Here is a 144,179-nt window from a genome sequence, read left to right as displayed (position 1 = left end):
CTCCCTCTCCCTCTCCCTCTCCCTCTCCCTCTCCCTCTCTCCCTCTCTCCCTCTCTCCCTCTCCCTCTCCCTCTCTCCCTCTCTCCCTCTCTCCCTCTCTCCCTCTCTCCCTCTCCCTCTCTCTCTCTCTCTCTCCATTGCTCTTATATATTGCTTTGTCTATTGCTCCATTTTGGAGGCAAGGTCTCTTACTAGACCTAGAGACCAATGACTGAGCAAGGCTCTCTGGACAGCAAGCCCCAGAGCTCTTCCTGTTTCTGTCTTCTCAGGACCAGGATATAGGCGTGTGTTCATATACCGAGCTTTTTACAGGGGTCCTGAGTTGCTGACCTTTTTTTGAGTATTTTTTTTATTAGATATTTTCTTTATATACATTTCAAATGCTATCCCGAAAGTTCCCTATACACTCCCCACTCCCTGCTCCCCTACCCACCCACTCCTGCTTCTTGGCCCTGGCTTTCCCCTGTACTGGGGCATATAAAGTTTCCAATACCAAGGGGCCTCTCTTCCTGGTGACGGCCGACTAGGCCATCTTCTGCTACATATGCACCTAGAGACACAAGCTCTGGGGGTACTGGTTAGTTCATATTGTTGTTCCACCTATAGGGTTGTGGACCCCTTCAGCTCCTTGGGTGCTCTCTCTAGCTTCTCCATTGGGGGCCCTGTGTTCTATCCTATAGATGACTGTGACCATCCACTTCTGTATTTGCCAGGCACTGGCATAGCCTCATATAAGACAGCTATACCAGGGTCCCTTCAGCAAAATCTTTCTGGCATATGCAATAGTGTCTGGGTTTGGTGGCTGATTATGGGATGGATCCCCGGGTGGGGTAGTCTATGGATAGTCCATCCTTTCGTCTTAGCTCCAAACATTGACTCTGTAACTCCTTTCGTGGGTATTTTGTTCCCTATTCTAAGGAGGAATGACATATCTATCCATTGGTCTTCCCTCTTCTTAATTTTCTTGTGTTTTGCAAATTGTATCTTGGGTGTTCTATGTTTCTGGGCTAATATCCACTTATCATTGAGTGCATATCTAATGACTTCTTTTGTTATTGGGTTACCTCACTAAGAATGATATCCTCCAGATACATCCATTTCTCCGAATTTCATAAATTCTTTGTTTTTAATGGCTGAGTAGGACTCCATTGTGTAAATATATCACATTTTCTGTATCCATTCTTCTGTTGAGGGACATCTGGGTTCTTTCCAGCATCTGGCTATTATAAATAAGGCTTCTGTGAACATAGTGGAGCATGTGTTCTTATTACCAGTTGGAACTTCTTCTGGGTATATGCCCAGGAGAGGTATTGCTAGATCTTCCAGTAGTATTATGTCCAATTTTCTGAGGAACCTCCAGACTGAATTCCAGAGTGGTTGTACAAGCTTGAGTTGCTGACTTTAAAATTCTATGCTCAACCAGCATGGATTTTGCCAACCACACCAAGTACCTATAGCATGTTAATTGTCCATACACTGTGTGGTGTGATGAAACTGTAAACCATAGAAAACTATCAAGGAGCATTTCCTCTTCAAATCAGTGGCAAGGGAAACATGGTTGCTATTGGAAAGAGCCACACCTTCAAATCATACCACTCCCCAAGCTGAGCACATACAAGCCATCATAAACATCTTGAGGGAAGGTCATCAGGGCAGACCCACAGAGAGCTGAGCTCTGCAAAGGAGCAGTCAGTAGGAAGAGAGTGGGGAGATCTGCTGTTTGGACTCAGACTCCCGAGTTTCTGCACATATATTCACACAAATACACACACACACACACACACGCACATGCTTACGCACACTCTCACACATACTCTCTCTCTCTCTCTCTCTCCCCCCCTCTCTCTCTCACACACACATACACACACACACACACACACACACACCATCCTGCTAAATGCTTTTTACAGTTATTTGGGGTTAGATTTCTCATTGGGAAGTAGAGAACATTATCTCTACCATCAACACTAGAGCCTTATGGTTTATCACAATGGACATAGGCTTGAATGTCAGGATGTGTGTAGGAGACTGAGTATTCAGAGGCACTGACTGGGAGGGGCTGAGCAGGGAACAGGAGAACCACAGAAGACAGTATAGAAGCTAGGGTAGCAAAGCTGGTCACATGTACTAAGTCAGACAGAGACAGAGACTAAGACAGACACATACACACACACATGCACACACACACACACACACACACACACACACAGAGAGAGAGAGAGAGAGAGAGAGAGAGAAAGAGAGAGAGAGAGAGAGAGAGAGAGAGAGAGAGAGAGAGAGAGAGAGAGAGAGAGAAGTATTACCAAATAGCTGGGGAAAAGAGGGTCATGTAGGTTAAGTCAGCTTAACAAAACAGGGGCTTTTAACCAGGGGACACAACCAAGCCAAGGCACCTGGCAAGAAACTCCTTGAAACAATTATTCCGGGAGAGATTTCCCACTACCCAAAACAAAGACAATGAAAGCCCTTTAAAGTTCAGTTCACAGGGTAAGAGGCCAATGGAGTGAGCTCTGTGAAGACCTCTGTGAAGCAGGCCCTAGCTTCATTTCTGTTGCTGTGATTAAATACCCTACCTAACACAAATAGCCTAGGAGCATCACAGTTAGCTTCAGCATTGACACAAATCTAGAGCCACCAGTAAAAAGGAAATCCCCGCTGAGGAATTGCCTAGGTCAGGCTGGCTTCTGGCCATGTCTGGGAGACATTTTCTTTATTGCTAATTGACATAGGTCATCCCTACACGATAGCTGAGCAAGCCCCAAGGAAGCAAGCCAGTAAACATCATTCCTCCAGGGTTCCTCTTTCAAGTTCCTGCATTGGTTTCCCTTGATGATGGACTGGAACCTGTAAGCCAAATAAACTCTTTCTCTCCCCCAAGTTGTTTGGGTCTATTGTTTGGTTTATACTGAAATTGCCCCATGAGCTGATATCTTTCCCACCCCAAGGCAAGAAAAGCAACCTCTTTCAGTAGCCTTTACTTTCAGTTTATTTATTCTTTTATTTTTAGGGCCAGATGCTCTACCACAGGGTATTTATCTTCATATGAGTTGTAAAATATTTTACACATAAAAGATAGACAGTGAGGGCTGGAGTGATGACTCAGAGGTTAAGAGTGCTGACTGTTCTTCCTGAGACATCGGATTCCTAGTAGCCCTCTATACTTCCAGTTCCAGAGGCTCCGAAACCTTTGTTTGACTCTGACAGGCACTGCATGCATGCACTGCACAGACACACATGCGGGTAAAATACACATACACATAAAATAAATAATTTATGATAAATACCCATCTGTCCCTAAACTCAATATAGTAGTAGTCTGCGTATTTGCCTCCGATTTGCCTTTTAGATTAAATGCTCTTACAGACACAATGGGCTCCCCCACAGTTCTGTTCTCTTCACCACTGCAAAGTTAGCCCTCAGCATGGATTTGGGGTTGTCATTTGATCTCTGCTTGATGCAATGTATTTGTGTACCGTAAATGTCAGTAAGCTAATGTTGGTCGTCTTTCATGTGCGTGTGAATAGTTTCACACACTATATAATATGTTACTAGTTGCCTTTGTCACTCAAAGTAATGTTTTTGAGATTTAGTCATGTAGATACATAAAGATTTATATCATTCAGCTATTACAGATATCTACTGCATAATAACTTCATAAATTATTTCTCCATTTTCCTGTTGATTAACTTTGAATTTGTTTCCATTTTTCTCTATTGAAAAATGATGCTAAGAATATTTTTTCATGTATGTTTCCCATTTTGTTTGAATTTTTCTTTATTCTTGAGGTAAATGATGAAATATTATCATATTTACTCCCATTTTCCACCCTCCAACTCCTGTCATAACTCCCCAATCATGTCTACCCCACAAAGTCATATTCTACTTTTTTTTTTAAAAAAAAAGTAATACTAAAAGAAATATTTAAAAAGTAATACTAAAAAGAAATACTAAGCTAGTATTTCTCAACCTGTGGGTAGCAACCCCTTTGGGGACCACATTTCAGATATCCCACATATCAAATATTTACAATATGACTCACAACAGTAGCAAAATTATGGTCATGAAGTATCGACAAAGCAATGTTATGGTTGGGGGGTCACCACACATGAGAAACTATTAATTGGTCACTGCATTAGGAAGGCTGGAAACCACTGCTCTAAGTCCAGTAGTTGGCTCTGCCAATATGTACATGGATAGGACCATTACAAGAAATATATATATATATATATATATATATATATATATATATATATATGCATGTGGGTTAGGTTTATTTATTGGCCTCTGCCAAATTGTTGTCATCAACAGCTTTTAATTGGCACTGTTTTTTTTTTATTACTTAGTTAATTAATTAACTAACATTCTGATCAGAGCTCCCCTTCAACTCCTCCCAGGTTTCTCCCTCTCACCTACCTTCCTCTGTGTCCCCTTCCCTTTCTCCTCAAGAATGGGAGGCCTCCCATGAATATTAACTCACCTTGGTATATCAACTTGAAGTAGGACTGGTCACATCTTCTTCTACTGAGTTTAGACCAGTTAGGGGAAAGGGATCCAAAGGCAGGAAACAGAATTAGAGGCAGTCCCTGTTCCTGCTGTTAGGAGTCCCATATGAGGACCAACTTGTACATCTGATACATCTATGTAGGGGACCTAGGTCTATCCCATGCATGCTTTCTGGTTGGTGGTTCGGTCTCTGTGAGCACCTATGGGCCTAGGTTGGCTGATTTTGTAGGTTTTCTTGTAGTGTCCTTAACCTCTCTGGCTCTTTCAATCTTTTCTCCTCTTCTTCCACAAGAATCCATGAGCTCCACCATATGTTTGGCTGTGGGTCTCTGCATCTGCTTCCATCAGCTGCTGGGTGAAGTCACTCAGATGACAAATATGCTAGAATCCATATACTAGGCTCCTGTCCTGCAAGTGTAGCAAAATATTATTAGCAGTGTCAGGGGTGGGCATCTCTCATAGCCTGGGACTCAAGTTAAGCCAGTCATTGGTTGACTATTCCATCACTATCCCTGCATCTCTTATAGGCAGTGAAATTGTTGGTTGAAGGTTTTGTGGCTGGATTGGTATCCACATCCCTCCACTGGAAGTCTCACCTTGTTACAGGAGATGCCCATTTCATGTTCCACAACCCTTATTTCTAGAAGTTTTAGCTAGGGTCAGCCTCATAAATTCCTGGGAGTTTCCATTGTCCTAGGTTTCTAGTTTGTCCCAGAGATGTTCCACTACTGATTCCAGTACTCTCTCCCAATATCCTCCCCAGATCTCTATTTTATTTCCCCTTCTCATTGACATTCAAGCATCCTCCCTTGGGCTCTCCTTGTTACTTAGCTTTTTGGAGTGTGTAGCTTGTATCATTATTATCCTGTACTTTATGGCCAATATCAATTCATAAGTGAGTACATACCATTTTTGTCATTCTGACTCAGGGCTACCTCACTCTGAATGATCTTTTCTAGTTCCATCCATTTGCCTGCAAATTTCATGATGTCATTGTTTTTAATAGCTGAGTAATATTCCATTGTGCAAATGCGCTATATTTTCTTTATTTGTTCTTCAGTTGAGGGACATCTAGATGGTTTTCCGTTTCTGACTACTACAAATAAAGGTGCTATGAATATAGTTAAGCAACTGTCCTTGTGAGATAGTGGAGCATCTCTTAGGTATATGTCTAGAAGTGGTATAGCTGGGTCTTGAGGTAGTGCCACTTCCTATGAATCAAGCATGTTCAAACCACCACAGGTCAGAATTAAAAATATCATTTGTGGGTGTTGGGACACACACACACACACACAGAGAGAGAGAGAGAGAGAGAGAGAGAGAGAGAGAGAGGAATTATACATTATCAATACGAATGTAACTATGAACCTTTATAATTATAAAAATCAGTTTTAAAAGGAAAAATTAAACCACAAGAAAAAATAACAAATGTAACAAAAATATGCCATACTTGAAAATTCTAATATAAAATAATATGACTGAATTAGACAAAACATAATAGTCACATTAAAATGTTAATGGGCTTCACCTACCAGTTAAAAGAAAATGATTATTTTTCAAATTGACTCATCAGGCAAAATCAAAAGAGACACTTACATGGTGATTCAAAATGACGAGAAAAACTAAGGTAAGGGCAAATATTTGCCAGATTCACAAAAGCAATAACAAAGCGGGAATTGTTACTATGAGAGCAGCGAGGAACGTTTAGTCCTGAAAGTGTTATGCCAAACAAGAGCATACTACAAACTCACACACATTCCACAATGAAGAGATCATTATGTTTGTGAAACAACACAGCAACTATCTGTATAAAACAGGAACAAGAGACTTGAGAGGGAATAATAAGAGATTGTAGTAGACTACTGATCAAACAGAAATAAGAATATAAAACATCTGAATAGTCCAATCAATAAAATTGACCATTTGGACCATACATAAGTACATAAATATGTACATATTTGGGGGAGAAAGAGACAGAGTCAGCGACAGACAGAGAGATTGAGAATACTAACACCCTGGTACTAGAAAAGACACTTACTAAAGAGCACAACTAACAGGTACAAACTCTCCTTTGGTCTTGTTTGTTTTTAAGATGAGTCCATGCTATGTTGTCAATAGTCTGGATGCCTGGACAGTATGTCCATCATTTCTTATCCAGAATTATCTAGAGTCACAGACTCAAGTGTTTAGTGATGCATAAGTAAACAAGATGGAAGAGATAGTATCAATTAAAAGTAACCGAATCGCTTAAGACCATTGATACAGAGAACAATTGTAGAGACAGCCAGATGAAACCAGAGAACATGGCGTATGACTAGATGCCTAGTTGAGAACAGCAGACTTCTGCCTTGGAACAGTGTCTGTGATGGTAACAATGGAAAGATGCCTGAGACTATCTAAAACAAAAGCCTGGCAGCCTATACTGCACACCTGGAGACAAGCCCTAAGGCATGTCTAAGACACGCTAAGGCTGAAAGAACTCACTCCTAGCTGAAGGAATTCCTTCTCAGGGGAGAAATAAGCACCGGGTGTGAATCTGGTGACACATGAAGGAATGAAGAGCCCCAACTTGTAAATACCCAAAAATAAGTGGGTTGCATGTGAGTCTCCAAAAGATATGTGCTTACCCAGTTTCTAGAAACTAAAAAATACTTTAGTTTAAAAGAGGGGACTTTTAATATAAATAAGGATCTCAAGTCCACCCAGAATATCTCTGGGGACCCTAAATCTGCAGACAGGTACCCTTATCAGTGTGAGGCCAATGAAAATTGGACAAAGAAAAACATTAACAGATACATAGACAAAGTGAAGACAAGGAAGGTCTTAGAATGCTGTGGTCACAAGCCAAGGATTGTCAGAGATGGGGACCTTCTGAACCTTCTTTCCCATTTGACACATTCAAATTGTAGTTATGGGCACCTCACTTTGCCGCAGAGTCCCAGAACTCATCTCTCCTTTCTGATTGTGTTGTAGGACCCCATCATCAGATGTCTCTCTATCTTCCATTCTCTTGACCTCATGGCTGATGGTGACACTGCTTTGTCAGAGCGATGTCTTTACTTCCCACTTAGGAATTGTTCCATCACCCTTGCTGACAGACAAGCAAGCACATACCTTGGCTCATTTCATCATTTTAAATGGGATTTACAGAGGTGGTTATATTTGGATCTGTTGGTGCCATTTTCTTGTAGAGTTCATCATGACGATTTATTTGTATTTCTTGCACATCAAATTAAAAGTGTGATCTTAATTGCAGACTTGATAAAAAAATATGTGGCTTCTTAAGTTTCTAATGCATAATTAATCATTTGGCCTTAGACTCTCAACTATATATCACTAGGAACCAAGGAACTGAAGGCATCATGTTTACAACCCCTTAGAATGTCTCTTCTCAAAATATCTTCTCTGTAGTCTGGAGGGATCACAATTTTGGTGTGAACTGAACACACAGTTAAATTGCTGACTATCTCAAATTGTGGACTGTGGAAAGATCTCATTGGAGACCCTGAAACTATCAACCCACTAGCATCTAACAGAAAGTTCCATTTGCTGCTCTGACCCACAGCACTGGCAGCATCCATGACAGACAGCAGCATCCATGGGGTGGGGGAGAGCTATGGAAAGATGTCTGAGTCAGCACAGCTGTTTGGCAGGGCCAGTGAGGCCAGCCAGGGTTTCCTGGTGACAGACTCTAACAGAGCTGAGTCCCCTGAAACCAAAGGGCAGGGGTGTAGTGTGTGCATGATAAGTAGCATGATAAGTGTGCAGTCCAGTCTGCATTTTAGTATACTTCCTCTCTTGCTGAGCTCCTGAAGGTCTGGTGAATTCCATCAGATTAAGAAGTCAGCATGACAGAAAGGTGTTCAGTTACTCCCTTTCTGAAAGATTAACAGGTGGGATTTATTTAAGATTTAAAATTTAAATTATTTTTGTTGTGGTAACTTTTTAATTTTGTTGTTATTGTGTATGGTGTATGTGTGTGTGAAAGAGAGAGAGAGAGAGAGAGAGAGAGAGAGAGAGAGAGAGAGAGAGAGAGAGAGAGAGAGAGAGAATGTTCAGGAGTATGTGTGCTATGATGCACATATCTTACAAGGTCGGATCATAGCTCTTAGGAGCTTAGTTCTCCCTCTACCATGGGTTCTGAGTATCAGCCTCAGGTTATGAGGCTTGCACAACGAGTGCTTTCATCTACTAAGACATCTTTCCAGCCCTTCCATCATGCTTTCTGAAGTTCTGAAGCATCCTGTACTTCTTGGTCCTGAGTCACTCGTGGAAGCTAAGGTGCCCAGCTGTCATCTAACATCATCCGCTTGGCTCAGACTGCCAACCTCCTCTTCACACTGCAGCTGATCACTGGCTTCATGTCTACTCCTTTGATTCTGCCAAACTGTAGTTTCTAAAAGTATTCTGTGCATTTCGGGTAAAGGCGAGACCCACTTTCAAGGGGTGTAATGCTCTAGTTTCTAAATAATATTTCACAGAATGTTAATTCTGTTGGCTGTTCATTGAAATTATCTTAAAGGAGAATTTGTGTTTTTAAAAAATTGGGGCAAAATGCAAAATTAAATGAAGTCATGCTTGAAAAATTTTTACTTACAGAACTGCCGATTCCTTTTATGCTCTCCTGGGTAGTATGGTTCAAGACACATTCTCCACTTTTCATCTTTCTAGGCTCAGTGGATCGTGGAAACGTCTTTAAATGTTCTCGTGGAAACGTCTTTAAATGTTCTCGTTAGATTGTGTAGAACCCTCTGTGGGAACACCAGTAAAGCCCAACAGCTAGCTTATTGTTCAAAGTTGTACAGTGCTATTAAAGAAAACAATATTTTGTATTTGACAGCGAGTCTATGTGTTCTTTAGTCTCAGTGGTCCAAAGAGCTGTTATCTCTAACAGTCCCCCTGTGGCAGTGTGTAGGAGTCTGCACCTACAACCTAGAACAGTTGGCCTGGTACATGGATGAGAAATCTGGCACCTTCCCAAGATGGCAGGGACTGAGATAGGAGAATAATGAATAGAAAAGGGTCTTAAGGATGTCTTAAGGAGACATGCTTTTTAGGCCCAAACTGGGAGAACTTAGGTCTGATTGTACGTGCATGGTGGCTGAGAGACCACACCAAGCATTCATTCATTCATTTGTTCGTTCATTCATTCATTAAATGAAAATGAGTACCTACCATGTGCCAGGCACTATTGTTCTAAGTGCTATGGCTATGCTAGCGAACATGACTTACATTGTTCTTATGCTTTGGAGGGAGGCATCAGGGTACTATTCGTGAATAGAGAGAACACCTTGGGAGAAGTAGCCTTGATGCAGAGTGTGGGTACTCCTGGCACGCTGGAGTGAGGTTGGATACCTGGTGGCTACATACATGAGGGTGAGAGAATTTGTGAGATGCAATCTCCAGCTCAGTAAAAGATCTGGGTTGGTAGAGAACTCTAGCACTACAAGTGGGAATTGAAGCCATGAGGACATTTATAGTACCCAATCGAGAGCCCGTGTAGCAAAGGCACAAAGAGTTGAAGAGCTCTTGTGTTTAACAAGAGAAGTAGAGAGGGGAACAGAAAGCACAAAGCAATTTTCAACAAATGCCTAGTGAATAAAAATAAATGAAACATGGCCTGAGAGACTGAAAATAAACCAGGAAAGAGTAGCATTAGGGAGATGACAATAGGTTCTGTTTGGGGGCAGAGCTGAGGCTGGTCAAGTGCCACAGCATTAAATTAGGTCAGGGGCCATGGTATCACAGTAAATAGGGGTATCTCTCCCTCTGCTTAAACTATTGGCTTCTCTTCAGTTCTTCTGGGACCACCACCATATCCCACTCACACCCCTACCCTGCCCTGAGAGCCCAGTTGTTAAAATTGCACTCTGGTCTTAATCTCTCCATCATGGGCTGTGCTGTGGTTTACCCTGGGTTTTATGATAGCTGAGGATGCTCCTGTTCATTATCTGAATCCTGCTCCATGGCCCACAGTCTAGTACCCTCCCAGCCTTTTCCTTCTGATTTATTTCCCAGCCACTTGGTGAAGTTCATCCCTGAATAGGGCCTCTGTTGGTGTATTTTTTGGTTTACTTTATTGAGTTCTTATATCTTCTGCCCTTCCAATCCTTATTCTACCTCAGTCCCTTCCAATCCCCCAATACTAGGTAGAAGAGGAAGAAGGTTAAAGGGAAAAGGGCTTAGACATCTTTAGAGTAATTCCTGCTGACCAGCAGCATCAGGTTCCTTGGGGCAAGTCTAATCTCTATGGTCAGGATATCTTCAACCAGCAATCCAGCAATCCAGCAATCCAGCAATCCAGCAATCCAGCAATCCAGCAATCCAGCAATCCAGCAATCCAGCAATCCAGCAATCCAGCAATCCAGCAATCCAGCAATCATCCAGCAATCCAGCAATCATCCAGCAATCCAGCAATCCAGCAATCCAGCAATCCAGCAATCCAGCAATCCAGCAATCCAGCAATCCAGCAATCCAGCAATCCAGCAATCCAGCAATCCAGCAATCCAAACAGCAACCCAGCAGCAGCAGTGAATAGCAACAGTGGCAGCAAGCAGCAGTGGTGGCAGTGTTGGTGACTACAAGGACAGACAGTGGGGGAGGAGGTAACAGCAGGAGGAGGAGCAGCCTCCTTGGGCCCTCTGGGATTCTCCCATTTATACCCTCTCCAGAGTCATAACTGTAAACTATCTGTAGCTGGCAAAAGTCAAGCCCCTCTTAGAGCATGAGACAATCAGTTGGTGGCTATGGACAATCTGAAGCAGCCTCATATCCCACACCTCAAAACATGATTAAAACAAAAGCATGTTCATATAACATAACTGGGTTTTGTTTTGTTTTTTTTTAATAAGCTAGAATTCTCTCTACAGGCCTCAATCACAGATCCTATGTGATTACAATGCAGTGTTGCTGCCTCTTTGGCTGCTGCTTGGGTGCTGATTTTGGGAGGACAGATTCCTATCTGCTCAGAGTAGAGGTCGTCAATATATGTTGGGTGGGTAAGAGAAAAAAAATTTAAGTAAAAGATTTTTTTTTCTTAAATTTGAGAGGAAAAAATATTAGATACGTCAGATAACAAACTTGGAATAAAAAATTAAAGGTGGGCATGGAGATGACTCGATGAATAAATAAAGCAAGCACTTGCTATGCAAGTACAAGGTCCAGAGTCGGGATCCTCAGCAGTTACGTAAGAAGATAGGCTGCAGTAGCAGCCAGCCTGTTGGGAGGTAGAGACCCAGAATTCCTGGAGCAAGCTGGCTAAAATATCCTAGTTGGCAAGTTCCATATTCAGCAAGAGCCCTACCCCAGTAAATAAAATACAAAGTAATCAAGGAAATGCTATACATTGTCTTCAGGCCTCCACATGCATGTGTGCACAAGCATACACTCACATATACATATGTATGAACACACACACACACACACACACACACGTGCACCTTCAGCCACACCCACCACTGTGTGCCCTTGACAAGTCAGCCATAAGATTACAGGTTAAATATCCCTTATTCAAAATGCTTGTCCAGACACCTGTGAGGCCTGGTTGGTTTCAGATCTGAGGACTTTGGATTTGGACATGTTTTTCAAAGAGTTACAGTTGAATATGTCCTATTGGAATGTTTAAAAACCAAAGTGCTTCGAGATATGAAACTCAAAAGTTGGGCATTCTGCAGCACTTTGAGTTTCAGATTTTTAGATTATAGTTTTTAATATGTAGCCTCATCCACAGATTGCTTATCAAAGGTCAGGTGTGGTCTCAGTCAAAGCCAGTTATCATTCAGCTGTCATCCCCACATAGTGGCCCTACACAGTTAAATATCATGTCCCAAATCACAGATATAATGAAGAAACTGTAGGATTCAACCCTAATGTCCAGACACCCGTGGGCATGACTGTGTCCTAGGACTCTGATGTTTTAATCTGCCATAGCAGTATCTCCCAACTATTTAGTAGACTGTAGCAGATGAGTCTTAAATGTGGCTTCTTATTACATGATAAGCCATTAATTCACCATCCCTCCCTCTAATCCCCCCAAATCTAATCATTTGAACATGTTTAGCAGCTTAAAAGTAGCTGTTAAAAAGAATCAAAATTCAACACAGGGTTGGAGCCAATTAGAGATATTGGTAGAGTTACTCTGTTCGGATTCGTTATTATTATTAAACCAGAGCTCCAAATTGGTCCTGCCTGAGAGACAGTAGGGCCCAGGACACGGCTCTGCCTCCTCTGGACTGGAGATGGCCTAATGGAGTGTTTCTGGCGTAGTAGGGCTGAGTAGCATTGTTAAAGCGCTCCTAAGGGAGGCGCATGCGCCCTAATTGCTCTGGTCTGCTTCTGACAGTCAGGCTACCTGAATTAAGTGTGAGAACTGAAATTTTCAGTGAAACCACCTGGGAACTCACCTTTAACCTTCCCAGCCCAGCCCACTGCTCATTACAGAGGAGACCCTGTCACCTCCACCTTCTCCGGATGAGTGTGCGGGCGTTTCTTTGTCTGTCAGAACCTGGCAGAGCTTATGAAATGGGCGACCTGAAGGCGGGCAGCAGGCAGTGCCCTCGGCACCTGAGCTCAGGAACCTCAAACCCAGCCTTTAACAACCATCAGCTAGGGCACTGCTCCAGTTTTGAAGGAAACTTCCAAGCCTGGTGTTTAATTCTTGTTTTCCAACTTAACTGATTCTATACGGTTTAGAAAGTCACCTTAGACCCCAACTACCTTGCCTGGTGTGGCTAACTTACAGAGAGGAAGCTAACAACAGCTTCTGAGGAAGAGAAGATGGGCTGCAGAAAGGTTTGAGGCCAATCCAATTCCAGTTCCATGCACAGCGTCCGATTCTTAAATCACTCAACCAAGGTTTGGTACGTGCATCTGCATGCCAAGTGCTTAGTCAGATGAAAAGGGTTGAGCAGAGATGAGCATCACTTCAGCCCTCAGGCACTAACCATCTGTAGAGGGAAAAGATGAATGAAGCACAGAAACAGATCAGAAGTACAGAAAGGAACAGAAGTAGGACATGGGGTGGGTATCCAAATCAGAGGGGACTGGAGAGGCCTCTAGGTGGCTGTGGTTACAGTTAGGTTTTAAAAGGCAAGATGGAGTGTGAGAAATATGATCCTGTCCTTGAAATGTGGGTGGCCAGCAGTTGTGTGAAGTCTGCTCACTAGGCAGAGCCTGTGGGTAAGTAGAGGGAAGTCACAGAGACTCTAGACTAGGGAGTGCTCTTCTGCAGAAAGCTCTGTCTCCCTGGGAGTCAACTTGACCCACACCCAACTTCAGGAAGACAAGCCAGCAATCTCTTGTGTTAACTGAAGGAAGAGATGACCAAGGTGAGACAGAAGAAAAAGCTGGCATTCTTTATGAATTTTTGGTTTGTTTTTTAAGAGCAATTGATTATGACTTTATGTGTTTTGGTGTTTTGCCTGCATGTATGTATGTGCATCATATGTGTACAAGCTGGTGAAGAAAGGGGCACAGGAGACTCTGGAATTGGATATATTGAACTACCATGTGAGTGCAAGATCAACATATGCTCTTAACTGCTAAGCTAACCTCTCCTGCCTCAAGAAGACATTCTTTTAAATTATCAAAATTAAAATAAATGATCAGCTAGGCATGGTGGCGCAGGCCTTTAATCCCAGCACTTGGGAGGCAGAGGGAGGCTGATTTCTGAGTTTGAGGCCAGCCTGTTCTACAGAATGAGTTCCAGGACAGTCAGGTCTATACAGAGAAACCCTGTCTCGAAAAACCAAAAAAAAGAAAAGAAAAGTAAAGAAAAATGACCAAAAGAAACCAAAGAGAGGGAGAAAGGAATTGGCAAAACAGTCCAGTTACTGCTGATCTATTCACTATAGCAAAGAATTTGAATCAATCTGGTTGTCCATCACCATATGAATGGATACTGATAGATAGATAGATAGATAGATAGATAGATAGATAGATAGATAGTTACACATAGATTCATATAGATATTCATACATATGAATACTATTCAGCTTTAAAGAAAAATTAAATTAAAAATGTTGTGGGAAAATTGGTGGATTTAGAATGTATACTATGAAGAGAGATCACACAACCTCAGGAAGAAATAGACTATATATTCTCAGACATGCAGAATCTAATAATATATATATATGTGTAAACAAATATATATGTATTTTTTTAGTGTAACATAAAAAAGAGAAGGAGAAAGTCTAAGTACAGGAGGTAAGGAAGGACTGAATACAGGTAAAGAGAATGAGTTATGAAGGAGGTTATAAAGCTATTTGGTTTTCTAGTTCTAATTCTGTCATAGACTCTCCGGGTTAGGTGTTGGAAGTGCATAAGCTATATTCAATAGCAAACGTATAAAATTTAATGTAAAGCCTGACCGTTTCCATTCCAGTGCCAATTCTAATTGTGTAGAAGTTCATTGAGTTGTATAGACTTTGGATCTGGTTAATTTTGGTATGCACTGTTTTCATTTACATGCAATTTTATAATAAAGTTTATAAAATCGAAAAGAAGCACTAAGAATAAAACATCCACACAACTGGCTTCACAGCCATTGTCTTGCTATGGCCCTGACCTCCTTGAGTAATTCACACACACACACACACACACACACACACAAACACACAAGCATCTACATCTGCAGACACACATATCCACTCACATATCAACCTGTTAAAGGGAATGCTCTGTTCTTTCCCACCTCATAGGTGAGTAACTAGATGCACAAGAGTTAATAGGCCACAGCCATGCAAGTGCTAAATGCCCAGCCCGTGGATCGAGCACAGCTGATCATACTAAACCAAACCCTGCATCAAACCTCCAAGTAAAGTCATGTCCAGTGGAGAGAGACACACCCACAGAGAGAGAGAGAGAGAGAGAGAGAGAGAGAGAGAGAGAGAGAGAGAGAGAGAGAGAGAGAGAGAGAGAGAGAGAGAGAGAGAGAGAGAAATGTAAGTCAACAAAAGAAGGAAATTGTTCTGATCATGAATCTCCCTTTTGCAAATGAAAGGGTTCAGAGACCTGGAAATCCCAAAGGCAAGTATTCATAGGCAGAATGCTGATGGGCAGAAGAGGCGAATTCACAACCACCAACATGTCAACCCTAGGGTGGTGGTACAGGTGTGTAACCACAACTCAGGCAGGGGAGAGGGTGAAGGCAGGAGAATCCAGAGGTCAAGGGCAACTTTGGCTACATAGCCAGTTCTAGGCTTTCACCACCCTGGGCTACATAAGCCACAGTCTCCTTGAAAATGGGAAATGTATTGGATATTAGTCCCCTATTAGGATTGGTAAAAATCCTTTCCCAATCTGTTGGTGGCCTTTTTGTCTTATTGAGTGTCTTTTGCCTTACAGAAGCTTTGCAATTTTATGAGGTCCCATTTGTTGATTCTCGATCTTACAGCACAAGCCATTGGTGTTCTGTTCAGAATTTTTTTCTTTGTGCCCATATCTTCAAGGCTCTTCCCCACTCCAGAAAATCAAATAACCCCATTAAAAATGGGGTACAGAACAAAACAAAGAATTCTCAACTGAGGAATATTGAATGGCTGAGAAGCACCTGAAGAAATGTTCAACATCCTTCATCATCAGGGAAATGCAAATCAAAACAACCCTGAGATTACACCTCACACCAGTCAGAATGGCTAAGATGAGAAATACAGGTGACCCCAGATGCTGGCGAGGATGTGGAGAAAGAAGAACACTCCTCCATTCCTGGTGGGATTGCAAGCTGGTACAACCACTCTGGAAATCAGTCTAGTGGTTCCTCAGAAAATTGGACATAGTACTACCAGAAGATCCTGCAATACCTCTCCTGGGCATATACCCAGAAGATGTTCCAACTGGTAAGAGGGACACATGCTCCACTATGTTCATAGCAGCCTTATTTATACTCGCCAGAAGCTGGAAAGAACCCAGATGTCCCTTAACAGAGGAATGGATACAGAAAATGTGGTACAGTTACACAATGGAGTACTACTCAGCAATTAAAAACAATAAATTTATGAAATTCTTAGGAAAATGGTGGATCTGGAGGATATCATCCTAAGTGAGGTAACCCAATCACAAAAGAACTCACATGATTTGCACTCACTGATAAGTGGATATTAGCCCAGAAACTTAGAATACCCAAGATACAATTTGCAAAACACATGAAACTCGAGAAGAGGGAAGCCCAAACTGTGGATACTTCCTTCCTCTTTAGAATAGGGAACAAAATACCCATGGAAGGAGTTACAGAGACAATGTTTGGAGCTGAGACAGAGGAAGGACCATCCAGAGACAACCCCATCCAGGGATCCATCCCATAATCAGCCACCAAACCCAGACACTATTGCATATGCCAGCAAGATTTTGCTGACAGGACCCCGATATAGCTGTCTCTTGTGAGGCTATGCCAGTGCTTCACAAACACAGAAGTGGATGCTCACAGTTATCTATTGGATGGAACACAGGGGCTTCAATGGAGGAGCTAGAGAAAGTACCCAAGAAGCTGAAGGGGTCTGCAACCCTATAGGTGGAACAACAATATGAACTAACAAGTACCCCCAGAGCTCATGTCTCTAGCTGCATATGAATCAGAAGATGGCCTGGTTGGCCATCAGTGGAAGGAAAGGCCCTTGGTCTTGCAAAGATCATATGCCCCAGTACAGGGGAATGCCAGGGCCAGGAAGCAGGAGTGGGTGGGTTGGGGAGCAGGGGATGGGGGAAGGTATAGGGGACATTTGGGATAGCATTTGAAATGTAAATGAAGAAAATATCTAATAAAAATTGTTTACAAAAAGAAAATGGGAAATGTGTTTGTAGGGAGAGGAAAGGAGTAGGGATAGGATAGTGATGAGCGTTAGGGAGAGGTTACAGGAGTCAATGTACTAACTACACATGTGTGAAATTGTCAACAAAGTCAGTAAAATCATTTAAATACAAACAAACATCAACAACAAGCAATTCGTGCCCAGTGCATAAAAGACAATGCTATCATAGTCCTGCAAGGAACCAACCTTCAAGTTTTATTGGCATTTATATGTTCACCGACTGATGAATGAAGCAACTTAAAAGTTTAAGGACTACAAAATCTAGACAAGATCGCTCAGTTAACCTAAGTGGGTTACAAAAGAGAAAAGACTGAATAATTGTTACGAATGTATACAGGATTGAAACCTGGTGTCAAAAATCGTTATTGAAAAAATGTACCTGGCATATCAAATAATAATTACATTTCATTATTTTGAAACCTTAGTGATGCTGTGCTGATAAGAGGAGGCTGCAGAAGAGCACACTAAATTCATTATTTTAAAGGAAAGCTTCCAAGGGTAGCATTTAATCCTTAAAATAGATTGAGGGATGTTTTGAGAAATGTACTAGGGACTAGTAAATAAAGGAGTGAGAAACTACCACCTCACCCTCAGGACACAAACTGAAGCTACCTGCACTCTCATTGCAGGGGTGGGATGGCTCAGTGGGTAGACCATTTACCTTGCAAGCATGGGGATCTGAGTTGAGATCCTGAGCACTGTCTAAGAGCTGGGTGCAGAAATGCACACTGTTAGCCCCATGCACGGAAGCAGACACAGGAGGACCTTGAAGGCTCTAGTCTATCTGAAACAATGAGTTCCAGGTTCAGGGAGATACCAAATCTCAAAAAAACCCAAGTGGACAAACAGTAGAGGAACGCTGCCTTACATCATCCAATGCCTGCCTCTACATGTGCACAAAGAGACCAAGCTTCCTGTCATTAGACAGAGATGTCTTAATTGTCCATAAATGAACAAAAACAACATTTTAGTGTCTTTCTGAAACAAGACATATGAAGTGTTGAAAATCAGAAAGAGTGACAAAGATGCTTAAGCAAACAAGCATCAAACGTTGACTGTAACGTGGTGATGGCTAAAAATAGAAGCCAGAGCAGAAAAGCAGAAAAGTAGTAAGAAGCATGAAATTAGCCTCAATGATAAAAAGTTTAAATTGAGTAATATGAAAAATACGTGAATTTAATGTTGATTAAACTGAAAACTTAGTGTGAAAACACAGTAGTCATCGGATGTCATATATGGAAAAATACCTTATCAAAATACTTACAGTACAAATGACAGAGGTATAATGGAGGTACGAAATGTTCACCTTTATATATATACTGGGCATCAAAAGGCATCAGGATGTGAGATACATTTGGTGATGTGGATAGGACACTGTCATGAAATATGGAATGCAGTATATGCATTTGCACTTATGAATGTGTGTACATGTCGATATGTTAGAAAATTTTACTTCATGAGCAAAGATAATACAGCCATTTCCCATGGCCTATGTCATGCTTAAATGATGCTGATCATGTATTTTCTCTACTGCTTCCCCAAGAAGAATAAAAACAGTCTGTACTCCATTCATAAAGAAGAACTTAGGTGGAGTTACCCCACCCGAGGCATAATGTTCCTACCAAAAGCCATAGGTTGCTAAACAAAAAAATTCATTGTCAGGTACAGGATACCCCTTCCCAAATTGTTGAATAGAGACGTCCTAGTGACCACCCCAAATAATGCACACTGTCACCACTGCTCTTGTTTGCCCACCAGAACTTGGTGATAAACACTATTGCTGTAAACATCACACACGTTGGTCACAGCACATGAAAAACATCAAGTTGGTGTTGGCCAAGAAGCTTCCCCTTGCTGACTAGCTTCCATAGTACTGGAAGGACCTCTGCAGGGTGCTTCGGGTAGGGGTGGGAGTAATTAACAGGCTCACCCAGCTGTGAACTCTGTGAGCTGCAATAATATCCAGCCCGACAAGATGTGGCCAAGGGTGCAGTATTGATACAAATGTTACAGAAGTAACCAGTGGCTTTCTGTTTGAAATTAAGGCCTGTTCCACAGGAGAAAATAAATGCCTATTCCAGTAAATCTGGCCAAGGACTCATGATTAGGGAGCTCATATGTCCCAGTAGGTGAACCTCCTACTGTTATCTTGCTAAATGAAGATAGTATCAAAATCTCCTCTCAATGCACATCTTCATATACTAACGAAGTGCTCATACTGCATCAAGCACTTTTCTTTGTGTTGTGGAAAGTGGTTAACTTAGAAACTGACAACAGGTCAAAGTGTAGAGAATAAGTGTCAGGAGATTCCTCAGCCACATATCTGTCACACTGAGGACCTCTGTGTCACACTGAGGCTTGGGGACTATAATGGAAGAGGGAATGGAAAATTTGTAAGAGATGGGAGTTGGGGAAGACCAGAGCAAACCAGTCTTCTGCAAATTATAGGCTGCCATACTCAAGCACACACTGCTGTTGTGGGTGCCTGCACAAAACCTGTACAAAGTCAAGCCAGTCAGCATCCCTGCATGGAAAGGGGAAGAGGCTCACTAGCTTCCACTCCTAACTGAGGAGTAATTGGCTGTAGATAGTTGCTAGGAGAGACAAAGCCAATTTCCTTTAAAGCCGTGACCCCTGGTAGGTTGCCTATGCTCCAGTAGATAGCCCCATGCTCATGAATTTACTGGCTGCACAAATTGTACTTGGTGGGTTACAGAAAAAAAAATTACATGAAGTTAGGAAGAAGTGGTGAGATGGGGGAGTAGATGTGAAAATAGTGAGGAAGTGGGGTGATAATAATCCAACAGCATCATATAAATGAATAAAAATGTGGAAAAGACTTAGAAATTCTCAGGGGAAACTTATTATTGAGCTATATTATTTGTAGTGAAAGAAAGACAAATATTAATTGGATTTAGAATACAGCAGGAAGGATCTAGGACACTGGGTGGGTTCAAAGTGATCTTAAGGAGACCTAATGGTACTCAAATGCTTAAAGCTTGAAACACAAGTAAAGACAACTGAACCCCTCACTGTTAGGGATTAAAAAGTTAGCTCAAGGAAAAATAGCCCCTAAGCTAAATAGAAAATATGAAATTATCTATACAATTGATGAAAGTAAATCCAAAGCTGATAATAGATTCGTTAAATCAAAGTTAATGAGAAATACTGAAATTTAGACTTAACAATGGTACATACCCAAACTTACTGTGAATTTAGAAAAGAAAAAAGTGAGGCTGGAGACATCTCAGTGGTTAAGAGCTGGTATTGCTCTTACAAAGGACCTGAGCTCCCAGCACCCCACACTGGAAGGCTCTCAAAGGCTGCAACTCCAGTTCCAGCAGGTAGAAAACCCTGTTCTGGACTTTGCAGGTCCCTGCACTTACATACGCATGAGCACATAGTTAAAAAAAATTTTTTTTTAAATTTTTTTTTAAAAAATCTTACCTAAAACTCTAAAATTTTCAGAAAGCTAGTATAAAATAAACAATATTTTTTTTAGAAAAATGACTGAGAATTGAAGAAAACCTAAGTAGATAAAACAATTTGGGGAACACTATGAAGCCCAGTTTTGAGGGAGACTGAGAAGCCCAATTTTGGAGAGCACTGTCAGCCAAATGGGGTACCATAGATTAATGTATCAGGCCCCAAATGTTTGTAAGGAAATGAATTTGAAACTTGATAGTGTGTGCCACACAATGTTATATATGTACACATACACTTATTTGCATAAATCTTACATGAAACCATATATGTGGATGGAATTTTTCTGACATATTTTTTAAGCTCAAACATGCTTGCTTTTGGAGAAAATAATCTCACGACAAAGTAAACTACAAAATAGTCACTAAATCAAGCTTGCTTATGACTATAAATGTAAGAATTTAATTGCCTAAAGTACCATTAAAAGGACCATTTCAATAACCTAACTGAACTGATTTGACATTAGAGTCTATCATGCCATTTCACTAAAGGATAAAATTCATATTTTATCAAGATAAAAAAGGATTTTGATAAAATTCAATTGTACACGGAAGAATGTTATTTTAGTATAATGAGTGTATCTTTAGGCAGAAGCCTCTGTACCATGGAGTGGATTAAGTTGCTAGACACAAATGTTGCGTGCTGAACACTATTCTGTACCTCTCAATTCTAGAAATGTATCTCAGAGTCTTCATTGTGTGTGTGTTTTTAAAGGTACAGTATTCCATTTATTCTTTAAGAATTTCACACACATATATATATAATGTATCTTGATCATATTTACCCACCCCGTTCTAATCTTCCTACATCCCCCAATATCCTTCTCTCCAATTGATATATTCTTTTCTCCCTTTTCTCTTTTTATAATCTGTGGAGTATAATTCATTAGTGTGTGTGGATATAGAGCCAGGCACTGAAACATGGGTAACTTATGAGGGAGCATGCTCCTAAAGACAACTGACTCTTTTTCCCCTCCATGCCACCGACTGTCAGTGTGGGGCCTGCGTTCCCATTCTGGATCTATGCTGTATTGTTGAAAGTTTTGATCTTCTCTGGGTCTTGGGTAGGCAACCTTAGATGCTTTGAATCATGGGTACAATAGCTCTTTTATGTCCGAAGACAATGCTTCATCTGCATCCTCCCTGGACTCTGGCTCTTCCCACCCCTCTTTTGCAATGAGCCCTGAGCCCTGAGGAGAGGCTATGTGATGTGGTGGCTTGAATAGGTATGGTCCCCACAGACTCATGTGTTTGAATGCTGGCCCGTAGGGAGTGGCACTATTAGGAGGTATGGCCTTGTTGGAATGGGTGTGTCCTTCTATGCTCAAGTTAGGCACACAGTCTCCTGCTGCCTGCAGCTCAAGATGAAAAACTCTTAGCTCCAACCTCGACTATGTTTGCCTGCAAACTTCTAAGCTTCCTGCCATGATGATAATGGACTAAACCTCTGAAACTGTAAGCCAGCCCCAATTAACTGTTTTCCTTTGATCATAGTGTCTCCTGACAGCAATAAAGCCCAAACCAAGTCAAGTGAGTACACCACAGTTGTTCAGTCTCTGCATTTTGACCACTTGTGAGATTCCTCTGTCATTTTTTTTAAGAAAAAGGCAACTAATTCTTAAGAACACCAACTTATCTTAAAGAGCCCAGCTAACAGCACAATTAACATCGAAATAAGAGTGGCTTTCTCTGTTGGATTCTAGTAAAACGGAAGAACATCTTCTCTGGGCTGTGTTAATTATCTCAATCCTGAAGACAAAAGAAGAATACATTTGAAAATAATACCTAGCATTGCTATTTTTTGAGTTATCATCATATTATTGTTCTGGCAAACTGCGAGGAACTAAAAATCCTTCAAAATGAGTAAGAGCATTTAGTCGGTCTCTGGGTAAAAATTGGGTATACAAAAATGAGTAACTTCCCCATATATTAGCAACAACTGGCTAAAAGAACAATGAAGAGAAAGTATTCAATTTACAGCAGAGAAAATATAGATGTGCAGGAATAAACCAATCAAAACTTATTTAGAGCCTTTATAAAGAAGATTTTAAGACCTCACAAATGCATATAAAAGTGTATTTGAATAAATGGAGAGAAATACCATTCCCTTGGAAAGTAAGACTTAATATCATAAATGTATCAATTAAATCATAAATGATTTAAAATTTAGCCATCAACTTGTTTCAACACAGGCAGCAGTGTATAAAAAGTATATCTAGATAAGTAAATTCAGAAGACAAGAGAGAAAATTATGAAAACTAATAACAAGAGCTGACTCTACCTGATATTAAAATCCATCATTAAAAAAATCTATCACAAAGCTACAGGCATTAAAGTGACATATTAGTATTACTGGTGCAGAAATAGGTGGCAAAGGCAGACACCAAAGACAATTTGCATAAGGGAGGTGAGACTTTGCATTCCTTTATCTCTACTACAGCACCTAAAACTGGGACTCTCTAGGGTCTGAGTTACCTGTGCCTCTCTGTTGCTCTCACATGCTGACTGTCTCATTTCTTTTGGTCACTTTAAGGACTTTCTCTGTGCTTTTGAACACCATATGCTAGTTCACTTACCTTGGGTACTTCCTGACTCAGGAAAATCACAAAAGCACTCAAGTCCAAGCCCTTAACATTACTATCCAAGATGCACCTCTCCTAACTCAGCAATAGTCACTTCCATCCTTAAATAGCTGTCATCAAAATCCTAACAGATAACATGTAGGTGTCTCAGATTTCTTAGCTATTGTGAACAATGCTTCAATAAACCCAAGAGTTCCGAATGCACAAAGAAAATGTCTTGCCTTTAGGTCATGGGATACCATTAGACCATTAAAAAGAAAATCTAGTCCTTGTGACAGCAGACATCGACCTGGAGACTATTATATTAAGTGATGTAAGCCAGGCACAGAAAGACACATATCAGTAGACCTCACTCAGGGACAGGGTCAAGATTTTGATCACATCGAAGTTGTGAAAAGAATGGCAGGTACTGTTGCTCAGGCTGGGAAGAGTAGAAGGAAGGAAGAATGAGAAAAGGCTAGTTAATCAGTATAAGTTATATTTAGATAAGAATTTTATGATTTGGATCTTAATGTCTACCCAAGGCCACATGCTGAAGGCTCTGTCCATAGGCAAAGGCACCATAGAGGTTGCTTGAAAACATCAAGAGGTGGGTCTTGCTGAAGGAAATGGGTCCCTAGGGATACGTCCTAAGAAGATGTACTGGTTCTCCCCCTTCCTCATTCTCCTTTCAAACTGCAGTGAGGCCAAACACTTTCGCTACACGACACACTCCTGCCATGATAGTCTTCTCATCACGGCTCAGAAACAAAGGCAGCAAATACGGTTTCCCTTCTTTTAGCTGACTGCCTTGAGCATTTCCTCACAGTGATGGAAAGCTGACCAACATGTGAAGTAACAAGTTCTGACTTGCTGTAGAACTACAGGATGGTGACAGTCACTGAGACTGTACTGTATCTTTCAGAAACTAGAGCAAACAATGTTGAATGTTTTCATCATAAAGAAATGATGAATGATGAGCTAGACATGGTAACATGTGCCTATAGTCCCAGCACGCAGGAGAGAGAGGCAAAAGGTAGCATTTCAAGTCAGCCCAGGCTACATAGGAAGCTTCTACCACAAAATGCAACAAACAAACCAAAAACATAAATGAGGATATAGATATGTTTAACATTTAAATATCAAACAACAAAGGTATGCATTCCATTACTATGCACTCTTTGTTATTTTTAAAATTCATCAAAAATTTTAATTTTAATTTTTAAATTTAGATAAATATGCAAATTATTTTGAATCTGAGTAATTACAGAGTAAATTTAGATCTCTCTTCCTCTTCCTCTCCCATCTGATCTATCAGGAAAGATTATGAACACACATTTAATTATTATCTTAAAAACAGCTACTTCCTAGGGCTCTTCTGCCCTTCCCAACCTAAGCTTTGTGGCTTCAGTATAGGCCACCACAAGGCACTCCTTTTTGCTGTCTTTGACTCCTCTCTGACCACCTTAATCTATCTTCCCTATGACAACCAGACTGATTCTTCTACACATCATAACTAGTTATGTCTTTTCTCTGCTCAGAACCCATTGATATCTTTCAACCATAAATAGAATAAATATGCACAACGTCGCTTTAGCCCACAAGGTTCTGTAGTTCTGTCCCTGGCTCTAGGGATCTGCTGATCATTGCTCAATAGCCAGAAGTTAAAAAAATTATGCACCCATATGCATGCACATACATTGACACACATACACATACATGCACACACATTTATTATAAATCTTACTCCACACAAAAAGGTGTAGCACATAGCTTTCAACTAGCAATGAGCTATGCAGTCTTTATTCTTGATTGTAAATTCCATATAATTAGTGAATTTCATAAGCTTCACTGTGTTCCTCAGACTTGCAATTTTAGTAAATCTATGGCTACAATAGATACGTGAGGACAGTTCCTGGTTAGCATGGCTCTTTATATTAATGATTAAGAAGAAAATGAAACAATGAAAAACATGTGGAACCTACCTTCTTCATCTGTGGTGTGAACAAGGTTTGGGGCTCAACTGGATGATACGTAAAGATTATGCGTTACTTACTCGTCTTGTTGCTGTGACTCAAACAAAAGCTCACTTAGGAAGAATAGGTTTATTTTGGCTCATAGTTTGAGGAAAAGTTCATCATGGCCAAGATGTCATGGCAGCTAGAGCTTGAGACAGCTGGTCACCTTGCATCTACAGTCAGGAGGCACTTGGAAATGAATGCTAATGTTCACGTGAGTTCTTTCTTTATTCAGTCTGGGACCCCAGGCCATGGGGTGGTACCTCCTACATTTAGGGTGGGTGCTCTTAACTCAAGTAATTTGATGTAGATAATTTCTCACAGTCAGGCCCTCAGATTTTTCCCATGGTGATTCTACATGCCATTGAGTTGACAATCAAGATTAACCATCAAAGATTATGTGGGTTCAGAGTGTTGGTCCTCAGAGGCCAGAAAGTCTGGTTCCACATAATTCGATAGCCAGTGCTGGCTCAAACTTCAAGAGTCTGACACCAGGCACTTTATTTTAGGCGTATTTAAGTACAGCACAATTTTAGAAAAAAAAAATTTCTTTTTGATAACTCAATTTTGTGTGCATAATAAAGGTAAGGCATTACTAGATAGAAACTCTTTGTAAAGTACATGTGACCTCTTTAATTTATAAAGATGGGTTCTAAAGATTGACTATATGTGGTATCTTAAGGGTCTGGGAAAGGATCTGGTGCTGTCTCTATCATACAGAGACAGCAAAGGTCACCAAGTTATTAACCACCTCCACTCCTGTTTGTAAAGTACATGTGACATCTCCTATAAAGATGGGTTCCTTTGACTGAGAAATAATGCTCACGATAATGATCTAGCGAGGATGACTCCGATAAGAGTCTGGGGGAGCCTGTAGATAGCACAGAGGTCACCGGGCTATTAACCACATCTATTCCCCTCCTTCTTGGAAGAAAATAGGTTATAAATCTCTTCCTTTGAAGAGACAACCATGTGAGTTTTCCCAGTATTTATCTGTGAATATAAGAACCTCTGTACCCACAAGAAGAATATGTCCCAATTTTTGTGCTGGTCACAGTGTAACTGTTAGGAACATTGATGTAATACAATTCAACCTAAATTATTTAGCACATTCTTCATAACTTTAGATCTAGACCAGCGGTTCTCAACAATCCTTAAGCGGCAACCTTTTAATACAGATTCTCATGTTGTGATAACCCCCAACCATAAAATTAGTTTGTTGCTACTTCATAACTAAAATTTTGCTTCTGTTATAAATTGTAATGTAGCTATCTGATATGCTGGATATCTCATATGTGACCCCTTTGGGTTAAAAGCCACTGATCTAGACCTTCAACTAAATGAAGTCACTGTGCATTTTCAGAATTTGTTGATTTCCATGGTTTATGTATCTTGTCTGTGAGCAGCTTCCATCCTGCTGTCACTGGGTACAGAGCCATGGGGCATGCGTGAGGTCATGTGGTGTTTCCACCATACACATAAAACAGTTGCAGTCAACTTCAACAAGCAGAGTTAATACTCAGATGTGGTAACAAGTCGTTTTCACCTTCGAGTTTTGATGCCGTGTACTTGATTTTAATTTTATATAATTTAAGTTGTGATAATGACTATGTTTAACAACTGGATTCACAATTTCTAAAAGCGTTTTATGTGTCTCTTCCAAGCAGGTGAGCACAGCTGCCCGGCTCCTGTTCCCATTGTTCTTCCCTGGGCCTCCACTGGCTCCAGCCATAATAGGCTTCCTGCTGTCCTTCAACACATTGAGCAGCTTTGTCACTGAAACACTGTTCCCACTGAAACACAGGAGCCTGGCACATTTGACCCTACAACCATACAACTCATCAGCTACGTGAAAGTTCCTGCTCTGAAATGATCGCCCACCCCACTTTCCCACACATAAGCAGTAATTCAGTTCAACCCTGCACCTTAATGTTGATGGCTTCCTGGCGCTTTGCATGTTTTATTTGTTGGTTGTGTGACTCCATCACTCTCTCCTGGTAATTAAATCTCATGATGAAGGTCATTGTGTCTCATCACTGCTCTTCTCCAAACATTTTGTTTTGTAAATAAATTTAAGAAATAACTTAGTACTATCAAAATTAGGACCTGAGGTGTCAAAGGGTCTACAAAGAAAACCATTAAAAAGGACAAACAAGCAATATGATGATTATATAGTGGCTCTTCTAAACCAATTAGTGAGTGAAAATATGTAATAAAAACAAAATGTGACATATATGTCTCATGGATTTATGTGATACAAATAATGAAAAACCAGAGGTTTTCAAATTTCCATTGCTTTTCTATAGAAGAATATAGAAATAATAAAGAAAACAAGGATATATATATATGTACATATATATATAAAACATGGATATATGTGATATAAATAATGAAAAAAAGGTTTTGTCATGCCAATTGCTTTTCTATAGAAAGCATACAAAATAAACCAATAGATTTCCACATAGTTTTCTAGCAAGTTACCACAAACAGAGATATGTTAACAATCTGATAATCTGATATTGGCACAGTAATATTTATGCATCGTGGACCAAAACATAAACAAAGGAAGCCATTCAGAAGGAAAATTCCGAGTTTCAAAATACAGAATGCCCAAGCTATATGCTCCAGTGTTTTTACTGCTGTGACTTTACACCGATGATACAATCGAATTTCTTTAAAAGGGGACTTACTGGTTTTTAAAATACCAAAGCTGGAGAAGAATAAAACAAATGGAAGAAGAAAGAGGGAGAAGATGAACAACAGAAATTAGAAAAGTGATCTGTGGTAAACTTATGAAATGGAATTTGATACACATATAAAACAAATATAATCTTGACAGTTTGAAGATACCTAGTGTTATGATGTGAATATCACCCCATATGTGTATGTGTTTAAACACTTGGTCCCCAGCTGGTAGTAGAATTTTGGGAGGTTGTAAAACCTTTGGACAGGAACCCAGCTGGCAGATGAAGTACTGTAGGAGGGACATGGGTCACACGTTATAGCCATCCTAAGTTCTGGTCCAAGCTCTCTGCTTTCTGACTGCCAACACACTGTAACCAATTACTTCATACTCCTGTTGTGGCTGCCATGAACTGCTTCTTCCTCCTTGCTTTTCCCTGCCATGATGCGCTGAACCTTCTTAAACTAAAAACAAAACTAAGTTTTTCTTTCCTTAAACCATATTCAAGTATTCTGTTACAGAAATAAAATTTTTAAAAAAGTATCTAATATAGAAATGGTGCCAGAAGTGGGGTCATCACCATGATAAACCTAACAACATGATTCTTGGATACTTTAAACTTACTTGTGGAAAGAATGTGAAAGACTATGCATCTGTAGGTTATAGATGGCATGGAATGTTCTATTCAAAGTTTACTGAGCTCATTACAGGTATACATTAAAGTCTGTGCTGGAAAGGCTTTAGGACTCAGGTTCTCTTCTAGGAATCAGACTAAGACATTCATGGTGCATCTGGAAAAACATCTAGCTATGTTCTGCCTGTGTTAACCTTGCTTAGAGAGATATGAGCAATTATTTGTTCACTTCAGATTTAGGCACCAATGAGAGATCTAAAAAATTATTCCATCCAACTTGGTGGGAAAATGAGGTTTGTCTGGGTTTTTTTTTTTCTCAGTTTATTTACAGAACTATGAGTGAGGGGTTACTAACAAAATTGAAGATGATCTCCAAAACAGCTACATCACTAAAAAGCTGCACTCTACATGGGTAACTTATTGAAAACTGTGTAGATTGAGATTATTGAAGTTCCCTTTCAGATGGCCTTACAGAGAGAGAGAAGGGGGGGAGAGGGAGAGGAAAAGGGAGAGGGAGAGGGAGAGGGAGAGGGAGAGGGAGAGGGAGAGGGAGAGGGAGAGGGAGAGGGAGAGGGAGAGGGAGAGGGAGAGGGAGAGGGAGAGGGAGAGGGAGAGGGAGAGGGAGAGGGAGAGGGAGAGGGAGAGGGAGAGGGAGAGGGAGAGGGAGAGGGAGAGGGAGAGGGAGAGACTAGCCCCTTATAAGACCACATACAGACATAGAGCTAGGGCAGAATTATGTGGGAATGTGTGACCTTAGAGAACATAAGATGACTACTGAAAGACCTTGCTAGAATAGCATACTGGGAATCTTGTACTAGAAGGTTGTGATGAACACTTTTCCCAGAATGACCAAGCAAAACAAGCTTTACAAGAAAGCCCCAACTTCAAGGCAGGTGCAGATAATGACCAAGTTTAGTTTTTCAAGAAAAGGAGCTCAGTTGAGTTGAAACATGCCAGCTAAGGAGATAAGAACAAAGAAGTTATGATTGAAGAGATTAGCATGCTGAAGAGAAACTTCATACTCTGCCATGGACAGTGGGAATGGAACCCCAAGAGAATAGCACCATATCACCTATCCAAGTCTCCAGGTTGTAGAAATGCAAATTAACTTGAAGGAGAGTTGCTCAGTAGACACAGCCTCCAAAGGGCTTCTCTGCTCCAAACTGGACAGACACCTTTGGAAAGGTTTTCCATGGTTGAGCCATGTAAGTACCAGGCTGCTAAAATCATGGCCCAAGAGGGACAAGTTGCCTCCCAAGTTGCCAGCATAATTGGTGGCATCATCCACAGGTACTGATTTTTCAGGCAGGCAAAATGCAAAAGTGAGGGGGTCGTTGGAGGCTTGTGTCAAGGTTCCAGAAAGTCCTGGGGTTGAGATGGATAATCTACATGGACCTTCTAGCTGACTATACATGGAACAGCAAAGGAGAATCCTGTGTTGTAATGGATACCCAGGACATTAGAGATTATAAAAACATAGGATGTTTTCTGAGGAAAGATGCAGGTATTAAGAGGAGTTGGCATAAGAAAGCTCTATATGCCCCAGGCAATAGATCGACATGGGCAGACCTAAATCTGTTGGGGTTCTAAACTGTATCATCACGTGCCCCACCAAGATGCTAGACTTCGAATCTACAGGGTTGTGTATTTGTCCACTAGGTTTTCAACTTGATGTGTGCTGCTCTTCTCTTCTCTTCTCTTCTCTTCCTTTGCTCTCATTCCTCTGTTTTGGTCAAGAATGTCGATGATTCTGTGTCATTTTATATAACTTGTTATTTTGTTTGACTGTGTGTTGGTTGTGTTGTGTGTTCTACTGTTGTTGTTTGTCTTATAGAGGCTTACTTTAAGAGATTGCCTGTGTCTTAGAAGAGACTCTGAACCTCCAGCTTTTGAACAGTGCTGTAACTGCAAGAATTTTAAGTTAGACTAAATGCATTTTTTCATTATAAGATGGTCATAGCCCTACAGGAGTTAGGGATAAATCTTGTTTATAGATTAAATGTTTCCCCAAGTTTGAATACTTAGTCCTGAGCTGGTGGTTCTGTTTTGGAAGTTATGGAAGCTTAGAGACATGAGACCTAGTTGTAGGGCCTTGGGGTATGGGCAAAGGGCTACAGTTGCCCTTGTTTTGGCCCAAATGCTCTGTTTCCTGACTGCCAACAAGTAGTTAGCTGCCTAATGCTATTGCTGCCCTAATCAAAAGCCTCTCCCGTTTCACAGCTTCTCTGGTGTAATGGACTGTGCCATCTCACACCATGAGCCAAAATAAATCTTTTCTTCCTTAAGTTGACTTTTTGGTGGTAAATTATCATAAAAGAAAGAAAAATATGCAATACACCTACCAAATAAACATGTCCATCCAGAGGGATAATCTTGGAGTGTCTCCTGGGGAGTTAGTGTGGGCAGATTAGACAAGACTCCTCTTGTAGTCTCAGTCATGTGACCTGGATGACAAGCACACTTGATGTGTGCTGCTCTTCTCTTCTCTTCTCTTCTCTTCTCTTCTCTTCTCTTCTCTTCTCTTCTCTTCTCTTCTCTTCTCTTCTCTTCCTTTGCTCTCATTCCTCTGTTTTGGTCAAGAATGTCGATGATTCTGTGTCATTTTATATGACTTGTTATTTTGTTTGACTGTGTGTTGGTTGTGTTGTGTGTTCTACTGTTGTTGTTTGTCTTATAGAGGCTTAGCTTTACTGTCATGCTGCCTCTCTAGTTGACCAGAATATCTCTGCCTCAAAACTAGGGCAGCCTCAAACTCTTTATCCTGCTTGATCCTAGCCATGGGCCCAGGAATAACCCCATGCAGATTCCATTGAATTTTTAATCAGGATGCTAATATAGTGTGCTAATGATCAAAAGCTCAGAGGGCATTTTTTTTTAAATGTCAGAGAACTTGACAGAATGAATAGAAAGAATGTCAGAAGGTGAGAATGAGGCAGAGTCATGAGTCAGGGGCAGTGACAATAGCTCAAAGGTATAATTGGGCCATCTGCTCTGATACTCCACAGGAGTCTGGTTCCCTGTGGTTTGTGCAAAGCTAAGAGAGGAGTCATCTAGTTGGGCTGAGTGCTTTCCAAGAAAGGTCCAGAAAGTGCAGGCAGAACCTTCCCCAGAAAAGAGTCAGCATTTCACCATAGGATGCCTAGAGTAGAATTTTTTGAGCTCTCCTGCAGTTAAGATTTGCTCCCCATACCCCTTTCCTATGAGGAAGGCACCTTGTACTCAGTGAGAGCTTAAGCCCATAGGCATTGTCTGAACTCTAAGAACATCAGAGATTGGAAAGTTGTCAAAGATGTGGGAGAGAAAAGAAGTGCATTCAAAGCTGGTTTATTCAGACACTGCATGTGAAATGTGAGAACCAAGATCAGCCATGAAGTTCTGCAGGAGTGGTCAGTTCCATTATGGGGACTAGCATAGACGTGCACCCCAAAATTAAGACCAACTGTCAGTATGGAGTTCTCCACTACAGAAGATATTCACATTTAGGTAAAGACCACACAGGAAATGGGGATCTGTGCCTGCAGAATTTCTAGTGACATTTGAAGACCAGCTCTGGGCATAATAGAGAATGACAAACCCAACAGAGCTCTTCAAAGCAAACAAATAAACTACCACTACTACTACTACTACTACAAAAAAGGAGGCAGTAGTGAATAGAACAGGTTCTTAATTAGGTAAGAAACAAGAGCTGTCAATTACCACTTCTTTTCCAGATGTCAATAATGACAGTTAAGAGGAAGATGGAAACAGGAAATCAGGGAAGGTCTTGGAGAAAATTTGCCATGAAGTTCGTGAAGGAAACCTTTCCCCTACTTGGTCACATGAGAGCACCCCGAGAGCTTCCCCAGAGAATTTCCTGCAAGTCTTCTGAAACCAGAGCATACGGTGCTGCTTTGGGGACCTCGGGACTCTGTGGTCAGACGCTGGTTTCAGCAGAGTGGCCTGCTGAACAGGCCACTCTTACCAGCCAACAAGGTACTTCTTTCGTGAGGCATCAGGAAACGAAAATCATCACTATAGCTCTAACTTCAAGTGACTCTCACATTGACTGAGTTCAGGCCTCCAGACTTCACTGGCTCTTTGGCTTGACTGTCTATAGATGACTGTGGTTGGCTTCCATGTATCCGGGTCTAAATTCATGCTGTCTTAAATACAGCATCAGAGAGTGATAGAGCAGAGGCACTCTTTCCCTGTGTTGTCATCCTGTTCCCCTTTCAGATCGTCACCATGTCACTTGTCCTCTGGACTGACCATGCTAAGCTTACCTATGGACTTCAGCAACCTGTTCTTTTCTCCTGAAAAGCCAAAAATTTTGCCCATGTCCTCTCATCTCCAACATATGTAGTGAGACAGTGCTCTCCCTGAGCCTCTCACTGTGCTGGATGAAGGACAGATATTCTTTGGCAGACAAGACAACTCTACTTGCTTTCCCTAGAGTCCCCTCTACTATCTTCTCTGCTTGCCACAAAGATGACATCAACATGGAGAGGAATTTAAACCAAGGAATGCGATGGTTTTAACAGAGTCAGAGAAAAATGTAGTTGGCAACAGCGTCATTCCACATTTATGCTATAAAATTTCAAAGCATAAATTGAACATGAGCAGGAAATAAATTATTGTTCATATTTTCCTTCACACTCTGCAGGAGATACTCATCTGTGGGCAATAAAAACAAAGCACGAAACAGCCTTTGAGGGCCCTTAGAAGCCAGCATCAGGAGGCAGCTTGGGCAGAGGCACCGTCAAGAGTAATGACTTAACCAGCCTTAAACAAAGGCATTAGAAGATGTCAGAATCAGGAAGCTGAGCATTGTCTCCATGTAGACTGACTGAGAGACAGGGGACTGTGTGGACAGTCACATGATCATAGCTGCTTCTCCTGGTAAGACATTAGAATAGATAGGCACTGTGCATTCAGCTATATAGAGAGTGACCAGGAACAACAACAACAACAACAACAACAACAACAGATATTTCATGAACCTGAGAAGCAACAAAACCTACCTGGACACTCCAGAGACTCCTCACATGCACCAACCAGACAGCAAGCAGGGATTTTGTCTAGGCTCCATCCCACAGTTGCCTGGCAACAACCAGGTGTGCCTAACTCACTCTAAAAGGGGCTGCTTGCCTCCTCCTCTCCCTCTTGCTCTCTTGCCTTCTTGCTTTCACTCTGTTCTCTTGTTCCTTCTCCCTCTTTCTCCATTCCCCTCTGCTGTCTCTCTCCATGTGCTCATGGCTGGCTTCAACTTCTCTGCTCTCTCTCTCTTTCTCTCTCTCTCTTTCTCTCTCTCTCTCTCTCTCTCTCTCTCTCTCTCTCTCTCTCTCTCTCTCTCTCTCTCTCTGTCTCTGTCTCTACTATCCTCTCAACTCCCCTCCCCATGCCCTTAATAAACTCTATTCTATACTATCCCGCTGGTCCCTCAGGGGGAAGGGATGCCTCAGCATGGGCCCTGCAGAGGCAACCCCTTTACCCTGTACTTTACCATAAATTCACCAGACATATTCCTTCTCTCCTTGTCTTTTTATAAAACACAACACCAAGAATGAAAGGTAAAGCTGAAGAAAAAAAATCATAAAATTAGCTGAGGTAGGGGCTGGAGAGAGAGGTTGGTAGTTAAGACTTTGTACTGCTCTTAGTGGACCAGTGATAGGTTCCCAGCATCCACATCAGGGGACTCACAACTGCCTGCAACTGCAGCTCCAGAAAATCAGCTGCTGTCTTCTGGTCCCTGCAGGTGCCTACACAAACAACTAAAAGTGATAAAAAAATTATTGAAGAAATAGCAGATTAGAAAATGTTAGAAATATAACAAAACTGGTGAGGTATATACCAACTGTATTCAGTTAGCGCATTACCTATATGCAAGTTACAAATGCAAAAACAAGTTATTTGACAAAAAAAACCCCATGTGAATAAAATGACATAAGAAATTTAATATAAAAAGGTGATTGTACACAAGGACTGTAGTCCATACTTTTAATCCCTGCACGGAAGGCAGAGGCAGCAGAATCTCTGTGAGTTCAAGGCTACCTGCTCTACATAATATGTCCCTGTCTCAAATCAAAACAAGCAAACAATCAAAACAACAGCAAAATCTCCAGGTAATTGGATTTCTAGTTCTAGCACTATTTTAAGACTAGATAATTAAAGAAATGTTCTTGGTACCAAATATATAAACTATAGTATAGTATACTTAATTTAAAATTTGTAAAAAGAAATGTTCATTAGTATATTTATTTATGTGGGTGCACATGAAGAAGTCAGGAAAACGTTCAGGAATAGAGTTTCTTCTTTTACCATGTGGATTCCAGTTATCAAACTCAGGGTGCTAGGCCTGGCCACAAGTAGTTTTACAAGAATTGCATCATTCCATTCTGTAGTGGTACAGGAATCACAAAATAAACCCTAAGAACACCAATTTCAGTTAAGCACGAATAGTTTACTGAATAGGCACCCCAATACTGACCTATCAAGATCACAACAGTGTGCATTCAATAAACTCTACTTGCTTAACTGAGATCAGTGTTTGTATGGTTTTTATGGCAATTCTGGAACGGCAACATTTGGTGCATTGGCTGGGAATGCCAGTTAGCCTCAAGCAACCCTTTGGTATTGTTAGTGAACACCACTAAGCTGGCTCCCACCAAGACGAGGTAAGTTTCCTGTACCTACGTAGCTCGTTTTCTTGGTTTGGTCTTGTTTCTGGTTTTGTCTAGACTTTTGGAGACCCAAGAGGAGAGCTGTACACAGCAAAAGCTCCTAAGGTCAGAGGAGGTGAGGAAACGTCCTGCTTCCTCTCTGGTTCCCATTGGAGGAATGTCTGGTTCTGGTTCTGGGTCCCTTTGGTGGGACATCTGTGTCCCTTTGATAGGATGTCTGTTCTCTTCCCTTTCCTCCTCACCCCCAACTTTATTGATTGTCCTTGTCTGTCAGTTTATGTTTGTAGTTTTGTTTCATTGTTTGGTTGTTTCTCTATGTTTCATATTCAAAAGAAAAAATAATGGTTGAAACTGTATCTGCTGGCTGTTCGTTCCTTGATTTAGTTTTAATTCATTTCATGGATTTTTAGGGGAAAAAAGCAGTTGAACTGAGGCAATAAAGACTGATAAACTGGTGCTCCTCCCTTGACTGCTGGAGAAGTCCTGCCCCCTGCCTGGATCAAGCTGGCAGCAAGACATAGGCAGCAGCAGTTTCTCAGCTTCTCTGGTAGGAAAGCTGATGGCTAGCTCTGCTACAAAATCTATGTGCTCATGATACTTGGATCCAACAGGTAGCAAGGTACTCCTCCCTTGAAATTAAAGTTTTGTCTGTCTGTTTCAAATGTATAAATATATGTGGTCCACCTTGTATTCATTTCTGACTGGTCTTAAATATATAAGATTACTATGTTTTTCATGTCTTGGTTATAAAATATTGGCTTGTAAGTTATGATGTATGGTAAAATCTGTTACATGGGTAACAGCAAGTTGGCTTAAAAACATATAACTCAGGGTTAAAGCCATTCTGGGCAACAGCACACGGCATGAGCCAGCCCACAGAAACAGGTCTCTAAAGATGCTTTTAAATTGGGATAATATTTTTATGTAATTCCTGTCCTAAATCCCAGACTTCTAAAGGATAGAATTTAAAAATGTTTCTTTAATGGTGTATTAAGGCTGCACCTTCATATATTCGTATACAAGAACCTTTCTTGCTGGCAGCCAAACTTTATAACATCAAAATAATGCACTTGGTATTGATTTTAGAGACACTGGAATGTTTAAACTGTTAAATAGAGGTTTTGGCTTCTAAAAATTATGGTTATGCTCTATAACTTAACTCTTAAAAGATTCATTATTTTAATATTGCAATAGCAACTTTAAAATTATAGTTAACTATATAAAGGTATGGGACATTTTAAAAGTTGTTGAATGTTTTATTGGAATGTCTTTATATGATGGTTACAATGAAGGAGGAAATTTTATGAAAATAACTATAATAATGATGGAAACTATAATGAATTTAGAAATAATAATGGACAACAGCAATCAAATCATGAACCCATGAAGGAGGGAAAATTATGATGAAAAAGTCTCAGACAATCCTTGTCCTTATAGCTCCAGATCTGAGGATGGAACTAGTGAGTATGATAACAGGAAGTTTTCATTTAAATGCAATCCACCACTGTTTTAGTTCACTACTTTATTCATTAGTTAGCTAAAAATACTAGGTCTCTTATTTAAAAGGACAGTTTGCTTTTTTCATAGGCTTCATGTTACAGAATAAACAGACTTTAATGTAACTTTTCACTATTCCTTCATTTATAAAGTCTCCGGATTCAAAAACTTCTAAAAATATTCGAGAATCTAAGAAAATGCTTAAGAGTCTAGAAAAATGTTTGAGGTTGATAAACACAAATTATAATGTTAAAAGGTCTAATATTTAAAAAATGGAAAATGTTTCATATTCCCCCTGCATGCTATTGTTATTTCAAAGTCCAGAATTTTTCCATTGATCAATGGAGTTTCAGATTAGCTAGTGGAGCATTAGCAGCTTTTAGTTCAGTCACAAGCTCAAAATTTTAAATTCCCCTTGGCTGCCTTCCAAATATAGAACTAAAGATACTTCTTATCATGCTAAAAACATTTCCGTTCAATCTGTATATACAGCCCTCTGGACTGAGACGAGGAATGGTCCATGCCTTTTGACCCAAATCTATATCTTTCACTAAGTCTCAAACGTATGTGTCAACTGCTGCTGTCTTACAGACACCAGCTAACTACTCTTTCTCTAGAATATGGATTTCAATGCCATGGTAGCACTAATGTACGTCCTTTTGTAAGCTAACATTCACGTAAGCTTCAGAGGATTGAAAAAGTAAGTAAGACTCAGATGTACGTACCACAGATCGAATGAACTTCAGATAAGCACACCCACCTATCCTTGAAAGTGGGATTTTCTCTTTGGTCTTGGGATCCCTTAGCTTCCCCAATTACTAGACAATTTTAACTTCTGTCACTCGTCTGTATTTGTCTTAGCAGATTTTCACCTGGCTGACAGACTCCATCCAGGGATTACCTGTGAACTGCATGCTGCTGAGATCTGGATTGGCTGAAAGCTCTTGTTATCCAGTCCAGCTGATACGATTGCGTCCTGTCTTTCAGTTGGATCAGCTAATCAGATGCTTCTGATAAATGACCCATTGTCTAGCCTTTAAATTGCTTTTCAGCCTTCCTGTGCCCCGATGACAATGTCCTAATGTCAGCTGAAAGTAGCTACAGAAGAAACTATATCATCCATTGTCCCACCTAACAGGCTGAAATGCTAAGTCAAAAGGAAACTCCCTGGCATAAGGGACAAATGGCTACCTATAAAGCCAACTGACAAACCAATAACCAGTGCATTTCCACTATCCAACTTATGGTCCTCCAGACCTAATGTACTTCCCTTGCCTCAAAGGAAAAATTTGAGTCATTTTGACTCACAAGAGCAACTCAAAAGAGGGAATGTTGAGGCGTGCTCCTTTTAGCATAACTGTAGACATTTTGTACTTAGTCCCCACTTTTGCTCATAAAGTGAAATTAAGTGCACGTTCTCAGACTCCAATTCCCAGAAGTCATTATCCATACCTGACACTGAAAAATTCTCCGAAAATGTCCCAACACTATAGTGATAATACTCAAGCTCTATTATGTCAGTGCTCTGAAACTCCTCTGCTCACCACCCATCCACCACCCCTCATGTCTCACTTAGGACCAATCAGCTTAATGGTTAGCTGATAATTCTTTGTCTAGTTATCCAAAATGTTGTATGCCTCCTCCTTTGCCTTCTTAACATGGTTTTTCCTATAAAAAGCCTGCCCTAAGAACAGACTGGCATCCCAATTAGGCTCCTAAGTCCTTTTTTTGTGGTCCTGATTGATTATTCTTGGGGTGCGCACTCAATAAACTATTCTTGTTTGACTGAGATCAGTGTTTGTATGGTTTATGTGCCAATTCCTGAACCACAACAAAGTCTACTGCTCAACTTGTAGACAACTCTGTGGAACGTTAGAACTTGTATATTGAAGATAGAGCCTTGGGGAGGGTGCTTGTCAGTCTTGTGAATTTTTTTGTGCATTCTCTGAGCCTTATAAGTCTCATCCTTGTCTGGAAGACAGAATGTTTTATCCAGGGGAAATAGTCCACAACTACTACAGAAATGCACAGGAAATGTAGCTGTATTCTTGTCAAGTTGAATTCCAGGATGCACGCTTGCTAAGAAAATACTAGAAACAAAGGCCATGTGGTTTTTTTACCTCAACATTTGTTAATACCCCAAACAAATGTTTCCACAAAATCCAACCTAGTTTAATGACTAATGATGTCAGGGCATGTCTGGGAGGGATCACCTCGATTGTAGTAATTGAAGTTGGGAGACCCAATTTAATTGAGTTGAAATGGGGAGACCCACCCTGACAGTGGATGGTACCATTCCACGCATAAGGTCCTGGACTTCATGAGGAGAATGGGAACTGAATGCAAGCATTAATTTCTCTCCATTTTCTGACTGTGGACATAATGGGACTAGTTGCCTCACATTGCTGCATTCATGAATTTCCCATCACAATGGACTGTGACCTCAGAGTATGAGCTAGTAATAAACCCTTGCTTCCTCAGATTGCTTCTTTTCAAATGTTTCATTGCAGCAAAGAGAGAAGTAACTAATACATAAAGAATGGAAAGAGAGAATTCAATGTGGAAAGGGCATTGGCTAATTTTACCATTCACATCATACTTGTTATTGAGCCTTACTGCTCTTAACCTGAATCCCCAAAGGAATTGTGGAATCTACAGATCTCACTGAGAAAACATCTCAGCTGAACAGAACTCCAAGGCAAACTTGTCAATACATCTTTTGCCTCATGTGCTTTCTAGGAAGCTATAGCTCAAACCAGACATTGCTGATGTTTCCAAATATCACTATCTAGTGTCAGTATCTGTGTTCGGTGACCTTGTCTGCACAGGCACTTCCCCCAGAAAGAAACATCACATGTGGTATGTTATTTATCTTTCTCTTCTGTGACATCTGCCATATACAACTCAAGGTATTAAAGACATTTTGTCCACAGATTCAGAGGCTCCAATTCATGCTTGCTTAGTCCCTTGTTCTTGGGTAGAACAACCTCATGGCAGGAGAGTTTGGTAAACCTTACTTATCACATGATGGACAGGCTACAGAGGAAATGGCAGGAACCAGGGATCAGGCACAAACCATCAAAGGCATGACCTGACTTCTTTTAGACCTCACTTCCCAAAATTTCAACAACCTCTGAAAACTTAGTTGGTAATTAAGCTAAGGCCATGTGTTTCACACAAGAGCCTGTGGAGACATTCCATACTCAAACCACAGCATCTCATATCTAGAGCATTCAGTAGCCAATGATCAGTTGAGAAAGCTGATCATCAGTCACTCTGCAGATAAGTAGAAGGACTGTGCCTGTTAGCAGTAGTAGCATTCAGTTTTCTGTAGAATGGTTCTGTATTAAATTGCATGTGGCCTGAACCTCCTGGAATATAAGACCTACCTCTGTGCCTACAGGGAAGTGGCTTCTGCCATTGCTATGAAGTTTTACTAACTAGCAAAAGAAGAATGTAGGCCTAAGAAAAGCTGGGCATTAATATCTCTTTGATAAGAATGGGAAAGTAGCCTGGCTCCATAGTCAGACTTGGGGTCTTCTTCATGATGAGAGAGAATTAAGTGCTAGGATTCTGCAAGAGTCAGGCCATTTGACAGAGCCCTGGGTTTTGCGGATAAGACTTCTTAAGGGAAGCAAATGAATAGTGTGGCTCTCCGTTCCTTTTTAAGGAAGGGTGTTCCAGTGAGTCCTGCTGTCTCTAGAGGGATATTCCCCAGAAGGTATTTTTCAGTGGAATTTTCCAGGGGCAATTACAACTATTGTGATTAAGTCATTTCTGTGTACCCTCTCCTTCTGAATTGCATTTCTTTTTTTGAAAGCACTCCCCTCCAAAAGAAATGGACACAACTTTTATTTCTGAAAATAGTCTGAACTAGATAACATGAAAACTCTTTGCAAATGATAAAATATTTATATTCATCCTTGTACATGGGGAGCCATGGTCTCAAGAAAGGAAATTCTAGGTGTCAGAAACAACAAAACTCTAGCTGCAACCCTAAGCTGATCCTGCAGCAGCCCTAGGGGCACTTTCGTTTTCAGTAACCAGAGGATTGATTTTAATGACCTTACAGGGAAATGAAATGAGGTCTTGATCCTTCTTATGATGAGAAATAGAACAGAGACTCCTGCACAAAAAACAAGATTCCCAAAAGGTTTTTACATCCTTACAAAGGGTAAATTTTAAAACATCAGAACAAAAGCACAGTAAAGATGAAAGGAAGTTTGCCTGTCCTGGTCTGGCCCCTCGGTAGGAACACAGTGACTCCTGGGCCAATTTTGACATGATTTTAGGGACCACATTTAAGCATTCTGCAGGACCTCTTGACATTGCAAACACATATAAAAAATGGTCTCAGGATACTGATATACTCAGACCATCTGGAATGTAAACATTTACTAAAAATCCACATAGGCCAATGTAACTTCTACACTAGTTATGTATGCTTCCTACAAAGAAAACCCTTCAAATGTGGGTTTGCAATAAAGCTTTCAAAACATGGAAAGATATTTAAATTAATGAGGCCAAGAAATAAAATGAGTGGTAGGATTAGAGGTTTAAGAATATTATTAGATAATAAAACTATTATGGAAGATATTGTGAAGTTGAGTCAAATAATGTAGAAAATTGAGCAGGGACTGATCTGGATGCTCCATCCCTACTGGCTGGCTTTCTTGATGCTGGCAGTGTTATGTAAGCTGCTGGAGGAGAAATACAATGACCAACCACACAGATGTGAACTCTGAGCTACTTTAATGACTGGCCTTGCAAAAGACGTCTCCCAGTACAATAGTGGCAGCAGCACCATGGCGGTAACCAACTATCTTCTGATCAGGTTTAAGTTCTGCTCTGCAAGACACCATTCCTGAGAAAGAACTTATGGCTGGACAGGTCATAAGCTCTAAAGGAGAATCTACTATTATTATTCTGCTAAATGGATATAGTACTACATTGTCTCCTAATGAATTATTATTATAACCATAGACCAATGCGTCTCTCAACCTTCATCTAAGAAGCTTCTCTTTGTGGTGGACTGTGATAATACAGAGACTCACAACTGGTAAAGGTACTGAGAATAAAAGACCGTCAAATGCTCAGCACTAAATGGAACACGTATACTCCTCCTCCCAAAGCACACGAATCATCAGAGAAGAGGAAGCAGAAAAACTAAGAACAGAGGCAGTAGATGACATCAGGGAAAACGTGTCTAGGCAGCTGCATATATGAGGTCACAGCAGTTATGACAGATTGCATAAGACCTGTGTGAGCCATGCCAGACTAATTCCCACCATGGAGATGGGAGCTAAGTATGAAATTCCACCCCTAGCCATGGAGCCACTAAAACTTGTTCATGGGAGAGATGTGTTTCTCAAAGGGTATAGCTTCAAGTAAGTCAGCCACACTCTGGTGGAAGTCAACATGTCCAAGAATATTCAGACAGTACAAGTTGATCTTGATGAATTTAAAAAGAAAAGTGGTCCACAAGCCATTGAGTAAGGAAGTGGGGTGGATCTGGGAAAAGTTGGGGGGGAGGGAAATATGATCATAACACAGTGTAAACACTCAAATAACTAATAAATTGTACAAAGAGAATCAAATAATGAAATAAGAAATATAATAAATTGAATATGAATAAAATGGAAAAATAATCAAGAAAAATAAAACACTGTCCAAAAAATATTTTCATGGAGACTGGGAAGACAGTTGGTTGTCATACAATTATAAGGATTTTAGTTGAAACCCAGCCAATACCAAAATAAAAAGCCTGGTGGAGCCATTCAGGCCTACCATCTCAACAGTATAAAGGCTGAGAAGGGAAGAGTCTAGGGTCTTGTTGGCCAGCCAGCCCAGATGAATTAATGAGTTCAAGGTCAGAGAGCACCCTTTTTTGAAAAGTAGAGAAAAATGACTGATCAGTAGAGAAAGATGCCTAATGTTCGCTTCTGCTCACATGCACATGTGTTTGCATACATACAAGAAATACACACACACACTACACACACACACACACACACACACACACACACACACACACATTTTCACAACTCATTTGATGAGGCTACTCTAAGTTTGACCTAAAATTCAAACAAGGACAATCTGCGAAAGAAAATCTTTTTGAGCAATATCATGCATGATTTTTTTTTTTTGGATGTGAAAACTACTGAAACGCATGGCTCTTCTAGGAACGCACAGAAGCGCATCCAGACTTAGCTGAATTCCAAGGGGGGACATTTGGTAGTAAAATAAAGGCCAAGAAGGCTACCTGATGACATCAATACGGAGAGAAAGCATTTCACAAAACCCAGTAAACTCTATCAATATCAGATTGTTAGAAACAAGCGTCACTCCACAAGACAGTCCCAAGCACAGGAAGCAAACATAAACACTGAAGAGATGAATGACTGCAAAGGTATAGTCATGAAGGCATCAACGAGAGTCTAAATAGTAGACCAAGCAAGGAAGCAAAACAGCAACCAGGAATAGAAAGTTGATAAATCAGCAGGCCCAATAGACATCAAAGAACCTTCTACCCAACATCAGCATGACAGAGAGTCTTCTCAGGAGCTCAGATTTTCCAGAGAAGACCAAGTGCTGGCCATAAAAAAGTGCTTCAAGAATTTGTAAACTAATGAAAGAGTAGCAGAGTAGCCTCACTGTCCTGACAGAATTTGAGAGGATAAAAACTGTTGTAAGTCTAGGCCAGCCTAGGGTACAAAGTAAGTTCCAGGCCAACCTGAGACACAGAATAGGATTTTGTCTCAGAGAAACCACCACAAAATAATTCAAAACTACTGAAATTATTTACTTTTTCATTTGACTACAGTTAAACAAAATAAAAATAATTACAGCCAAATGTGATACCAAGCCTAGCACTTGGAAGGCAGAAGTGAAAGGATCATGAGTCTGGAACCAGCCTGGGATATACAGAAAAAAATCTGAGTTAAAATTTGCTTTAAGTTTTTTTTATAAAGTGGGAAATTAAATCACACATTCCAAAATAATAAGGAGAAGAAATGAGAAAGGGAAATTAGAAAATATCTTGAGATGAGTGAAAGCAAGAACAAACAACCCAAAATTTAGGAGGTGCTCTTAAAAGGAAAGCTTACAACACCAAATGCCCATGTCTAACAATTTATAGCAGTAAATTGTAAAGACAGAAGATGGGAAATCGATATCCTAACCTTCCTACAAAAGAAACTGGGAGAAAAAAGCAAAGACGCCCAGAACAAGCTAAAGGAAGAAAACAAGAGGGCAAGAGGAATTAATGGAATTAATAGAAGAGAACAAAGAAAATCGATGACAGTAAAAGTCTGTGCTTTGAAACAATCAACAATATTGACAGGCCGACCAGGGGAACCGAGAGAAGACTCAGCTGCTAAAAGCAAGTGTGATCGGGGAAATGTCGACAAGGCACACCAAAACATTCAAAGAGAAAGTGAGCACTATAAACTGGATGCCAACAAATTAGGGAACTCAGACAAGATGGATGGATTCACGAGAAAGACACACAACGCTCTGTAATAAAAACTAGATGGTTTGAGTAGTGCTCTAATAAGTAAAATAAATGAATTAGAGCCAGCGAGAGGGCTCAGCAGGTAAAAGTGCTTGTTGATAAGTTTGACAACCGGAGTTCAATTCCCAAGACCCAAATGATAGAAGAAAGAAAGTGACTCCCATAAGTAGTCCCTGATCTGCAAACATGCACCATGGCAAATGTACACACACATACACACACACACACACACACACACACAGACACACACACACACACGTACATGCACGTGCACACATACTGCATAAATGTAAAAATTTAAAAGATAATGAATTAATAATTTGAAATCCAACGACAAAGAAATTTTCCAAATTTAATACATTTAATCAAATAGGTGATAACTGGTATCAAACGTTCCTAATCCAAAAGAACAGATAGACCTCATAACTTGTTCTACAAGGCCAATATTACCACAATATCAAAACCAAGCTGAAAAAGAAAACTATTGGCTTATGCTCTTTATAAATAAAAGCAAAAGTTTCCCAACAAAATATTGACAAGCTGAATCAACACATACATACAAATGGTTACTTGCCATGAGCAAATGGGAATTATTCTGCAAATGCACAGCTAATTTGACTTGCAACTCAACAAATAGATACCATATTAGTAGAAGAAAGACGTGAAAAGATGAGAGGGCTCACTGTATACAGTGCATCATTGTAATCATTAGGACCTGAGTTCAGATCCTCACATAGCAGAACACAGTCTATAAGCTCAGCACTGAGGGATGGGAAATACAGACATGGGAGGAGCCCTGGAACTTGCTAGCTCATCTAGCTAATTAAATGGCATATTCTGGATTTTATGAGAGACTCTATTTCAAAAGAAACAATTGAAGAAGACATTCTGTTATCAACTTCTGCTCTGCACAAGGATTTCCACTGGCAAGTGCCTGCCCATGTATTCATACACACAAACACATACAACACATACAGATGAGGGTGTGTGTGTCTGGCATCAGTATTCAAGGGGAAACTATGCATCAATACCACACTAAGAAGCTACTTCATGGCCACTCCTGTTTTCAGAATCAAAAATAAAGAAGAAACTAACATGGCCAACGTTAAAGTGTGTGGGCCCTGCTAATGAGAACTCAAAGTGGCACCGAAGTTTAGGAAACATTTTGACAAATTCTCAAGCTGTTAAATATAGATTTACTATTTGATGCAGCAATTTCACTGCCAGTTATTTGCTAATAGCATCAATCATAATAACCATATGGTAAAAACAACTCACGGTGTCTATCAACTGCTACATGATACATGGTATAACCACAGAGTGGGTTAGCACTCAGAAGCAAAGGGAGAAAAATGCACATATATGCAATAATATCCATGAAACTTGAAGATCACATACTTTATAACTCCATGTATAATGAATGTTCTATGTACGTGGAAATATGGAAATATAAGACTAATGGCTACATAGTACTGGGGGAGAGGGCAAAATGAAGAAGGATGACTAACAAGTAGAATTTAGATTGTTTTAATACTTGCCTAATTTTGACTCTACCAGAATCCATTGCATTTTAACCTTTAAGGGGGCTGTCTTTATGGTATATGAATTACATACCAATAAAAATTTTCAAAGAAGCAGATCTGATGCAGCACAGAAAGCAATGGAGGTGGGCAAGAGGTCAACTCTTTCCCCGATTTTATATGGCAAAGTGTTGGCCCCTATGCTTCAAAGGACATTTGAACATGGGGGAGCCATCTCCAAAGAAGCAGTTAAGGTAAAAAGGTCTTAGAGGTAGGACCTAACCTAACCTGGTGTGGTCTCAGCAAATACCCTGGCAGTTCCTCATAAAGTTATACCCATCATTTGGCACACCGGTCCCTCTCCTAAAAACTTAATTAAAATAGTGTTCACAAAAATTTTTCTTAACTTTTTCTTTTTTATTGTTTGATAGTTGCATAATGCATATAACAAGTTTTAGTAAAATCCATCCTACAAGCTGTCCCTTCCAACACTCCCCCCTTAACCTACCTCACCACTCTTCCTACCCAACTTCATGTATGTTTTACAAATCCACAGTGATCACTAATTACTTCCAATCATTGCGTGGGTTCTGGGCCAACTACTGGAACATAAAATTGCCCAGCCAGGATTCTACCCCCGCAGAGAAATGACTGTCTTTCTCCCAGCAGCCACCAATCATCCATAGCTCCTCAAACTGGGGGAGTGACTTCATGCACTCCCACGCACCCATGTTGGGATTTTGGCTGGCTTGACCTTGTAAATTCACACCTAGCACATTTACTCAAAATTGCTGTGAGTTTCTATCTGGCGTTATCCTTGCCATGTCCAGAACACACTATTTTGCAGCAGTTCTACGCCACCTCTGGCTCTTACAGTCATTCCACCACTCCCTCCACAGTGATTCCCTAATCCTTGGCAGTAAGCACTGAGATATAGAAAGAATGGAGTTTTTAATGTCCTAAACAATCCCATTTAGGACTGAGAACTCTGTAGATTTTGGAGGGCTGTTGCTGCTACTGTTGTTGTTGTTGTTGCTGTGGTTGTTTGTTTGTCTGTCTTTGCTTTGACCCATTGTGAGCTTCTGCATTAATTGCCATCCAGTACAAGAAGAAGCTTTTCTGAGGAGAGGTGAAACTGACACTAATCTATAGACAGAAAGGTAAGTATTTAGAGACAGTTAAATATAATGCTCATTTAGCAGAATAATTGTTGTAGGCTATTCCCTAAAGCCTATGACCTGCTCAACCATGGATCTTGGTCCAGTAATAGTATCAAGTATGAATTGAATCTTGTAGAATAGGCTTTACGAGCCAATTACTCCTATAGCATTTGTACATTACTACACAAATGAGAATAACTTACCGGGCCAGTCATCACTGTAGCTTGCAAAGTTCATAGCTGGGCAAACCTGTTGCTTATTTATAGCCCCTGGTAGCATGCATAGCATCCTTCTGCACCATGAAAGCTAGCCCCTAGGTATGAACTGTCTAGCTCAGTATCAATTAGATTTTTCCACGTTTTATGTTATCTTCAGCAATATAGTCTTACTATCAAGTACTGAAGGGTAACAGAGAGCAATGGCAATCATCTATATTGTTTTGATGTCTATGGGACAATAAATTAAAGGGAAGTAACCACACCTGGCACTGGGCTTTTTGTCCAATAGTGTCTGAGAAAGGTTTTATTTGCCCTGATATATTATAATTCCACTAAATTCTCTTTATATTTGTATATATGCGTGAAGATCTTTATAGTAGCTATATTTTAATTGAGTAAACACTGGAAATAACACAAAGTCTCTTAAGAAGTGAGTGGGTAAGTGAACTATGGCAGTTCTGGAAAACAGACAATGACCCAACAACAGAAAGGAGTCAACTGTTTGTAAACTGAACATGAATGAATTTCAGCAGCATCCTTCTGCATGAAAGAACTCAATCTCTGGGGATTATAAACATTTCCCAACATCTGGAAGACACAAAACAATACCAACAGTGGTTCCGCATTTTGCCCACCACTGGGGTGTGGAAAAGCCAGGCAGACAAAATGCTGAGAAGTTAGACTGTATTTACCCTGAGCTGCAGTGGGGTGCTGGGCTCAAGGAAAGCACTGATACACTCTGGGGGTGGGAAAAACTCAGCCTAAGATGTGGGAGGCCACAGCTAAGTTCCCAAGCTCCTGGGTGTCCAGTCCCTGTAGGAAATCACATGGAGTCAGCCCTACAAAGTACTACATAATGTTTAATTTGAAATTCTAAAATTTAACATATATATATAAATTTAGCACACACACACACATATATATACAGTATAAAGTGTGTGTGTGTATGTGTTATACACGTGTACGTGTGTGTACATGTGTGCATTTGTGCATGGGTGTGTGTGTGTGTGTGTGTTTGTGTGTGAAGACACTTTCAACATCCTCTGGAAGACATGCAGATTTGGAAAGAAAGACTTCTGTTCCTATGTGGACTTAATCCCACCAAATGACTCCTAATTAAAACATACACTAAATAACATAAGTATTATTTATGGGTATTTCAATTTTGGAATCAATCAAAACACAATGTGGAAAGCTAATTCAACCCACATCATGACCCTTAACAACACAAAAGTCAAGGCAGATTCTGCCAAAATACAGAACAGAAGGAGGGGACAGAAGAGGGCTAGAAATTTCCCCTCTTTCTTGTCAAGAGTCAAGAGCTAAATAGATAAACCAGGAGATGAAGACAGACTTGTGATTCTGAGTTTTGAAAATAGTATATAGAGGAGCTAAACACAGGGCAAATAAAATTTGAAAATAGGAAGGGGCAGAAAACAAGTGAAACTTACTTTTTTTTTAATAATGGGAAATCAATAAATACACTTAAAGTGTCACTTAGCACCAAGACAGCAAGGAGTGGAGTCAAAGCATATTATTTAGATGGAATAAGAGTTAAATCAGAAAAGTCGAAAGTGTTTTTCTTTGAAGTATGTTATTATGAATGGAGGGGAGGGACTGCATCGCATCCTTGTCTCTCATTGTTTGTCTTTTGGTGTTGTTTGGATGTTTCTCGTGAGGCACAGATTGCAATAAGCATGAAGAAGAGTGAGATATCAGCTAGAGCTAAGGGACGATTCAGAAAAGTATGGGGGGCGGGGAGAGATCCACTCAGGGGAAGAGTGAATCATAGAACAAATCAAAGAGCCATGCAGATTGCTCCCAATGGACAGGGTAGCCTCTGTTTTCACCTTTTATTTTCTTGTCGCTGACAGTCTATTGACAGTGATAGCATCCAAGACACAGAAGTTTGCAAAGTCAGGGGCTCCTTTTCTTTCCTTGTAACTGAGATCTTTATAGAATGTTTTTGAGATTCCTTAAACATGCAAACACACACACACACACACATACATACACAGAGACACACACACACACACATACATACACAGAGACACATACACACACATACATACACACACACACACACACAAGAGAGAGAGAGAGAGAGAGAGAGAGAGAGAGAGAGAGAGAGAGAGAGAGAGAGAGAGAGAGAACTGAGGAACTGAGACAGGAGATATAACAAAAACGGATGTTCATTTTCTCAAGAACAGAAAGGTGAAGAAGCTGTCAGGAGACTCAGGTCCACGGGATAAGGAGACACCCCTGTGTGCTGCTGCTGGGGTTGAAATGAAGAACAGTTTTATGTGACAGAGGTTTGTTCTTCACAGACTTGGCTAGGTTCAGGGTCTTGGTAAATACACCACATTTTCCCTCTTTCTAGTTTTTCCTGAATGTCACTTTCTCTCTGAGATCTCAGATCACAATGAGCCATTGGTTAAATGAATAGCATTTCACAATGATCTTGGCCTGAAAAGACCCTGCTGGCCTGGCTTCCTTATCTCAAAGACCAAATCAGTAAGTTGACATCAAATAGTGTCCTTGGGAAGGTTCCAGTATGTTCCTTCAATATGGGCAAGTGGCACCTAGAAAAGATGTATTGATGAGAGAAGTGAGAACAAAGGAAGTTGAAAATATTCCCACATTTAGGCTGCTGGGCCTTACAGAGTGGTTCAACACACATATCTGCAACTATTTTCATTTGCTAACCCTCTGAGGAAATTTACATTTACAAGAAAAAAATGAAATTACCACCAAAGTGCCCAGATCTTTAAATATTCAAATATTCAATCTATTAAAAAATGTCAAACACCTTTAAGTGAATTTTGAAAGAGGGAATGAAAAAGCTTAATCAAGACAATTGGGACAATTCCATTGATTCCAAACATGTCTGCACAAAGAATTACGTAAAAACTCCAGCAAGCCTTCTCAAGAAACCAAAGAGTAATACATGTTTTCTAATAAGTCCAGGCAATGTATGACAAAAGGGGCCTTTCCTGACAGCCCAGTACAACTGCAATTTCAGATCTAAAGGTTATGTCATCAAATCATCAAATACGATTTATTAATGGCCCCCAGGAACAGGGCACGCAGCTGCACAGTGTCAACCAGCGACAGCAGCAGGCACGGCCATCAGCACCAGCACGCGTGCAAGGAGCCCGATCTCTGCTTGTGGGGGAGAGACAGTGGAATAGCAACAGCCCGCACAGAAGCCATTTAGCAAGAGGGAGAAAATGTCAATTCTCAGAGGAAAAACAAATTCAATTAAAGAGATGTAACTAGTTGCCTGTAGAGAAACTTGCCCGAATGCTCACCCCAAGCCTGGAAAAAAAAATCACTCCTATGAATTCTATCCAAACACACTATGGAGGACACTACACATCTGTGACTCATGTTTTTCTTTTGTTTTATTTTCCATCAAAAGTTGAGGCTGTTACCCTGTCATAGCTTGTCTGATTGCAGCTGTAACAATGTTGAAATCCTCACAGGCATAAATGGTAAATATTTATCATTTAATTAACGTTAATATTTTAGGATGCTTATGACAACTCTCAAGATGACTGACAGCCGGCTGTGGGTACTGTAGGGTTGGGATTTGGATTTCAACCATTTATCCTACTTGGGATGATGAAGATGAGGTTGAAATTAATCCAGTCCTGAACTTTAAGCTCAGTCTCATTTGGTTAACTTAACAGAAACTCCTGTCAGTCAACACTTCTGGCTACTGTTTTATATAACATAGCAGCCAACAAGAAAAGAGGCCAGTTTTAGTCTGAGGCATGACAAGCCGCTTTTTCCAAAGGACAGCCACATTGTGTCACCCTTCCCATGGGCTTTTTCACAGTTGGGTCTTGCCATTCTCTCTACCAAGAGATAGTCTCCTTACATCCATTAGCCCCCGGGCTGTCCTGATGACCAGCTTCCTACAAACTAAAGGAGTCGGGCAAGATGCTGCCTACCTCCCAAGCAAGGACCACAAAAGCAATAAAGCTTCCTTCAGGTTCTTACGTGGCCTTCACTCTCACAGAAGCTACGAGTCAGGGAAGAAGTCCCATATCTCCAAGGACAGCTGAGTCCAGTCTTCACTCACCCCAGGTCAAGCAGGTTCATGTCCTGAATCCTTAGGAATCATCATTGAGTAGCTAAAAAAAATCATAAGTGACCTAGTTCCATGCTACAGGCAGAAAAACAAACAAAACAAACCCTACCTGCATGTCCACTTTCCCAAATGAAATGGTTATTGCTTTAAACCACTGACTTCTGCAGTAGGCTTTTCATACACTAATAAATCAACAGCAGAAGAAAAAGGACCCCCTGAGGGACCATCTAAAACCAAGATCAGACTCCTCCCCTGAAGTATCTATGAGGAGCCCAGTAATCCTAGCCTGGCTGTGTGCAGATGCTTAGCTGTCTATAAAGGTGTTTATTTGAGTGCCAAGTGACCATCATTACTGGGGACTTGCTCTCACATCATTAACTATTTGGCAGTATTCTAAAAGATACCATGGACACACTATTCTAAGAGATAAGAGGCTTCTACTTAGAACAGAGGAACCCAAAATTACACGGAGATATTCCTGCAGTTGTCATGAGTCAAGTAAACCCATCTTGGTCTCCATAAAACTTCTGAAATATTGAACAGAGAGGGTTGAAGGCAGTTGCTAAAGCTGATTTTCAACTAAAATATGTCCCTCAAAAAATTCCCAAACTTGAACGATAAAAATACTGATCTACTCTCTAGGATGGTGAGGTAGCAGAAAGGATAAAAGAAATTCCCCTTTCCCAGGAGCAGAGCCGGCCTTTTGAAAATGTGTGGCTTACTTAATTTTGACTTTTCTGTTAGCTTTGAGTCCCTTTTAGTTGATGGAAACCTGAGGACACGCACTGCCCTCGCTCCTGCAGTACCTCCAACCCCCAAGCTGCATGCTCCAAAATTATCTAGTTCCCGCCTCCACTCCCACAGGAAACAAATTCTCAGTCATGTAGAAGTGGCTGATTGCTTCCTTCTGCCTTTATTTACATTGCTGGGATTTCAGACAGATTGAGTAACTGAAGCACAAATGATCAGGGGAACCACGCAGCAGACAGCAGAACTCTCCCCTGAGCTGCTTCAGGCTGTTCACAGTGATTTCCCCCTTCTTCCATGGGTGAACCTGTGGATCCTGTCTAGCTCAGTGACCTGTGTCGGGATGGAGGCAACGCCCATTGGTCCAGGACATCTATGTGAAGTAGTTTCCAACTTGAAAACTTCACTCATGAACTTTATCCCAAGACAAAGTCGACACACACGACATGTGTGTGTGTGTGTGTGTGTGTGTGTGTGTGTGTGTGTGTGTGTACCTGTGTATCTGATGAGCCCCAAAAGCCAGGTCCAGCTGTCACTCTTGGTACCTGTGACAACCAGGGCTTACTCCCAAGCCTAAGTGGGCCACATGAACTGAGGTTAGGTCTACTTGTTTTGTCTCAGAGGAACTTAGTCTTTGACATTTAAATGACACCCCAACCCCCACTTTTCCCCATGCTCAATCCATCCCTAAGGCCCTTTCTCCTCCTCATTCCCAGGACCACATTTGTTCATGTTGGTGGCCTTAGTGGACCAGTTTCTTGTCCTCATGTCCCTGGTGTGCTTCATACATATCCAAACTTATCCATCTGCCAAGCTTTTCAAAGATATTTATTCCTGAGACATGATTTAGTGAGAAAAGACACTTGCCACCAGACTTAACAACCTGAGTTCCATCCCCAGGATTGAGATGTTGGAAAAAGAGAGCTGACTCCTGCAAGTTGTACGCTGACTTCTGCATATATGTCCTGGTAACAAATAATAAAGGAATAATAGACAAACAAATAAATTAGTGTGTCTCAAAATAATTAAATTAATTATTAATACATTAAAATGCTTCTTGAGACAGTCTTCTACGTTGGGACATCTGTCCATTTATTAGTGGGGGACATGTACACACACATCCCATGTGCCCATTGCTTAGGTATCCTGGAAAATGCCTTCATATGTCTGTGGGATTACTGATGGTTCTTCTCTCTTCCTTTTTCCTTCCTTTCTTCCTCCTTCTCCTCAATTTCAAGCTCTAAGAGAGCAAGGACTGCTCTGTTTCTTGCTACTCTCAAAGTACCTGGACCAGAGCCTGGCATACTGCAGGCAGTCAACAAAAAAATCTTTGGAATGAATAAAGAAAAATGGAATTGAGGGATAAATGAAATTAATTTGACTGCTTTGAGATTTTTGTGTGAGAGGGACAGAGACAGATCCATGGGGGATTTTCTGATGATGTTGCTAAATATCATATAATGCTGCAACATAAATTTACAAAATGTTTTCTACCACATAGTTGTGATTTTTAAGCCAGGTACAGAACCCATTCATCAAGTCCTTTCCATCTGTATATCCACTAATTAAGGAAGGCAGCCTGTTCTTAGACACCGAGAGATTCAATTTTGGAACAAAAGCACCTTGTCACTTCTGTCCCAAGCCTCTGTGTCTGAAATATAAGAGAGACCCAGCACCTTCAGCCATGCCTTTTGCAGTTAATACATAGCTATTTAGCTGTGGGGATTGGAAGAGGGTGTTTTTATTTTTGTCAGTATCATACAACCGACAAAATTCAGACATAAAGAAAACAGAGAGTGAATCTCTGACAGCAAACATCCCTCCAAGGAAACTAATTCCAAAGAGCACGTTAATCTAAACAACCCCATTCTTCTTACAATCTGGTTTATAATAAGTAAATATCATAATTTGAACTTTAAAGAAAATTATTTCCAAATCAAACAAAGTTCGTCTGTCCTATCATGTGAAGGTTCCCTTATCATTTAAGGCAAATACAGAATCTCATTGTCCCAAAAGAAGTAAAAAATCGGAAACGGTGGCCCTGAGCCTTGGAGTCTCCATTTTCTTCAAGTGGTGGCTGTTCTCTGTTCTAGGATGTGCAGGGGGTGTTATTTGGGGATCCCTCATCTCCTGAAACCTCCTATGGTCCCTTGATCTAATGTAGCTCATGGACAAGGCTGGCTATTAGCCTTGTGCTGTGGGTATCAGCATGCACTGCTGAGAGCTAGGAGAAAACACAGGATCAAAACCAAGAGGACCTGAGTCACTCCATCTCTGTCCCTTGTGCATGAAATGAAAAAGCATAACTTAGTTGTGTTAAGCCTTTTGGGTGGTTGCTTTGAGAATTAAATAGGTGGCTTCCACAAAGCATTTGAAGAATGACAGTATTACAATGATTATTTCTTTTTTAAATATCATTATGTTTTAGTTCTTAGCTCAACCCCATATCTAGAGCATCTTGCCTTAAATCTCTTTGGTAGATTGTGCGGAAGAGCCAGGAAAATACTATAGAGTTTTAGCTAAATAGAAAAGCAGAGCTATTCTAAATAATGTGGCATACAGCCTAGCATGTTATTTCCAAGTTTTGCCATTTCATGTCTGATTATTGCATTGTTCCAAATGGGTGCAGTCTAGTCTCAGTATTGAAAGTGGCAGAGAGGTCCCAACTGTGAGGACCATTATCACCGAAGTACCTTTGACTGTCACCTTGATCCATCACTACTTATCTGAGTCTATGAAAGCAAGAGAGTAAAAATATCCAAACTCTCTAAACTTAATGTACCTTTTAAGTATCTATCTGCCTCAGAAACCAGTGCTCCTGCCCCTGTCTCCTGTGAGGTGAAAAGACAGCACTCAGGAGTCACTGATCAGAGGTCAGTGGTGCCCCTTGGACACTTCTCTCGAACTAACTAGGTATGATTAAGCCCCAAGGCGCTGAGTGTGGAAGTTCGTATCACAGTCAAGGCCACTCCTTTCTTCCACCCACCATTGAGCTCATACTGTGTGGGACATAGTCTGGAGTAATCTGTGCAGCCCCTGGCACTGAGAGCTGGAGATGGTTTACCCAGGCAAAGCCAAAGTGCAGGCACTGGATGTGGTCTATATAGATACACCCCACTGCAATTATCCATTACGATATCCTCTGCTGCTCCTCAACCAGAAGCCTGTGTGGGAGAGAGAGAGAAGAGAGAGAGAGAGAGAGAAAGAGAGAGAAAGAGAGAGAGAGAGAGAGAGATAGAGAGAGAGAGAGAGAGAAAGAGAGAGCCTTTCTATCTCCCATACATGCCTAAGATCTAGCTACTCTATGAATCCCAATCCCCTAGTCACAGCGATTAGTTGGATGAGTGAACCAACCAAGCCAGTGAGATAGAAATTCACCATTTTAAAGGATCATCGGAACAACAGAATCTTTTGATTGATTAACATGGATGCTGACTGATAGTTTGCTGACTCAGCCCAAAAAGCCTGTACTGGACTTTGACCTTGCTTCAGAGCCTGGCAAAGTAGCACTGGAGGTCCTGCACTAAGATCCTTCCCCTAGAGAAGCCACCCTATTTCTCATGCCCCTTGCTGCCAAAATTGTCTGTTCTGCTGTACTAGGGTTATTGACAGCTTCTATCTGTGTACCATATACCGTGATACCCTCCAATCCTTGACTATACAATTGGCTCTAGTATCCGTGTAATGGATCTGACATTGGGATGGGGAGCGATCCAGGAGAAGAGAGTAAAATAAATATAGCTGAAATCTCAAGTCCTTTATCAGTCACTGAGTCCAACCTTCTCTGCAATCAGTTCCATTTGACAAGGCAGAAATCCACCAGGCTGACATAGCACAGGTTCTGTGAAGAGCTGGAAGAGACCTTGGAACCTTTAGCCCAACCTTCCCTACCCCCAATACAAGGAGACCCCCTTCAGGCTCAGAAACAGATACTTGAAGCTTGCGATGGCAGATGCTCACCACCATGCAAAGCCACCTCTTTAAACTTTAACCCAGCGATCCTGACCTGCCTCAGACATTGCCAGGATGACTTGAGCCCTAAGTCTTGTGCTACCCTACTGAAGATGTCTTTGGGGCAGAGAGACAGACAGCCAAGCAGACACTGGTTCTCGCATCAGGTTTATAGCCACAAGCACTAGCCTGGCCAGGGAACTAGTCACAGACCAGGTTCTGAAAAAGGGTTTGTCATACTCAACTTTCTGTCCCCATTCACAATCTGGGTCTCCATAAGCCCTTTGTAATCTAATTCTTGGACTCTCAGACTTAACACAGATGTGTTTGACTCTCTTTTGGCGATGCCAGACCTGATGTACCACTGCAACAGTAAAGGGCCCCTTGCCTTTCTTTGTTCTACAGCCTAGTGTTGGACATCTGATCTCTTTGCTGACTGACTATGGGGCTGCCTCTGGCCCACTGAGGCCTCTGTGAATCAGGCTCACTTCACCTGGGGAGAAGTACCCGAAGCAGGACATGAATGGACAATGAGCAGGATCATCTCCTTCTTTTGTCCTTGGCAGTGACCAACCAGTACAACAGTAAGCATTGCCTTGATTTCCCTCTGGTTAACCACCTACCCACCCACCCAGGGACCCCTTGATTCAAGCATCCTCTATAAGGCTCCTTAGCACCTGTGGCTAATCTTCCTGGTGTCTTGTGCTTCTATTCACTGTGTGAGCCCTGGCAGATGTAGGAGGTATTATTATTATTATTATTATTAATAATTAGTGATTGCCTTAAAGAAATATTTGAGAAGAAGAAAAGCTTAAAAGCCACCCCTAGGTTTGATTGAGGCCATTCTATAAAATTCTCATCTTGCTAGCCCGACTCTCTGCTAGCTCAGCAGACTTTCACAGGCCATGCTCAGCAGACATACACCAATGAAAAGACACGTTTCAAGAAGTTTTAAGCAGAAGAAACTGTTTCTGCACAGCCTGGATGCTGGAGCCTTCAGCAAATGCGGCCGGGCTATATCACATAGAGCCCCGCCCCTTTGCCAGGCCTCCCTTCCCTGGTGTGTTCAATCAAACCCCGTTATTTATGGGTTCTCTGTCCAGCACACTCTGCTCCTGGCCTGATGGGTATTAAATCAGTTGGGGCTGTGTAGGAGGAGGGAGGCAGAAAATGTTCCCTGCTCTCGATGCATAAGACAATCTCAATCCCCTTTTTCGTTTCCTGCTGATTAGTGGCACCTTTAGCCTTGATCTTCAGCAGATACAGGTCATGCAGAACCCCCCGTGAGGACTCCCCGTATTAGAGAGTGAGAAAATGTTGAGCACCTCCCCCCCACCCCCCGCCCCAGAGTGGAGAAGGGGACCAGGAACACCAGTTCTGTGCCCCAGCCAGACAGTCGCGCTCTTAAGGAAGCAGCGAAGCAGATTGTCTATGTGGGCCTGAGGGGTGCACCTGGCGTAGCAGGCTGGGGAAGGGCTCAGCCACACAGGGCAGAGGGCCTGCCTTCCCATGAGAACAGCAAACAGTGTTGCCTGCACGGGAATTACACAGCTAAGGGGCAAGCAGAATGCATGGCGGAGGCTGACAGGCCGAGAGACCCCAGAGCAATTTCACTTGGTTTTGATTCATGGCTTGTCAGAGCGCTAACCAAATATTCCATTTTCATTTTCGTCCTCCACTCTCTTCCATTGACTGGCATGGTAATTGAAAACTCTGGCATGAAGGTCCGGGGCCACCTGTCTGCAGGGTCCTCAATGCTGCCTGTTCAGACATCCAGCTCCTGAAAACAGGGAGAGAGGACAAAAACCAGCAAACAGATGGTATATGAATTAGAATCACGGGGGCCACTCCTCCCTTTGCCATCTCTCAGCTGTCCCAGCTCGGGCAGTTCCGGCCTCTCCAGGGCCCCCTGATCTGATCTATGAATTCTTCTGTATGGTTTTATCGCTAAAGAAAGGATGCAGGACAAACAGTTTGGATTTTACACGGTGGCCTCAATTAAACTTGGGTGGGTTATTAAAATTGTTCTTTTTCTCAAGTAAATATTTTTTAAGGTAAGTACCAATAATAGTAACAAGCAACATTTATCAGACACATAAAACTCGCCAGGTGCTGTTCTAAAATTTTTACACCAATTAGCTTGTTTCATCGTGGGCATAAACATATGTCCTGGTTCCTATATTATCCAGGTTCTGCATGCGGGGAGGCTGAGGTGCAGGGCTTTTAAGAAAGTTACTCAAAGTCAACAAGAACTCTCAAACCAGTCTTCCTTGTAATGATTTGTTTTAGAGAGAACTTCACTATGCAACCCAGGCTGACCTCAAACTTATGATTCTCCTGTCTCAACTGCTGAGTGCTGGCATTATAGGCATATGATACCAGGACAAACCAGTACTCTTAGCCTCTCTGCCTTGCTTCATGCATGTCAAGATCTAAAATGGATGAACATATGGTAGATAAATAATAGATAAAATACGATAGGCAGATGTTTGATAGATCAGTAAATAGATGAGTGATTGATTGATTGATCGATTGATAGAGAGAGAAGATAGACTGGTAGATTGATAGATGATAAATGGATAAATAGATAATAGATGATCAATAGATGGTTAACAGATGATAGGTAATGATGACAGAAAGATGATTGCTATAGATAGATACATATATGATAGATAGATGACAACTAGCTAGATAGACAGAGATAGATAGAGATAGGGATCGCTATGGCTAGGTATAGAGGGAGAGATGGGTGATTGATAGATATTATTTAAATGAGAATACATGCAAAACCCCTACTAGTATAAAAACTGAAAATGGTAAAATATACCTAAAGCCCCTTCCCATGGAGATAGAATGACACCACTACCCTGGGCCCAGGGTCTAGTTTGAAATGGTGACAAAAGAATGGGGAAACTAGAGAGAACTAAGACCTGAGGGTCACAGTTCTGAGTTTCTGTAATAGAGACACAGGCACTGTTAGGCTCTGTACTTCCTAGGCATCATGTTGCAACCTCACCACATTGGTCATTTGGGACACTAAGGCTGGTATGGGAAAACTGAATGGTGGCCCTATAATTAAGGCAGTGACTATTCAATGAGCACCCGAACAAGTCAGATGGCATCCAATGGGCTTCTCTGAGATGGGAACGGATGATCACTGAGGGAGCCAGAGACTGAGCCCTAGAGACTAGTATTCATCTGGGACTGGAAAAACAGAAGACACCATGCCCAGTACAATAAAAGTGTTACAGACAGTATCTCCAAATGATAGGCTCCTTAGATAGCACCCCAGACAGCACCCCAGAACTAAGCTTTTACCGGGTACCACAAATGATGCTGTTTACCAACATGTCCTATGGACTGTATACATGTCAGGACCAGTTTCACTCTTTCATTTTGCAGTGCCCAAGTTGCCACTCTGGGCTGTGTTTGCTGCACTAACAGGTTAACCACATGTGACTCCTGCCCTGGCCGTTCATTGCCCACATAGAGGTGACCTGCTCAGTCCCATGCTGGGTGCTAATGATAACTGGTTAGCCCTGAAATGTTCACTGCTTTCACCCTCAGTTCTGCCAAAGATGTTCAGCATTCCCTCCAGTCTTTGAGCCCTACCTGCTCCTCCCTTCCATCGCTGCTCAGACACTGAGAGTCATAAGCAGACATAGACACCACTTTCTCATGGGTGTACACATAACAGAAAGTGGAATGTCCCCATGTCTCTCCCATAGGCTGTGCAGCAAGTTGTATTTCATGAAGTAATTATACTAGTGTGGTGGTTTAAAGAGGTATGCCCCCACTCATAGACTCACTCATGTTTTTGAATTCTTGGCCTTATAGGGAGTGACATTATTAGGAGGTGTGGCCTTGTTCTGGTAGGTATAGCCCTTCTTGGAGGAAGTATGTCACTGTGGGGGTTGGCTTTGAGGTCTCTTGTGCTCAAACTATACACTGTGAGGCAGACAGTCTCTCAGATTCTTCTCCAGCACCTTGTCTACCTGCACACCACCATGTTTCCCACCACAATGATAATGGACTAAACCTCTGGAACTGTAAACCAGCCCCAATTAAGTGCTTTTCTTTATAAGAGTCATTGTGGTCATGGTGTCTTTGTATAGCAATAGAAACCCTAAGACAACTAGGTTTTTGTTTTGTTTTTAAATCATTGCTATAACAAATTCCCACAAACGTAGAGGCTAAAAACATGCGCATTTAGTCTGCCATAGATCTGGAAGTCAGAAGTCCACCATGGATCTTGGTGAACTAAAACTATGGTATGCACAGGCTGATTTTCCTGTATAGTTTCTAGCTTCTCTGGGTCAACTTCACCCTATGTCCTGTAGCCCTGCAACCAACATTTGACCTCTGCTTCCATTGCCCTACATCCTCTTTCTCTGACCTTCCTGTATCCCCGTGATAACACCACCACGAGGTTAAGAGTGGCAGAGGTACTTTTGGCCCTGGGCTGATGGAAGAAGTGAAATCACTGACTCTGAGAACTGGGCACACTCAGCCACATGGAAGGAGGCAAGGATGACATCTGGTCCACTGATGGGGCTTAGGTGCTCTTGGACTGGGAGTGGGAGGGGAGGGGAGGGGAGGGGAGGGGTGAACTTCAGCGTCCCAGTGTGTTGGGAGATACTTGTGTATATATATACGTGTGCGTGCACATGTTCATCCACATGTTGGAGATGAGGATTTTCTGAAGCGTGCTGAAAGATGTGCTGAAAACACCAACCCCTAGAGAGAGCAAGAAGACAGCACTCAGTGGCATTCTCTGTAAAATTACATAATATGAAAATGCATTTCAAATTCCCACGAGCCTTCATTGCTCAATTCATTTCTCCACAAAAACCCAAGAATTCAGGAAATCTGCCTTCTTCATTTTAAAACAGAGGCTTGTGGAAAACAAATTGCTTGCTGTTGTCTCAGCCTTGACTGCTGGTTTAAACTGCATCTGAGAGGCTGGGCGTTGGTCGGCTGTCATCCCAGCAGCCTGACATGGGGCCTCTGAATATGGATTTACTGATGAGACTTGAGTCACTCCGAGCCCTTTGAAAGAAGCTTTCTTGCTCTCTGAGCATAAATGACTCTGCTTAACTCCTCCTTCTAAGTACACCCCAGGAGGAAGCCCCTGCAGAGGCACCCAGGGCCAGGCCTTATCTGACCCCCATAAATCATGGCAGCACAATCAAGATGTCTAGCGGAAGCCATTAGAGGATCCATATCATCCATGGATGCCCAAGCAGGAAGAGGAGGCAGGAAGAGGAGCTGTCCTTTCAGCTCATGAGGGCCCTTAGAAAGGGGACAGTATTGCCATATAACACAGCTCTAGACACCATTGGTATGGAAGAGGTCTGAAGGAGAGAAAGGTGTATAGCCAAAGGTCATACAGCATGGGTTCCTCCTCCCTTTCAGAAGCAACCTGGCTAGGTTGCAGAGCAGGCTTTGTCTCTAGAGCAAGGCTTTGGAATATCAATAGCTCTACAGAGAAAACAGCCAAACACCGCAGCAGTTGAGAGCTCACATACACTTGGGAGCTTGCTAGAGAGGGGCCCCACTCTCATTCTGTTTCAAATGAAGATAAATTGATCATATTTCATTTCTAAGTTCTGTGTGTTTTCCTACCCATGACTGCACATTTGCTTTCTCCATTTACATCCAATTTGGCAATCAATTTTAGATTTTAAACATTCTTTCTCTATCTGTCTTACCTCCCCTTCCTTTCTCTCCCCCAGAATTTCTTTCCGGCTTCTGAGAACAATTCCTCTCCCCAAATATTCCCCTATGCTCTTCCAAGCTGCCCCCACTACATTCACGTTTTAATAAGCTCACTACACCGAGATCTCCTTACAAACCACTCCTTGCCATTTTGCAATCGAACCAGTGTCTTGGTTAAAATGAAAATTCCCCCAGGCATACAATAAATAATAAAGACTAGCATAATCTCTAGGGTTATGATTTTGAGCAGAAGGAGATAATGTGAAGCAGTTGAGCTATTTTGTGACTCTTATGTCCAAAATGTAAAAACTGAGAGGAAGTGGTAGGCAGGCTCCGAGCTCTTCTGGAAACTCTGCACATCAGTATACTCTGAAGAAACAGATCTTGGAAAATAAACATCCTCTTTCTTTTTCCACAAAAGCCTGCCCTTTGCAAGATGTCAGGAGTCATTCTTGGAAAAAAAGAAAAGGGACCCAGCATAAAAGAAGATTCATGCATTCTTAACACATACTTCAGGCCAGGTGCTGCACTACGCAGAGACTACAAGGAGGACAGACATAGGGCAGTGGGCACCTACAGACCCACAGGTGAGGACTAAACAGCAGCAGAGGCAGACAGTGATGTGGGCGTGACCTAGAGTCAAGGCCCTGGCTGTTGCTTAGCGAGGCCTCAGTTCCATCACGTGGAACATGCAAATAAGAGAATCTCCTGTGTTTAGAAGGGTGACATAAGACCACCCCTCGAGAACACCCACACCCAGTGCATAACACAGAAGGGGCCCTTGTGAAGTGGTGATTCCTGTAAGTACTAACAGACCTCATAAACTGGGGAAAACATAGCATCCTCTGCAGCCCAAGGGTACGACTCAGAAATCTCAGGCAGACATCATGGAGGTGCACGGAACTGTGCATTGGACTGCATATGCTGTAGCTACATCAAGATGGTAGACACTCAGCCCATGCCATGTGCCTGCTACGAGGCTATCAGGCGTCTCTGCAGAACTTAGTGTTTCCAACAGTGAACTTCTGTGAGCCCCACCCAGACAGAGTGCTAGGGGCTCCTCTGATATTTCGATCAAGACAGGGTTCAGCCCTTCGGTAATTAGAAAGACGTTTCTCCCCAGCATTGCGGCTGATGCTTTATGTGGTTCAATTTTATGATAGAGAAAAAGAGGCTCAGAGAGAAAATGATCTGGTTAGATCCTTTCCAGGATATCAAGGCAGCATGAGAGGGAAGGAGTCTGACGCTGCCTGAACACATATGAACTCCCCCACTGCAACAGGAGACATTGGGAGCTTCGTGAATCATCTCTAGTATGTGGCTGAAAAAAAAAAAACAAAAAAGGAAGATTTTGTCTCCTTAGAGGGACCCAGCTGAGTCAAGTTCAGAGGCAATGTGTGCTTCTAACAATGCTGGGTTTGTTTCCCAGTCCAGCATTGTTCCTTGAGTGGCAGAGGAAGCCAGGTCCTAGATGCCTAGTCAGATATGGACCTTAAAACAAGTTATTTCTGTGCAAGCTGACTTAGGATTAAGTCAATAAAATTGGAATTTTGGGCTTACACACCCAGACAGCAGGATGGTCCTTCCTCCATGTCTTCTCTCCTCTTCCATCAGTTGCCCTAGGATTCCTTTAACTGGACAGCTCATCCTCTTGTTCAATACACGGTCTGACATTTTAGACTCTCCCAGCTCAATCTTTTGTTGTTGTTTATCTTTGTTCCAAAGATATTTGATTTTGCAACTCCAGAGAAGATCACTCAAAGCATGATCCATAGACCAGATATGCCAGCATCCCTGAGATCTTGTTAGGATTGTTATGATTGGCTTATTCCAGATGTGCTGGTAACAGCTGTATTTTAACAGACTCGGATGCTCATTAAGGCTTGGGAGATTCCTTGAGATGCCACTCCAGCAGGAACTGGTGTTCCAGGTCTGCCCCTCGGAGCATATAATTCAGCTGCCCACCTTGCAGCGCCCCAACAAGATGGGTAAGTTTTCCCCCAGGAATCTCCCTTTTGTTCATGGGCTGGCTTGGTATTTGGAAGAAAGGTCCCTTTTCAAATGGGCAGTTTGATTTCTATCGTAATCACAGGTTTGGTGCTCAAATGGAAAATGGGTGACGCTGAAGAGAAATGCAAACGTGGCAAATTTTAATCCTGCCGAAACATAATCAGCTTTGCTTCTGGAGCAATTAGCATAATATTACCGATAATGTTTTACATGGCAATTTTGCTGTAAACATTTGTGCTAATTTGCCATGACCTAATTATTTTATGACATATAATTACGAAGTATTTTTCAAGTCGAAATATTTTTGTTTTACATTTCTATAATCCTTTTCTGGAACAAAAAATTTTAAAATTAGCACTCCCACAACTTGAAGTGCACATCCACTCCTAGCTGTTGTTTGTAACACTTTACTTCACTAAACTGCGGGAATTTCTTACTCCTGGCACACCCTGATTACTCGTGACTAATTTGAATTGGGCATCATTGAAACTTCTGGCTCCATTATTAGATTCCAAGATTGTCAATACCACACTCCAGCCTCCCACCAACACCCACTCAATCCCAACCACAAATACAAACACTCAGAGTTGGGTGGTGGAAGCAAGAAGCAAATGCTTGCGACGAGGTAGAGAGGAGTGTGGTTTCTTTTAATGCACAGGGAAGCTTTGCCAAAAGGACACAGAATCTTCCTAGCACACTCTTTGTAGGGGGTTGGCCTGATGCTGCCTGTGTACTAATGCTAAATACTGATCCTCGAGTGGTGCCCCTCCCCCAGGGAACAGACTAACACATACTCAAGTGAGGCCATGTGAACCTTTCTCCCCAATTTAACTGGTCAATAAAAGGCTAGAGCTTGTGATTGGGCAGTGGAGGGGAAAGGTGAGACTGGAGGCTCAAGAGAGAGTTGCAGGTAGGGAAGGAGTAGGGGAAGATGGTGGAGGAGGGAGCCACCATGAGCCAGAATTGCATGGCCAAGAGAAATGGCAAGAAACAATGGGTCTTATAGCTGGGAAATAAGTTAGTATAGTTCTAGATCTGCCCAATCTAGGCATATGGCTTATAAATAAAATATCAGGACAGTGTATCTATTATATGGGCTTATTAGGATTGTAAATCCAGCAACACTCTTAAACTACCTCTTCAAGGTGACAAGTGCAAGGTGCATGAGTTAGTAATCCCAGCCTCTTTTCACTCTCACCTTTCCCCTGGTCAGGGGTCTGCTGGGTTCATGGTTCATATTCTCCCATTTCAGAGGACGCAGGAAGAGAGCAAAGCTTCTTCAGTCACTATACAGACAGCCTCAGCACCAATGTAGCCTAGGGTGGCTGTGGTTACCCTCCACAGAACAGGTCTGTTCAGCAGTAGGTAATGAGGTTGCAGACTTCATTAAACAGACAGCAATAGCCACCGGACTCAAGATTCTTAGAATAGACCCAGGGAGATGGCCAGGCTTCGGCAGATTAGTCATGCCACCTAAGGCTACCTATTAAGGTAGGTCCCCAGATTGGGGTTTGAACTTAAGCCAGAAAATTCACTTAGTCTCATACCTCAATTCTCTCATGGAAAGGGAAATGTCTCAGAGAACAGAGACATGGAAGAGGAGGAGGAGGGAGAGGGGGAGGAGGAAGGGAAGGGGGAGGAGAAGGAAAGGCAGAGGCCAGAAAGCCAGAAGAACCAGTGCTATAAACACCATACAAGTAGAAGGTAGTAGGATGAGGTGTGAGAGTATTCACAGCCCACATGTCCAGGACAAGTTTCCCTAGCAGGGCTCATTCTATTTGAGCCTTGAAGCTGGACTTCCTGAATTCAAATCCTGTCTACAACACTCTTCCAAAGCCCTATAACATCTCTGTATCTAAATAGCCACTTTTATATAAAGGAAATAATGGTAATATTATCTCTCTTCTATAGTTACAAGGATTAGGTTAGTATTCACAAAGCCTTTAGTATGGGAATAACATAAGCTAAAATATTTGTATTCTTATAGGTTTTCACGAAGGGTGAAAGAGTCTGTAAGGAACAGACTCCCGTCAAACTGAAGAAATGAGTTATGACGCATGTCAGATACTGAAGTGGTTATTGAGCTGACAATCATTAAGCATTTGTTTCAATAGTTTGTGATTGAATGGGAAGACAGAATGTTTACAGAACACATGTTCTATGTTAGGTCCTGGCTGGGTCTTGGAGACTGAAGGAGTGAGTGAAAAAGTCTGGAAGAAGTGAGCTCTCTCTTGTGAGAGTATGCCGGGGCCTAGCAAACACAGAAGTGGATGCTCACAGTCAGCTATTGGATGGATCACAGGGCCCCCAATGGAGGAGCTAGAGAAATTACCCAAGGAGCTAAAGGGATCTGCAACCCTATAGGTGGAACATCATTATGTACTAACCAGTACCCCGGAGCTCTTGTCTCTAGCTGCATATGTATCAAAAGATGGCCTAGTCGGCCATCACTGGAAAGAGAGGCCCATTGGACTTGCAAACTTTATATGCCCCAATACAGGGGAATGTCAGGGCCAAAAAGTGGGAGTGGGTGGGAAGGGGATTGGGGGGGGAGGGTATGGGGGACTTTTGGGATAGCATTGGAAATGTAAATGAGGAAAATACCTAATAAAAATTAAAAAAAAAAAAAAGAAAAAGAAGTGAGCACATGTGATCATTCATTTTCATTGCCAACTGGACAAGATTCGGAGTCCTCGAGGAGACACACCTCTGGGTGGGTTGGCAGCAGCACCATCCTGTGGACTTTGGTTGCCAACCGATTGAAAAAGAAAAGAAAAGAGAATTCCCAGCATTCATCTCTGTCTGTCTCCTGACTGGAGACACGGGGTGAGCATGTGCCTCATGCTCCCACTGACACAGCAAGAGGGACTCTAGCTAACCACAGTGTCTTCTTCACCAAACTGTCAGCTCAAATAATCCTTTTCTGACTTTTGCTTTTGTTGGACAACAGTGAGATAAGTAACTAAGACAGCATCCGAGCTAACAGTTTCACATTAAAGGCGAAGCTTAAATGAACAGAAAAAGTGAGGAAGGGGAAATGATGCTGGTATAGGATTCTATAAGTCTCCTCTTGGTTCACATTTGTATGCATGGCTTTTATTATTCTTGAAAGGGGATTTGCTAACTTATTAAAGCATACTTTGTGATCTGTAAAGTGCACCAATTTTAAATGCATGATGAAATCCTATTTTTACTATCTATCTATCTATCTATCTATCTATCTATCTATCTATCTATCTATCTATCTATCTATCTATTTATTTATTTGAGACAAAGTCTCAGTATGTAGCTCTAGCCCAGACAGAGCTCACTATGCAGACCAGGCTGACCTAGAACTCATAGTCAACTGCCTGCGTCTGCCTCCCAAGTGCTGGCATTAAAGACATGTACCATCACACGGGACCCAAGAGAAACAATTTTGGCAGATGTTCAGGTCACATAGATACCATCACATTCACATTGCCACAAACCATCCTTTCTATATCTTCATAGTCACTGTCCAGATGTGGGCGACACCTGGTCTGTGCTCTACAATTTCGTGCAAGTTGAATCACGCACTTAGTATATCCTGATTCTTTCACTTGCAAATTCATCGATGCCATTGCGTATAGACAATAGTTTTCTTTTCCTTTCCCAGTATCTCAGCTGCGGTGTCATTTTCACTCATGAGTTATGGGTGTTACTGGAGGTTTCTAATTGGGAGCTCATATGAAGAAAGGTGTAATAAGCATCCTTATAGAAATCTGTGTTTTCAAAGTCTTTAGAACAAGTATCAAGAACTGGGATTTCTAGGCTATTCAATTTTCATTAATTTAATTAACTAAGATACCACCCAATTGCTTTTTAAAGTGGCCAAGAAAGTTATCTAACGTCCCCAGCAACAGAAAGAATTCCAGTTGCTCTGAATCGTCACCAGCACTTCATGGGGTCAGTTTTTCTGACCCTATCAGTTTTAGAAATTCTGAGCTTGGTTGGTGTCTTCTGTGGTTTTAATTTGGAATGGCTAATGAAGTTAAGCCCACTTTCATGTGTTTCTCTGGTGAAATATATCCAAATAGTTTTGAGATAGTATCACATTATATCTCCTAAGCTAACCTCAGATTGGAGATCCCCCTGCCTCAGCCTCATGAATGCTATGGTTACAAGTGTTTGCCACCACAGTCAGCTACACTCAGTCTCTTTTACCCATTCTCAAATCAGATTGCCTTCCTAGGATTCCATAGTAGGAGTTCTTTATATAATTTGGGTAAAAATATTTTATATGGTATTTCAATTGCACAAATATCCAATTGCATCAAAATCCATGGATTTTTTTAACATAATGCTTCAAAGAAATATTTTTTTATATTAATGAAATCCAATTTAGTTTTATGGTTCATGTTTTTATACTGTAATGTAACCTTAGGTAATTTCTCTCACTATATTCTAAAAATTTTACAGTTTTCTCTTTTATAGTTAGGTCTCTGGTGCACCTTGAATTAATGTTTATATACTATATGAATTGAGGGTCAAGATTCATCGCTTGAGTATGGGCGTTTAGTTATGCCACGATCTCCTATAAAAATCTATTATTTTACATTGAACTATCTGACTCCTTTGTTTGAAACTAATCATTGGTGGGGGTGGGGAGAGGTTCTTTCTCGTGCTCCCTTCAGCTTTATTGATATTTTATTTATGCCATTTATTTATCTCAGTACCATGTTTTGTTTGTTATAGCTTTATAGCAAGTATTGAAATCCAGTAATGAGACTGTGGATTCTTTCAGATGTTTTGGTTAATCTGGGTTCTCAGCCTTCCTATGTAAATTCTCAAATCAGCTCGTCAGTTTCAGCAAAAAGGGCTTCTGGACTTTGGAGTTTTTTCTCGACCCCATAGTCCTATTAGGAGAAAAGGAATATATTGACAATATTGTCCCTTCTGGTCCATAAATATGATCAATCTCATGGGTCTAGTGGCTTCATCACAAAGATGGCGCATATCATTTAGCTGCTTCCTATTGTTCAACTTCTGTACTGTTCTAAGGGGTTTCCCCGCTCTTAATAATGACTTACTGTATTGGTCACATTAAAACAAACATTTGTTGTGGAGCTTATAATTACAAATAAGTGTGTACTCACACAAAATATTAACTAGACACCAGGAGAAAACACAAGGTAAGAAGACAAATTGAAAGCTAGGTGTCGGGGAGGTGGTAGTAGGTGGTAGCACAGCTCATCTATTTCCCCCTTTTTAATTTCTAAGTGTGTTCCAAGAATGTATGACTCACTTGAACCTAAGTGAGTAGCTTCCAGATGTAAAGGCTGAAGACAGCATCACAATAATACGGACTGCCAGAGCAGGGTCTAGAAGGATGCAACGCTTTCAAGGCATGCTTTAAAAGAAGTGGGAGAAGGATGTGCCCAGGTGGAAGTAACAGTATGAACAGAGAGAGTGATGTGAGCAGGTTTGTTCAGGAGCAATGCGGATGGAGAGGAAGACTGGGCTCAGGCCAAACAGCGTCCAGTTTATGGAGTTCTCTATGTGTGACTGCAAGGACTTGGCGTTTTATCCTGTTAAGAACTGAGGAACTGCCAAAGCATTTTGAACTGGGTGGGCAGCCTCCCTGGCTTACATTAGAGCAATCAACCATCGAGCCGGAGAGACTATGAAGGTTTATCTCTGGCATGGTGACCAGATAGAGATGCTTGCAGAAATGGGAACGTCAGAGTTCAGAAAATGACGGTAGAGAACTGTAGACTCTCAAATGAACTGAATGGGGAGAAAAGATAAAATGTATATTTATATCGCTCATTAAAATGAGAAGCCAGTGACTGGGATATGCCAGAGCAAAGGGGGTGGGGGGTCTGAAGTCTAACACCACTAAATATAAATATGCAGCACCTGTTGGAGAGTAAATGTAGCTATTGAGAGAGCAGGGGCTTGATGTGTGAAGTGAGGCTCATGAAGACAAATATTTCATATTTTCTTCTATGTGGCACCTAGACTTTAGGAAAAAAAGATAGGAAAGTTGAAGGGAGTCTGGGAAAAGAAAGGAGGGGCAGGAGAGACAAGAAAGGACAATGAGGGGTGAATGTGATCCCAGAAAGTCATATGCATGCATGACAGTAGCACAGTGACATCCATTATTTAGTGTCATTAATATATGCAGAAATATGTCATTAATATACAGAAAGAAAGATAATTCAAGAAAGAAAGAAGAAAAGAAAATAGCTGAATGTTTGAATCTGAAGCTCAGGAGAGAATTGTAGGCCTGATGCATAAATGTGGGCACCATTAGTAGGATAGCTCTATAATCTAGAGATAGATGGACTTTCTATCTGTTTATTTACCTATTGCCTCCTAACCAGCCATGCATAGCTGATTAAAAGCTAGTCTTTGTACTTTCATATTCTTGAAAATTATGTGGTCCAAGAGTTTAGCCAAAATATAGCAAGAGTGTTTTATCTCTGCTCGACATGGTCTAAGTGTGGCTCTCTAATCACCAGGGATGTTCAGAGAGAACTGAAGCTATCAGGGACTGTAACTGCACAGAGAGAGTACCACAGTGCACAGTGGAGAGAGAGAGAGAGAGAGAGATGGACCCTAACTTAGAGATGCACGAATCAGATCAAGGATAAGATACTAGGAGACCGTGGAGGCCTAGGGAAGATTTGGTTTCACCAGTGACAGCTGTGACCAGGAATGCACAGAATGATGAAAATTAACGGCTTGATCGCAACGCTCTTGGGTGGGAAATTACAGTTACTGGTGTGGTGGGAATGCATTCTCAGAGGAGCCTGCATGCATAGGATGGCAGATCCAGGGGACAGTAAAGTTCTCTTGCGTCTGAGAGGCAGAACTCTGATTCCTTAAGCTAACCGGGTTCACAGGAATACAGTAATGAGTTGGGATTCCTCAGGCTATAATAGCGGGTGTTAAGCATGGATGGTAATAAAATAGAGACGGGATAGAGTAAGTGTGTGTTTGGGGAGGGAGAGGAGATCAGAGATGGTCCCACTGAGGTGAGTGGAAATGCAATTCCTGTGTGTGGAGGCTTAACTCCTATGTGTATGCCGGTTCCCCAGGAGCCATGTTTCCTGCAGATGAGGGCTGCTTAGCCATTCTCAGAGGAATCAGCGTGCGAGCTGACATGTGGTGATCAAATGCTATTTTGTGTACTGACGCTTGTTTATGAAGGACTGCCAACGAGAAGGAGCCCTGATCCCTGATAAGCAATGCATGTTTTCAGCTGAGACATCTAAACTGTTCTGCCTTGGGTTTAAAGGCAATCAAGAATATATGAGCCCTCCAAACATGAAACCAAGACCTGAAATATTTTCATCCATTATTAAAGATAAAGTTCCCTTATCTACTGGCCAGAAGAAAATGTAATCCTCTGCAGAGGAAAATGGCATTGAGCAGAAACTCTGCAATTTCTCATGTACGTTTATACAGTATCCCATAAAATATAAGCCAGGCATGACAGAAGTCAGGATGGAATTATCAAAGTCTACTGGGAAACAATTGAAATGGGTCTACTGTTTCATTTTGAAACTCTTAGGTTCAATTCATAAATCTGGGCACAGGAAAGTATTATATTCAGCTTTAAATAATTGGCATTAATATAGTCAAGAAAATTGATGTCAAATGGAGAATTTTATCAGAATTTATCTTTAAAAGAATCAAATGGAAATTTTAAGACTGGTAAGAGCAGTGCCTGAACTCAGTGATTAGGTATATGGCTTTAATGGGCTAGACATAGCAGAAGAAAGAGTTGATGGATTGGAAAAGGCAGAAAAACTAAAATATACAAACTAAAGCATAGGGGACAAATGATAAATATAGCAAAGAGTGAGGTGGGAGCTGGAGAGATGATTCAGTGGGTAAGCGCTCTTGTTCTGCTAGCATGAGGACAGGAGTTCAAATCCTCAGGACCTCCATAAAAAGCAGAGCACTGTGGTGTGTGTCTGTAACTTTAACACTGGGGATCAGAGAGGTTGATCCAGGGAGCTTACCATGAGCCAGAAAGGACAAATTTCCAATTCAATGACAGTCATACAAGGATATCAGGGAGAGGGTGATAGTGGAACAGGTCCAATGTCTTGCTCTAACCTCTGTATGCACTTTTGAAAATATCTACACACTCAAATGCATGTACCATACCACACACAGACACCCAGGCAGACAGGCATCTGTACACATACACACACACACACACACACACACACACACACACACATGCACACACACACACACACACACAGAGAATGGAGTATACAGAACAAGATTTTAAAAGCTTTATGTAGTTAAAATGACAAAAGAAAAAGGTCAGAGAGAAAGAGATAAAAATAATATTTGAAGAGAAAATGGTCAAAGCCAATGGCAGACAAAGATTTAAGAATCCATAGACTTAAGTATCTCCACACAACCTAAACAGATTCCATATAAATATGTATTTACTTAAATTCTTAAAATTCTTAAATATACAACTCAGCAAAATGTAAACAAGACATTTGAAGAAAATATACAATATCCACATGGCCAACAAACATGGAAAATTACTAATGTCAGCAGTGGGTAGAAAATTCAAACTCATATCTAGTGAGACCTACTCAGTAGGAGAGCTAAAGTAGCCGAGACTGACAAGATCAAGTGCTGACAAGGCTCTGGAAGAACTGGACTTTCAGAAACTACTGACAGTCCTGCAAATTGATATGACCACTGTAACAGTGTTTGTCCATGCACACGGAAGCTGAGTCTATCCATTCCTTAAACCCCAGCAAGTTTTCTAATGGGACCCTAAGAAAGATGGATAAACATACTCAGTAAGTGACTGGGAGGGAACAGGAGATACACATGTACAGACCTTTATCACACGTGTGAAATGAAATACACTTAGTCAGCTGTGTTCAGAAACTTTCCCCACTACACTTTTATGTTTTGCTTCACAAAATTTGACCCAGTAAGAATGAGCGTTCGAAATCTTTCACCCTCTGCAAGCAATAAGCAAGACCAGCATGACTGGCCTATGAGGTTAACATGGCTGTAAGCTAGCAAGATGACACAAATCGGACCTTGGGAAAAACAAAAGCATCTTGTCACTTGGTTAAGCAAAGTGTGGTTGTGGAGAACTGTGGGGAGGTCACCGTCTTCAGTTAAAAGTCCAAATCTGAACGAAGTTCACGAATGGGAAAAGGAGCGAGGCCCAAAACTTTCTGAGAGCTTGACCAATCTGGATGCTGTTACTCTCTGTGATCATCTGGGATAGGTGGACAGACGATCAGAGCAATCACAGGAAAGAACCACGGAAATGGATAGAAGATGGTAGCATCCTCTAGCCCTCTATGCTGAAAGTGTGGTACCTTCCTGCCTTTCCCCGTAGTTCCCTCACCAGCCAGGCCCTTGGTTAACATTTCCATGGATCTCCTCATTGTTTTTGTTTTTTTGGTTTTTTTTTACAGAGGAATAAGTGGTAAGTCTGAACTCAGTTTGAGATATGCCCTCAGGCCTGTGCCACACTTCTGGGCCAGAGCAAAGGATGGCTTTCTCTTTCTCTCTCTCTCTCTCTCTGAATAATGAAGACATTGTGGAGCTTCTGGGAAGACCCGAGCTAGGAATCGGCTTCCCCATCACCAGAACAGTTATCATGTGAAGCAAGATCTGCATCTACCCAACTGTATCTTCATGAGAAATCTTCCTTCTAACATGGATCCCACCCCCCTAGTCAGAGCAGCTGCTACCTCCTGGAGAAGGGCCTCTCATTTTAACTGAGGCTGGAATTTCAGCAGGCTTTGTTCTTAGCAGCATGAGGATGATACATTATCATTACAGGGCTACCTCCAGGGAAGCCAAGCCCAGAGCAGCAGGAGCAACTGTTGCCATGGTGACCAAGCAAAGGACCAAGTGAAAGCCCCAGGACTATAAATTCTCATGTCTCTCTGGATAAGGGTCTTCCTTGGTGGAACAACCTTGGAAGAGCCTTCCAGGTACAGACTGTGCAGCATACAAGGCCATGATATCACTTCATAGGCACAGCTGGGCAGCGCCCAGGCGAGCTGTGCAAGGGGTAAATAAATCTCATCTCTGATTTTTTTTTAATCCCTTCTCTTGACACCCACCTCTCCTGTCCTCCAATGTGTGGGTCTTTCCTTCCCTTGCTATTTCTCCTTTTGTTGCCAGTCATTAAATTCTGCCCCCACCCCCTTCTGGGGCCAAGTGAAAAGGAATGCCATGCAGAAGGTTCTTTGCATCTTTTTGACACTCAGAATGCAGTCCAAGCTTGTGATGCTCACCCCTGCATAGTGGCATTTTTTTTGTGCTGTGGTACATGTTCTTTTGTACCATATGCACCTTGGCAAGTTATCGTTATAGCTGCTACCCACGCTGCCTTATCCTCATGACTGACTCTGTGAGAACGGAAGCCTCTCCGATCCCCTTCTCTTCTGTAGCTTGGCACACGGGAAACAATATTGATCAACTAAATGAACAAAGAAAAGTAATAAAAGTTAAATGCCTCCAAATAGAAAGCCACGGGGGGGGCACAGCGGATGCATCTCAGATAATTTCTGAACAACAGTGCTCAGAACACGGCATCAGCTTTCCCTGTAAGCAGAACTGCACAGACTCTCTGCATGAAAAGGAAACCCAGAGATCACTGCTTCTCAGCTTTCCCTCTGGCCTTTCTGAAGACTAGAGTCTCTGCCTCCTTCAATGACCAAGTGAGACAGACATTCGGAGTATAAAGCACGGACCAAGCCTCTCCCTGGAGTTGGTAGATGGCAACTCGTATCTCTCTCTCTCTCTCTTTCTTTCTTTTTTTTTTTTTTGGTTGTTTTTGAGACAGAGTTTCTCTGTATAGTCCTGACTGTCCTGGAACTCACTCTGTAGACCAGGCTAGCTAGCTCTCAGACTTGAATACAAAGTGATACTCATGTACTCTGAATGAGCACCTAGAGGAAGCCAGGAACTACAGGAAGCAATGGCAGAGCGTGGGTAAGCAGAAGGGCCACCAATCTGAAGAACTGTGCAGATTCATTGGCACAGTTATAACCCATGACAGAACTTTGTTAGTAATAAAAACATGGATAATTGCACAGCAATAAAGAACCACTGTCCCAACACCACCCTGTGTGTCTAGATAGGAGAATGATGGCAGTGGGCTGGATGCTGCCGTCCCAACATGCTCAAGGCGGCAGACGTCAGAGGAGAGAGGTATTACCAAGCACAGTGGAAAGAGTGAAGGTAAGAAAGTATAGAAGGGCCTGGGTAAAGAAGGGAAGAGCCAATGAGGCTCAGCATAAAGTGCAAAATGAATCTTAGCACAAATTAGGCAAGCTATGGAAAGAACGGTTAAACCGGCTTTGAAAACCATGCCAAGTTTGCATTGATCCCAAGGCTGTGGGCAGTCTTTGAAGTCTTCAGGCTTCAAAGCTTCCCTGGGGAAGGTCATGGAGCTTCAGAAGTGAAAGAAGGGTGAACTCAGTAATGAAGTCACCGAGGCTGACTCAAGGCCTAGATTAAGGAAGGTGAGAGGAGAGAACAACCTCTGGGCCTGTGGCCTGAGTACGCTTGAGAAACAGGCAGTGAGGACCTGACCAGTCAGCCATTTGCCATGTTCAGATGATGGATAACAAAAACAACCCTAGGAATGAAGCCTTTGCCTTGGGTAGCAAGTTAACAGAGACAGGAAAAACCAAGAGATGGGCTGGGGAAATAATGAGGTTAGCCTTGAACTTGTTCGTTTAGGAGGCGCTGCTCTGCCTCTTGGCGTGGGATCACTTTAGGAGCTGTCAACAAAAGGAGACTTGTAGAGAAGACAGAGGTCTCCCATCCCAGCTTCGCCTCTCCATCTTACTGGTCCTGGGATGCAATGTTATCTCATTTTGTCTTGGGTCCATCTTGATCAGGTAGGAAATATGTGACACTCCCTCAAGTCCTTCCTCTAACCTCTGCTCCGCTCACATGGTTGTGGCAAAGCAATGGGTTCCACAGACACACACATCCCAGTCGCTGGCAACTGTGAGTGTGTGTCTGTATAAAAGGGATCTGCAAAGCTATCTGAGAATCTTCAGCCAGGAAATTATCCTAGATCATCCAGGTAAACCCAATCTAACCATTTGACTTCCTAAGAACCTTTCCCAAACTGTAGAGAACAAAGTCCATTTCACATTTCAGTATGAAGATGCGGCTTATTTCAGCTGGCCTTGAAGGTAGAAGAAGTGTTCAGGATCAAAGCAGATAGCAATCTCTAGAAGCTTGAAGAGACAATGGAATAGATTCTCTGCTATAACCTTCAAAAAAAAAAAAAAAAGGAAATAAAGAAAACCACCAAACCACCACCAACAACAACAACACAGGGCCTTCTAAATCTATGGTTTACAGCTCCATCATACCCACAAAACCATAAGACAATGCCTTTGTGCTAAGCCACCCAGCTTGTCAAACAATACCACAGCAAACATAACTAGTCACAGCCACTGTGAAAGCCCCACCCCCCCAATCAGAAACTCTACCCATAGCTTTTCAGTATAGACTATGGTAAAGAGAGGTCAGTTTCAATGTTTCTGGGGTTCCTTGAGGGTCAAAGCCTTTATAATAAAAACAATTCATGCCACAGACCTGAGTGAGGGCAACCTACTTAGAAGGGAAGGAAAGAGCCCTCTAAGACAAAAAGGGCCAGGAAAAGAGTTGAGGAGAGAGGAAGGGAAGGAAAGAGGAGCCAGAATGGCCCCATGTCAGCAAAACCCAGAGAGGATGGCCTTTAAGTGGTAGGTGTTGATCAAAAGCACTAAATGCTACAGAGAGGAGAAAATTGAATTTGACAACAAGCAGGTCATTAGTGGTCTTCAAAGGAAGCGTTTCAGTGAAGAGATAGGGCAAAAGCCAGAATGCCAAGGATTGAAGAGAGACTGCAGAGAGAATAAGAAGTAAATAAGCTGTGAGCAGCCCTTTAGAGAAGTCCATGCATTATTCATCTTTATTTCTGTGATACTCAGCACAATACTGGAACACAGTGGGCGCTCATTAAACACTGGATTGAAGGCAGGACCCGAGTCGGTAGGTATAGGCCAGCGTTTCTCAAACTGTATTGTGCCTATAAATCACCTGGGGATTCTGACACAGCAGTGCTGGTGTGAGGTCCAAGAACCTGAGTTTCCCATCAGTTCCCGGATGGTGCCGGGGTTGAGGTCTTCAGACCTCCCTTTGAGTAGCCTGGTGTAGATTATTACCCCACCCAACCACCCAGAAATCAACTCCCCTGAGCTTCTGGGTACTGTTACGATCCCAAAGACCAGTACAGCTTGTACAACTGTAAGATTTGCTGACTGTGTGGTCATCTGCACAGGAAAGCTAAACCAAGAGCACAGATTCAAGCGAAGTCCTCACAGTAAACAGTCACGAAAAGCCTTTGAGCTCCAAATGCTGTCTACATTCCCAAGCACCCCACCACCAACAGCTCCTCCATTAACAAAATAACTCTTCCCATCCCACCACCAACAATAGGATGGAGGATATTCTGATAGCATGCATGGGGAAGGGTTTGCTCATCCAGTGATCTCAGCAACTCCAATGCATGGATTTGTAACAGCCATTAGAATTGAGAGGTGCCCAAAAGAGGTACTGCTCAGAGAGAGCCATAGCTGCTGATGTCTACCCCTCTTCCCACAGGAGCACAGGGAGGACCAACTGCATCCTAAAGAGCAAACTTGGCAAAGGAAATAATCCCAATGCAAACCATCTACCTACGTCTCAGTTTAATGGGAAAAGGAATCTACTAACTATCTTACCATAAAATGCCATTCAGGATGTCACTAAATGTCACCCGCCATAGATACAGAGATGTGGAGTGGCAGAAGGATCCCTTATCTTTATAAGAGATGATATCACACTGACTAAAGGTGATTTAGGCAAAGTGTGTGAGGAAGGTCTTTCCTCTCAAGTGAGGGCTGTCAGTTCATCCCAAATGCAGGTTTGAAGTTCACTTTTATGTTGACCCAGCTCACACAGTAGAGAGATCTGGTCCATGGCAAACAGACACAAAATAGCAGGTAAAGGTCAGGAAAAGGGTAAGTTTTTTGTTAAAGGGACCCCAAACTTCATTTCCATAGACTCAGCAAATGGAACGCATTTGTTCACCTGCCTGAATCACCCCTGGATGCTGCACAACTCAGGGTTTAAACTCCTGAGACAGCGTCCCCAAAGTCCCATTCCCTCTTCCCATGTCTCATATGTCCCACCACCCCTCCTTACTCAGCAGCAATTTTACCCTCTCTTGGTGGTTTCCTTCTAGTGTTTCAGTCAGGTTCACATTCACACCCATTCACACACATACACTACTTTCCCTCTCCTGAACACCCACAGCTATGTGTGTAAGTTTAATTTATAACTGGGCACAATAGAAACCAACAGTGAATGTCATAATAAAAACATCTATTGGAATAAAATGTATTTAAGACTTCTCGATGATCGACTTCTGCAATCTTCCGTTTAATATTTCCTTACCACAGTTGACCATGGGCAACTGAAACCATCAAACATGAAACCTCAAGTCAATGAGGAATAATCCATAACACACCAGTTCTCCCATCTGTAAAGTCCCACTTGTCTGCAATGGTGTGATACTTATTCAGTGTCAACGTGACTGGATTTAGACTATCTTACCAGAAGCACTCTGCCCGTGTCTGTGAGTATGTTCTCTCAGTTTTAACTGAGGTGGGAAGGCTCACCGTGAACATGGTGGTCTTCCCATGCATCCCAATGACGAGGTCCTGGCCTGAATCAAAAGGAGAAAGCCAGGGGCTGCACATTAAACTGTGATTCGCTGATTTGTTGCTGCAGACACACTGTGACCAGTGGCTCCAGCTCCTGCCACAAGATCTAGAGGGATTGCCTTGTCCATGCCATTCCCACTCCGAAGGACTGTACCTTCAAACTGTGAGCCAATTGAAAAAGAAACATTTCTTTTGTAAGTTTCATTAGTCAGATATTTTGCCCCACCAACAAGAAAGGTAGCTAATATAGTTGATAAGCTAATAGCCTGGCTTGGAGGTTCTGACCCCATCTACTGTTGTTTGAGTTGGGTGTTCCTTACTTAGTCATTGTGGGCTGGTAGGAATGAGACACTTCTACCTGACTGCTTTGGCCAAGAACTTTAGGTACCCCGAGGTGAAGATACCACTCTCAATTACTTCAAGGCCCTATGGTCACAGGAAGAGTATTGCAATTGTAAGAGGAAACTTACAACAGTGTCCACTACACTCAGGCCTGTACCCCCCAGTCAGTTACCAGGGTTGACATCCAGACTCCTAATGAACACTCAGTGACAGGCACACACTCCTGAAGGTCACTTTTGCTTCCATCTCAGCAAGCCTGGCTGAATCTCTGTTCTCCTTTCTCAGACTCACCTAGCCTCTGGCCACTTTTGCTCCCTATTTGAGAGCTAAACCCACCACCTTTTCTTCTTCAGTTCACAGAGGCCTGTGCTGGAGGTGAGCTGCCTGTGGCTCCACATTTATGCCTGCACCTGTTCCCTGTCTCCTGTTCATCTCCTTATTCGGAAGGAGCAGAAGACAGAACTCAACAGACTTGGGGTGAAGAAGTGAATGCTCAGCCCTAATATTCAGTCCACTATGGAGACCTGCTTCTAAAACAGCTTAGCCATTTTTTCCCCAATCAACCTCCTACATTGAAAGATCAGGACCCTGCCAATTCCTGGGATGACAAAAGAGAGCCTTAAAGGTAGTATTTTCCCCAAAAGGGCCAGGAGGGAAATCCCCCAAACCCATATAACACAAGTTTGGTATAGTAGCGAGAACATGTACCTCTGGTGATGGGGAGACACAGACAAAGAGGACCCTGAGCTGCTGGGCAGCCAGCCTCGCCTCACAAGTATGCTCCAAGCCAATGAGAGAACCTGTTTCCAAGAAGATAGATGGTGCTCCTGAAATGACATTGGGGGTTGTTCTCCAGCATCTACATGCACGTGAATACACTTGTACCCACAAACACACATATATGCACATACATGCATACTCATCTTAGCTAGCTGAATGGCCTTGGGTAAATGAATGGCTCACCCCCAATTTCTATTCCCCATCCTCTATGAGTCTGTGGGGATTTACTGAGGTGCTAATGCTAGTGAAGTGCTTAAGCACGGTATCTGATGGTCAAAAAGTACTTAATGCATGTCATTGTTGAAAGACCAGTATGTACCAGATACTCTGCTAGGCTCTGGGCCACAGGGATGAGTAAGATACGCTAATAAAATGCTAAAATGGGATGAGATGTTAAAGCCTATGTGGTATATCCCCCTAGAAAACCTAAGAGTCAAGGAAGGATCTTGTCTAGCTTCTATAGGAGGGGAGACATGAGACCAATTTGATCTTAGTCACAAAGCTGGCTGATTCTAGACCTTCTGAAAACAAAATCAAGAATGTCCAAGATTATTGTTTCAAATTCTTGTGTTATCCATTTCAGTTTAAATTCTTAAACTAACCACTATCAGCCCCTCTATGGCTGCCTGGGGAGGCACTAATGGCAGCTTGAACTGCAGCTTAAGACTAGTGACAAGAAGGCCAATGGCTCCTGGCCCAGCTCTGAAGCCGCCGTGTCCTGCAGCAGGTGGCTGATGTCCAGAGCCCCTCTGAGAAGGCAGGGCAGATCGTAATTGCTGATTAGGTAGCAAGAGAGGGAGCACATGTCCCTGGCACCAGTTCTCATAATGTCACAGTACAGAGCTCTGTGGATGGCGGGTCTGTCATGCCTCACTATCCAATCATCTAATCACAGCCATCTCACACGCACCCCAATCCCAGTCCCTTGGCAAGGCCCTAAGTGCCCCAACTTAGATCCAGGACCACAGCCAACTTCTGATGCTGTCTTTCATTTGTTTGGGCTTTTGGCAAGGTCTGAGATATCCCGCCAGTCAAATATTGGGGATTTTAATTCCATTCCAGATGGGGACCAGCTCTCCAACAGAGACTCAGCCAGGCACTGACCCAAGTGCCCCAGGAGCTAGACTTGAGACAAAGACCAAGGTCAGATGCTTCATCCATGATAAGGGAACCACTTATAGCTTGAATATTTTGGCCCTTGTTTCTTGCATTTCCCCCAAACCAAAATCATGTTGCCACACAGGTCTGAGAACAGAGAAAGCCTGAATCTGGCTTTCAACTAGAATGTTCTTAAGAGGTCCAAAAAGCCTGTTAGTCAAATTCATCTTCTTGCTATAAAATGTCCCTCCTCCTTTGAGATGTTCCTTCCCGTCAGATCTTAAGCAGTTGAGAATCATTCATTCTGTAGCTATCTTTGCTTGTTATACACCTTAGCTAGGTAAAACACTGAATTGGGGCACACGCACGCACATGCACACACACACAGAGCAACTGGTCTGAACTCAGGATTCAGAAAAAAAAAGGCAGTAGAGAGTTAAAGTAAATGTGGAGAGTGTCTCAGACAGTGGGAAGTGTGCAAGGTGCATTATTATATATAACATGTCAGTGAGGAAGAGCGTGTCATGGTGGCTACCATTTATTTCATGCTTCTTGCATGATGACTGTTTTACATGAACTAATTATTGCTTAGAATCAGCTAGTGCCATTATTCCTATTTCTAGAAGATTATTAAAGACCTTGGATTTAAGTGAAGTTACACAATGTTTCCTAGTTCAATGACTAGGAAATGAAGAGAAAAAAAAAACCCGAGTTTTGTTTTCAGCTTTTACTGGGGCAAAGATAGAAAGTCCTTTATAGCTAAAATGTACAATGCAGTGACTTAATACATGTACACACTGTAAAAATCATCACCACAATCACGATAATCAACATATACATTGTATCACATAGTGAACTCATTTGTTGTTGGAAACATCTATTTTCTTGGCCAATTTCAAGTGTATCTGTTGCTTTTATTTGGCGTGGGTTATATATTAAAAACTTGCTCAACTTGTAAGTGAAAGTCTATATATTTGATCAACATCTGTTTCCCCATTTCTCCTACCTCAGGCCCATTCTGCTCCCTGCTCCTATGGGTGTCACCTTAAATGCTCATATGCCTCATATAGAGTTGTCTCCCCGTGTCTGGCTTGTTTTACTTTTCGTTTCCTTCAAGCCTATGCTTGTTCTTGTGCACATCAAGATCCCCTTCCTTTCAAAGCCAAACAATATCTCCTTGTACATGTTTCAGAGTGTGTGTGCTTCTACAAACATTCTCACATGTCTCAGAATGGCTTCATGTGCTCACCTGCTCATAAGCATCTGCTTGGTATTTTCCACCTCAGCTACTGTGGAGAGTCTTGCAATGGACATGAGAATGCAGACACTTCTTTAAGACAGCGATGTCACTTCTGTTGGATAGATAGCCCAGAAGTGGGATCGGTACAACATAAAGTAGTTTGAGTTTTGTTTGTTTGGGGAGGAGCCTCCACAATGCTGTGCACAGTGCCTGGACCAATTGTTACATTCCCCTGGCAGAATTCCTGTGTTACCTCTCCTCCAGACCCCTGCCATGCTTGTCATTTATTATTTCTATTTCTCCATCATGACATATCTCATGGTGGTTATTATCCTTATTTTGCTAATGATTAATGATGTCAAGGTCATTTTACTTTTGCGTTGTGTTTGATATTTTTATATCTTCTTTAGATATACTTAAGGCTATTTTAAATCAATTTATTTAATTGTGGGCTTTTGTCTTATTCAATTGCACCAGTTATCTGATATATTTGGGGTTAATAACCCCATTGGATAATTGAGTGACAAATGTTTTCTTGTCTTTGGTTGTTTGTCTTTTCGTTCTCCTGATTTGTGTCCTCTGCTGGTCACAAACTGATCTGATATAATCTCACATGTTTGTTTTTGGGTCTGTTGTCTATGCTTTTGGTATCCAGTCAGGGGAATGTTCGAGAGCAATGTCAAAGAGATTTTCCTTTGTGTTCTTCTAGAATTTTTATAGATTGGGATATGAGTCTTTACTCATTCTCAGATTAAGTTTTGTGTCCAGTGTAAGATAATAGTCCAATCCTATTCTTTTGCATAAGGACATAGGTTTGCGGATGGCAATTACTGAACATGTTGTTTATCATTGTGTAATCTAAGAGCCCGTGAATAAGATAAACTAATTGTACATGTGTGGGTTTACTTTAGAGCTCTTGATTCTGTACCCTTGGTTGGTGCATCTCTTTCAGCCACCTTCGAAACACCACCCTGTTTGAATGAGGCCACCATGATGATTTATCTGAGGAATGCTCTTATGGCTCAATGCAAGTCTTAAGGTCACACTCCTAGGGAAATACCCTCAGAGTCTTAAAAGATTTTACATTGAACATGTAGTTCACTTGGAGTAGTACAGGTGCTCACTGAAAATTATTACTTCCATGTCATAAAAATGAGATATCTTTCAATTTGTTTTTCATCTTCCATTTCTCTCATCAGTGCTTCTTAGCTTTCAGATATAGGCATCTTTTTTAAAATTAGATATTTTTTATTTACATTTCAAATGTTATCCCCTTTCCTATTTTCCTCTCTGAAAATCCCCTATCCCCTTCCCCCTCCCCCTGTTCCCCAATCCACCCACTCACACTTCTTGGCCCTGGCATTCCCTTATACTGGGAATAGAACCTTCACAAGACCAAGGGCCTCTCCTCCCATTGATGACTGACTAGGCCATCCTCTGCTACATATGCAGCTAGAGCCACGAGTCCTTCCATGTGTTTTCTTTGATTAGTGGTTTAGTCCCAGGGAGCTGTGGGGGTACTGGTTAGTTCATATTGTTGTTCCTCCTATAGGACTGCAAATCCCTTCGGCTTCTTGGGTACTTTCTCTAGCTCCTTCACTGGGACCCTGTGCTCCGACCAAAGGATGACTGTGAGCATCCACTTCTGTATTTGCCAGGCACTGGCAGAGCCTCTCAGGAGACAGCTGTATCAGACTCTTGTCATCAAAATCTTGTTGGCATCTGCAATAGTGTCTGGGTTTGGTGGTTGTTTATGGGATGGATTCCCAGATGGGGCAGTCTCTGGATGGTCATTCTTTCAGTCTCTGCTCCAAACTTTGTCTCTGTAACTCCTTCCATGGGTATCTTGTTCCCCCTTCTAAGAAGGATGGAAGCAGACACAAGCATCTTAAATCCTTAACTTTACTACTCAATTTCTTGTCATCTTTGATATTGTTTTACATGAGACTGTGACATTATCCATAGATGATCACGTTACCTGCAGACAGGTTTTACTTCTTCCTCTTTGACCTAAATACTTCTGCCTTTCTCCTTATTTAATTGCTCCTCGTTGTTCCATATAGGACCATGTTGAATGGAAGGGGCATCTCTGGACATCTTTCCATTGTCTGTGACTTATAGGACAGGACCATAGCTTGCTTTTTCACTTTTCAGAGTGACGTCAACTTGTACTTATGATATATGGACTTCATCATGTGGAGACACATTCCTTTAACATCTAATTATTACAGAGTTCTATTTTATCAGAAAGTAATATTGCATTCTGACAAATGCCTTTTCAGTATCTTCTCAGATGCCCATGCGATTTCTCCCTTTACTCTGCTAATGTGCTGTTACTTTATGTAGGCTGAACCATCCCAACATGCCAGGGTGAGCTTCGTGGTCACAGTGAATGACCCTTTTAATGTATTATTGAATTCACTTTGTGAGAATGTTTCTGTGGACTGTTCACATCAGGGGTACTTGTCTGTGGTTTTCTTTCCCTGGAGTACTCTTGGCTGACTTTAATAAAGTAACATTAATTTCATAAACGAATTTGAATGAATCCTTTCGCCTTTGACTTCTCAGTTTCCCCCAAATATTCAAAATTACCCATTACACTTAAAAGATAAAATACACGTTTTAATTAAGATCACACTTAAAACAATTATTTAAATCACCTCAATTCGTTCCTGTCATCTCAGCACTCTGGAGGCTGAGTTAGGAGGATTGGAAGTTTGAGACCAACATGGGCTACATAGCCAGTTTGATTCTACCCTAGATGACAAAGTGAGACCTCGTTTAGAAAAAATAAAAAAATAAAATAAAAAAACAAATAAATAAGTACCTTAATTTTAATTCAATTTTTCAATGCTTTAGTTAAAGCTAACAAATGCTTTATACAAACAAGGTCAGCTATAGGTTGCATTTATATGCAATATATGTAAGTTGACTGTGCCAAGAATCAACGTTATAATTCACAGATGTTGCATCTGTGGCTACATCACACCAATCCAATTCATATGAGTTTTCTTTGCTTGCTTGAGACACAGTCTCACTCTTTAGCCCCAGCTAACCTGAAACCCACAGCCATCCTCCTGCCTCAGCTTCCTAAAGGCATGAGCCACCACACCTGGCTTGAATGTTAGACATATTAACATCGTAAAACATGCTTTGTTCACCATGAACAGCTAACTACTGCTCATCTCCAAAATCACAAACAAACACACAATGGAAAGGAAGTAAAAGACTCCATCTGGCCTCCCAGACAGAGAAGCCAGCCCTGAACTGCACACAAAGCTCCATCGTCATCTGTTCCCAACCCTTAACTATTCTAGGGCTGGCCACTTACCTTCTTTCTTACCAATCCATCCCTCCAAGACCACATTTACAGAGCTCTAAAACCAGGTCACCGGTGCATTGGCAGACTTAATTTACTGTGGATTCAGATTTCTGGCTATACATACCCTGCCTACTCCTGAATTGCTCTCTCTCTCTGCAAAAGCCTGTTAGTGGGTACTCTAGCTCCTGTTTCTTCAGGAGAACCACCTAATTGGGTCCCTAGGTGATCCTTCTCTGCTCTCACAGCTTCTGCACAGTATGTTTTCTCTCCTCAAGTGTTAGCTGGGGCTCCAGGCTGGCCTTACCAGCTAATAGCAGCCATTAGAGAAGAAGTACCAGAGGCACTCATGTTTCCAGCCCCTGACCAGGTACAGATCCCTTATCAAAATAAGAACAGTAAATAATGATCAAACAGGTAACGTTGGGCTGGAAAAGCCTTTGTCTTAGTGTTGGTTGGTTTTGTGTTGTCGTCAGTTTTTGTTTTGTTTTGTATGTGTGTGTGGTGGTGGTGGGGTGGTTATTTCTTGTTTTGTTTTGTTTGTTTGCCAGCAGTTTTAAAGTTTGATCATGGGCACTTTTAAGCAGGACTTGCCAACTTCTCACAGTAGATATCTGATGCAAATCACACACTTATAGTACCAGGCTAGCCCTCTATGTAAACAATAATGCCTCATTTTTAGAGTGAGAAAGACGTAGCTTTGAATTCTTTACTCTCTTACCATCTGTGTATTGTTGGCCAAGTTATATGGCCCCTGTGTGCCCTTTTAGATCGCAGCCTCTTTGTTTTTGCAAGAGGGATAACAAAGCATTCCAACACTTTGCCATGAAGACATCAGCAAACCGTGGTTAGCAGAACACTTGCACAGAGCAGAAGTTACACTCAATAGCTTTGTTCTGGGCCCTCGTTCGGGATTCTCTAGCCACATTCTCAAAGTCATCAGTGGAGCTGTGATTGCTCAGCCTGGAAGCTTTATCTCTTGGTTATGAATGGGGCTTCTCTCTGCTTTCTTTAGAATTGAAACAATTAAAGTCTCTGGGGAGAGACTGCTACCAGGAACCTAAGTTGAGAGGATGCAATAAATGACTTCTTGTATTATGTAGAAATCATGGGCACTCCTAGATACTAATTGGATGTCTTTTCTACTTTTTCTTACACCATTTAAGTAGTTCCATAACACAATTTTATTTGGGAGATTCCTAATTATATTACTCAAGGCACCTTCTGTCAATGAGCTTGCCTGTGAGGGAGAGCAAGAAGAGTTAATTATGTATTCTTCTATCCCGAGAGCATCCTGGGGGTCTGCTGGACTCAGCCCAGCCGGGCATGCCCAGGTATAAGATACAGTCCACGCCCCTGAGGAACCTAAAGACTCACAGTCGAGATGTAATAAAGATGTGGGAAACAATGAAACCAGAAGAATATAAAGCAGACGATGAGCAGTTAAGGGAATGGATGCAGTGGGACAACGCAGTAATAAAAATCTACCTGTAATTATTTTTAAATGTTTTATTATAAATAAAACAGATAATAAAATGTATCCCTGTCCTAGGAAATAATGTGAGCAGGGCCTCCGTGACTTGGCCAAGTCAGCAAGAGGCTGATCTAGCTGGAGCAAAAACCCCATACAGAGGAGGAGTTCCATTTCTATAGACACAATCAAGCACTAAATGATGGTTATAAAGCCACAAGGGTTTTTCTGCCCTTGGCTTTTTTTCTACTCAGGCCAATCTGTCTTATACTAGTCTAACAAAGCATTTCAAGCATGATGTGAAAAAAAACCTCGCTCTTCCACTTGAAAACTTCCAATGTCTCCCTACCGTCAGCTGGATCCCATTGTTCAGAGTACCCAGATTCTCCTGTGGAACCTTCTGGGATCAGATAGAGCCCAGAGAGTGGGATTGAAGGTTGGGTAAAGGCAACATAGAAAACTTGGTCTGGATCTCAGGTCAGCCACCAGCCAATTGTAGCAACTCCTAAAGAGCATAGCTCAACTGTCTTCTGTCTTCTGTCTTCTGTCTGTATCGCTAAGAATGTGTGTGTGTGTGTGTGTGTGTGTCTATATTTCTGTGTGTGGTGGGGTTACAATATTTCAATTCATATAAAGGACTTAACATACTCCCAGCACCTAGAAAAATCTCAACTAATGTTATCTATTTATAGAGGAATAAAGATGTTGACTATTGGTTCAAGAAATAACCTGGAGAATAGTGTTTACTGTTATGCCAGCCCTTACCACACAGTTCATACAGAGGATATGTTTAGCCCATGTGTGGATAGGAAGTAGAGAAGGGTCTAACTGTTAGTGGTTTGTGACCATATCATGTTCAACCCCCACACTAACAAGCAATCAAGGGAGATGGATCTTACCAGATAGGAGGAATGGCAAATCGACACAGCCCAGAACTTCCTAGGCTGGTATCCAGCCCTCAGAAAAGAAAGTCCTCAGCAGCATTCAGCCGCTTCTGTGGCATGCAGACTCCTACCAAAGCCAGTGGAAAATTTCCCTGAGATACCCTGAACTCAAGAATTGAAATTTTAACCCTGGATGCCACGAGCTGGTAGGATTTTCCAAGTTCCCCACAGAAAACGGAAAGTCCCAAATCAGAGGTTAAAATAAAAGACTGTGGGAGGATAGGTACACAGTGCCTGGCCCGAAAGAATCCCCGGGGACTGAGTGACTTAATTCAACCTCCAAGGGATGTGGAGAGAGACCTGGCTTAAGAATATGAGTGCAGCAGGCAGGCAGCTAGAGACTCAGGGTTTGCCCTGCCTGCATACTGGTTCATATTGGTTGCATGGTCTTTACTACATCTACAAGCTTCTTTAATGCTCACGTCCTTATCTCCAAAATGGCAGTGAGTGCAGCTAATGATGCATACTTATAAATATTTTCAGAGTCACATGAGATGTACTTAAAGTCAGTGAGTAGCAGGCATGGTGGTACATGTAATTCCAGCACTGAGGGGACGGAGGAAAGGGACTCACATGTACTTACTACAGCCTGGCCTCCATAGTGAGACAATGATGCCTTGTCTCAAAAAACCAAGGAAGGGAAGGAAGAAGAGAAGAAAAGAGAAGAGAAGAAACAGGAAGGGGAATCCAGAAAGACAAGCAGAGGGGAAGGAAGGGAAGAAGAAAAAAGAGAAAGGAGGGGAGGGGAGGGGAGGGGAGGGGAGGGGAGGGGAGGGGAGGGGAGGGGAGGGGAGGGGAGGGGAGGGGAGGGGGAAGAGGAGGGGAGGGGAAGAAAGAGGGGGGAATATAAAGCAAAGTAAGCACTAGGAGATGAAATCAGCCAGGAGACCCCGAGAAAAACGTCTCTGGGTGGAAAATACTTTTACTTAAGAACTAAGAAACATAGCCATCTGTGGTTTGGGGTGTTAGCAACTTAGACTGAGCTGGGAAGAAATGGCTCCTTTGTTCATCAAAGCCTCCGAGGGTGTGTTTATTCTCCTGTTTGTAGTCGGGACTGTGGAGGGAAGTAGGCTGTGGTCTCTGGTCAACCTGCAGGCTAGCCTAGGCAACAAAATACAGTTTGCAGAGATATAAGGACTAGCACGTTCGCACACACAAGCATTTGTTAATTTCATGAGGTCCATGAAGCCTCCCATTTTCTGGTCCTCTTGACCAAAGCCCAGTATAGTGGGCCTAGCAATGTTTCAGTGGTCATTGCTAATACAATGTGGAATCCACCACCGTGTAAGAACAAGCAATTGGTGAAAGAGGGAAAAAAATCTATGTAAGAAAAAGAAAAGAAAACCCATGGAAAGATGTCCAACCTCCGCAGTAATGGTGAAGATGGAAATGAACATGAGATGTCATTGCACGCTGTGTTGTTCATTTAGGAGTCTGATAAACTGAGGGAACCAAATAGAAGGGGAGAAACGAGGGAGCCGCTGGGTCGTGGACAGATGACGACAAATTCACAGCCTTCAGTAGCCAAAATTCAGTTAGGTTGCCATGTTGAATCAACATGAGAACCACAGCTCTGGGTTACAGAGATGTGAGGCTCCATACCCTGTCTAGGACACTTCCTTTCTAAGAATATACATAGACACAACAAAACTATGCAACGCAGAGGGAAATAGAGTAGTTCTTACCTCTCAGGAGGAGCTATGACGAGCTAAAAATTAGAAATAAAAGGGGGCTTATAGTTCTGTAAATATTTAATTTCTCAAAAAGGGTGAAATGAGTATAGCAAAAATAGCATTCCTTAAATTCAAGAGGTGGATTCACAGCCCTTTTGGTCCTCAGAATATGGAAGCTGTTCTGTGTGTCAGCCCACATGGAGCTGTGATAACAGAATACAGAAGCTGTGTGATTATCATGGAGTGTGCTCTTCATAGCTCTCGAGGCTGGAACATCCAATAATAGGGTGCCAAATTCTAGCAAGGGTCTCCTGGCTGCACTATTCCTCAGCCAAAGCAAGAGGAAGGCTGATAGGGGACTAAGCCCTTTGCTACAAAACTTGACTCTCCATTGTGATCTTAAGCCCTTTCTGAAAGCATAGCCCTCATGACCCAGTCGCTACTGGAGGGCCCTCTCTGTCTCGATGCTACCGCATTGGGAATTAAGTTCATAACATCAAGCCACAGTGATGTGTTTGAAATATTTTATAGCTGAAACAACATTTAAAGAAATAGTAAGAACACCTTACTGTGAGAAAAGGTGAGAAGCATGAAAGGTCCCGTTTATGGAAATTTAGACGAGGGGGCGGCCACAATCCCTTCTGGTGGATCACATTCGGTCGGGGCATGCTTTAGAGAAAGCAAACAGTGGTTTAGCTGACCTCACCACTGAGCCTGTGCTGTCACACTCCAGAGGACGAGGAGTGGAAAGACCATGGTCTTAGAGGTATACCTTCTATCTCAGTCAACGAACACAATAACTTGTAAGCTTGTGGGACACAGATGGATGGGCGGGGCATTTATACCCAGAAAGACGACGAAAAGGCACAAGCTAAGCCGAGTTGATGTCGTGGCTTGAATGTGAAATGTCTCCCAGACACTCATATTTGAATATGAGGTCCCCAACTCATATTGGTTTAGAAGGTTGTTATAACTTTTAGAAAGTAAGGCCTTCGCAGAGGAAGTGGGTTACAGGAGGCAGGCCTTGAAGTTCCATAGCAGGAATACAGTGTCTCAGCTACTCTCTCTGCTTCCAGTTTCACTGGGAGACTGGGAGGTGAGGAGCCCGAACTTCTTCTTCCTGTGACCATGGAGTTTCCTGCCACCAGTACTTCCTATACATAATGTATTCCCTCAAACTGAGCCAAAACAAGCCCTTCTTCTCTTCCCATAGGTGTCCTTTTGTCTGATATTCGGTCTCAGCAATAAAAAGAGTAGCTGATAAAATGGGGAGGGCTGATGGCGCTGCCTTCCCTCTCCCCACACTGGCCCTGAATTGACAGTTTTGGCTGTGACATCACTGATCCCTTCTTGCCCTGACATACTCAGAACACACAAGGACAGTGCCACATGCATGTCCACGGCTTCACCAGGCCTTCCCCAAATCCTGGCTTTAGCGCCACCTCCATGTAATGAGAGATGGAGCACTTTAGGCTCCATCTGCCAGTACCACAGTAGACTTGACCCCCTCAAGGCTGAACTGCAGAGACAGCTATTTTTGCCGGGTTGTCTTTTTATTTCCTTTCAGCCTCCTATCTCCTCTTCTGTAATTATTGCCAAGAAATGTTCACAGCAAACATGCTAGGTTTTTGACAGTCTGTCATGTGGGAGAGAGACAGGTGCTTCCTGCACCCCTCTCAGAGACTGAAGTCTGACTGAAAGAGGCTCCTGGAGGTGGGTTCTGGCCACTGGCTAGGTGCAGAGCTGCAGTGGTCTGCCTCCCCTGAGAGCTACCAGGAGACCAGTGATCAAGTCTGAGAGCAAGGGGCTGGCCAACCTCAACAGTGCTGTAACATGTCTTCACTGAGTATTTAAGGAATCTTAAATGATTTCTCTAAACTATTTACTAATTCTGAAAATGTTTAGGATGGCAATGTAATCCCATGTTCAGAGAATATCATGATCAACACTTTGAAGTGCATCCGTTCAGCTGTTTTCCAAAACATATACAAAACTTTGAGATGGGAAGAGGGAATTTTCTACACTGTGCTATAAATAGAATGGCTTGTAACTTCACACACACACACACACACACACACACACACACACACACAAACACCTGGGCACGTGCACTCACAGGCACAAAGTCATATCTGTGAGCCTTTCCTGTGCTTGGATATGCATGATTCTCTACTCGCTTTGTAAAAATCCTCGCTTTGTATATTCCGTCATGAATCCTTTTTTTAACACAATGTCAGGCACTATTTTAAACACCAGGGGACACAGTGTTAAAGAAAACAAAGCTTTGTCCCTCCTGAGACTTCATATTCTAGCAGAGAGAAGGAAACGCAAACAGATATGTATCAAATGAGGTCTAAAAGATACCCGCTGTGAAAGAAAACAAGCCAGGTTTGAAGAGAGATGGTGACAGGATCCTGTTTTAGGTTGCGTAGCTATGGAAGGCTTCTCCCAGTGAGAAGCGGTTCTGTGTCAGTGATCTATTGCTGTGTAACAAAATTCCCTTACTGGATTTTAAAAGCAGTAGTTTGCTACCATAAAGCCTTTGTAGGCCAGAGACCCAGAAGTGACTTAACTGTGCCTTCTAGGACAAGTTTGAAGTGGCCAGCAGCACCTGATATAGTGCTGTGTGTGTGTGTGTGTGAGTGTGCATGTGCATGCACACTCACACACACACAGACACATATACAGACTCACATACACACACAGACTCACATATACACACAGACACACACACAGACACACATACACACACAGACACACATTTTTGATCAATATTTGTAAATTATTTGTATAAATACCACACATAGGAATTCCTACCTGAATGAATGAGTTGAATGTGTGGTCTTAATAAGGTGAAGCTTAACTGACAACTGTTCTCTTGTGTACAGTCGGGAAGCCTTGAAGGATTTTGCAAAGATTAAATAACATACAGTGATGTTTTAAGAAGGAATTTAAGGAATAAGTACATTTGCAAATAAGATTTTGCTCTTAAAACCTGAAGATTTTCCTCAGTCCAGACAGGCAAGTGGCCAAGACACATTTAGAAGCATATTTTACACTGTCTGTTCTCAAACCCTTCTTCAGACTACATAGACACCCCTCCTGCGCCCCCGCCACACCCCCAGTGGCCCGTCATGGGACCATCCTCCACAGAAGTGAACATGTGACCTCCCTCACTGTTTCTGCCTCAGGCACTCTCTCAGGCGTGCTCAGTGGCTCAGAACGGAAACGGACAACCACAACCTATAGGCCACATACAGCTCACAGATATATTTTGCTTCCTGGGCATAGTTATTTTCTAAAAGTGAGTTAGAACCACAGATATCTTGTGAAATGTGAGGTCTGGCCATGGGGCCAGCACTCCTGTGGTGGCAGCCTTCTGTCTGGATCATTGGAGCAGCAGATCCCTGAGGCTTTATTTTCAGACCCCCATGGTCTTTGCCTGCTTGTTTCGTTGTTTATGTTGACTGGGCATTGAGCCACATCCATTTCCAATCCTAGTGCTAAGAGCATCATCCCACATGTACATTGGCCTAGCCCTGTACCAGTGGATACGTCTGTCCCCAACAAACCCTCCAAGGCAAAGAGCAACTGTTTTGTATTAGTTGGAGAAGCAGGTTAAGGAGAAGTGGTTTATTTAGGCTCATATTCTGAGGGAACAGTCAAACGTAGTGGGAAAGCTGTGGCATCATGACTGGAAAGTGGCTGGTCACATTGCATCTGCATCCAGGAAACAGAGCTGACGGGAAGTTGGAGCAGGTTGCAAAGCCTCAAGGCCCAGCTCACACGATCCAGTTCCTTCAGTGAGACTCCACCTCCTTCCAGAAAGTACCAAATGCTCATCAAACACATGAGCCTATAGGAAAGTACATCCCAACTTAATTACACTGTGGCATGTTTCTTAAGTAATGCTTTTACATTAGCTACATCTAGGCATTGCACAATTGTGCCCTCTCAGATTCTATGTACATGTTTGGCCACTTTTATTTGAAGGCACACCTCCATGAATACCCAATGAAAAATGTTTTGGGGTACAGAGCTTGAAAAAGTCTAGACTCTAGAGTCTCAGACTTTGAAAGATGACCACAAACTTGTGGAGGGGGGGTCTCTTAAAAATAAGAACAATATTGCCTTCTTTCAGTGACTCATATTGAGAGAAATGACACAACCACGCCTTGGATAGGGTATCACAGAGGAAGCTGGGGAAGAGGACACCCATAGCTCTCACCTAGGATCCTAGAAATAGACCCCAGGATGGAAAGGACAGGAAGAAAGTTTGTTTGGGCAAGCACTGAGGAATGAGAACACCTCAGACAGAATCGGTTTTCAACCAAATATCAACCATGTATAAGTTGTCTCCTACTAAACTGAAAACTCTTTGAGGTAAAAATTTAGGTCTCACTGAATTTCGAATCACAAATAATCACTGAATACTTAGTTGTGTGTGAAAGAATGGATGGACCAAGAGATAGTGTGCAGATGGGTAGGTGGATGGATAGATGGTTAAGTGGAAAGATGTATGTATGTATGTATGTATGTATGTATGTATGTATAGAGGGATGGATATATAGATATATGGATGTATAGAAAGATGAAAGGGTAGATGAATGGGTAGGTGGTAGACAGGTGCTTATGCATTCAGAGGTATAGATGAAGGAACAGAAGGTCCTGGATAGATTCCAGATATTAAGGTGATGGGAATATTGTCCTCAACCTAATTTTTGGCTCTGTACATCCTAATTAATTTATAAACAAAGGCAGATTTATCCAGGAAGCACTGAAGTCATATTTTCTTAATTGATTACTAGGCACTGGGGGCAGTGGGGAGTCACTGAAGCCCCTCTCAAGTTTGTCACCACATTGGTGCATCCAAAGAAAATCGTCCCATATGAGCTTACAGAGATAGCTCCCCTCAACCCCCGACAGCTGCTGGATTGCAAATGCTATCACACAGAAGACTTCTTGATCCTCAGATAGTTGCTAACAAAACAATATGTTGATCGGTTCCAAGAAACTAAATCAGAGGCAATCAGATTTGGCAGCTGTTTGGCTCGTGAAAGGTGACACCCAATTAGAGAATATGATCAACCCCAAACAGTATGCATTTCCAACATCCCACAGAATTTACAGCCACAATCATGGATCTGACAGCCATGGCTCCCACTTGGAGACACAACCTCCTCCAGAAGCAGCAATAATAGCATCTCACTGTTGTGTATGCTGCGTTTTATACGAGTAGTCACAATGACTCCTCGAGATAGGATGGATAATGGTTTTAGCCCCTCTTTGAGATTGCAGAGAGAAAAGACTAGTCCAGAATTTTATGTCAATAAGTCTGCGAAAAAGCAGGTTTCACAAACAAATCCAAGGTTTGACTTCTCATCTGCAATCCTCTGGCTATTATGTGACCTCATTTATCCTTTAGCCTCTTGGTCTACAAAGAAAAATTATCTGGTGTATAGCCAAGTTATTAATAATCTGCACATGTGACATCATAGCCAGTTTTAGCATCTTAGTGCAATTTCTGGTTGGGGCATTATTATTGATGCCTAATCTAAGTTATTTCTACAGATTTTCATCTTAGTCTTATTTATCCCATTGTCCTTTATTTGCTATATTTTAGAAAGAGGGCTAGGCTTGATTTTTGAAAGAATAGCATAAAAACTCCTTGGGCTGATTGTAAAATAAGGAGGCTATGAGTCCCTAGATTAGGAAGTGTATTTCTTTATATCAATACAGACACACTGAGAACAAGTCACATTAGACATGCTTATTGGTGTTACAACCTTGATAGAGACCCAAGGAGATACATCGATGTCTGCTCATTCAAGTAAGGGCTTTGATGGAGTTTCCTATAATGCTCTAAATAGATTACAGAGATACGGACCTCATGATAATATCATTCAGTGGATTTATAACTGGTTGAGTAAATTTAGAGATGATGATTAATGGTTATATGATCTAGAGGAAGCCCTGTACAATGAAGAATTTTGACCTCAGTCTTATACTCTGTATATGTGTGTTATGTGTGTGTTTTTATGTATGATCATGTTCCTATCTGTATGTTATGTGTGTGTTTGTAAATATGTTCAAGTATGTGCATGTGTTTATGGATTTATATGCACATATGTGCACATGCATGCACATGTACATATGGTCCATAGATCAATATCAAGTGTCTTCCTCAATCATTCTCCACCTCACTTTTTGAGACAGGGTCTCTCTCTGAACCTGGAGTGTTCCAGCTTGGCGAGCCTGGCTGGCCAGTGAATGCATGGATTCTCCTTTTCTAGCTTCCCCTTGCTGCTATTCCTAGATTCTTAGGTGGGTCCTTGGAACGCAAACCTGGGTCATCAGTAATGTGCAGCAAACACTTTATTGACTAAACCATCTCTCTAGCACTTCCAAAGTATTACCTTCTCGGTGCATGGAGCTTACCTGAAAGCTAAGAGGAAAAACTAGAGAGTCAAATGGCAGAATCATTTCCCATAAACAGTCTTGAGTATTGGCTCATCCTGATTGGATAATGTGGTCTAGTCAGTGGGGTTAAGTGTCACATTGTCAGCAAAGTAGTCACATAGAGCACAAACAAGACAAGGCGTGCCTTGATAGGACTTCAGGAGGAAAAGTCCCCAGGCTGTGGCTAGATGTCAGCTCAGCTTCACTCAGCAGTAAGGAACAGTGACCAAAACGTTACTTTAGTACTTTCCAGTGGAAGCCATTTTTTTTTCTTTTCATGCATGTGGTGTTAAAGGAAGTACTTGGCCAGTTGCAAAGGAGCACAGGCAAAGGAAGAAAAGGAAGAAGGAGCTGAGACCATCCGTGCTAATTATATTACAGACGATGGCACAGGATGTGCATGGTGAGCACTGTCTCTAGATATCTGACCATCACGAAAGAGGAAACCATATTTAGTTGTATGATAACATGACAAAATGTTAACATTGACTCATTTTGTTCCTTTTTTATTTAACAATTCCATTCTGCGAGGGCTCCTCTTGATTGGGATTATCTAGGAAAGAAACAGAGAATTTCCCACCCTCCTGGAGAGATCAGATCCTATCTTCATTCATCTACTGACTCGTTTGGTGAATTTATTGAGAGTCAAGGCATGTTCAGCTCTGAGCTGAGTTCTAAGGCTTGAGTGGCAAGCCAAACACATATAGTCTCTGCTCTGCTCTTCTACCTAAGAAAGCGAAGTAAACACAGTAGGAAAAGAGTGAGAGTAGGAAACAGAGGTGTGTGACAGAAGATAATGGGATGGAGGAGGGGTTATGATTAAATAACACATTCATAAAAGGAAAGAGTGTAGCAAACCCTACAAACTGGGAAGTCAGCCAAGGTGCCTCTTAGCCACCTGCCACATTTTCACTTCTTTGTTTCTTTTAAGGACACAATGTACCCAGCACACCCTAGTGAGTCTTTCTAAAGCACACATAGTTCAGGCTTCTTGGGCTCAAGGGTTAGCCAGTGTGACAGTGTTCTATGAAGTGGAAATTTCTGATTGTGTCATGTGATGTTTGGCTGAAGAAGACTCACGTGTTTTGATGAAGCACACCTGTGGGCTGACACATGATGTTTGGAGAGTGTATAAGTAAGACCCAGCAGACAGTGATGGGTGCTTGTATTGCTAGCCGTGCAAAGCTTGGCTGGTCCCATGTCTATGCATATCTTCACTTTGTATCGAGAGGCACTGCAGAGAACTTCTGGCATTTTGGCTGAGTCTGACCACTTCCTCGGGCTTGTGCCAATTTCATGGACGCCTGGCTATTTCTCCTGGATCATGCCACTGCCCTGCACTTTTTCACCAGGTTATAGTTAGCTGTTTATTCTATAGTCCAGGACCTCCTGCCAGAGGAGTGGTACCACCCACAGCAGACAAAATCCTGCCATGTTGATCAATAATCAAGGTAATCCTTCACAGACATGCCCATGGGCCAGTCTGATCTATACATATCCTCAATCAAGGCTTACCTCACAGATTTCTCTAGGCTTTATCAAGTTGTTAGTTAAAAGTAGTATACCACCTGTCTCCACTCCCTCACCCAGCCCAGGCATTATAGATGCATGATGTCATGCCTGTCTTTTGTGGGAGCGCTGGGGCTCTGAGCTGAGGCACTTCATGGTTTGCACAGCAAGTATTTTACCTACTGAGCCATCTCCTTGTCACCAGGACTGTCTTTCAATGTCTTCTTTGAACTCCATTTTTCTTGCTTAAATGAAGAGTAAGATGGCTGGGATCATGGCAACTTTTTGCAACCATGGGAGAAAACCAAAGGCAGCCTTAAGGACTTTATCCCTCTTGTTTTGAGGCAATGATGAAGTAGACCCTTTATAGACTTCTAACCAAATAACCAAAGTACAAACAAGTATATATGGAAGTCACAATTGTTAGGATATTCTATTATTCATAGTCAAATGAAGTCCCTCGTTTATTTCCCAGCCAAGCAATGCCCACAGGGAAAAAAATAACATTCGAGGCTGAAGAAATCTTCTGTCTGAACACCTGAAGGCTGCCATAGTTTGGTGTGTTTATGAATAGAATAATAGGTATGGCGGAAGTGTGGCAGGCAGAGAGGAAAGTGAGGATCAAAGGTTAGAGACATAGGAAGACATGAGCCCGACAGACAAAGCTTTCCAGGTTGGGCCAAAACTGCGATTGTATTATAAAGGTGAGCAGACAACATTGGATGGCCACCGAATGCTCTATAGCAATGACCTGCTTACCAAGCGATTGAGGAAGGGTGTAGCAGTGGCAGGACCAGATGCAGGGAGACAAGCTGGAGCCACGGCACTTACACTGGAGAGAGAAAACATTGACTCGGACTGAAGTAAAGGCAGCTGTGGAGGGGAAATGGTGCTGAAAGGACAGTCAGGGAACAAGTAAGCAAACATAAAGGATAGCAGACGCCACATGAAGAATGCAGCCGGCTCTTGTTAATCACGGGAATCAAGCCACTTATTGCCACAGGCCAGGTCAGTGCAATAGTATTAGCTGTAGCATCTCACATGTGTGGCTTCAATGTTTTACAGATATTGTCGCATTAATCCCCATAATAGCGCGTAGGGGAGACACTGTTATTATCTTCATCTTACAAATGAGCAAACCAAGTCATAATCAGATTAGATAGCTTGCTCAAGGACAATGCTGTTAGGAAGCTAGTTGGAAGCCAGGGGCTGCCTGGTTCTCTGACTGAAGCCGTCGGGGACTCAGAGACCATTCTTGGACTATTTTCTACTCTATAGATGTTTATTATAACACATAGAAATTCTCCCACACCATTGCCATACTTGGTCATATTTCCTGAGCCTTTTGTGGGTATCAATCTTTTCACATTTCATTTATTCACTCTACAAATAACTGAAGGACATGGAGGTCACGTGACTCACGCTGAGTGTCTGACTAACCACTGCACTTCACTGTCTCTTCCAGAGGAGTCTGTTCCTCAGGACAGACTGAAGGAACCTTGCCTACCCTACACAACCTGTCATTTCAATAGAGGGGAGGATCCTAAGAACTGCTGCTTCTTAGACTCAGAACTCTCTGCCAGCTTACACCTTGGGACCAAGTGGTGACAAGCACATTGGAATTGGCAGAGTATTTTGGCCAAATGTAAAGTCACTAAATGCTTGGTGCTCAATAGGCACCAAGCCATACAGCAAGATGGATTCAGTTCTTGAATCAGTTCTATCTCCCTCTAGGACTCCTCTTTTATACCTCACAGAGCATGTCCTCTTAGAGGCTGACCCTAATGGCCTTGGCTAAAGAAAAGCTCCCTCCCTTCTGTCACTCACAATTCTGTCATCTCACTCCCCTCCACCCCTGGGTTTAACACTTATCAGTCCCAAACAGTATCAATTATTTATCACTGATGTGTGTGTTGTCTCTCTCGGCCCCTGGGATGTAAGTTCTGTGTCTCTGGTTCCTGGTTGGCTAGCACACAGTAGGCATTCAATGAATATTTAATGAAAGAATGATTAGACACTATTTAACTTGATTTCAGTTTTCACTGGCATCTGGGAAAAAAAACCTTCCAGCCCTAAGCACATACACGGGTCTCTCTTCAACTGAAGCATACGAGTTGGCAGAATCAGGACAGATATCTAACCTGAGAAGATGACAATGGAAAATAGCAGTGAGATTAGTGCAGTGGGCCAGTGCTGGTGACTTTAGAAGGAACCCCTCAAATTGTGGTTGTCTTTCTGTTTCCCGTGGGAGAACGACTCACAACATGACGGACTGCAGAAGCAACTGAGCTGATGATTCTTACTACAGCAGAAGATACCAGGAAAGGAACAGTTATGGGAAGGGCCCCAGGATAGGGCAATGAGGAGGACATCAAGTCCAGGGATGAACCAGGTAGCCTCAGACAGTGACATCAGACACATAAAGAAGGTGCCAAGTCTTCATTACCCTGCCCATCTTGTCAGCAGGAGTGCTGGAGGGCCCCCAAGAGCCATGTGCCCAGATGGACCGTACCAGGAGAAATGTCATGTGTGGCTAGTTCTTTGGAGGTACCTGTGACCCAGTGGGTAACAGTTCTATTCCTTTTCTAGAAATTAAAATAAATAAGCAAGAGGAGCAATCTGGAGGCTTCCCGATACAGATGAGGGAACCTTCCGTTGCTTAGTTCTGTCTTCCTAGAAAGGGCAGATGCCAAACATGATCTTCCCCTGTTCTGCTGCTACATTTTTTTCCCTTCTTTGCAGGCTGTCTTTTCTCGGCTGTCTTTTTGAATACCTCGAGCAGAACACCCCTGTCTTGTTAATGACTTCAAAGATACCAGGTCCACTGTGCAGCGAGTGATAAAAATGTACACAGCATGTGTTGGATAAATTAATAAACTCTCTGGAGCCTACGAGTCCTCAGGCCCAGCAGCACCGTAATGAAATGTTATTCTGAAGTGGAGGAGGTGGGAAGGAGAAGGGGAGCAGTATTTAATATATGCAAATTAACTAGTATGCAAATTGCCACTAAGTTAAAAATAACGGACTGCGAGAGGAGCCCATTTTTTAAGCAGCTTGTTTATTCATTAGCCTAATTTCCATTATCAATCCTTCTGTTTTCTTCTTTATTAAGTACTCACATTTGGGGAAGTTTGCTTCCTACAAATTGTGTTTTACTCCAAAAACCCATAACAATGCTTAAAACAATCACCATATATTAGCTTCTCTCTGTCTCCTTGATTTTGCCCTTAGCGAGCATCCTTTCTTTTCTTCCTGTTGCTTACATCTCCTGGTGTTCCCTATCTCGGTTCTCCGAACCTTTTGTTTCATTGCTGAAGGCTGCTCCTACACAGCAAGGGGCGAAGTGAGGAGAAGCCGCTTGCCTTAAAGGATCTTATTCTAAGGACCCCTTCTCCCAGCTGCTCACCTGGATAAGGTGGAAGCTGCCACAAAAAGCAGCCCAGTTTGTGTTGTAGACCACCGGCATCCCCTGGCTAAGTAACAGAACGGCCAGAAAAATGCTCATCCCAATTCGGGTCTGTATATGGCCTCCTCAGCTTGAAACAGACCTTATATACAATGTTAAGACAAATTGGCATCCAAAATCCAACTCTTTTGTCTCAAGGAGCCGAGCCGCCACCTCGCTATGTGCAAGCTCTGGTGCCCCCTCGAGGCCAAGAACTGAACAGACCGTGAAGAGTCCTGGCAGATGCTGAAGTAGGCAGGAGGGTTCACACAAAGCCTTTGGTTGAAGCTTTCAGAAAGCAGGCTCCTTGAAAGAGGGGGCGCCTGTGAGCAGCTGGGGAGGGGGACTTATGGGTTTAGCCTTCCCTAAAGCTGCAAGGCTGAAAGGTTGGTTATTGTTTCAGCTGTTGTCATTTTGCACGTGGTTTTTAATCACATGGTTAATTCGGGCAGTAAAATAGGGTTTTCCAGGTTTTTCTCTGAGCATGCTGCTAGATAGCATCTGTACAGGCTCTGTCCCCCTGGCATGTGCATCTTAGATATTGAAAGGCACACACTGAGGCTCAGGATTCTCGTGCCCTTGGAGTCCTGTGGCCAAGTTACCCTGGGAACCCAAGAGTGGCCACGCCAGGAGCCCCACTGCATACCAGAATATGCCAAATGATTTCACAATGACCACAAATTCCCAGAGCAGATCATTCCGGCTACAGCGGTCACTGGTGTTTATAACCTCCCAAGAGACATACTATGTCAGAGGGGGGAAGCTATGGTTTTCATCTCTTCACTCGGGGTCTGAGCTTTGGTCAGCTCCCCTACCCCCACAGGCACACACACTAAAGTACCCATTACTCAAGGGCAATGGCATCAAATGTAAAGGGTCACACTTAGGCAGCTGCCAGAGATCAGCTGCAGACAGGAGGTGACTAGGGACTGAATTTACATCAGCTTCTGAGCCTCTAGTCCAGACAGCAATCTCCCAAAGCTCTTTAAAAAAATGGTGTCAAATGGCCAAAGACCTTCAAGAGACAATGGCATCAGAAATGGTCTCTGACACTAAATGCTGAGGGGAACCAGAAAGATAAATCATTATCATTTAAGCTCCGCACGTTTTTTTAGACATAGTGTTTTTGCAATGTTTCCCTAGAATGAAGAAATAAATCACCCTGCCCTTGACACTTTTAATAACTTTAAGAATGTGGTTAGGGTAATACTTAACTTTATTGACATATTCTATGGTTCATCCATCTCATCAAATGTCAATGAAACTTCAATGAGTATTAACTGAGGGCCCATAATACACTAGGAACTGGTTAGAAACACCTCCTCCCCCCGCCGAGTTCTCAAGTACCTTCCAGAAGCTCTCACTCACCGGCTTGACTGCTTCTGTGGAAATCGATCGCCTAGAAGGTTGTACTTGAGGTTTGGAAGCTGGGACTCGGCAGAATCTAGCTAGGGAATTTGGTTTGCTGGCTTTGGGGGAGGGGGAATCCCTTCTTGGACTATTTGTGAGTATTCTCAGATTTAGGTGCCTCCTGTGAGCTTGGGACACAGACATGATAAATGGCCGTTGGACAGTTGTGCTCCAGAGAGTCTGTGCAGCTTCTATAACTCAAGGTTGGCTCTAGAATTGCCTGGTATCTACTTTCACAGAACAGGAATTAAGCCCAGGTAGGATCAAATTGTCAAAGTCACAATGCTACAACATAGCAGAACACTTGAAAATTGACTGTCTTGATTGTCAAGCCAATCTCCTCTCCACTAGTGTTCCATTGGTGGTTGTATATTTCACAAAGGTTGAGAAAAGAGGTCCATTGAGAGAGGTCCATTGAGATGGCTCATTGGGTAAGGATGCTTGCGGCTAAGCCCAACAACCTGAGTTAGATTCTGAGAAACCAGGTGCAGAAGGAGAGAACCAACTACCACAACTGTCCTAATAACTAAAGAAGGGAGGATGGAAGGGGTGAGCATATCAAACAATGCAAGGACTGACTGTGGTGACATCTGGCTCTTCTCAGCACAGGTTTCTCTCTCATTTCAAAGATGAGCTGCTGTCTTTCCAAGAACACCGTGACCACCAACCCTCCCCTCTCAGCCATTCTAAGAGAGTCTTCATGTCTCCATTTGGACATTACTACTCCAAGAAGCTGTGCCTTTCCCTGAAACCTAACTGCATCTTTTCAAGGCTCCCAAACCACATAACCTCCCCCTCACAGCTCCTAACATACTCCATTTTAATTGTATTTTATTTGTCTGCCTTCTCCAATCTTCTGTGAACATCTGAAGGGTAGGGACTAAGTCTGTTCTGAGCTCTCAAGATTGTCTCTATAGATCCTAAAGATAATAACTCTAAGAATGCAGTGAAGGTAATACTTAACTTATTGATATTGTTTACCATTCATCCATCTCATCAGACCTCAATTAAATCTCAGTGACCATTAAATAAGGGTTCAGCATGTCCTCGGCAGTAGAGCCTGGCATAGAGTAGATGTCCAATAAATATTTTAGAATCCATAAATGAAGAGTGGGACACAGAGTCTCATCAGAAGGAAAGTGTCATTAGCCATTCCTCTCACAGAGTGATCCAATTTTTTCTGTCCCCTGAATACCTCCTCGGCTGCTAATCTAAGCATTCTATAGTCAGACTTAGTTTGCCTGAGAAAACATATTATGGACCATGTAAAGATGAAAGCGCACACATTTAAATGTGGCCCTTGTTATTTACGGGCATAGAACTTATACTCAAAGCACACATCTCCTGTAGAGCAAAAGCCAAAGGAAAAAAAATCATACAAAGAAGTTCAGAGCAAACACTTCAGAAATAGTTTGATATCTCTGCTACATAAAGAATTCATACAAATTGATTTTTTTTAAAAAAATCAAGACCTCAAGAGATAAGTTGGCAGTGGACAAGAATAGAAATATTCACATGGCAGACGTATTACCTAGCAAATAAATAAAGCATGGTTATACCCAGGCTTGTTGATGGAAAGGAGCGCAGGGAATAGGACCTGAGCCTAGGGATAAGAAAGGTCAGTTGGTTCTCCCTTCATCTCCATCGCACAGCAGGACTTGCTATTGTTGTGTTTCCATGTGCTAGTTGACACATTCATTGAGTAGGGTCCTTAATAGGCTGGGAGAGATGCAGAGAGCAATACAGTAACCAGGCAAGCATGTGAATTCTGAGCTGGCAGTCAACCAAGAGGACAGAGCCTAGACCACAGCAGGAAGAGGGCCATGGTGGCATCGAGCTGGCTTTTCTTATTTCCTGATGCAATGGTTGGCATATGTTATCCACCTGAAAACTGCCCATCAGAAACACACGGTTGCAAATGTAGGAGAAGTTAGAACAGAAATAAATGACTGTTTGAGACAGAGCCCCTAGGGCTACATGGTCTGCTGCCTCTGTCAACTTCGGTGTTTGGCTTCTTCTACAAGCAGCTGCCATGGAGGGGTTTAATCTCTTTCACTCACTGGAAGGGAAATGAGACACAGTAATGCTTCATGCAACTATGGCTCACAGGTGCTTGGCAAAGTCACGATGGTTCTGAGGAACAAAGCGGTAACAAAACACTCTTCCGTGTACTTGCTTTCAAAACTTCAAACACGAAGCTGGGGCTCAGTTTGTCAAGGCATATAGGGTGTAAACATTAATCTAATCACAACGTTTTTACAAAATAGTATTGTGACATTTACCAAGCACTGTGTATCAGTTAGTTATTGTGATAATATGCCGCATAACAAACATCAAGAGTCTCGGAAACAAAGATCTCCAGAGACCTAAGATGGCATACCTGTAACTGTCAAGGGAGAATGTTAATTCCCCATCGGTATTTCATGCTGCTAATCCCTGCCTGCGTGCAAAATATACAGTGCACCTGAGGTCTGAGGTTTGCTAAGTCTTCCTATAAGAAGAGCCTGCAGAAAGAGCTGGAGAATCGTGGTGAAGGAAAAAATGATGGGAAATGCGATCCATAGTCAAACCACAAAGGGAAAACAGACAACAGCTCCAATGTAGTCCACTGTAGGACAATGAAAGGCAGCCTGGTTCCTGGTTAAGCAAAGGCTAGAAACCCTGGTGATCCTGAAGGGATGGAAGGCGTTTCGCCCACCTCCTGGGTACCCAGCTCCTGTCATGGCTCTACAGCTCCCCACAGCCCTCCATAGATTTGTGGCCATCAGTCACATAGGAACAGACCCAAGCCCCTCCACAGGTAGAGGACATGATCTCCATTTTAACGAGGTACATAAAGGCCTGGAGAACTTAGCCAATAAACTCTCCTTCCCAGACACTTTTCCCTACAAAAGCTATTTAACCTCAGGCCCGCCCTGAGAAGTGCAGTAAGGTTTTACCCATCCCCTTTCCACTAAGACAAAAAGTGCCTTAAAACCATGGACTGCCTCTTTTCATCGGGATCCATTGTGGGAAGCAATGGAGAAGGCTTTCACCTAAAGAGCTACCATCTAATCTCCAGTAGAAGGCCTCTCTATACTCCCAGCCATGGCCACCACCAGGCCAAGCCCAAGCCAACAGCCCACCAACAAGCCAAAGACCCCACTTTGTTCTCAGCATTTCCGCGGCTCCCAGCGGCGCCTGGGTGCCCAAGAACCTGAGAACCAGACGACCCCGACCTCCTTGCAGGCCCAGGGACCACTAAGCCAGCTCCAGCTGTCCTCAGGACCTCAAACTGTGCTCCCCGATCCCTGGAGCAGTGTCCCCTTGGCTTCTGCCCAGCAACACAACGGGTAAGCGCTGTCAACTTCTGCATCCTGCCTCCCCAACTGACTGAGCCTGTTGTAGAGCAGACTTGGGACACCATTAGCCCTATAGTCCATCTCACTTCTTATAATTGTACATTAAAAGCTTACTAAAGTCAAGCATAATGGTGCACACCTATAATTCCAGAACTTTGAAGGCAGGGGGGCTATAAGTTCCAGGCCTGCCTGTGCTATGCAGAGTGAACCTGTCTCAAAAAGTCCATCTGACCCAAAATAAACGATAAGGCTTTGTAGTCAAGATATTGTCTACTGGGACACAGTGGAAATCTGGATAATGGTGCAGGGAGATGGCCAGCATCATCTGGCAAACAAGTGCAATCCTTACAGAACTCCCATTCCCCCAGGCTTCCAGTCTAGGCTTAAGAAGTTCATTGGTTCTTCTTGTATCTCCTTTCTGGTTTCCTAGTTGAGAAACATTCTCAAAGCAGCAATATGGAACTATAATAAAGTTTTACTCACTTGCTGGCCATCTCCCTGCACCATCTCCCTGCACCACTGGTGTTATCAGCCCCAGAGCCCATAGAGAAAACAGCAGAGAATTACACATAGTGCTGGTGTTCACATAGAGCTAGGGAAAGAGCCTGTTCACATCCATAAGACAAGGGAAAAAAATCACACATCTCTGTACAGGAGGTAGAACACCCAGAAAGCTTTGCCTTAGTAGTGAGGACCAATCATGCCCAGACTAAACACAGCCTTTGTTTGAAGGGAAACCCAGCAAGAACCAACACAACTAAGATGTTTTTATGTAACTTAAATGTTACCCACAACAAAACCCAATAATATGCTAACACCCAGATATTCAGTATCCAGTTACAAAGAACAAAGGAAAAAAGAGGTCAGTTCACCAGCAGGACCTAAGCAATCCTAAACACCGCTTTAGTTCCAAACAAAAAGTCAACATCATAAAATAAAAACTGAGAGAACTATTAGTATAACCAGAGCCATAGATTTGTTAAAAGATTTTAAATCTTTCCTCTCACTAATTGATAGAACAAGGAGACAGAAAATCATTAAGGAACATAAAACTTAAACAGTATCAACTGACTTGACCAGATTGACAGTCTGATAGAATACCCTCTATCCAATGCATCAGAAAGCACTTCTTTCAAGTATGATGGAAAAGAAACATTCACCAAAATAAACTATGCTCTGTGGAAGAAAACTATTCTCCACAGATTTAAAATAATTGAATTTGAACAAAGCACATCTTCTGGTCAAAATGTAATAAAATGATAAATCAGTACCAGAAAGAGCTTGAAAAAAATCAATATATACTTGAAAAGTAAATAATATATTTCCAAATAATCCATCAGTTGAAGAAGAAATCAAACCTGTGACTAGAATGTATAAAGTGAATAAAAATGCCTTTCCCATCTGCAGGATGCAGCTAATGCTGCACTCTGGGGGAGGTTGATAGCACCAAGAGCCTCAATTCAGTGACCTCAGCTCCCACACCAAGAATCTAGAAAAGACAAAGATGTAAACTGAATGCAATCAAAAGACATGAAATAATACCAGATACCAACAAAATATAAACAGAAAAATAATAATAAAACTAAAATCCAGCATTATAAGCACATCTATAAATCTCTAGCCAGATTAATCAGCAAAGAAAGGGAAATTTGAGTTGGAATTTTCAGGAATTGAGAGATATAAAATGACAGCTATTGAAAGGGTTATAGTGTGTATTAGGACTATCCTTATGATAGTAAATTTGACAGCTTAGAGTATTCAAAACTCTTATACACTACCAAATATTGCTTAGAGAAAAAAATAGCCTAAACAGATATCTTTGTATTAAGTAACTAAATATGCTGTTTAAAACTCTCCTATGAAGAAATTCCAAGGCTTCCCTGGTGAATTCTGCCAGTTAAGGGAAAAATAATAAGGAATAAAAAACTTCCCAACTTTTTGCATGATCCCAGCACTGCCTTAATACTAAATATAGGCAGTTATAAGAGGAAACTCTCTAGGTAATAGCTCTTGTGTACATAGATACAAATGTTTCAAGCAGACTTTTAGAGAGTCAAATTCAAAATTACTCAAAAAGGATAATCTGTCATAACTAGACAGTATCTATTTCAGGAAGGCTTGGGTGATTTAGTATTTAAAAACTCCATGATCTTCCTTAGGTAAGAGCATGGCAATTGATTATCCAGTGTCAAATGGTCAGCCCTGAAAACATACATTCAAAGTAACATATAGCTGAGTAACTTAAGTAGGTTATATTTGTATATTTAGGACTATTGATATATATATATATATATATATGCATATATAATAGGAATGCATGAGTATATATGTATTTATATGTGCATATATGTATTTATATATCTATATATGCATGTATGTACGTATATGTATATAACAACAATTAATGAAAAAAGAGACAATGAATTTGAAAGATAGAAAGAAGACATATATGAAAAAAAGGAAAGGGGAAATAATGTGATTATATTACCATTATAAATAATTTAATAATCTCAATGCAATTTACATTAATAAGCTAAAAAAAGGAAAAAGTCACTTTACGTGGTGCAGGAAAAGCACTTGGAAAAAACCACTAAATCTCCATTCCTGATTAAAACAAAACCAAAAATCTCTCAGCAGACTAGGAACAGAAAGAAACCCCTTAATGTAACCAGGGCAGACATGAAAACTCTACAGTGAACATCACGATTGTGGAAGATTGAATATCCTACTTCAGATTGACAATAAGGAAAAGATATTCAGTCTCACTGTATTCATTCAACATTCCTAATGGGTTTAGCTAATTCAATAAAGCACGAAGGAAAAATAAAGGCACAAGAAAGAATTAAAACCATATTTGTTCACAGATAATACAATCATTTACACAGAAAAGTCAATGGGTTCCCCCCAAAGAAAAAGCTATTAGAACTGATGTGTGCACTCAGAAAAGTTCCACCATATAAGATCAATACACTAAAAAAAAAATCAATTTTATCTCTATACACTAGCAATGAACAATCATAAATTAAAATTAAAAAGTATGTCACTTAGAATAGCATTCAAAATGTTATCTACCTAGGGATAAGGCTCACTAAAATATCTTTACATCTGACTTATTCAATGGAAAGAGGATTTTGAGCACTGAGAGACATTAAAGATGACCTAAATAAGTTATATGGTGTCCTGTGTCCGGGCTCAGAAGATCAGCGTTGCTAGGATGTTAAATCTCCTAAATCGACTTATTGATTCAACGTAATTCCTGTCAAATCTCAGCAGGCTTTTCTGGAGAAATTAACAAACTTATTACAGAGATGTATATGGACATTCTAATCACCAACAATAATTAAAACAATGTTGAAAAAGACCAAAATGGAGAACGAACGTTAGCCAATTTCAAGAACTGTAATAAAGTCAACGCAATCAAGACAGAATAAAACTGGCCCCAGGACAGACGACTGTATCTATAAATCATAACTGGTAGCTAGAACCCCCACACATAGGGACAACCAATTGTCAAGAAAGGTGGAGCGTCACCCTTTTTCTCTCTCAATGCAGAAAGTACCTTTCCAAAAACAGTGTTAAAACAAATGGACATCCATGTGCAGAAAGGTTCACCATATCCAAGGAGCAGTTCAGAGAGAGGCAATCACAGGCCAGGAATGCACAGCCAAGGAATTCTAAGATAAAACAACAAGCAGATCTCTGTGATGCTGAATTAGATAATACAGTCTTAGACATGACCCCAAAAGCCCAATCCAAAAGCGAAAACAAATGGTAAATTGTATTTTGCCAAAATTAAATCTGTTCTTCAAAACACTAAGAGAATCAAAACACAAGATGCAGCTGGGAGAAAATATTTGCAAAGTGTATATCAGATAGGAAACGTGTGTCCAGAATATCAATGATCTACAGCAGTGTTAATGAAATGCCATCACATGAGGCTGACACAGAAGCTCTGCAATTTTTTACCACTTGAATAATTTCCATGCCTCCACTTTATGATAACTTGATAATATCTAAACTAAAGGTTCTTGTCCTAACAAACCTATCATAAGTTGAAAACACCACCTATCAAATATCAGGATTTAGCCACACAGCATACTACAGATATCTATGGTTTATCCTTGGGACCATGTGACAGACTGGGAGCTGCGCACAGCTGTGTTCCTGTGCAGTATCAAAGAGAAGATTGCTGCCCCTATCCAATGTTATTAACCCAGAAGATCAAGATTTAAAATTAGAATGCTCAAGATCTTGTAAGTCAAATTATCATAGGCCAGGGGCAATGTATATATAAAGAACTCTCAAAAACAATAAGAGAAGCAAAGTCAATAATTATACATGGGCAGAACATTTGAATACACATCAACAAAAATTGGCACATGGTTAGGTGGGTTTCCTTGAAATGATGCTCAGCATGGGATTAGGGAGATTCTCAGTCAGTTTAGTGCTTGTCATTCAAACCTAAGTACCTGAGATCAGACCCCAGGCAGCCATATAAAAAAGGCCAGGCAGGTGATGTGAGTCCACAAACTCAGTATTGGGGAGACAAAAACAGAGGATCCCTGAAGTGCACTGACAAGACACCCTAGTCAACCAAACAGCCTAGCCAACCAGTGAGCTCCAAATTCAACGAGAGACCCTGACTAAAAAAAAAAAAGTAAGGTAGAGAGTGACTGAGGAAAACACCTGGTATCAACCTCTAGATCACACACACACACACACACACACACACACACACACACACAAACACACACTGAGAGAGAGAGAGAGACAGAGAGAGAGACAGAGAGAGACAGAGAGACAGAGACAGACAGATAGAGACAGACAGACAGAGACACAGAGAGAGACAGAGACAGACAGACTGACAGACTGACAAAGTGACACACAGAGTAACAAAGAGATGGAGACAGAGAGACAGAGACAGAGAAAGGCAGAGAGATGGAGACAGAGTCAGATATAGACAGAAAAAGACAGATTAACATAACTTGTCTTTGGAAATGCCAGTTATGAATCTCTTACCCCAAATGGCTATTCATCTTTGTCAACTTTGTCAACTTTATCAACACGTGGAATTAACTAAAAACCAAATGGCTGGGTACACTTGTGATGGATTTTTTTTCTTTCTTCATTTGAAGTGGGAAATCCCACTTCTAATCTGGCTCTTTGAGGTGAGAGCCTTTAATCTGCACCACATCTTCAGCTGGCAGCCTATATAAAGGACATGGAAGAAGGAAGCTCTTTGCCTGCTTGCCCTCACTCAGCATAGCAAGAGAATTCCTCCACTGGCCTTAGAGCCTGCTTCTTCAGAACTGTGGTTGTGTGCTGGAGACTGGCTGAGACGTCAGCCACAAGGACTGAACTCGATTCTTGGACTTTCTGCTGATGGACAGCCATTGTTGAACTAGGAGGATCACAGCGTATAAACCACTCTAATTTATATGTGTGTATGTATACACACACAGACAAACACAAACAAATAATTAAGAAAGATATATCTCTACTTAAAAATTTAAAATCTGTCTACTAGGACCCATCCATTCTTCTAGGTATTTACCAAAGCACTTTGATGGCATAGAGAGAGAGAGTCATTCTCTGGGTTCTGTTCCTCCAGAAATCCCTCACAATACACAGCATTTCAGGTTTCACCTCATTTTGGAGTTTGGATGTTTGAGAATATCTGATGAGATCTCTTAGAGAAGTGACCCAAGTCTAAGCGTGAAGTCGGTTCCCATTCCCCATGCCCCTTGTTGTTTTCTGCTGTGTCTGTGTTGTAACAACAGCTCATCACATGAGTCTAGGTGTGGAATTTCCACTTATGGCATCATATAGGTTCTCAAAGGGCTTGAGATCTTTGAAGCATTTCAGATTTAGGACTTTCAGATTTTATGTGCTCTACTTCTATTTCCACAGGTCCGTGAGAGCATCTAAAAATAGAAACACTGACCCATGCCAAGTAGTGAGGAAGAGAAGGATCCAACAGCATTCTCTCCCCCACACAGGTAGGGTGTAATATGGTATCACTGCCTTGAAAAACTATTTTGAATTAATTATTTTTAAATGCGTGGGCTGAATAGTGGTTAATTAAGCACATATACCACAGGACCTCAAGTTTGGTTCCAGAACCTACAACTGGAAGCTCACAATCACTCGTGACTCCAACTCTGACCTCCTTAGGCATCTGCACCCATGTACATGCACTGATACACACACCCATGCATGCGTGCGCGCGCGCACACACACACACACACACACAGAGTTAACAAAGATATAAATCTATTTAAAAATTTAAAACCCACCTATCATGCCCCACCCATTCTTCTAGATATTTTCCAAAGAGAAACGAAGTGTACACCTGTACAAAGACTGGCGAGTAAGGGCTCATAGCAATTTCATTCATAAAAGCCCCCAAATGAATACTACTCAAATGTCTATTAACAGGCAAGTGAATGAACGAATTATGATACAGCCGTGTACTAATAGTCAACAGCAATAAGGGATGAGCCATTGATAAAACAACACTGATGGATTTCAGAATAATTACACTGACTCCATGGAGCCAGTCAGAAGATAAATGACACATAATAGCCCTATTTATATAAACTTTAGAAAAGGCAGACCACTTTGTAATAATATAAAGTACCTCTATTAACCTGTGAGTGATGGAAGTAGGTGAAGCAGGCTACACCCTTTTGCAGGGAGCCTTTGGGAAATACATCCACACTATTGTGATGGATTCGTGTGAGTTTTCATACATCAAGATTCACCAAATTGTACATGCTGGAAGTGTGGATATTAAAACAAATACATATTATAAAGTTACAAGGACCGTGGCATTATTTAAGGGAATGCTTTTGATTTTTATTTACATTGGTGTGGGGAGCTTTAAAAATGATAGTACTGTAAAATGGTAAAGGAAGCACAGAAGCACTCAGGAACTGCAGTAAAAGTAGGTGCCTCGGAACTAGGAAAGGAAGCAGGGGCTGAAGAAAGAAGCATCTAACATGGAGCCAAGACAGAGCTCAAGGAAGCTAGAGAAGCGTTACCCGTCTGTTCAGAGAAAGAGAGCCGTCCTGCACCACACACGTATGCATGCACACATGCACACATGCACTCATGCACACATGCACACATGCACACATGCACACATGCACACATGCACACATGCACACATGCACACATGCAACCTCCCCCACCCCATACTTCCAATGACCAAAGTATCCCATTGCCAAAAGGGATCAAGAAGAGACTGCAGAAAATTGGGAGTCTCTGGATGCCTTCCTTTTCTAAAAGTCTCAAGGATTCAGGAAAACTCCAGGAGAAAAAAAAGCTTTGCAAAGTCTCTGAGTGATGTAGTTCACTGGTCTGCAAGTGATTACCACCACCACGGCCTCTGCCGCCACTGCTGCTGCCTCTGCCACCACCACCACCACCACCACCACCACCACCACCACCATCATTACCACCACCAACAGCAGTTAAAAGGGACACCCAAGTCCATGTCTTTTGGTTAGGGGCACTTGATAGCAGCTGCATACTGTATTAGTTACTTTCCTAGTTTCCAGGACAAACAATCCCAATCTGTCGGAAGAAATTTACGGGAGGAAGGATTAGTTCTGTCTCAGTGGTTTTAAGAAGTTCTCGAACCATCTTGGTGGGTAAGGCATGTCACTGGCAATGTCTGGGTCTGTGGTAGCAGGCACTGGTGGTTACATCAGTTGACGTGGGCCAGGACACAGACAACTTTGGCTGGGACAGAGGTTGGTACAGTTTTCAAGCGCCCATATCTAGTAACCCAGGCCTTACCTCTCAGAGGCCCCACAGTCTCTAAGTTATGAGACATACTGGAGATCAATTATGTAAAACTTGACATTTTGAGCTTGACATTCCAGGTTCAAACCATAACACCTGCACACGCAGCGACGTCGGTCCATTTTACTGACTGAAACTGTAAATGTATAAGATAGGAAGCGACAAAAACTGTTTACACATTTGATGTTACATCACAAATTGGAGCAAGCACACCTCGATTTGGAGACCACTGGGCTAGATAAAGAGTTCCAATCATATGTAGTGAACAGGGAACAATCAGACTTGTCCTGGAAGGTGAAAACAACATTTTTAAAAATAGAAATATTTGTGATAACCAACACTGGAAGCAGTTGGCCCAGCCAAAGGAGAATTGCTGGCCAAATTTATATTCATTTGGCAGACTGTCTAGTAACCACTTCAAACAATGTTTTCAGAGACTCCTCTGGCATGCACAGTGTTCATGAGGTGCCATGAATGCAAAGGGCAATTGACAATACCCCAGCACAGAGGAGAATTATTAATATATCGTGGAAAAACTGGGAAGAAATGGAGGTGCAACAAAATGGTTGAGCACTTTATGTTTCTACTCTGTCCTTCATTTTCCAAATGCTTCCAAGTGGAAAATTTCAAGCATATAATTACAAAATACAACAATTTTGTGAAGAAAACATTATAATTAATTTCATTGTGCTGAGTGTGGTGGGTGGGAGGCTGAGGTACAAGATTTCAGGTCTAGCCTGAGCAAAGTAGAAGTCCTTGTCTTGAAAATATTGAAGTTAGTTAAATAATCAACTGGGTCCATAAAGCGGTATGTTAGTTACTTTTTTGTGATAAAATACTTGGTGAAAGACATTTAGCTGGCTCACAGCTCAAGGGTAGAATCCATCATGACAGGGAAGGTACGGCAGCTGAGGAATGAGGTGGATGGTCACATTAGATCCTCAGGCAGGAAACAGACAGATGGATCATGGAGATCAGTTGGATTTCTCCTGTTTATTAAGCCTGGGACCTTAGTGCACGGAGTGGTACCACCTATAATTAGGAGCAATCTTTCCACCTCAATGAACTTGAACCTTAAACTCCCTGACTATGCATCACATAAACTGTCCGAATCCTCAGCAATGATCGGAGCAAGGACCCCACCAGCACAGGGTTATCTACTCCCCTCTCCCCCAACCCCTCCATTCTTCTGTGTTAATCCTCTGGTCACCCATAGACAAGGCCTGCAAACATAAGGGGTTTCAGATGCAGGATTTCTCCATATAGTGTCTCAGCTAGATACCGTGTGTTCTCACACCATGTGATCATATCCTATAAGCAGAAGTCTTTCTTCCCTTACAGAAAACAATCTTGATTTTTCTATGAAGCACAATGGTTGAGGGATGTCCTGGATGCTACATTCCAAAAAGACTCAAGAGGTAAAGATTCTGAGATGAGCAGATTAATGGGTGTTGTCTGAAAGGCTGAGAGGTGAGGGATCACACAATTTTGTGGGTCCACAGCCATAGACTTACCAAATCCCCAAGTCTGTGACTAGGGATATCCTGCCAAATGTGATCCAGGTTTAGTTCCAAACATAAAAGGAAGCACTTTCTCTCTCAGTGAATAATAAATGTATTGGAACTCATTGGAATTCATCACCCCCAAGAGGTGAGGCTGGCAGGAAATACAAACGCCTTCCAAAAAGGTTCAGGAAAATTTATGAATGATGGAATTGTGAATGACCTCTCTTGTACCTTTCTCCGTACTCCATTTGCAAAAGCAGACATGGTCTTTAGAGGCTGAGAAGGAGCTGACCTCATGGATGCTGGCTACTCAGATTTCTGCTGCTGGCCAGGCAAGGTCAAGGCCCCCATTTTATGTTACCATGGCATCCGGTGTTTAAATCTTCACAGCCCCGCCTACATGGTTATAAATCCTCATTGATGTGCCTGAAGCCCAGCTAAGAAGCCATATCAACAAGAGCAGAGTCAATGCTAAGTAAGTGTGCAATAAAGTTGGGTTGAAAGAAAGAACATCTGTCCTTGTTTGCAAGATCTACCCAGGAAGGCATGCTGGCAGTTCTACCGGATCAAGGTCAGGGCTTGATGTTTGGATGCTGCAGGGATGTGAGCTATTTGTGCATTTTCCAGTATATACTCCCCAAATCGTAGCAGAGGAGAAAACACAGTGGAGTGGCAGTATCATCTCTGCTTAGAGAGTGCTCTTAAGGAACACCTGATCTACCATTATACAAGAACGTCTCTGATGAGGGAAAGCCCCAAGACCCACAGAAGCTTCCCCAACTAATGTCTACAAAACCCCCTCACCCCCTGGCTTGCTTACCAGAAAGTTCTGCTGTCCACCATAGTGGGTTTCTGGGCTTTGCCCTGCAATCCAATTCATTTGCAATTTCCTGATAATATCCACTGCCCTCTGTTACTGTAGCAGCGTATCTCTAATGCCCTGTCTTTTACCATTCGTCTTCAGGTTATAGGTGTAGGGAATCAACTTTATTTTTCCAGTAATTGTCAGCATCAGTGCTAATTCCGTAGATATCGCCTCCATAAATGTAATATTATGCTAATTTTAATGCAAATAAAGTGAACAGTTCAGAGAAGTGGTTTGCTCTAATGGGATTTTGTCTACACTGAAAATTTTATAAGACAGTCTATGTTTTGGTAGGATATGGTGCACCAGGGTCCTGTTTCCTTATTCTTGATTTATGACTTGGCAGATAGATTATAGTATCACAGGTTTGAATCAGTTTTATGGGTAAAATGTGGTCACAGATGGTGACATTTGGCTCACTGCTAACTACACATAGTCAAGAAGTGGTAACCCACGTAAGGTTTTCAGAAACAAGAGGAACAAGCACAGCATCAGAATGCTGTCTCTGGGTTTGTGATTGTCACACCGCAGTGACTAGGCAGGATGACTCCTCTGCTACAGGGTCTCCTTGTCAGGGCTCATTTGAAATGATATTTACACTGATTGGAGTTTCAAAAAATAATCATTAGAATTACATAAAACATGTATGGTCAACAAAGCAGTCGGGTCCTACAAAGAGTTCCAGGAGCCCAGAGCCAAACTCTCACTCAGACCCAGCAGTGGGAAACACAGAGAAGAGGTGCCTTAGATGTGTGGCCTCGGCAGTAAGAGAGAATGACATAGAAAACTCAAGATGGTCATTACTTCAGTCTCTGCTCCACTCTTTGTCCCTGTAATTCCTTCCGTTGGTATTTTGTTCCTCCTTCTAAGAAGGATCAAAGTATTCATCCCATATACAATCACCAAACCCAGACACTGTTGTGGATGCCAACAAGTGCTTGCTGACAGGAGCCTGATATAGCTGTCTCCTGAGAGGCTCTGCTAGTGCCTGACAAATACAGAAGTGGATGCTTACAACCATCCATTGGACTGAGCACAGGGTCCCCAATGAAGGAGCTAGAGAAAGAACCTAAGGAGCTGAAGACCCCTTGCAGCCTCATAGGAGGAACAACAATATAAACCAACCAGTACCTCCAGAGCTCCCAAGGACTAAACCACCAACCAAAGAAAACACATGGTGGGACTCATGACTCCAGCTGCATATGTAGCAAAGAATGGCCTAGTCAGTCATCAATGGGAGGAGAGGCCCTTAGTCTTGTGAAGGTTCTATGCCCCAGTGTAGGGGAATGCCAGGGCCATGAAGCGGGATTGGATGGGTTGGTGAGCAGAGGGGATGGGGAGGGGATGGGGGAAGGGGTTTTCAGAGGGGGAACCTAAGAAAGGAGATAACATTTAAAATGTAAATAAATAAAATATGTAATAAAAAAAGGAAAAGAAAACTCAAGATGATATTTGATGCCCATAATTAGCCTAAAGACTGGCAACTGATGCTCTGGGCACTCAGGTGGAAAGAGAAGCCAAGACACAACACCTCCTCAAGCCCTCTTGTTGAAAGTAGCATTCCGCAGAAATTTTCAAATAATGAGTAGACATTATGGCTTTCGTGAGGGACAGAATATGGAAAGTATACGTTCAGTGAGGGGTCAGAAGGTCCCAGGTTAGACTCTCAGGCTGGCTGTGGATGTAGGTCAAGGGTGATGGTGTCCCCATACACTAGTGCATTACTCCCGAACAGGCCACCTCTGTCCCATTAGAACTGGCTTGTCCTTTTGGCAGTAGAGGTGAGAGATGGGGGAAGGGGGAAGACTTTAATGAGATGGGTCCTGAATTCCCAAAGGTCTCTGTTCCCTAGCTGAGCTATGAGAGAATATGCAAAGCACTCCACCAAGGAAGACTCAAGGGATGCACATGGCAAATCTGCCCAAACTGTTCAGGCCACAGAGCCATGGGTCTGACTTGTAGCCTATCTGAAGTCTGGAGAATAACAGATCCAAAATGTGCCTGAACTGCTGGTTTAGGAGTGTGGGCTGCTGAGCGATGATGGAAAGAGTCTCCAGATTGGCTAAGGCTAGAAAACATGGATCCAAGCCAGGGTCTCTTCCTTCCACACCTCACGCAGAGGGGTACTGATGAAATCACCCACAGAGGGGAAAAAGTGCTAATCAATTACCTATTTAAAGTGTACTTTATTCAAACCATAATTATCTTTGTATTTAATTTTGGAGGTACTTCTGGTTACCAATAGAAATCAACTATTAGAATTTTTCAGGGTTCTGGATTATTTTTGTCCCTATTTGCAGAAACCAGCAAGACCTTGAAGATGGGACAAAAGACCACAGCAGAGCTGAGACAACTCTGAGACATTGTTTCAGGCAGACACAGGGAGATCATCCTTCTAGAAAGGGAACAGAAGAAAGCATGGATGGAGAAAAACTCACTGAGTCCGACTTATGCCATATGGGGCAGTGTTAGGCTGACTGTACTGCATGTAAGTTCTTTCCTTTTCTGATATTTCTCGTGTGTGTGTGTGTGTGTGTGTGTGTGTGTGTGTGAGAGAGAGAGAGAGAGAGAGAGAGAGAGAGAGAGAGAGAGAGAGAGGAGAGAGACAGAGACAGAGACAGAGACAGAGACAGAGACAGAGACAGAGACAGAGAGAGGATAAAGGGGGAAAGAGAGGGAATTGGAACCAGACTGATGGGTGGCTCAAGCAGGCTGTGGTACTTGCTGTCCAGGTCCCATTTCCCTAGAACCTATATTTGAAGAGGAAACTGACTCCCACAAGGTCTCCTCTGACCTCCATTCACATAAGACAAACGAATAAATGTAAAAACAAACAAAAAAGCCCCATACACTCAAGGTCTGAGTGTGGAAGGAGGAGAAAGGAGAGGCAGACTGAACTGGATGCTGGTCAGTTACATTTGTGTCTGTGTGTGTGTGTGTCTGTGTGTGTCTGTGTGTGTGGTATGTGTAAAAGTGTCCTAAGCCTATTCTTGTTTTGGACATATGAAGAGAATGATGAGAAGAGAAGGGAATGCTGAAGAAAGTCAAAGCACAGAGTTAGCGAAGCATTCTGAGCTGAGTAACCCTAGAACCAGCAGCTTGGGGCTGTGCCTTAAGGAGTCCATTATATCCCAACTCTGCTTTTCTGGAAAGCTACAGTTCTGTGAATTCTGTTTCTTAACAAACATACAAGCACACACACACAGACACACACACACACACACTTATGCAGACAAGCACACAGACACACACACATACACACACACACACACAACCTACACACATATACATAAACCTACACACATATACACATACATACATACATACATACGTAAACACATATGCATTAATGCAAGCAAGCACACACACAAACAAATAAACATGCACACACATCACTACATAGACTTGCAAGAGCCACTCATGGAAATTTTGCTTTCCTTCAGGTATGCCCTTTACTTTGGGTTGCAGTCAGAATAGCCAGGATGTGAAACCTCTGCTCTGAGCACCCACTACTCCACTGACACCCACACTCACTGCAGATAAGCCTGCTGTGGATCCAACCACATAACCCCAGATACAGGGCCAGGACTATGAGAAAAAAGGTAAAGGGGGAGAGACTATTCAAAGAAGCCGTGAAACCAAGCTAGCAGACAACCCTCTCTTCCTGCACCAGGCCTGTGTTTTCTGCCCACAAGTCTTGCCAGCCTAGTTCTCTGTCACTTCTTTGGTTCTTTACTGTGTTATTTCGTGCAGGTAGGTGAGGAGAAATCCTACTGCCAAGCCTGAGGCTTGCTGTCAAAAAGCCCTAACTGATGAGGAAGAATTAGAAAAGGACACAAGCCTATTCTGTTCCCCCTTGCTGTCACTACTAGGTATGGAACAGCAATAACTAGAAAATATGGAACACTTAGCACTAACTCTGAAGCAAAAATGTAAGATAAGTCTAAGTTGGCATTTCTCTCTATTTGTAACAGTAGTGGTTGAAATGAATGAGACAGATGAGGAAAATAGTTCCATTGTTTTAAATATAAAGGTAGCTTGATAAAATGTTTTAGGGATGGTAAAACGGCTTTCCCAGAAGAGCCCGGAACTTAAGGGGAGTCTGCTGGGGAAGAGACAGATTTGCCTAACAATGATCTCTGAATATCAGTTTCCTTATCACCTTCCTTAACCTGCTGTGATGTATCAAGCACTATTTTTTTCTCCGAATGCCAGTTCTAATAAATCTATTTATTCTAGAGAAAAAGAAATAAAGTGAATAACTGGGAGTTTTTGGTTTGTTCCATGAGAGCAAGAAAATGGAACAGAAGACTCAGGAGGAAGAAAGACAGCAGCAGGCTGGGGCCTATTGGGGGTACAGCGACATTTGGAGTGTAATGTCTGATACTCAATTTTAAGTGATTGCCAATAATCACTACCTGTTACCCACAGGCAGTTAGTTAGCACAAATCTCCCATGTTTGTGCTAATTTAAGGTAGATCTAAGGGTGATAGTATCCTGCAAGTCAGAGTAACCACAGAACAAATAAAGAGCCAGGTAGAAGAAACCACAGCTCCTGGTAAGCTTTAGTATGAACAAGAAATATGAGCTGTAATAAATGAATGCTATAGAATCCTAACTCTGACAGTGTTAGGAGGAGGAGGAGCAGAAGAAAGAGGAGAAGGAAGAGAAGGAGGAAGAGGAGGAGGAAGAGGAGGAAGAAGAGGTGCAGAAGGAGGAGGGAGAGGAGGAGGAGCAGAAGGAGGAGGAGGAACAGGAGAACAAGGATGAGGGCGAGGAGGAGGAGGAGGAACAGGAGAACAAGGATGAGGGCGAGGAGGAAGAGGGGGGGGGCTTAGATTGTGAGGTCGAAGCCTCTGTGGAGGGGACTAATGTGTCTACTAAAGACTACAGAAAGCCCCTGCCTTCTACCACAGAGTCATGATATACTGAGAAGACTGCCATCTAGACTCCAAAAATGGCCTCACCAGAGCTAACCACACTGGCAATCTGATGCTCAATTCCAGCCTCTAGAACTGTAAGAAAGGATATCTTTATATGGTGATTTGAATAAGAATGGCCCCATAGGTTTTGTGTGTGTGTGTGTGTGTGTGTGTGTGTGTGTGTGTGTGTGAATGCTTGGCCCATAGGGAACGGCCCTATTAGGAGGTGTGGCCTTGTTGGAGTAGACTTGTTGTTTTTGGAGGAAGTGTGTTCACTCCTTGCTGTCTGGGGATCCAGATGTAGAGCTCTCAGCTCCTCCAGTTCGTCCGTATCTGCCTGCCTGCTGCTTGATTCTGCCATAATGATAATAGACTAAACTTCTGAAATTGTAAATCACGACCAAATAGAAAATTTTAAGACAAATTGTAAGCATTGCTGTGGTTATGGTGTCTCTTCACAGCAATGGAAACACTTCAGTTGGTAAACTTCAAAGTCAATGCAGGGACACTGGGGTCACACATCTGAATGTGGGCATCTTGACAATTTTGGCAAAAGTAAATAATTATTTTAAGTGTGTGAGTGTGTGTGTGCTTGTGTGTGCCTTTGTGTGTGTGCCTGTGTGTGTGTGTGTGTGCACATGCCTTATTAGTTTTGCTTATATTTACATACATTTAGGACTACCTACTTATTGGGGGCTCAACAATATAGTTACCTACACAAGACCTGCAAAGATCCTCTTAATCCTCATGCCCACATAGGTAGAGGAAGCTCCCATTAGTCCTCTCCCATAGTGAAGAGTTATAAGCAGTTCAATGACTGCTAATGGAGGGAAAACTAGTTTTCTTCAGTGGCAAGCTTCCAACCCTAAGTAAAAGATTTTTGAATATGCAATATGGATATTAATTCAACTTCAAGCACTTAACGAACCTGAGGCGTCTTCCCATGACTCGCCCAGGTTGCATGGTTTGATTTCACTGCAGTCCTGGTTATGAACACACAGAATGCACACTTTGCACTGCATGCGCCATCATTCCATACAGCATCAAAATATGCCTCATAACATTGTTACCAGTAAATGAATCTGTCAACTGAGTCAAAAGGCAGCCTACAGAATGGGAAAAATACTTCAACAAAGGAATGGTGTCTAATATATAAAGAACTCAAAGAGCTAAATATGAAGAAAAACATTTCAAAAAATAGGCCATGGAATGGAACAGAAAATTCTCAAAACAAGAAATCCAAATGGGTAATAACACTTTAAAAACTGTACATCCTTGGTTATCAAGGATATGTAGCTTGGAACCACTTTAAGATTCCATCTCACATCAATTAGAGTCACAGTCATCATTAGCACAAATTACTACACATTCTGGTGAGGATGTGGGGAAAGGGACAGTTTATACACTGTTGGTGACACTGTAAAGTAGTGAATCCACCTTGGAAATCAGTCTGAAGGTCTCTTTAAAAAATAGAAACAAAATTATCATATGATCCATACCTACCACTCTTGAGTGCACACCCTAAGGACATCTTATTACAGAGATACGTACATATCCACGTTCATTGAAACTCTATTCCCCATTACTAGGGAATAGAATCAACCTGAATGTCCATCAACTGATAAATGGCTAAGGAAAATATGGTACATATACACATGGGAATGAAAGTTAGCTGTAGAGGAAAACAGAATCTTGAAACTTAAATGTAAATGAAGGGAGCTAGAAAATAAATCATACTGAGAGAGGTCGCTCCAGCCCCAGAAGACAAATGCCATACGGTCTCTCTTATGGGATTCCTAGCTTCACATCTTCACATCTTGTGTTGCTTGTAATCAAAAGTACATGTGGAAGTCAAGAAACATGAAATGGACTGTTGCGTTGGTAATGTACTAGGGAAGGGATTGGAAAATGAAGGTGATATGAAAGAGAGGGGAAGACTGGGGGATGGAAAAGCTCAAAATGTGAGTGGTAAGAGTTGGGAAATGAGGGTCGTGGAAAGTCTAACCAAACTAAAGGGCATATGAAGAAGCTATATAGAAAGCTATGATCTTCCAAACCAAGTAGAACACATAATTAGCGGGGAAAATAGAAAACAGGTGATATGAAAAAGCTGGGGATATTTCCTTGCCTCCTTTACCCCTGGCCCATCTTCATATAAATTTTACCTCTAAGAGGTAATAATATTAGAAGTTTAACTGTGTATCCTTCATGGTGTACAATACTGTTCCAAGAAGACATGGCCATTAAGTCTTAGTGCTAGGCATGGAACACTCTAGAAATTTGCTCTGGGAGACCCAGTAGCACCTAGAACAACATGGACAATCACTATTGCTCTTGGTTGTTCGCCATAACTGAATGGTAAGATCTTAATGCTGAGGACAATATCTACTGTGGTTATAGGACATGGGGTAATTGGCCTCAACATGGCCAGAAACTAATCCTTTCTCTCTGGCTGGCTTTCCTAGTTCTAGAAGGTGATATAGAAGCTGAGGAGGGAAGAAAGATGTCAGTAGTCTTATATAATACTGGAGCCTCGATGCTATGATGCCAATCTGACATATAAGATGTGTCCCCTGGGGGGAATAGTAACATAAGAGTTTCAGAAGTCAACTATTTTCCTCACTAAATTTGAGGTCTGATACACAGAAGATATTTTGTGTCTGGTACTGTAAACCTGGTCAAAAGACTATAACTACTTAGAGAAACCTACCGGTGTTGTTTCAATAAATGATTGTCTTGTCCAACAACTCAGCTGTTCTAGTTCAAACTCCTCAGCAAATTGACTGATTCAATCCAACTTCTCTCAGTTTCTGATTGGATTATTCTGCTTGGGATTATTCTAACTTCAGCAATCTGTTCTAATCATTTCATTCATTCTCATTCTCTGGCTCTTTCTGTCTTTACCTGTGACTAGCTTGTTCTTTTCTCTGTAAAGCTCTCTTGGTGAATCTGCCTCCTTTCTGTAGTACTCTCTTAAGTAGCTTCCCTTTCCTCTTCTTTTTGTGAGAATTAGCCATATCCTATTCTGTCAAATCTTTCTCTGATTCATCACTTTGTCTGCCATTCAATTAGAAATAACTCTTAAACATAGATGCTTCCTTCTATAAACTAACTTTACCATTATTTGGGATTAAAGATGTATGCTGAGGGCATGTCTGTTGTCTGTATTCCAGCCAGACGGATTAAAGATGTGTGCTAAGGGCTTAAGGATTTTTCAGTAAATAACACAATATCAGAGTTCACAATGTGATCAAATATCCTGAAACAAGAAAGAATGTCAGAGCTAGAGGATGGGGGGAAGCTATGAAATGCTGTCATTTGGACATGACATGGCTGATGCACAGATGGATTCACAGCAGCAGTCTTTCCCTGCACAAGACCTGTAGAAGATCAAGCCAATAAAAATTCTAGCACAGGATGGGATAGGAGATCCTGAGACTACACCTGTATAGTGAGAACTGTGGGAAGATATTGGTTACTGAGGGATGGCCCAGTCACTTTTCTTTGAGGATGTGGTTGATGATAGGTTGCTCACACCCCAGTGGATGCCAAACACTATGAGCACATGAACAACACTGATCGGACTCATTTAATAATAGGAAGAAGGAGGAGGAGGAGGAGGAGGAGGAGGGAGAGGGAGGAGTAAGAGGAAGAAGAAGAAGAAGAAGAAGAAGAAGAAGAAGAAGAAGAAGAAGGAGGAGGAGGAGGAGGAGGAGGAGGAGGAGGAGGAGGAAGAGGAGGACAAGGAGGAGGAGGAGAAGGAGAAGAAGAGGAAGAAGAAGAGGAGGAGGAAGAAGAAAAGAAGAGGAAGAAGGAGGAGGGGGGAAGGAGGAGAGGGAGGGGAGGGAGAAGTAGAGGGGGAAGAGGAGGAGGAGGAGGAAGAGGAGGAGGAGGAGGAAGAGAGATGGGTTAATTGGTCCTGAGATGTTTTAGAGGGATGTAGTAGGGAGTGGATAAGATCAAAAATACCTATATACATGTATGAAAATTTAAAAAATAAATAAATAAAATTATTTCAAAAATACTTTCTGAAATACTTCAGCTTTGATTTGAACTATTTATTATATGTTACTAATTTCAGTGCTTTTACTGTGCATACAAATTTTCCTACATTTATAAAAACCTAATACTTTAATAACTGAAATCAGGACACTTGATAGTACTCTACCTAGATACATTCCTCAACATGTAACATTCAAACTGCTATATCTTTGGGTTATATTGTATTAGAATGTTTAATTGTTAAAACTGTTGTTTGAATTGATGACTTGTTTTTCATAAAAAATTAAAGAAACTTGGCTGTGATTAAAACAGAATTTCCAACAATTTCTCAGGTTGCCCAAATATAATACTGTTATTTTGCATTTATATAAACAGAGTTGTCAGCATTGGTGGTTAGAAAATCAAAATATTAATTCTGAAAAATGTTTTTAATCTGTGCATCCTATAGTATTAAATATTCAGCTACATTTAATTCCTTATGGAGGAACAAACAAGTACACCCCTCTTATTGGTGTGCAAATTTTCTTTTGTCTTTAATAAATGGTGTAACAGGCCCATAGACCTCAGCACAATTGACACTGCATTAAAGGGACAAAGACCCCATTCTGACCTAAGAGCCCAGCATGTGGGCCCCAACACCTGTTAAATGAGAACAAAGACCTAATTCATCATAGTCCATAGTTCTAGGAAGGCCCCTATATATACTAGCCATGTCTTTTTGGCTTCTGTATCTCTAGCTATTGCTAACTGTTCTTGCTAATTGAGGTGTTTCAAACTAGGAGGTTTTATACATAAAGAGCCAAAAATGGCAAGGGTTCAGAGTAGCATGATTTGGGTGAGTTCCCCATGCATTGGCCAGACAATGAAAGTAAGATTTTCTATTTGGCTTTATGCATGTCCATGTGCTCTCTGGCAGAGTTCCCTTGCAACAATGATACAATTATATAGATACCAAAGAACTTTTAAAATAAATGTATTTATTATTTATGATCATATCACTAAACGTTTGGTTTACATACCTATCTTATATACCTACCTGTCTTGTGTCATAAAAAAAGGAGATTGAGAGTGGAAAAACTTAGGAAACCTCGGCCTATATTTGGTTAGAACTGCCCAAATTGACTAAAGTGTTACTATAATCCAAAGTTAAAATTTCCAAACTAATTCTGTAAATTCTAAGTTCTAAAAATCTAAACCAAAGTGAAGAAAAAAGTCACCTCGACTTAGTGGCAAAAAGCAGAGGTAAATTATTTCAAGATGCTTTAAAACACATCAGTCCTAGTAGAACAAAACTTAAAGAAAAGGAAAAAAAGAACTATAAATACATTATGAGTGGTATTTATCCAACTATATTGTGGATTCCATTGCTTGGTTTTACAATGCTGACATTTTCCTGTGTGTGTGTGTGTTTCCACTATTGTTATTATTAATTTTATATGATATATTTTGATCATGTTCCTTCCCTTCCCTCACCTTCTCCCAGGTTCTCCTCTCTTTCCCACCCATTCAACTTTATATCTTTTCTCTCTCTTGCTCTTGGCGCTTGCTCTCTCTCTCTCTCTCTCTCTCTCTCTCTCTCTCTCTCTGTCTCTCTCTCTCTCTCTCTCTCTCTCTCTCAGAAGAGATACCAAAAATCTAAACAAACAAATCACTAAAACAAAACCCAAACAGAAAGCATAGAAAAAGTAGGTTTAACACCTTGAGCACTGTAACTTTAATATTAGAGAATTATCATAGGTAGAAGATCAGTGAGATTCAGTAGGAGCCCTGTAAACCTGAGCTGGAATTTCTAGTCTCAGCATGAACTCATGAATTTTACTTTTGGAAATACTTTGGGTTTTATCCTGGCTCCATGTATTTTGAAGCTTAGACCAGACTATTTCAGTAGCACATTGCAACAATGAGATCCAGATTGTGGTCCCTAAATATTTTTTTCCCAAAGAAATCTCCTTGAAAGAAATGATGTAGTTCAATTCTGAAAGAACAAACCAAAAAGAAGAGCCTGAAAAATCATAGTCAATTTCAAAATGGTAATTAAGAACCAATAGAAGGTTACCTTTCAAATGGACTGGGAATCCAGGATGAAAGGACTCCCATGATCTACCATATCCAAACGTAAGACAAATGGTCATCAATAATAATACATTTCAGCTGGGTGGTGGTGGCGCACGCCTTTAATCCCAGCACTTGGGAGGCAGAGGCAGGCGGATTTCTGAGTTCCAGGACAGCCTGGTCTACAGAATGAGTTCCAGGACAGCCAGGGCTACACAGAGAAAGAAACCCTTTCTCGAAAAAACAAAAAACAAAACAACAACAACAAAAACAAAACAAAACAAAAACCAAACAAAAAAAAGGAATACATTTTAATTGACTGATACCAGTGTGATATGTTTCAATGTACAAACCCAAACCTAAACTAATGAAATAACATCAGCAAAATAATAAAATCAGCTTACTACTAATTACTAATGGGGAATTAGGTAAATGGTTCATTATTCTGAAAACCGATAAAGATGGGATAAGTATCAAGTGTTTACCTTTCTGTTCTAAGAGAGCTGCATTTCAGAGTAAGTAAATTGATGGCAAGGTATTGTTTCAGTATATTATTGCATAAACTGTTAGGTGAAGACAAGATGATGCAAGGAGGAAGTAAGGATTTAGTAATTACAGATGAAGCCGTGGACCTAGGCAGTGTGACATCACAGAGGCTCTGGACATTACAACCCTCCTGGTGAGAGTACAGACTCCGCTATGCAGCAGTTGCTAAAATCATAAAGAAATAAAATCTGATTTAATCAAGCCCCTAGCTCTAACTACCAATTTAAAGGAACAGAGGAACTCATTAAATGACACCATGGGATCCAATTAGCAAAGCCCAGACAGTGTTTAAGAAAAACAACTGTTTCTTCAATGACTGCATTTAAAAAGTGAGAAAGGATGAGGAGAAGGAGGAGGACATTTGGATTGAGAAACTTAGGAGCAGTACCAACAACTGCAAGGTGAGGGCAGATGAAATCACACCGTAAAACCCTAAAATGTAGAAAGAATAAGATGAGCCAAAACCACTGACAATATTGATGCTGTTGTGGAGGGTTAGCTGTTCTAATAATGAATAATGAATGATGGTTATATTTTTAATTAAATAAAGTTATATTTATAACTTTTAAAGATATACTGGGAAGTACTTAGAGATAAATTTATGATGCTTTGACTGGAATTTACTTGAAAGCAATGGAGGTCCTGCAGGGGCAAGACTAGTAACTGAGTGTAGATCAGGAAGATTGCCTATGAACTCATATTTGTTGGTGTGGGTGTTGGACATCTAGAGAGTCATCATTTTCCTCTCTTTATATATGCATGGCATTGTCTGATAGTAATTTTTAATAAGGGAGGAAGAAACTATAGGCATGGCAACCACACTTGCTAGTGTGAAATTATATTATCTACTTTATTGGGATATTGGGAGAATGAGTCATTGATCAACTATTGTGACATCATGTTATTTTCAGACAGACTGAGACCATATCTTGAACAAAATAGAACCTAGTACACTTCTAATTCACAGAAGTTCAGTAGGGAAAACTGGCTAGATGATACCAGCTAGACCCAGCAGAGGAGCTGACTTTGAAGATCCCACCATGTTGATGCAAAGGTAAGCGTCAGTTGGCCCTTGGAAAGAGGTGAAGGGAGAAAGAACTGGAGATAGAACATTTCTGGCTGGTTTCTAGGGCTCTCAGTGATTCTTACAACTAAACTGGAAGAATCATGGAAAATTACAGCCTGTATCCAAAATGTGCTTCCTGTATAGAAATTGTATTTTGTGTATATTTGCTTAACCAATGTTTTGGTGCTGATGAGAGTGTCTCACTTACAGATTTACATGAAGGTTCTTGGAAAATAGCCATGGGGAAGTATCTGGACAGCAACACAATTCGATCCCTGGGTTTTAATGAGTTCAATTTGAGTCAAGTAGTATGTTTATGTCTTTACAAACATTGGTCAATGGCATCCACAAAGGGCTAATAGTTTTTACATGTCTTATGCTCATAAAAGTGCTGTCTTTGTTGATGGTGTGTGTGGAGGTGCCTGGGTCATCACAAATTATAACCCAGAGTAGAGTACAATCTAACTGTGTGTGAAACTTAGTCAATACCACATTGAGTACCAGTATACAAGTGTGGTGAAAAATCCGGATATAAAAGCATCTCTTTGCTATTTTTCTAGCCTACAACCTACAATACTTACATATTGTGTCCAAATTCTGTTCTCCAAAAAATACAAAGAGACCTTACAGAACTTTTGTATGTTCTAAGGAATTAAAAACTTTTGGAAATCATCATGGATGAAGTCTTGTTCGGAAACTAAAGAAAAAGCAAAGATTTAAAGAAAGGCAAATCTCACCTTCTTTTTTTTTTTTTTTTTTTTTTGGTTTTTCGAGACAGGGTTTCTCTGTATAGCCCTGGCTGTCCTGGAACTCACTTTGTAGACCAGGCTGGCCTCGAACTCAGAAATCCGCCTGCCTCTGCCTCCCGAGTGCTGGGATTAAAGGCGTGCGCCACCACGCCCGGCCAAATCTCACCTTCTTAGACTTGGGAACAAAACACCCAGGGAAGGAGTTACAGAGACAAAGTTCGTAGCTGTGATGAAAGGATGGACCATTTAGAGACTGCCGTATCCAGGGATCCATCCCATAATCAGCTTCTAAACGCTGACACCATTGCATACACTAGCAAGATTTTGCTGAAAGGACCCAAATATAGCTGTCTCTTGTGAGATGATGCCGGGGCCTAGCAAACACAGGAGTGGATGTTCACAGTCAGCTATTGGATGTATCACAGGGCTCCCAATGGAGAAGCTAGAGAAAGTACCCAAGGAGCTAAAGGGATCTGCAACCCTATTGTTGGAACAACATGATGTACTAACCAGAACCCCGGAGCTCTTGTCTCTAGCTGCATATGTATCGAAAGATGGCCTAGTCGGCCATCAATGGAAAGAGAGGCCCATTGGACTTGCAAACTTTATATGCCCCAATATAGGGGAATGCCAGGGCCAAAAGAATGGGAATGGGTGGGTAGGGAAGTGGGGGGCGCTATGGGGGACTTTTGGGATAGCATTGGAAATGTAATTGAGGAAAATATGTAATAAAAATATTAAAAATCAAAAAAAAAGAAAAAAAAAGAAAAAAAAAAAAGAAAGGCAAATCTCATCCTCAAATGTTCCACCAGTTGTCAGAGCTCAGGGATTGTTATGCGGTACCAGAGGGAAGCGCTAGAATGACTGAATGGTTGAAACTGCACACAGACAAACTGCAAATCACAATGTCAGTAGGTGGTATCTATACAACCCAAATCAACACTGTCATATGGAGGGTCTGTGCCTTGTCTAGAGAGTTGCTTTGCTAATCACTGTCGTCTGGATGTTTTGTCTTCCAAAATTCATATTTCGAAATCTTAACCACAAAAGAGATAGTATGAAGAGGTGGGACCTATTTGGAAATTGTTGGGACATGTAGTCAGAGCACTTGGGTATGGAAGTAGTGGCCTTGTTTAGAAGGCCCCAGAGATCTGTCACTCTCCTTCCATCATGAGAAGAACTGTCATCTATAGTCCAGGAGAATGGCTCTCTGACAGCACCATCTTGCCCTTGAAAGTCCCATCCATCCAAACCATGAAAAAGAATTCTGTTGTTTATAAGTTACCCCACCCATGCCATTTGATATAGTAGAGCCTATGGCTCAAGATAGTCACCAGACTCAACATTCCATGGGTTCTTGAAAATTGCAGTTTATGAGTGCAATATGTCATGGCAGTGTTCTTGGTTTGGGAGAGATGTGCAGACACTTGGATTCCAATAGCCTGCAAACTTAGTCAACAACAAAACAATTGTTAACATTTCCAAGGTTGGTTTTCATTTATTAACAAGGACCATAATAGAAACTGCCTTTCATCACTTGTAAAATTTCAGCTAAATTACCTGGCACTCAGCATATAGATAACTTCCCCAGGAAAGACAAAGCAGGGCTCCTCCCCAGGTTGACAGCATGGGGCCTTTCCTAGAGGGATCCAGTGATGAATTAGATGCTGTGTTTTGTTTCCTTTTGATTTGTTTTTATAAGAATGTGAGAACTTAAAGCAGGTTCCAATTCTTTCAATAAAAAATAATCCCTAAGGGGAAACATAGGCAGTTTTTGAAGCTGTTGGGAACCCTGTTTCTATTTTTTTGAATAAAAATCCTACTCTATGAACAGGCCAGCCCCAGAATTCCTAATACTTTCCCCATCAGTCATTGGGTGTCAATCTTCTTGTTGGGCCAAGGAATTTAGGGGACAAACCACCCTATGTGGTTCTCAGACTCCACAGAAGGAACAGCACAGACTAGACTTTACCTAAGATAACGGAAGAAATGGAGGGTATGGAATCCCCACATACGGAGGGAGGGTTCCATATGTAGATAGAATGAGCTGTGAACTTGGTGAGGATCTCCAGGATGGAGAGGGGACCAAAAGGAAACACTCCATGGCTGAAAAGCTGAGGTCTGAAAAGAAGTGGAATTCTAGCTACACCACTGAGCTAACCTCAGTCACTCTCAGACTCACTCGGCCTTCTCCCTTTGTCCAAGAATGGGAGATTCACTTCCTGTTCTTCACATCAGGTCCTCCTGGTGAGTAAGAAAAGTTCTTGGTTCCTTCCTGAGAGTAAGCAGCCCCGCAAGGCTTGTGAACAAATGAGTGTGTGCTCCAACCTACTGATGCATCTTTGAACTCTGATTTCACTTCTCAGGAGCCCAATTTCATTACGGCCAAGTGCTCTGTGCGGCAGAGAGTGGCAGAGAGGGAAATAATGAAATTATACTCTCTTTGTTTGGACTTCAATGGCATCACAAAGCACAGAAACTTTCCATGATATCACCTCCTCTTAATGCGAATATTTACTGCCTAGATCCCTTGAGTAATATCTCCTTTCTTTCACACTCTGTTCAATTTCGGGTTTCAATTTCAGTAATTTTATTGACATGACAACATACACAAATGCTGCTGGAGTTAATCCAGCAGAGCTCCATGTCTAGGGCCTGTTTTATATGCTCTCTGTCTTTTCTATTATTCTCCATCTCTCATTTGCTGATAGGCTGTCAGGGGATAGGAGGGTTATCTGACTGTCCTTATTTTCCTTGGAAATTATGGGGAATTTTCCCTCACATCTGAGATGGCAGTCTATTGCACTTTAAGGCAGCCTGATAAAAGAATGTGATCTATTTTCTTTATGCCTTATACACTGGAGGCTTCTCGCCTATCTCTCTGGCTCCCCTAATATCAAAGTCTGTCTCGTGTAAGTTTCAAATCATCTTGTGGTGCCTATTGTAGTCTTTGCCTTGGTATTTTTTGGTGCTAGAATTGTGGACTTTAAACCTATTAAAGGTTTGAAGGATATGTTGATTACTTTAGCTTCAAGCACTAGTTACTATAAGCTGACTGTCTTAGTTTAAAGGACATAACTATGTTGCCTACTGGTCTTGAAGATTAGAAACCCCAAAGCAAAGTGTTACCAAGACCTCACCAAAGGCCATAGAGAGAACCCTTGTTTAACTCTTCCTGGTGAAGATTCATCCTGCGTGTTTCTTGCCTTTTGGCTATATATCACTCTAAACCCTGTTACCAAGATCTAGTGATTTCCGCTCTGTAGCTGAATCCATTTTTTTTCTTTAAATAAAAAATTAATCATTGGCTCAAGGCTGACTTTAATCTAACATGGCTTTCTCTGCACTTGGTCACAACTGTAAAGACTATTTTCAAATAAGGTCACAATCACATATACTGGGGTTTGGATTTAAATACATTCTTTAGTACAGTGGATCTCAACCTTGCTAATGCTATGACCCTTTAATACAGTTCCTCATGTTGTGGTGACACCCAACTATAAAATTAGTTTATTTCCATTTCATAACTGTAATTTTGCTACTGTTATAAATTGCAATGTAAATATCTGATATGGAAGATATATGATATGCGACCTCCAAAGAGGTCATGATCTGCAGGTTGAGAACTACTGCTCAGTAGACAGCCCAACCCACAAGGGAACATTTGGTGGAAGTGAGGCAATATGTTAATGTGACCTTTGGGTACTTGTTAAAATATCAGAGTGGCACAGTCACACTCTGTGGTTTGCAGCCTGGAATTTAGAACCTTCTAAAAAGGTGTTAAGTCTAGAAGTGAACAAACTCCTGAACAGAAAGAGATCTGACTTTCCTATCTGTATTTTGTGTCGGCATTTAAATACACACAGAGAAGCTAAGACAATATAAACATAGGTATTAATGAAGTACTGACAGCCATGTATCTCACTTCAGTCCACCTCTATGCTCTCATACAAATACAAGTACCAGGAAAATTCAAGGCAATCAGAAGTTAACAGAAAGATGACATACCATCGCATTACAATGCCAACCTACCCCACGCCCAGCCTCCTCCTTCCCTTCTTTTCATCAGCAGGGCTGGTCCTGAGATGTTTTCTGCAAGCTCACTGAACAATACAGTAATTTCCACATCAGTAGTTCTGATGGCTCAGAAAGAGACATCTTCTTCACCTTGAAAGAGCCAAGGAGAAGATGCAGCTAATGAGCATCTCTGTGGGTGCTGATGTACCTGGAGACAGCGTCTCTCCCAATTGGATTCCATGATCATAAAAGGTCACTTTAGTACCACCTTACTCACAATAGCAAAGTTCCCTGGCCTGGATACATTCCCTCATCTTCTATGTCCAGATGACCTCAAAGTCTGCCCTTCCCATCTCCAACCTCTCCTGCTTTCTCTCTAGTCCCTTCATTTCTGGGCTTCTCAGGCCTTCATAATTTCTCATCTGAACTATTAGAATAGACTTCCAATTGGTGACCTGTAATGGGTCTTGTTCCTTCCAATCTAGTTTGTACACACCTGCACATAGCTCCCCATCCCCTGAAGCTCTTATGCTAGCTTCTGAATGCATCCAAATCTTCTGGAGAGTGTTAAAACTAAGATTTCTAAGATTTCTACCCCTCCAGGCTTCACTGTTCATTTGCTGGGCTTGGAACTGAGCATTTATACTTCTAACCAGCTCTTCCATGCTATGGTGTCACCAGTCCAGTGTCACTTTGGGAACCACTGGTCTGTCCTTCAAACGATTCATGCCAGTCGTGGACTGAATCTAGCTGTTTCTCTAGCTTCTTTGCTTTCACTGATGTTTGAACTCCAGTAGAATGATGGACTTGCATTTCCTGGTAGACATAATGTTCTTTCCCAGAACTGTCATATCTCATTCTTCCAATTTTCCCACTTGATGCTTCTTGAGGACCTTGTTCAAGCGTCACTGCCCTGCTGATATATTTAGTGAGGGCTCCATTTGCATCCCTGCATCAGATGCCTTATGAATAATTCCAGTGTGTTCCTATTTTCATGCACCCCTAGTCCCTACTTAACTATACTACAGGATCTTTTAATTTAATTTTATTTTTGGAAAGACTGGGGATTGACTGTAGGACCTCATGCCTACTAGGATACCACTTAGCCATAGCTATAAAGCTTAAACTAAAAGACCCTGAAGTGTTAGAGTCCTTCCCTTTGGGTTATTTCTTCTGCTATCCAAGAGATGCCCTATCAATGTTTGTACTTCTTCACTCACCTAGAGGAATTAGTCAAAGAGTTCTGCATAGTGAATATTTTTATATTGTCCTTTTGTGTCTTATAAAACCTATTTTCCTCTCTATAGAGAACTCAGAAAACTATCATTATCCAAACTTGGGTCTACATTTGGACCTTTCTTTTGCAATACTCAAATCAGTGAAGAATAAAAGAAAATCAAAGTGTGTTCATGTCTACAAGTATGTGTATGTTGAAATGCTTCAGTAATAAGCAGACATAAGCAGGCAAACAAAATAAGCCATCATGGAATTGAAAAGTGCAAGGACAGTGAGAAAGAGAACATGTTGGCTTAGCATCACCTGAGGCAGGAAGTCTGCCATACAAAGGGTTTCTACAGATTACTGTCATTCATTACTGTCTATATACACATGTCAGAGAAAACTAGCCAGAGTTGCCCCTCCAGGAAGACTGTACAAATAAGGAGGTGGTGACGTCAAGTAGTCTCTTCCATATCATGACATGGAAGTTGAGCAAAGACAAGAAGGGAATGCCACAATGGGGAGGGGCTTGGGTTCTGTGTATGCTTCTATAATTGGAGGCCACTTGGGCCTAAAGATCCAACCTATCACTTCTTCTGATGGCTCTGGTAAGTTCAATTCTAATCATTTTCAGGGTATGACCATATTGCTTTGGCTTTCTGTCAGTCATTCTTCAATCCTGCGTGGAAGAATCTCGGGCTGGAAAAAAAAATGAACATTCTCTTTCCTGCTGTTCAGCGCTCTAGAAGACTGTGGCATTAAACTGTACACCATTAAGTGCGTATTGCTTGCAATGCTTTCCTTGTCCAAATCCCTGGGGCCTAACTGCAGGGGAAAAAGGAACACAGAGAAGCAGCTGCATTGTTCCAGTTTGGAAAAATAGAAGCATGCGTCATATTAGTTCAGTATTGAGACTTTGATAATTATGTGTCTATCAACACAGCTTTGTCAAAGGTAGACTTCGATTGCCAACAATACACAACTCTGCTTTACCTTAGTGAGACTGGCTAGCTCGATAGCCATTTAAATCTGTCATAACTAGAAAATAAGAATAACATGAACTAGCAAAACCTGGGTGACTTTTTTTAATGGTCCTAGGAATATAGAAATGATCAGGGGAAAGCTATGAGAAAGCCAAGACTGGCTAGTCCTGAGGATGCTGTGCTATGCATCTTCCAGGTTCAAAGATCATGATGGTAAATTGGTCCCCTGCAATGGGGTGATATGATAGTTTGAATATGTCAGGCCCATGGGAAGTGGCATATTGGGGAGTGTGGCCTTGTTACAATAGGTGTGGCCTTGTTGGAGTAAGGGTATCACTGTGGGGGTGGGTTTTCAGGTCTACACCAAAGCTCCAAACAAAGTTGAAAACTCTTCTTGGCTGCCTTTGGTTCAAGATGTAGAACTCTCAACAATCCCAGCACTATGTCTGCCTAGATGCTGCCATGCTTCCCGCCATGATGATAATGGACTGAACCTCTGAACCTGTTAGCCATCCCCAATTAAATGTTTTTCTTTTTAAGAGTTGCCTTGGAGCCGGGCGTGGTGGCACACGCCTTTAATCCCAGCACTCGGGAGGCAGAGGCAGGCGGATTTCTGAGTTCGAGGCCAGCCTGGTCTACAAAGTGAGTTCCAGGACAGCCAGGGCTATACAGAGAAACCCTGTCTCGAAAAAACAAAAAAACAAACAAACAAAAAAAAAAGAGTTGCCTTGGTCATGGCGCCTCCTCACAACAATGGAGACCCTAATTAAAACAGGAAGCTACCTCAGGTGAGGTTATTCCATGCTCTCCAAGCAAGAAAAGACTGCTATCTTCTACTCCAACAGCGAGAAGAGGACGTTTGCTGTCTTGGAAAGCCTACAGGGGACTGTGGCCTCAAGATTATCTAGCTCCCTTAGTCAAATTGCCCTACCACATACTTCAGGGTTCCACTGGTTTCTTGCTCAAGAGGTAACCACGGCATGAGACACTCTCCCAGCCATGCATTCTTCTCCCTTGCAGCTCTGGCGATCATCATTAAAACCTGATGCTTCCCTGGACCCTAGCAGATTGCCCCATGACTTCGGAAGCTAGCACCTCCTTGAAAGCTGTCAAAGACATTTCTGGATTACACAGAATTTTTCAGTTGGCTTGTTGAAGGTGGCCATTTATAAGATTCTAATAGAGTTTTTTAAAGGTCTGTCCACTCTACATTTCCTAGAATTATCATTGTACCTATATTGCTAAAGAACTGAAGTCATCAGATATAACTAATATTTTCTGCACACATATCATCTGGATGTGTTCCACCATGCCCAGCCTCATGTTATAGATCTGTAAAATCAGTTGAAGTTTGTCAGTACTTGTTCAGCCAGGACAAGAAACGAAAAAAGTATAGGAGTGGTAGATAGGAGGAAAGGCAGACAAAGAGCATGAAGAACAAAATCCTTACTTACTTTCTATTAGCCAAGAAAGGAAGGGGAGATTGAATTTTATTTTTAAAAATAATTATTATGCTCATAATACATCATATGTTAATTGGCCAAGAAGAAAGAGAGAAGGAGGGAAATTGAAAAATGCAATCTTTTCCTGAATGATTTTCAAGGAATCTTAGCCATCTGGTGCCGCTGAAAAGCATACTGTAACATTAAGAATCTTCGGTCACCCTTATGAAGTGTGTGGTTTTAGGAAAATCACATAACTTTGAGGATGTCGTTTTTCTGATGAGTTGGGGTAATCATAACACACTTTAAAATGTTCTCATCTTTAGGGACCACTGTCCTCTTATTTAAAACCATCATTTCATATACTTTGTTTATGCTTTGCTGTTTCAGAAGGATAAATCTGGCCTATATTACATTATCTTGGCCCTTTATGATTCTTCTAAATTGTATTTAAGGTTAATATCCCAGTTCCAGGACACAGATAAGGATTCAATAACAGTGTCAGTGATGGTGATGTTGGCAATAGGGGTAGAGGACTCCGCTATTAATGATGTTCTCATATAATCATTACATACAGTTGCTCCATTTTGCATCCTGGAGGTGTATGAGACCATTTCAGGAGAAAAGGAACAAACAGACAAAAGGATTTGTGTCCTGGAAATATACTTCAGTACCCATGCTTGGTTCCATGGAATCTTTAAAAGTGTGGTGATAACTATCTGCTCCCTTGATTGGGTTTGAAGCCTACCTCACATGGGGGAATGCATGCCTGGTCCTACAAATGTGGTTAAAAACCTTGACTAGGGAAGCTATAGACCTCAGAAGGAAACACACTCATGGTTTGTTGTTTGTTTGTTTGTTGCTAAATGGTCACGTTGTCAAACTCCCTTTAAATATTTATGTCTGTATACATAGATTTGTGCTGCTCTCAAGTTTGATCAAAAAACCTTCTTGGTATAGAGGGTAGTGGTTAATGCAGAGACTCATAATTGCCTGGGGTGATGAGTATAAACAACTGTGAGTGCTCAGATGTAGATGGGATAGATAGATAGATAGATAGATAGATAGATAGATAGATAGATAGATAATATATATGTATCCCTATATAAACCTCCATACACATGAACATAGGGGTAGTACTAATAAGACTTAGAGTGTTGTTGTTTTTTTTAAGCATGGGTTGAGAGGAAGATAGGAGGTATTTTGGAACTGGGGGAAGCTGGAGGGATGGAACGAAGGATGGATCTGACTAAGATACACACACACATATACACACATAAACACACACACATATGAAATTTTCAAAAGAAAACTTTCAAAATATGCTGACATGGATGAACTCTCTAAGCATAGGCATCCCCTCTCTTTACCCTACCTAGTTTCTTGTGCATTGCGGAGTGTGCTGCTTCCCCATCTCCTCTCTATTGAATGTATTGCCTTCAATATCTTTGCTCAGCATTGTGGTCTCTGACACTGCCCTGAGAAATACCATGGTCTCTACTTCTGCTCCTCTGGACCTAGAGATCTCAACTATGTCAAGTAGAATCTCCCTTTCTTCCTTCCTCAGAGAGTACCACTGACATACATCAGAGACTAACTAGGTTGTGCCAAAATACCAGTGTGGCCAGTTGTGAATGATGGGGCCATTTTCCACCCAACACCTGCTTTTGAGGAAGTGAATTGCCTATGCTCCAGTGTCTGCCAAACTGTTTAAAGCCCTGGCTCTTTCAGGTTTACTTTTGGCCTCCTCATGTTCACGGAGTAAGAACAGGCATTGTCTCTGTCCTGCTCGCTGCTGCATCTACACACCACACTGTGACTGTTACATATTAATGTCTCCGTAAAAGTGTTTTGGATGAATGGCCAAGTCCAATGAGTACTGGGCTAGGAGAAAACATGATGCCTGACTGCCAGCAAGCAGGGCTTTTGTTCTGGACACGTGGCCTGTGCCTGGCTCCTTCTCCCAGTTGGTTGCATTCACACAGGATGCTCGTCTATCTCCATTAAACACAGCTATCTGGCAGGAGAGCTCCTCCAATTTGCCAACCATGCCAAGATATAGCTGGAAGTTCAACTACACCATCAGGCAGGAGGCCAAGGAGTCATTGCTATCCTATCTCCCATCTTAAATAATGCCCCACATTATCCAGCCAAGCCTGCCAGGCCATGTTAAACAATATGTAGCAGGTGATCACTGAGTAATCCAGAGAACACAATGCCCAGCGAACAGAGAACCCCACACTGGACCATAAAATGTAACATTCTATTTCTTCTCTTTCTTCCAAGTCCATCCCTTGTTGATGCAGAAAAATCCAAATGCTAGTGAACTTAATTTTCTACCTCCTGCTGTCATAGGGACAGTTCCAAAATGTGTGGAAGCTGAGATATCACTTCCACCACCTGCTTTTTTTTTCTACTCTACTACAGGCACAATGGTCTTGACATGTCTTCTTTAAGAGCTGGAACCTGATCCATCATTCCCCTAGAGATAAGGAAACATCTTCAACCTTTTTACCCAGTATCTTATATGTTGCATTTTTTCAAAAGTCCAGAGAACTGCAGAGAAGTGGCTCAGCAGTCGAGAGCACTTGTGCCTTAGTTGGGGTTTCTATTGCTGTGATAAAACACCATGAGCATAGACAGCTTGTGGATATAAAGGTTCATCTCTTCCTACAGCTTGTAGTCCATCAACCAAAGAAGTGAGGACAGAAACTCAAGGGAGGAGCCTGGAAGCAAGAACTGAAATAGAAGCTATGGATGGGTGCTGCTTATATCCTGCCCTTCATAGCTTTCTTGGACTTCTTTTTATAGCACTCGTAACCATTATCCAAGGAGTGTCACTACCCAAAGCAATCTTGACATTTCTACATCAATCATCTACCAAGAAAGTGCTCACCAGACTTGTCTACAGTTCAGTCTGTAGGGGGCATTGTCTCAATTAAGGTTTGGTGTGTCAAACCAACATAAAACCAACCAGCACAACTTATTATACAATCATGAGGACCAGAGTCCAAATACCAACACCCACATTATAAGTCAGACTTTCCATAAAAATGTTTTTAACCCATTTGAGGGTGGTGAAGTCAAGAGCAATTGCTGGTACTTGTTGGCTTCCAGACTTATAAAGAGACCTGAGTTCAGAAAGAGACCCTGGCTGGAAGAAACAGGAGGAAACTGATTGAAGAGGATCCCGGATACCTTCTAGCCTCTGTGCAAGCCAGGCACATGCACCAGAAAGCACACACACATGTATATACATACTCCCAGAGCCATATAAACAAACAAATGAATAAAACCCTAAAAAGGAGTCAGGAGGATCAAGATGACATGTAAATGCAGCATTTCACCAATTCAATCCCAAGATACTGTAAAAATACAAGCAAATCCCATCATAAATATGTTATTGCCATAGCTTACAAGTTAATCCCGAACACCCATAAGCAATAATATTTGCCAAGGAAGAGTGATAATGTCTTCAGGAAACAATGTATCTGCTGCAATTGAGAATTGGATTGTTAACAGTACCCTGCAGGTCTCAGCACAGGACTAAGCCCTGGTTCATCACAGTCTTGAAAATGATCTACTGACTCTGAATGACTTTGGCAGGGAGCATCTGGGGAGTCCAACGCTGAGCTAACTGCTCCCTGTCTCTCTGGCCATGCTAAGGATAGTGATGTTCCCAGAGGCCTTATTTTCTTGGGGTGGATGAAGAGGACATCATTGCCATGGGCTCTGAGACCTTGAAATTCTTGGTATGTCCCTCCAGCCATTGAATCTGCTCCTTGGAATGCAGGTTGCAGGGATACAACACCCAAACACAATCAAGAGATGTAAACAGTCCACAGGTTTTGCAGATAGGAGCTCACCTGTTTACCAGAGGCCATGACTATTGGCCTTCGCTCTGTGCATTCACACTCCAGACCATGCTGCATTGAGCATCTAAAGCCACAGGGAAACATGCAACACAGCTGTGTGAGATGTTACTGAAAAACTTTATCATAAGTTCTACCCACCACTATCAGGGAAGAAGCTGTTTCCTCTTGTTGAGCTGTCAGTACCTCTGTGTCTGCTGCAGTAATGTGCTCAGCTGGTGAGACTTCTAGCATGCAATGTAGATCTCTGGCTAGTGAGAGATACAGAGGAAAAGCAGGTTTCTGTGATCACTGGGTGATTCAACTTGATCCCAGACTTAGAAGATGCAATTCAAAGACAGGCTTAAAAGGTCCAGTTGCATGTGGGGAAAGCCACTCCCAGCAGTGGCACATGCAGAACATCTATGTGCTAGCAGCTTAACACTGGGTTTTAGAGAGCAGAATGTTGGTGTTTGAAGATCGGCACTACTGTTTCTTACCTGTGGAACTTGTAAAAGCTGAGAGTTAAGCTTTCCAAGGTTCTTTCCTCATCTGTAAAGTTCAGATGCTGTGAGACCTGTTATCCAAATCAAGAATTTCCTATGAAGAACACGTAGAGCATCCATCGTGGCCAGCAAGTAGCTAAGCAGAACAGGGGGCACAGATTAAACCAGAGCTGGGCTCAAATTCCATGCACAGTCTTTACTGTAGCCAGCAGGACACATATCCTCTTTGGATCTCAAATTCTCACCTGAAGAAAGAGAATTGCTTCAGAGTCGTTGGAGGATTCAGTGAGCAGACATCAGGAATGATACATTCATGGAACAAAGTAGAACAGACCCACTGGCTTTTTGCTTTTCTGGTTCCCCCGCCTGTGTCTTTGGATTATGACACAATTTTATACCCTGATCTCTGCCTCTATTTAGAGACAAACCTGTGCATCCTCACCAGCTCCTCCTCTCGGTTTGAGTGTCTTATGCTTCATCCTCTCTACTCTCTCCCTTTCCTAAACTTCCTATCTTGCAATGTTTTCTTAAGTTTTAGAATTACAGAAAAGTTGTAAGGACCCTGTAGAGAACTCCCACATGTAACTCCAAACATCAGATCCAGACAGTAATACAGTATATCTGTCACTAGTGAACCAGTGCTGACACTTGACTGAGAACCCCAACCCTAATCCTAACCCAGACTTCTTTGGGAAACAGCAAGTTTTTAATTACCTTCATTTTGTCATCAATCCTGAACATTACCCAGGATACAATGCTCCATGCAGACATCATGTCTCTTGAGATTCCTCTGGATGTGAGTTTCTCCTTGTTGTTGTTGTTGTTGTTTGATAGCCTTAGTTTTAAAATTGGACGCACCCTGGTCAAGTATTTTTCTAGAATATACTTTAGTTTAGGTTGTCTGATGTTTTTCCTGTGATCAGATCAGGACTGCAGAATTTGCCTGCAAATTCTGGGGGACAGTGGGGGAGGGAAGTGATCTTGGTGGAGGCAGAGTGCCATGTTTGCTACATTATAGCAAGAGTACAAGCTTTCGATTCTCCTGCCACTTCTCTGCCCACTTTCATCAGACCATCAGATACTAAAGCATATAGGTTAGCTTCCCTTCTTCCACCCATCTTCCCTGCTTGCTGAGTCCACTGGGGAACCCCAAGCTTCCCTGAGTTTCCTGATATCCCCAGCAGACCTCCATTTTCCTGACACCTCTCTGCCCACCTTCATCAGACCTGTGGATTCTGAACCATACAGACCAAGGACACCCATCAGAGGTCTGCCATTCCAGGACCATAGAGGTTAATCTCCCAATATCTACTACAACAGTCACACCCAGGATCCAAAGCCATCAGGATGGTTAAAGACCCTCAAAAGAACACAATCAACAAAATCAAGGACAATATGACATCTTCAGAGCATGGCTACCCTACTACAGCAAACCTTGGATATCCTAATATAACAGAAGCACAAGAAAATTACCTTTAATCCAATTTTATAAAAATGATGAGGCCTTTAAAGAGGAAATGAATAAATCTCTTAAAGAAATACTGGAAAATACAATCTAACAGGTAAAGGACTTTAAAGAGTAACAAATAAGTCCCTTAAAGATATACAGAAAAAAATACAATTAAACAGGTGAAAAGCTGTGCAGGACCTGAAAATGGAAATAGAAGCAATAAAGAAAACACAAACTAAGGGAATCCTGGAAATGGAAAGCCTATGGAAGAGGACAGGAACAACAGAATACAGGAGACAGAAGAGAGAATATCAGGTATAGAAGAGACAGTAGAAGAAATTGACACATGACTCAAAGAAAATATTAAATCTAAAATATTCCTGAAATAAAACATCTAGGAAATTTGAGATACTAAGAAAAGACCTAACCTAAGAATAATAGGAATAGAAGAAGGTAAAAAGTTCCAGCTTCAAGGCCCAGAAAATATTTTCAACAAAATCATAGAAGAAAACTTTCCCAACCTAAAGAAAGAGATACCTATAAAGAAGAAGCTTATAGAACACCAATTAGACTGGACCAGAAAAGAAAATCCCTCTAGCACATAATAATCAAAACAAAAAAATATACAGAACAAAGAAAGAATATTTAAAATGACAAGGGAAAGAGTCAGGTAACAAACAAAGGTAGACCTACCAGAATTACACCTGATGTCTCAACATAGACTTTAAAAGCTAGAAGGGCCTGGACAGATATCTTACAACCTTTGAAAAACCACACATGCCAACCTAGACTGCTATACCCAACAAAACTATCAATTCCCATAGATGGAGAAAAGAAGATATTTCAGGACAAATCCAAATGTAAACAATATCTACCCACAAGCTCCACCCTACAGAAAATAAAGGAAACCTCCAACTCAAAGAGGATAACTACAGCCAAGAAAACACAGGAAATAAGTAATTCCATACCAGCAAAAACCAGGGACACACACACACAAACACTATCATCATCAAAATAACAGGAATAAGCAATCACTGGTCATTAATATCTCTTAACATCAATGAACTCAATCCACAATAAAAAGCCAAAGGCTAAGAGAATGGATTCGAGAACAGGATCCATCATACTGCTGCATACAAGAAACACACGTTAGCAATAAAGATAGGCATTATCTCAGAGTAAAAGGCTGAAAAAATATTCCAATCTAATTATCCCAAGAAGCAAGCTGGAATAACCATTCTAATATCTAATAAAATAGACTTTCAACTGAAATTAATTAAAAGTGACAGGGAAAGATACTTCATACTCATTGAAGGAAAAATATACCAAGATGATATTTCAATTCTGAACATCTATGCCCCAAAACAAGGGTACCTACATTTGTTAAAGAAACATTGCTAAAATGTAAATTGTACATCAAACCTCACACATTAATGGAGGAAGACTCCAACACCTTACCCTCACCAATTGATAAGGCGTCCAGACAAAAACTTAACAGAGAAATAATGAAACTAATAGACATTATGAATCAAATGGACCTAATAGACACCTATAGAATATTTTACCCAAACACAAAAGAATATACCTTTTTCTCAGTACCTCATGGATCCTTCTCCAATATTGACCATATAGTCAGTCAGTC

The sequence above is a fragment of the Mus caroli genome, unplaced genomic scaffold, assembly GCF_978045245.1.
Source record: "Mus caroli unplaced genomic scaffold, Mus_caroli_1 scaffold_11, whole genome shotgun sequence".
Classification (NCBI taxonomy): domain Eukaryota; kingdom Metazoa; phylum Chordata; class Mammalia; order Rodentia; family Muridae; genus Mus; species Mus caroli.
Note: the sequence above shows the minus strand (reverse complement) of the source record.